Source organism: Aptenodytes patagonicus, chromosome 6 (genome assembly GCF_965638725.1).
Source record: "Aptenodytes patagonicus chromosome 6, bAptPat1.pri.cur, whole genome shotgun sequence".
Classification (NCBI taxonomy): Eukaryota; Metazoa; Chordata; class Aves; order Sphenisciformes; family Spheniscidae; genus Aptenodytes; species Aptenodytes patagonicus.
Genome location: NC_134954.1, coordinates 52,922,216 through 53,054,891, shown reverse-complemented (window position 1 = coordinate 53,054,891; position 132,676 = coordinate 52,922,216). Strand labels below are relative to the sequence as shown.

At 40.2% G+C, this 132,676-nt stretch overlaps 2 protein-coding genes across 4 annotated transcripts; one reads left to right on the top strand and one right to left on the bottom strand.

Moving 5' to 3' along the window:
• The first annotated feature begins 16,095 nt into the window (after positions 1 to 16,095).
• GORASP2 (golgi reassembly stacking protein 2) lies at positions 16,096 to 36,822 on the top strand. The gene is made up of 10 exons (XM_076342632.1): positions 16,096 to 16,230; positions 24,612 to 24,692; positions 25,460 to 25,663; positions 26,080 to 26,166; positions 26,642 to 26,772; positions 27,379 to 27,511; positions 27,638 to 27,761; positions 28,127 to 28,213; positions 30,315 to 30,410; positions 35,766 to 36,822. The coding sequence occupies exons 1-10, from the start codon at positions 16,168 to 16,170 to the stop codon at positions 36,083 to 36,085; spliced, it is 1,326 nt and encodes a 441-aa protein (XP_076198747.1). The 5' UTR covers positions 16,096 to 16,167; the 3' UTR covers positions 36,086 to 36,822.
• A 20,198-nt stretch (positions 36,823 to 57,020) lies between these two features.
• On the bottom strand, positions 57,021 to 127,010 carry TLK1 (tousled like kinase 1). 3 transcript variants are annotated; one of them, XM_076342621.1, is made up of 21 exons: positions 126,933 to 127,010; positions 101,195 to 101,313; positions 97,291 to 97,362; positions 91,543 to 91,618; positions 88,915 to 88,961; positions 88,458 to 88,544; positions 87,265 to 87,354; positions 86,315 to 86,407; positions 84,978 to 85,088; positions 83,073 to 83,209; positions 81,642 to 81,830; positions 74,299 to 74,365; positions 70,592 to 70,689; positions 67,630 to 67,711; positions 67,252 to 67,343; positions 67,076 to 67,165; positions 66,160 to 66,329; positions 64,833 to 64,968; positions 62,173 to 62,284; positions 61,779 to 61,886; positions 57,021 to 58,776 (listed from the first exon to the last, which is right to left on the bottom strand). In XM_076342621.1, exons 2-21 carry the CDS (start codon positions 101,306 to 101,308, stop codon positions 58,600 to 58,602), a joined length of 2,148 nt encoding a protein of 715 aa, XP_076198736.1. In that variant the 5' UTR covers positions 101,309 to 101,313; positions 126,933 to 127,010; the 3' UTR covers positions 57,021 to 58,599. The 3 variants fall into 3 exon arrangements, with proteins under 3 accessions (XP_076198736.1, XP_076198735.1, XP_076198738.1); XM_076342620.1 differs by lacking the exon at positions 126,933 to 127,010 and adding an exon at positions 126,200 to 126,453; XM_076342623.1 differs by lacking the exon at positions 126,933 to 127,010 and adding an exon at positions 111,653 to 111,671.
• Between the last annotated feature and the right edge of the window lie 5,666 nt (positions 127,011 to 132,676).

Below are 132,676 nucleotides of genomic sequence, written 5' to 3'. Positions count from 1 at the left end.
GTCCTCAGTGTGAGGTTTATGTAGTGAACTACTAATTAATCTGTCTGCCTACCTAGATAATTTTTAAATGAGCATAATTCGTATACAAGCGTACATCTCTAGGCTTGCAACAACAAATTATTCTTCACTTACAGGACATCCACAAAATTTTAGAAGTAAATAATGCTTTGTATATCCATCTTCCCAGCACTACATATTGCTCATCCTTCCAACGAATGGATCAACAGATACTTTCAAATACGTGGGTGCAAAAGAAAGTGAGTGTACAAGGAAAGCTTCTCTGCTAGGCTACCAAACCAGTCTTTTACACCTATCTTTGAATGGAAGAGTAGGTTGGGAGGTTCTCCTAACACAAGAAAACAAAACTAATTCAGACACACTGACTTTGGTGGGGTTCTCGGGTACAAATGAAAGGGGGGAGAGAGATAAAATGATTGGTGGTGGTACACCAAAGAAAAATCACACAGGGCCAATTTCAAAATAGTAAAATTGCCCAGCAGGCAAAAAGCAAATATACAACACACTTCAGGCTGAATAATTTACAAAGTGGTAAAACATCAGAAGAAGCCAAGAAATAATTTGATAACAGAATCAACAGTAAGTAAGTGACACTCATTGCATATAGTTTAAAATAGGTAACAGGTTACAGTACGTTGTTCTGTAGGAATACATTTGACATTGAAATGTATGTGAATATCTACCTGTCCCTAACTGCTTATTTATATAATTTTAAATGCACAGGATTTTTCTAGCAGTAATATATTTTCATTACATCCATAGGCATTAGAAGCACTTTTACCAGCTACATCACTCAGCAAAGGGTGCAAAGAGGAATTGTGTAGAGAGATAAAGCTTTCTTCTGCCCACTTTGTTTACTTATGTTTAGCTATCTTAAATCAGGTTAAATTTCTAATAGTGTGGATGTCTATCAAATTATGTGTTGGTTTCCTAGGCTAAATAATGCAAGTTTCATTACTAAAATAATTTGAAATAGCAAAGGGCAAAGCAAAACAGTGGAAAATATACTGTACAGAAAACTGTTGCAATGACTTGTAGAAGCAAGTAAAGTGAGCTAACAGATTATTCTATCTCTACTTGCTTTGAGTCTGATGTGCTCTCTGAAATGCAGTTTCAACAATCTGGGCAGCTGTTCAGCAGTTACAACAAGGAATACCAAGGATTTAGAAAAATGGAGGCCCGTTTCCCTATTACACTATAAAATCAGGCTTTTATGCCTAGTTGTGAATGGGAGATGAGATCTGGTAGGTTCTTGTCCATGAAACTCACACTTTTGCTTTTTTTTTTTTTTTAAATAAATCAATTACTGTTTGAAAAGCTCTTATATAGCAAGTTATGCAGAATCTTCTCATGGACAACTGTGTGTATATACATATGTGCCTCTGCATCAGACCCAATATCTTGATCAGTTATTCTATAAGAAGCAAAGAAAACAATATGAAATAATAGGTCTAAACCATATACATATGAAAATATATAAAATGTTAGAAAGATTTTAGCTGTGATTTGGTTTTGCTTTCTTTTGTTATACACTATACACTACAAATAACTTTTAAACTACCTTATAAATTGAAGATCTTTATCATGTAATTCATAGTTACCCATGCTCTATAAGCCACATTGTAATTGTAGCTAGTATTATGAGTCTGTATTATTTGTAGGTCTCTGGACTCAGTAACGTTTTAGAAGATACAGCTGTTGAATTGCTTTTAGCTGGTTCAGTAATGGTTGCAATTGTTTTGCAGTTGACTGTAATTCCTGGGATTTAGTGGGATTGTTATTTAAAAAACAACAACAACAACACAGAAAACCATCAACAAATTAATTACATTCCTAATTTATGCAGTTAGGTTGTAATCTGTTGATAGCTCTCTAAGATTAAGACCTAACAGCATAAATAAGGAGGTAGTTTAGAACCTAACATAAAAAAACCCCCAACAAAATAGTGACTTCACCCTGGTGTAATTCTATTGAATTTTAGTGAAATTACACAAAGGAAAATTAGGGCCAAACTTAATGGACTAGAAGCAGGTGTACTGCTCTGGTTCTACAAGGAATGTGGCTACAGTAGAAGAAATAGACTGATTTGGGGGAGATTGAGGCCAGGGTGACCACAGCAGATGCTCTGCATCCCTTCTGTCAGCCTGCACCTGGGATTCCAGCTACAACTTTAGGTTCATATTTCATGGCTGAACATCCAACAACTTTAACCTGCCAAACTTTGCTGCTGTGGTACAGCTGCAGGTAACGGTGTAAGAATGGTGGGCACTGTTCTTCTTCTGTGAATGAACTGGTTATCTTGTCCTAAGCCCCCTACTCAAACAGGGCCACCCAGAGCAGGTTGCCCAGGACCAAGTCCAAATTGCTTTTGAGTATCTCCAAGGATGAAGAATGAGAATGAACCTGATCTCTGATGTCTCCTATTTTCCTTTTGTATGTGATAGAGAAGTCTTAGCACATATCTGGAAGTGGGAGTAGATTATTCCGCTTGGGGTTGGGAGGGACACCTGGTTAGTAAAGTCTTAAATAGAAATCTACAAAAAAACCAAAACAACAACAACAAAAAAACCCAAACAAGCAAGCAGAGACACAGTAGAAAGGAAGGAGCCAAAATGAAATATTTCCATCCCCTTACCAGACATCAGAAGAGTCAAATTTCAAGATTTAGATCTATTAATGATTTATATTTATTTGGCCTGAACAAATATAACATTAAACATGCTGGAAATATCTCACAGGTGACAAAGAATTATATTATGTATTTACAAGGGAGAACTAAAACTATTCCCTGCAATCATCTTACTATCTTTGATGAGTGTTAACCATTAGAAAACTCATATTGAGTCGGGGGTTCCCCTAAGAACAGAGGAAATATTAAACAGGTAGGGTGATGGGGTCCTCTGTGGCTGATGTGCTTGGACTACTTCATGAACGACTGCTCTTGATTAAGGCAGTCTTTTAAAACTGTGTTGCTGTTTTTAAAGTTGTTGGGTTTTGATTTGTTTCAACAGCTTTGCTAACACTTTGCACTAAACACTTTGCAAATGATAACTTTTTAAGGCAAGTAGAAACTAACGTGTATTTTTTTGAACTGAGTGGGATTTTCTAAACTGTTACCCATATTACAGTAATTATTTTAAAGGCTCTCTGATATCACTATTTCTCATTATGATAGAGTTAGGTCAATGAGTTGTGTACATAAAAAAAAAAGTTGAAATAACTGTAACAAATCAGAACCACTTTTCCAAGATGTCTGTGTAACTTTGCATTCTGGCTGCATTTTGCATTGATCAGATTTTGAAATTGCTGCTTTCCAGTTCTCATTTTCCCAGCTAAGTGTCTGCATGAGGGACATTTTAAAGCCTGAGCAAAAGGGAGTAGTCAGTTTTATCAGGGAGGGTGCAAGGAGGAAAAACAAGATAAAACTGAAATGAGCTAGAAAACCCTCACAAATCTTACATTGTATATTTTAACAGACAAAATTTGTTATACAAAATGGAGATTTGTAATGGAAAGTGTCCCACTGCCTTTAATATTTTAATATGAAAAAATACAACTCTAAAGTTTGTGTACAGCCCCCAGTCAGTACATTTTGTGTTTCCTGCTGGGCTTTCAGTTGTCATTGAAGAGAAGCAGTTGTTGGAGAGAAGGCAATTGGAAGGCCAGGGGAGGAAAACTGTGCACACAGGTGTCTGGGTGAAGACAGAGCTCACATCGAGACCTGGATCTGAGAATTGCTCCCAGGTAGGCCCATGGCTGTGAGCCTGTGCCTCCTTCAGCTCCTGCTGGGTCTGGGCCTTAGCCTGCAGTTTCTGACTCTTGCAGCACTCTTTGTTCCTTTTCTAAGCAGTTCTGTGGCTTCTATCGAAACCACTGGGTAAACTGCCTTTCCCCTGCTCATTTCCTGGCCGCAGCAATTTCCTCTGTGCTTCTGTTTTTTAGACTCTTTGTGGTGATCGCTTTTTTTCCCCTTCATGCTGGTTTAAGTAGGAAAAATACCAAATGATCATCTGTCTTCAGTTTTCTTCAGCCATTTAACTCTTTCTATCCTTGATGTTGCTTTGCCGCATCTTTCTTAGCAGTTTCTCAGCCCAGATCCCTGTTCTAGCAGTGCCTGGGCTTAGGACAACATCCAAGTTTGTGATGGGATTTAAAAGCCACGTGGAATATCCTGTAGTTCGCTGGGTCTGAGGCCATACCAAGGCAAGACACTCAAAGAAACACACTTGGTAGGTGATGTCTGTCTTCCTGAAAACAGATAAAACATCTTCTAGAAACATCTTTGAAAGTCTGAATGAATGCTTTTGTTCATCAGTTCTCTCTAACACGTGGTAAAATACTTCCTACTAAAAGTAGGAAGGAAGAATCATAGAATCATAGAATCATTGAGGTTGGAAAAGACCTCTAAGATCATCAAGTCCAACCGTCAACCCAACACCACCATGCCCACTAAACCACGTCCCTAAGCGTCTCATCTACTCGTCTTTTAAATACGTCCAGGGATGGGGACTCAACCACTTCCCTGGGCAGCCTGTTCCAATGTTTAACCACTCTTTCAGTAAAGAAATTTTTCCTCATGTCCAATCTAAACCTCCCCTGGTGCAACTTGAGGCCATTTCCTCTCGTCCTATCGCTTGTTACTTGGGAGAAGAGACTGACACCCACCTCGCTACAACCTCCTTTCAGGTAGTTGTAGAGAGCGATGAGGTCTCCCCTCAGCCTCCTTTTCTCCAGGCTAAACAGCCCCAGTTCCCTCAGCCACTCCTCATAAGACTTGTTCTCCAGACCCCTCACCAGCCTCGTTGCCCTTCTCTGGACACGCTCCAGCACCTCGACGTCCTTCTTGTAGTGAGGGGCCCAAAACTGAACACAGCGTTCGAGGTGCGGCCTCACCAGGGCCGAGTACAGGGGCACGATCACTTCCCTGCTCCTGCTGGCCACACTATTTCTGATACAGGCCAGGATGCCATTGGCCTTCTTGGCCGCCTGGGCACACTGCCGGCTCACGTTCAGCCGGCTGTCAACCAGCACCCCCAGGTCCTTTTCTGCTGGGCAGCTTTCCAGCCACTCTTCCCCAAGCCTGTAGCGCTGCATGGGGTTGTTGTGGCCGAAGTGCAGGACCCGGCACTTGGCCTTGTTGAATCTCACACAGTTGGCCTCGGCCCATCGATCCAGCCTGTCCAGGTCCCTCTGCAGAGCCTTCCTACCCTCGAGCAGATCAACACTCCTGCCCAACTTGGTGTCGTCTGCAAACTTACTGAGGGTGCACTCGATCCCCTCATCCAGATCATTGATAAAGATATTAAACAGAACTGGCCCCAAAACTGAGCCCTGGGGAACACCGCTCGTGACCGGCCGCCAACTGGATTTGACTCCATTCACCACAACTCTCTGGGCCCGGCTGTCCAGCCAGTTTTTGACCCAGCGCAGAGTACACCTGTCTAAGCTGTGAGCCGCCAGCTTCTCTAGGAGAATGCTGTGGGAGACGGTGTCAAAGGCCTTACTGAAGTCCAGGTAGACCACATCCACAGCCTTTCCCTCATCCACTAGGCGGGTCACCTGGTCACAGAAGGAGATCAGGTTGGTCAAGCAGGACCTGCCTCTCATGAACCCGTGCTGGCTGGGCCTGATCCCCTGGTTGTCCCGCTCATGCCTTGTGAGCGCCCTCAAGATGAACCGCTCCATAATCTTTCCCGGCACCGAGGTCAGGCTGACAGGCCTGTAGTTCCCTGGATCCTCCTTCCAGCTCTTCTTGTAGATGGGCGTCACATTGGCAAGCCTCCAGTCGTCCAGGACCTCCCCCGTTAACCAGGACTGCTGATAAATGATGGAGGGTGGCTTGGCAATGGTTAAGATGGTTAAGATTCAAGAATAACACCACACTTTTCACAGTGTGTTATAACTTAAAAGCTAGTCCCTGCATTCAAAAAGATACTCTGATCCTTGTGGGACCCAAGCCCATCAGCTCTAATGGTGATCTGCCCAGAAAAGCAAGAGGACAGCCAGTGACAGCAAGAATAAAGGAGCAGCTCCAGAAACTGGCTGGGTCTTTCCAGCTGGTACATTACACTAAATCACCAATTCTGTTGATTGCATTGACACCAGCAAATCTCATCTCAAGATAAATAAAACATATTCCATTACATCGCAGTGGGACCCAGCTGGGCTCACCAGCTCCGACCTCCCAAACTTTGTGCTTGCTGAGAAAAGCATTCAAGCAGGTGGCATTAGTGAGGACCATTGAATCATTCTTGTCAGCAGCACGGAAAAGCATTATTGTTCTGTGTCATTTGGCTTTCAGTGCAGCGATTTCAGATGACAAACTGCTCATTTGATTCTTAAGCTCAACACATGGGTGACATCCTCTGCTGCTGCCTTCGGGACACTGCAGAAAGTAGAGAGAGCTCCATCTGCCTGCAGTGAAATGGAAAACCACATGAAATAAATGCCTATCCAGGGACGGTGCATCTTGTCATGAGCTATAGTTCAATTCAGTTTAACGTATCTAGGTAGCTATGGAAGTAACTTCTGACACGTTTTCTCTTTCTAAAACTCATTGGTTTTGCTAATTCACTCAGGAAGTCCTGTAGCACTTCCTCTTTGGAAATGGTGCCAAGGGCACTCAGCCAGCAAAGGAAGGATTAACCTCAACTCCAGCCTCTAGCTGCTCTCATTAGCACATGTGAGAGGACAGAAAGTCAAATTTTTGAGGAGAAAGGTAGGGTGTGCATTGGGATGGCACTGCTTTATGGCTAGGCTCATAGGATCTGATTATATCCCAAGCTTTCTTTCTCTTCTTAATCAATTTTGTTTGTTCCCTCCAGTGACAACGCATTAAGAGAACGGTCCTCTGGCTTTAACAAACTCTACCTACAGCATAATGCTGTCAAGTGGCATTCTTACTAGGATTTTAAGGTGGTTATTTGATTGCCAGAAGAGAGGATTGCCACTCCCAGGGCATATATTACCTTATGTTACCAGTTTGTTTGATTGCATTCAAACTTCCAAATCTAATCTCAAAATAAATGAAGTATGTTCACAAGGTCCCAGCAGAGGTATCCTGCTGTCTCAGTGATGTGATAAATAACAGCAAAACCCTAGATCCTACTTTTGCTCAAAAAATATATTTCCTTGTTGTGGAAGATAAAAGAATCTTTCTGCTTGAAGCTTGAAGGAAAAGAAGTTATCAGCTACTGGGGCAGAAGAAAATAAATCACAAAAGACTTCTCAGGGAAAGAAAAGATAAAGGAGAAGGAGTTGAGTGCTGGGGATTTTTTCTGAAGGGGGGATTAAAAACAGTTGTGGAAGCTTTCATAGAACACGTCAGGGATGAAAACAACTCAAAATATAACAAAGACTAAAAAGATCCTTTCCTGAGGCTAAAGCAGATTGTTTTCTGTGAGCTAGCAATGTATTGTTTCAAGCGTGGCTGGGAAGAGGCTAATGGTGTTTAGTTTGTAGCTGTCCAGAAGATGGAGGAATGTGCCCTTCTGTGACTAATGAATGCACGTAGGAGAGCTATCAGAGAGCTGGAGCTCCATGAGCGGGGAAGAGGAGTATTGTGAACAACATGTGTAGCCTATGGGGTCAGATCATCCCTGTGTCAGAGTCTGAGTGCAGTATTTGTCCTGTTTATCTCAAATTTCCAATGATAACAGTTGTTTTATTCCTTCTTTCTGTAAAGAGGGACCTTCTAGGACCTTTGTATTTCTTCTTTTTTCACCTGTTCACCTGTCACAGGCAAGACAAAGTGGTGGCAGCCCAGTAATAGCACATCTGTAGCATACGACAGCGCTTATAGACTGGCCAGTTTCAGAAGGTCTCTGTTCTGTATTTAGGGAAACAGAAGAAAATGTCAGGGTTTCTGGTAGAGGCAACACTCTGGTATTTGTGCCTTGGTACCTACGCAGTTCCTGGTTTTTTATGGCTTTTAGAACTGCTCCTGTACTCTGACAGCCAAATCTATGAAGGCCAAATTTATAAAATGAAATATTGGGGATGAAACCATCACAGGGATTTCTTTTATCCCTGATACTTAAGAATTATATTTGACATTTCTGCCTGGTCAAGTCTGTCAAGCCAAGTGCAATTTCTTTTTCTAATGTCCAGCGTGTTTGCAATAACTCTGTAAGGCCTATAGAAAAGGTCTGGACTTTCTGCCAAGAAAGGCCATATTTTCAGTCTTTGTGGCAGGTACAATAAATGGAGCACTATTCAGGATGAGACACTAAAGGATTTAATATATGATCCATTTTTAAATACAGGTCTTTTTAGCATAAGCCTTTCTCCAGTATTGCTTTCTTCCAGGAGAGTCTTCATCAACAGCTGTTCTAAACATCCCTCAGCAGATCCTGGCAGTTTGATAATACAGTCAAGGTGTACATTTGCTTTTCTGTCTTACTGCTGTTTTATCTGAAAGCATAAAATCTGAGTTGGGAAACCCAGAAGTAGGCTTTTTTTGTTTGTTTGTTTATGCATACCGCTGTCTGTCATTTATGTTTCAGTCTGAACTCTAGATAAAGGGCTCTAGAAAAATTCTAGGTAAAGCAAAGTGTAGCTGACTTCTTAATTTAAGAAATAAGACTTTAAAGCCCTTTATAGAACTATAGCTGAAATAGTACTTATCACTGCACAAAGTAGTGAACACCCAAGACACATTGCAGAAGGGATTCTGTGAGCAAAAGCATTTCTCGTTTGATTTATTATGTTTAAGAAAACAGGATTTAACATGTCCTTGGTAAATAAAAAGGTTTGCAGCATCAAATCCTTGACTATCACCCAAGTCTCTTACTGTAAGCAATTTCTAGAACTCCAGATTTTAAGCTAACCACTTGGGTCAAAAATGACTGACAATGCATGTAAGTATCATGTAATGAAGTGGTTGGAAATTACTTAATTTATCCTCCATTATGAACCCGTCTTCTGCAGCATCCCTAGCTACAGTACTCCCAAAGCCAGCTGCTATCTGAATAGTAGCAGGCCTATTAAGCCTCTTAAATACTTGCATTCTAATTCCTAAATTGGGTGGCCAGAACTTTAGTCTGTGCAATTGCTTCTATAATTAAGATTCTATCAGTGTTTCTATTATGAACCCTGTTTTCGACCCAATATCATTTAAAGAGGCTTCTTTTCTTTTTTAACAGTGAAGCAAACCTATTGTCTATGATTTCATGTACATTGTGTTATTTCCTAGTTAATAATCAAGCAAATCTTTGAAACATTCTGGTATCTTCCATTAACTCTGTGCCCTCTCTTAACCACTCACCAATGCATCTTTTATTGTGAATATGTGTATTTAAAGTTATTCTCCTCTATTATGCCTGCTCTTAGTCATACACTCTGTAAAAATGCTTAACACTATCCTTTAGGCCAGAAATCAGGGTCTGATGGCTATGCGAAACGGGACAACAAGCCAGAATAAGGACTGCAAGTTTAGAGTAATAACTTCTGGAGGCAGAGGAGTGAGGACATTTATTTCCCCAAGCCCATTCCAGTATTCAGGCACACATTTTCAAAGCTTTGTAGGAGCAGAAGATGTCTATTTTGGAGTTTCATCTATAGTCTTACAGTCTCAGGTGAAACCACTGTGGCCACAGCAAGCAAGTAAAGATTGTATAAGAAGCCATTCTGTCAGAAACCTACGACTATAATACCTTTAATTGTCAAACCTGTGCCCCTTACATATTTGTGTGAAAACTACTTACCAGTGTGTGACTCAAACATAACTACTGGGTCTTCAGCAGCTTTGGGAAGACAGGCAGAGTTAACCCGTATTACAGCCAAAAGTCAATCACTTCTAAGAGTCAAAGTAATGAAAGCTTTAGTTAATTTCCTGTGTTCTATTAATAGCACCTCCACAAATTAGTTTTGCTGAGTTTCTGGCATCTGAAATAAAAGCCCTGATTCTGGTCTCAACTCACTTGGGGAAGAGGGCTGTAGATTGCCTTCACAATCCCTCTCCCTCTGATCTGTTGATGGCATCTGCAGTCCTCGGTGCAAATTACAGCAGCCAGAGGAACTGTTCCTGATAATTACCAGAGCATGACAACACTGACTACATCTCTAATACGTGCCCACGCTAGGAGCTCTGGGCGAAAAGCAGAGAGGAATTCTGCCAGCTATCTGCCACCCGAGCATTCCCCTTCCAGAGGTGCAGTGTGCTAGGTCTGATCCTGCTGACTTTGTGGCCCTTCCCTCCCACTGACATAAGGAAGCTGCTGCATGTCGCAATATTATTGTTAGAGTTTTCAGTTGAAGGTTTATTAGCTCCAGCTCTTTCTCTGCTCGATGTAAGTCACTCCTAATTCTCTCACAGAAACTGCTTCTCCTTCCTTGTGCCTTAGTGTCAATCAGCAATAATGCAATGAAAACTGATGGATTTTTATAGTGGTAAAAAACATCAAGCGGTCAAGACTAGGCTTTCTGAGTTTGGAGTGGTCTTTTTGTGCCTTGCAGAGCACAAGGGGAGAACCAGCCCTGCAGCATTCTCACTGGGAAGACTATGCCTGAGCTCAACCTGCCCAGCAAGTGCCTTCCTCCCTTGCACTTCATTCCATTTTCAGCTGCATAGCAACTAATGACCATAAAAACAGCTTTACAGAAGCCCCACATTACTCCTGTATTTAATTAACTTTTAGAGCACCAGACCATAGTATTTAATCACAGCCTGCCTAGTTCCAGGGGGTTATTTGGTCTGAGGCTCGCTAATGCTTGGCTTCCATTCAAAGTGCTTCACTGTTAACTTCTCTTTACATTTCAGACATGGTCTGGTCTTTTCACAGCTGTTCCCAGCAGCAGGTCAAGAACAGGTTCAGCCTCACACCTCTCGCGTTTGCACACGTGCTGACCATCACTACCTTACTTTTTTTAATTAGATAACCTCAATTCCAAAACACCTACTGCTCCTAAACTGAGACACTGGGGAGTGTACATGAGTGCTCCTGCAGCCTAATGGATGGGTGTAAGGCTTCTATGTATCAGCAGGCTTTTACAGGCATTTGTGCAAGCTAGAGCTACTTTTTTTGTAGAGCTGAAGGATCTGTGCTTTATGCCTTCTACTAATGTGAAGTTCTAAGTATTGAGGGTGCACAGCCAGCTGGATGCCTTCCAAGTAGCCGTAGTTTGTTCCCTGTATGCTTGCAAAGGAGATAAAATCTTTTCGAGCACCGCTAACAGATGAGTTGTTCTCAGACATACATCAGACTCTTTATGGCTCCTTCCAACCCCAGTCCCGCTCTGCTGAGACCAGACTCAACAAGGAGATATTCTGACCTGCAATTCCTCATCTTGGGCAATACATTAAGAGCAGGAATGAATGAGGTCATACATTGATCAAGGGATAAAAAATGTTATGACCAAGAGCTGTCTTATGACCCATCCTCTTCTCAGTCACTGGACACTGCTGCTCTCTTTCTGCCTAAAACTATCTCCTTCTAGTGTTTGCTTACTGAGACAATCCCTTTTATTACTTTATCCACTGGAGATGCAGGCCTTCCCATAACTCTGGCAGTATTCACTTAATTTAATTTTAAAAGCACCCATTAATTAAAATTATTCTATTTACTGATTCTTAATAATGCCTCAAAAGCTTTTGTTCTGGTGTATTTGTCTATGTTTGAGCTTAAGGCCATTTCTCCAATAAATCATCATTTTCTGCCTGTCTTAACCTCTAAATGATTTGGGTCAAACAGGCTGGTTTGTACACTGTATTTCAGCAGCTCCCTTCCTGCTACACATGCTTGCGTTTCTCTGTCCATCTTACAGAATGGATTTAAGGAGGATACATAAGGAGGATAATACAGAATAATACAGAAGGATTTAAAGAGGGAAAAAAAAAAAAAAGCTGCTTTTCTTCAGCCACCGCATATCCTGCTCTGCGGAGGGATGCCGGCCCCTGCTGAAAGCGTTTGCAACACGTTCTCTGCAAAGGGCAGCGTGGCTGTTCCATCTATTGCAACCTGGATTTTAGCCAAGAGCTGTAGCTGACAGTTTCAAGAAGGCCACTTCCCCATCCATCTTACTCAGACAATTGTATGCAGCCTCCAAACTAATAATTCATCATTTGCACGTGTGCCTTCTACTTCATTATTTTATTAACATACTAGAAGGGCCCTGATTTATTTATTAAATTCATTATTATTCTTATCAAATGATGACATGTTGTTATCCAGGAAGATGCACTTGCTATCTCACGACTAATTATGCCAATTAAGTTTTCATGATTCTACCACAAAGCACAACTCATTAACTTTAATTACTTTTGAAATGCAGCTGCTGAGATACACACAGAAAGGAACAGGTAGGTTATATCTGTTAGTTAATTTCTGCAAATGGAGTTTGTTGTCATTAGGTCTTAAGTGATACTTTCAGGCAATTTTGTTCCCTATTTCCCAGGTAAGTTTTGCGTCTTTTTCACCTAAGAGGGTTCTAAATGTTTCTTTTTGTTTACAGACTAGCCTTTTGCCATAGAACATTGGACCAAATTCAAAGATATTACTTCAGGTAAGTCTGGTGGTTTAGTTCAGCCCTTAATGGGAATCGATGGACATCTGCAGAGAACATCTTTCTTCACTGAGGTGGAACCAGCCAGGAGTGATGGCATTTTGATGGAAAGCTGAGATGCTGTGGTAAGGCAAAAGTTCTTAAGACAAAGCATTTCAGGTCTTTCAGCAATGCGTGTAGTTTATGTCTCCAGAGGGGGGCCAGGTTCATATTTCTCTGAAGGGGTTGACTTGAATGATTAAGAACAACAAAATATGGCTGCCCATTTCTGGGTTCACCACATGCAGGCATGAAACTTTTACAGATCTCCTGAGGAAGAGGGAAATAGAATTTCTTTGGTTCTGTGAGAATAAGACAAACTGACTACTGTTGCAACGGTACTGACTGGCTCTCAGAATGTGTAATGTCTGAGCAGACTCATGGAGTTGCAAAGTCTCTGTCACCTTGTTTCCCCACTAGTACCTTTAGGAAACATGAAGAATATTCCTGCTTTGACAATGTTTTACTCTTGCAACCGCAGTCAGAATAGATATAATTTGTATTCCCTTTCACAAACAGCTGGATGCAATAGCTGCTGCAAATTGCCAGGGTGCTTCTACCTCCTCCTCAGCCCCTCGCGTACCTCTCAGTGGTCGCAGGAGCAGAATTCAGCCACGGAAGTGTTGCTGCCAGTGACACGGGCTTTCTTCACCTTCTACTTTGTACGTGGTGGTTTTGGCTTTACCACTTACTGGGAACTGGATAGTTAGAAGTTAGGCTAATAAAATCAGCACTAAGCAATTTGGCCAATCCCAGCTTTGAGGCTGTTTACACGTTCAGAGGCCAGATGGAAGCGTGTGAAAGACTAGTATTCACATCAGGGATTTTCAAGCACATATTCATCAAAATGGTAACTTTCCAATGGCAAAACACTGTTACTCTTTTTGGTTCTGGTGTTGGTGGACAGAAGTATCGAGTTTGGGATAACAGTCACCTTTTTATTTTCACAAAGAAATCAAAGTTCAGATATTTTCTTTATGCTCTTCAATGACATGGGAGAGGGCCTCTAAGAGGTATTTTACAGTGTGTTTCACTGTGATGTTACTCATGTTATAGTAACTTCTGCTGAGAGGTAACTTTTTAAGGATGAGGTATGCAACACGCTGAAGTGAGGATTTAGTGTCTTCAATGAAGCACGTGAACAATTATTACATCTGACCCAACATAAACTCTGAGTAGGAAATGCCTGCCATTAATGAAATGTTTATCAGCTCCAGAACCACTCACCTCTTCATAATCTCTCGGGAAATGGAATTGTCACTGAAATTTACTGTGTGGTCTAAAAATGCTCTGGAATTTATGGGGCTTTGGCTGGGGAGAGAAGCAACCTATTGCAGTGTTGCTTGTATTGTTGGGTTTTTTTCTTAACACAGCAATAGTAATTCAAGGGTCTTTCAGTCCAAAGGCAAGGCAATGAAGCTGAATATACCCTAGAGAAGCCTTCACCAAATGAAGGTTTTCACCCACAGATTTATTTCCAACAAAGGAGGGGCCGGCATCACAGAGCCAGTCAGCCAGGAGGACAACATCTGGCTAGCATCTGCCTCATGGCCACAGAAAACCTACAACCAATCCACAGAATCGACAGTGCCTACCTAACAGCATAAGGAGAGGTGTCATACAGGAGCTACTCTCCCAGAAGAGAGCAAAAGAATGACTGTGGGTGGTAGTGTGCCACCAGCTATGGATCCTTTAGGAAGCTTTGGATAAAGGGTGGTGAACCACAGCTGCTGTCCCTGGATCATGCTGTGTTATACTGCTGTCTATCATGAACCTCTAATAGCAAGAAAGAAATGAATATGGCTGGGACTTTCCTCCCAAATCTAAACGGCATGTGCATGGAAGCGTAAGATTTGCTTAAGCTGGTATAGTTTTTAACCTTGTTTGTGTGACTTTTACTTTATCAGCTCACTGTAACAAATTTTTCATAGTGTATTAAAGGCACAGACATTCTTGTAAGATATAGTTTATTTATGTGTTATTCACTTTGCCTTCTTACTTTGTATTGCTGCCTCTGGGTGTCCTAGGGTTGATTTCTTTGTGTAATGATGAGGAGAGACACTGTGCAGGGATGTAAGCGTGCCTGAACTGGTGTGCAGACACAATCCAGAACTGGCCATGCCTGACAAGAGTGCCTGGAGAAACACTGGCTGTCTGCTCTGGTGGAAACACCTGGGCACAGCGAGGCAGCCAAGGATGGGAAGGGGGTCGGTCATCTCTGGAGGCAGCACTGAGGTAAATCCCAAGCACAGGGCAGAGCGGCTTTTAACACTAACCAATAAAACACTATGATAATACAGAGGGAAGTTGAGTCCAAAAGAAGTGAGGTATGGGTTTCTGATCATGCTAATCTGAATTTCCTCTGTGCTCAACTGAGGATCTTTAGGACTGTGTTCCGGTTCACTAACAAATGCTGTTTCTGCATTACTGAAAATGACCAGTGACGGCAGCACTCCTTAAAGAGGTCACCTCTCCCTGGAGATCTGTAATACCAGAACCAGGAGGCACCGGTTTGCGTGGGCAGGCTGTGCAAAAGCTTCATCCGGGGCCTTCTGTGCACAAGGGACACTCAGAGAGGAAGAGATTGGCTAAACCTTAGATTCACAAGACTCCCTGAAAAACCACCCTCCACCTCCTCCAGCTACACTGTGGCATCAAGTTGGCTCAGGGCCGGGTTTTCATGCCGGATACGTGGTACATCTCACCTGCTGGCGGCTCTCCCCGCACAAAGAAGCCGGAGAGCAGGTCTCTGTCAGCTGCGTGTCATGACGCACCGTGCATCTGTGATGAGAATCTAACCCGTTGTCTCGTTAACGTCTGCGAGGGGATGCATGCCGTGGAACAGGTTAACTCAACATGCCGCTCTCGGGCAGCGTTTCTCACCCAAGCTGTTCTGTACCAATGCGTGAATCCTTTCACTTCGGCTCCAGCTCCCAGGCGGTTTCACGCGCGCCCGGCAATCCCGATGCTTCTGTCTCACTTTGAAGCACCCGATCGGCTCCGTCCCAGGGACGAGAACAACGTTCAGAGCTCGCTGGTGTTTCAGTTTTACCTCGAACTCCAGAGAGCTGCAGGATGAGAGAAGCCAGCAGAAGGCGCGACCCGCCCCAGCTCGCCCTCTTTATGTCCTGTGCGCCCATTTACCGGACCTTATTAATATAGTTATACTAATATGCATTAATTAATTAATTATTCCTATCTGGCGCCGCCGCCGTTTCCCGGGCGGGCAGAGACGCGCCCCCGCCCCGCGCCTGGCAGCGCCGCCCTCGGCCGCCGGGGGGCGCCGCCGCGCCAGAGACGAGCGGCAGGGACGTGGTCCACCGCGGCCACCGTACGGCCTCCGCCCCCTCGGGAGCTGGGCAGGCGAGGCCTGTCCCAGGGCGGCCGCCGTACGGTCCTCCGCCCCTCCCGGCGGCGGGGCTGCCCGGCAGGGGGCGCTGCGGCGGGAGCCGGCGGCCGCGGCGCGGCCTCCCGGCATGCCCCGCGCGCGGCCTTCGCCCGCCCCTCCCGAGCCGGGCGGGAGGGGGCGGGGAGCGAGCGAGTGCCACGTCCCTGCTGCGTGGGGCTTTGTGCGGGGAACAGCGCCGCCGCCGCCGCCCGCCCCCAGCCATGGGCGCCTCGCAGAGCGTCGAGATCCCCGGCGGGGGCACCGAGGGCTACCACGTCCTGCGGGTAAGGGCGGCGGGGAGGCGGGCGCGCCGTTAGGGTGGCCGTGAGGCCGGCGGCGGCCCTCGGGCCCGGCGGCCTCTCCCTCCGCGGGTCTGCGCTCGGGCGGGCCGAGGGTGTCCCCGGGCCGGGCGGCCCCGCCGCGCTCCCCGCTCGGCGAGGAGGCGCTCGGGCGGCGGCGGCGGCCGGGACTCCCGGCGCCCGTGGCCGGGCCTCCGCCGCGGCTCGTGGCAGCGGTGAAATCCGCGGCGGGGTCCGCGCTGCCGGCTCCCTTTCCCGGAGGAGCGGGGAGGCGAGCCGCCCCGCCGCTCTCCGCGCGAGGCTCTCCGGGCGCCCCGCCAGAAGGGCTCGGCTCCGCGCTGCCGCTGCCCGCGGCCTGCGCCCTGTCCCGGCCCGCGGCGGCAGCTCGGACGCGCTCCGAGCCGCCTCTCCCCGGCTGGAGGGATCTGGGTGGCCCGGACTGTGCCGTCAGGTCGCGCCGTCTGCGCTTCAGCTTGTCAGCGGGCCGAGAGGGACGGTGGGTGGGAGGTGATGCTGCTTTTTGGGCACCCTTCGAGGACAAAGGCTGTTTCTCCTCTAGAAAACGCTGTTAGCGCACTAGCTTGCACACGTTCAAACTGAAGTTTAAGAGCTGCAACCCTTTAGGTGCCTGGCTTGGGTAACGCGTCGGGCTTTATCTTGATCACTGTATCGTGATCTGAGCTGTAGCTGCTTCACCCCTCGACAGTAGTTCCAGAGGTGTTAGATCAAGGTATTTAAATGACAGGCATCACACCTGCCAGAACTGCTCTCCGGCATTCATAGTGACGGCAGTGTTGCTATTTTTCATAGTTACAGAGTTTTTGTTCACACTGCGGCCACAAAATTTTGGTTTTGTGTGCAACAAAATATTTCGGTAGGCTGCGTTAAAGGTCTTGTGCGCAGCTTTTTGGAAGTCCGTCCTTCAGCATGTTTCACGTTCAATGAGCAGAATGGTGCCTGGGTTGTGTCCTTGAATCTGATGCATTGGGCAATACAGTAGCTTTGCCAGGGTTACTAGTAGCCTTGCCCACACCATAGCGCTTTTGCCACTGTAGCTAGAGCGTGAGTACCTTTACTGTAGGCGCCGTGCTGTGCTAGTTTTTTGTTGGCATTGGACCTTCTTAGATCAGCTTTCTATCTAGAGCTAGCCCCACATTTTAGACGCGTGAAAAGAGCACAAGACCTCGACTCACGTGAATTAGTACTTCCTTACTTGGTCTAGCTTGCTAGCAGTGAGCTACAACTATATGTAGAATACCATGGTGAAAAAAGAACAGAGATGATCTTTCAAGTGTTAAAAAATGCTGCATAATGCTTTTGAGAAGCGAAATATTGACGTTCTAATCAAATCCAAACATTAATCTGTTAAAATTTACATATAGGCTAAAGCCATAGTGGTCTTTTTCTTCCTTTTAATGTTACTAATATGACAACCCATTTTGTCTTTTCCCCCACAAAAACCACTTTTGTAGTTTGGTAAAAGTGGCAGACTTCTTTTTAGCATACTATAGCTTAAATATCATGTGCTTTTTACTTTTGAGGGTTGTAAAATCAGTAAGTACTCTGCAGTTAGAATATCAGTTATGTTAGATTCGTCAGTTCATGTTTGATTAAAGCGTGTTAGGAAATTGAGATGCATCTCTTTTATGAAGTATAATCTGCTTGTTTTTTCTTGTAATCTTACTTGAATCTGGCACCTTTTGTTTTCATTTAGGCACCTTTTGGTTGTAATGTTTTTGCTATGACTTGAAATGGCAGTGTTTGATTGCCAGTCTTTGTAAATGTAATTGGTAGGTGCACATTAAAGAAGTTGGTTTCTGAGAGGACAGCCGTATTTACATTAAATGCAGGAAAGGACCTGCCTGTTGTCTTAAACAGGCTGATGTCTCTATTTTTGCACTGCCTTATCTTCTTGCTGATATCTTCAGATGCCACAACAATGAGCAATTTTTTTTTTTCTTCCTGTGGACAGGCATCTTAAACTGCATCATGATCCCGGTCTACCAGGAATTCAGCCAGTGCTTATATGTAGTTGGGAGTGTAGATTCAGAGTAGAGAAAAATTCTGAAGTTTCACAGTTACAATTTGGAATGTTTATATTGAAATGCATGTGGCATACCAGTGACTAGAATTTTCCTCTACCGTTTTTCCAAGTTTAACAAACTTACTACAGAATACCAACTGGAAAATTAAAGACAGATGTGTTCAGCTCACACTGTTAGAGGAGCTCTGCTCAAATGCTCTGTCTGCATGGACTGACCTTTGGTAGAACCTGGGGTCAAACAATGCTGCTGTTTTCTTCTAATTTATTCTCAAGTAGACTTTCTTTCCGAGCTCAGTATTTTAATCAGATAAATGAGAAAGGTAAAAGGAAAATGGCAGTAGTCTTTCAGTGTTACAGATCTAATTCCGATAAAGTCAGATTTCTTTGATAATGCCAAACTTCTGTAAATAGTATATAGTGGTCATTTTTAAGATTTCACTAGTTGTTGGAAAACTAGAGAAATGTCAGAAAATCTTTTCAATTATTGGAAGAATTTGTTTGGGTAGGGCAGATAAATGAAAAAAACATGTTAAAAGGCCATGAAACAAATGAGTTAATGTTGTTCGGAATGACCGCAGGAGCCAAGTACAAGTTGCCGGAGGGATGAGCAAACTGAGACTGTTTCTTACAGTGAGACTTTTAGACTGTACACGCTGCCTCCCTACAAAACTGGTAGCAAGTCTCTTGTTCTGCTCGCTTGAAACAGGAGCAGAAATGTATACAGCAAGTGAACAATACCATCATTAATTTCTGATGTAATTTTTGCAGATTACTTAAATCTTTTTGGCTGCTCCTGCTAATATTCAGTGCAATATCGCTTTCATTGTGAGCTTTATTATCAGTACATTTGTAACAGGAAATAGGAACACTCCAGGACTGAAGCGCTGTCGAAGGAAAGCTGTTTCATCACATGCATACTTGACAGGAAAAGTTGCTGTAGGTTGCACTGTTGGGGTTTCTAGACATTGAAATGTAGCCTTTTTTTTTTTTTTAAGAGGGAGGGAAAGTTACAAACTGTTTTGTTGCCCTAGTCTCTTCATAGGTAGACCTAATAATCAGTCATTTGTTTGAAACAATTCTTTGGAATACCTTTTTTTTTATCATATGTGCTTTTGCTGTTAGGCTTCCATTTACTGATCCATGTAATGTGCTCATAAATCTTTCTTTCAACTAGTACCTTCCAGGCTGGTAGCGTGCAATGCTATTTACCTCTAGGAATTTTCTCCGTTGTTTGTTTTTCTCCTCCATAAGTTTACTTTAAGATAAGTTATGTGGCTGATTAGAGCAACTGTCTGACTCTATGTATTGCTCAGTGTGCATTTGTTTCTGCTCTTCAAAACAGAATGAAGGAAAATTTTGAATGACTTTCTTGTTCAGCAACGTGAAACTGCTACAGTTTGCCCAGGCTGTTGTAATGACTTGACAATTTCTTCAGCTAATAGATGATGTAAGAATTTTTATTGGTGAGAGATTTGTATGCTACTGTGTTATGTGCTGTTCTCCCTAAAAGATATTGAACAGCAGTGCCCAAACTTTAGGTTCTAACTTTTACTTGAGTGCTTTGGTTTGTTGTAGAGGGATACAAATGTGTTGCCATAAAGAGATGACTTTTTTTTTTAAGGGAGGCTCACATTTTAAAAGCTTAAGTTAAATTCTCTGTGCTAAAATAAAATTTGATGCTATGGGGAATCCCTTTTCTTACAAAAAGCTTATAAAGCTTTTTCTCTTGAAAACTGGGTGTTTCATAAGGAAATTCAATACAGGTATATGTGTAATGTGTTAAAATAGCTGACAGAAATAAAATAGATTGTCAGACCTAACAGGAATTGCTTATACACGATACGTAATGAAATTTTATTACCAATTACAGAGTGGGTGGAAGAACTAAAAAAAAAAACTTCTTTCAGCATTTTGTTGGTAATAAAGTAAATACTAGAAAGCATTTCTTATGTGGGGGGGGGAAAAGCTTCAGAGCTTCTGCTCCTTGACACTGGTGTATTTAGTGCTTGAAGCTAAGCGTCTGAAAGTTTAAGTGGACACTAGTATAAATTATCTGACTTTCAAAAGTGGTGAGAGCCTTCATCTGCCTCTGAAAATGAGGGTTTCCATGCCTGATTCCGTTTACTGTAGCACTGCTCGCTCCGGGCTTAAATTTGTTAACACTATGTTGCTGAGCAGCTTTATTATAATGTGTAATATACAATATATACTGTATAGGTGTAGAGTGATAGTGTTGAGAAAGGTGTTCAGCAAAGAGAAACTTTATGTGTTTACCAAAAAAAGAAGTCTTTTTAGTAATGCAGATTAAAATTAGTGTCTTGACCTTGAAACCTTTTCCCTGTTTAATTCTTAACGGTGAATTAAAAGTGAAATAATTAGTGTGTAATCTATGTGCTCAGCAGCCCTGCTGCCTGAGTGCTGTCATCTCTGTGAGAAGCTGAAGTCCTGCAGGATTGTACGAAGCTGAAAGAGGCATACAGCCCTTTTCTGCCTTCTGACATTCGGCATTCTTGATAAAGGTTTTCTTTGCTTGCTCTTAAAAAGCTCCGGTGGTGGCAGTTCCACAGCTTTTCCAGGTAGTCTGTGCCACTGTTTTTCTCTACTGTTAGAAAGTCATGGCATTTACCCACAGGTGGCTGTAACTTATATGTCTGAAATAACAGCTGGCTTTGAGAAAATTAGGCTTCCCAAGCTGCCATGGATGGTATCTTGCCTGCAGTGGCGTCTGTTGTAAATGGCATTACTTGATTATTTCTCAGTCCTTATTTGATTACAAAGGCAAGTTAATGAATACCTACTTGGGGCGTACAGCAAAGCTGCACAAAGCCAGATTGCTCAGGAGGCCTAGAGTTTATGTATGTATACGTGGAATCTTTATTTCCATCGTTAATAAGAAGGTTTTTGTGCCCTTGTGTTTTCCGAAGGTCCCTTTGTTGCTGTAGTTCCTGGAAGAGAACCATGGCCACAGAGCTTTGAGCAGAGAGCTGTGTTGTGCATTTGGCACTGTGTGATGGTGATGAACTGTGCAGGTAGCCGGCTGAAAATAAGGTGGTGTGACATAAAAACTGTATGGGATCAGTGTGATTGTTGTGCAGGGCTGAGTATGTCGCTTCTTTAAGGAGGAGACTTTTGATGTGGAATGAACTCGGAACTTCTGTGTTGCATTTCTGGGACTGCCAGGCATAAAAATGCTTTTCTGTCAGTGACATTGGGCCCAAACAAGCTAGGGAAGTAGGAAACTTTTTGTGACTGAACCTGTGTGTGGCAGCATGAGGAAATGTGATGACAGAAGGGATGCAGCTACATGCTTCTGAGGTGCGTGTATGATTGATGCAACTGTAAGAGCTTGATTTCTTTTAGATACAGCTTCCTGGTAGTTTTTACATGCTCACTTAAAAACAAACCGTGCAGAGATGTTCAGGATTGTGATGGATTTGTGGGAAGGTGTTCAACATCTGAAGATACTTTCTGCAAACTAATCGTTCGGAACTTGGAAACTCTCGCAGTCCTTTCATCAGTTTGGGGCAGGCTATAAATAATTTACTTAGCATACCAAATCTATACCTCCCAGGTGTCAGTGAGCTTGACATTGATGGATGCTGAACATATGCAATTCTCATTTATTGTAGGTACTCCTCATTTTAAAAGATTACCTTATTGCATACTGGTCACTGTTGGTTCACAGTGTTCGGGATGTAATTATCGGAGGTCGTGGGGGAGGTATATTGTGTCAGGGTGTAGGGGTTTTAGTGTTTGGTTTTTTTAAGAAGTTCATTTGGAAATGGAGGAAAATCTCTGAATGATGAGTGGACCATGTCAGGACTGCTTTTGCAGCTGTCCTACTGGCTGAATGAAGTCTGGCTTTTCATAATTTCAAGGCCATGACATATATCCAGTCCTAACAATCTGATGTGTTATCTGAATAAATGTATCGGTTTGCTGGATTTGCTGATGTCTAATGATGAAGTTTAGAAAGACATGTTCTGTCTTTAAAATTCTTGTTTTCCCAATAACTTCTGAAACCATCTGCTGATTTCATTTTGGTATAAAGCCTTTATGTCAGGCTCATTAAAAACACAAAATGTAAGTTCTTATACATCACATGCAATAGGTGGTGGAATGAGAGAGAGAGGCTATTAAAGTATTGTCACATCACCTCCCTAAACTGAGGGAAGAGCGACAAACAGCACAAGCTCATTCTACATTCGCTACTAGAAAAACCACATCAGAGGAGAGGATGTTTTGAATGACTTAATTACAAGAGAAACTTCGAGCCTGAGAATGCAATTATGGAGCACGTCCATAGGAAATCAGAGTTCTTTAATTCTGCTTTCATAAAACTGTTCGTTTAACCTTTCTTTGGCAGGAAGGCCTTGAGTACCCAACTTATGAAGTAAATGCTTTCTACATTTGAGAAGAATAATTCATATAGTGTATTTTAGCCTCTCTGTGGCTTTTCTCTTAAGCTAAAATTTCTGTTTGTGGAGGCTGTTCTGAGGTAGCTCTATATTACTGAAAGTTTTAATACCTAAAGTTAAAAATGAGCTCTAGGGATGGTCCACTAATGTCAAAGCAACATCCACAATGTGCCTGTGAGTTTCTATTCAGCTAGTGTCAGAGGGTCTGCTACATGGAGCTTAGCTTGTACTTTTACCCTATTACCTGGTGCACAGCTTGCTATCTGATCTCTAGTTATTCTGGGTGAGAGGCATCTTGAACCAACAGATTGAGTAAGTAACACAGAGGCAGTAGGTTGGATCTAGTTAGCAGGACTGCAAGTTACTTTGGTGATTGAGAGCTGTGGTTCCATACAGTTAATACTTGGCACCCAGGGAGAATATCTGTACCCCCAGTTGTAGGAAATTATTTCCAAGGAGCATGCAGGCATCTTGAAGAGACAATTCTGTAGACACACTCCCAAGTTCTAGTTAGAAATGATAAATGTGGGGTTTGGGGTTGTTATTGCTGCCTCAGTGATTTTTATTACTTTGGGATAATGTTGGTTTCATACTTTTTTGCTGCTTTACAAATCTTGGACAGCAATCAGTGTGTGTGATGTGACTCTGGAACTACTGATTCCAGATTATTTTTTTCTTTAATGAATGTTTAGATTATATGACACTAATGTTCTAAGCTTCTGGCATCTGTTACAGAAAGCTACCCACAAGTAACCTGATTTTTTTCCCAAGCTCTGATTTTGTGAATACGTTGGGCAGAGATAAATAGACTCTAAGAGGACAGTTTTAGTAGTAATCAAGCTTCCCCCCCCCCCCCCCCCCCCCAGTATTAGAATATTTTGTTCTAGATGAGTCATATTAAGAAAACTCAATCCCTGCAGAATCAGACCGGTATTGAAGAAACTAGCAGATTTGTACCAGTTCTGTCAGATGGAATAACACATAATATAAGAAACCACACTGTAAAGGGTAATGCCTTTTAGATCTTTTTGGAAGATGAATGTAGTGCATAAAAGAAAAAGCCAGTGGGTAAAATGAATCAGCTTACAAATAAAGATATTCTTTGCTACAAAGGCTGTAGGAAAAATCTGATAGCCATATTGGAGTTACTTTTGTCTGTCAGCAATGCATGTAATAGTGAAAAAACAACACTGGCAAAATGTCTCTCAGTTACTCCATTTGGAATTCGAAGCATACTTTAAGCTTCTGGGAGCAATGTGTATCCAATACTTAGGCCTTGTCCTAGTGGAGTGGTTGAATTATTTGAGCTGCCATGGCTGCAAAATTGCACGTGTCCCTTTTCTTGCAGCTTGTTGGTATGTTAATGAATCACTGGTTGTACAGATGCCCTCTATGTCTCAAGAATGTAAACAGGTGATGTTTAATCATGAGGTAACAACCTGTGCTTACACAGATGTGACTCTCCTTTTCCTCTAGTAAGTGTAAGATAAAAAGCAAGGTCCAACGTTGGTACTTCTGTGGAAGGAAACTGCTTTTTAACCAACTTTTTCAGAATTCATTAAGCTTGTCCTTTGACCATAATCTCCTTTTTTGAAATAAATATCTACAGTTTATCTGCTGCAGCTGTTATGCAGTGCTTGTCCCAGGGAGTGGCTACTGTTATGTCATTCCTCAATAATTTATAAATTACTGATTCTTTTTAAATGTTTCTCTCTCTCCTTTTTTTTTTCTTTTTTTTGGGGGGCGGGATTTTTTGGTCCAAAAGATTATGTTTGAACATTTGAAAATCATACATACCAACATCAGTAGCTTCTAGAACTACAGTTTGCACAAGCACAAATATAATTCTAATCTATGAATCATCATTGGTACACTTTTGCTAAATTCTTGTTTAACTTTGTTAGGTACAAGAAAACTCACCGGGGCATAGAGCTGGATTGGAGCCATTTTTTGATTTTATCGTGTCCATTAACGGTTCAAGACTGGTAAGTGTGTTGCTATTTTATAACTCTGAATATAAACAATGTGTTGAGAATCTTATTTTTATAGGTAAACCAATGCATTTGTTTTATTTAAATGTATATAAAGTATTTCTCCTTAGTTTAAAATGAGAAGGCCAAACTGCATCAGAAATTAGTTTCCTTCACGCTGTAGTTATAATTCTGCATCCTTATTCTGGAGAATAAGGATGCAGACAGACAGACATGCTCTCTGCAGACATCTGTGCCAGCGGAAGATAGTACTACGTACTGATCCACCGCTAGCTGCTTGTGTTAGTGCCCCATAATTCTGTCTGTAAAACTGCTTGTGTGAGAACTTGCAAACTCATTCAGACAAAACAGGTTGATTGAAAGAGCTGTTGTCAAAGCTGTTAGCTGGGCAGGAATCATGGGAGAAAGTTTTCAAGCAGAGCTGTCGTGAGATGACAAACCATCATAGCAGTGGAAAAGAACAGCTGGGGGTAAGCTCTTCCACCAGTACGGCTGGATTCAAGAAAGCCTCCGAAAAGCTGCAAGGCGCATTGTGCTTTCATGTTTGGAAAGCATGACCTGTTACTGTGAAATCCCAGGTTTTCGCCAGAGTTGTATTCTAGAATTGTGAAGGGGCTGGAAACTTGTTATAAAATAGCTGTAGATACGTATTCTGATAATGCACAGTGTTTATAGGACCTTTGAAATACAAAAGTGGTGCTATAGAACTGGATGCTTGCTGCGTTAAACACTAAACCAAGCTCTTGTTTGCATATTCGCAGAATAAAGACAATGACACTCTCAAGGACCTGTTGAAAGCAAATGTTGAAAAACCTGTAAAAATGTTAGTATACAGTAGCAAAACACTGGAACTGAGAGAAACGTCAGTGACCCCCAGCAACATGTGGGGTGGACAGGGCCTGCTGGGCGTGAGCATTCGTTTCTGCAGCTTTGATGGGGCCAATGAAAATGTATGGCATGTTTTGGTACGTATGGACTTCCAAGTATTTTTTTTACTGTTGCTTACTGTTAAACTTTTTATCTTTTTACTGAAAAGTAACTTGCCAGGGGGTACACAAGCCATGATATCAAATTGGTCTGTTTTCTCTTCATTGATATTGGGTTTGGAAAGACTTTTGAACTAGAATGTACGTGTGTGAGTTTATTATCAAATCTTGTATTTAAAATCAGTGGTATTGTACAATACTCAAAGCTCCTTGCAATGGTATCAGAAGAGACTGTCATCTAGCCACTGTTTCACTAGTTCAGTGACTGTTCTACTAATTGTGTTGAAAACTTGACCAGTTTGTCTGACTCAAAACTTGGGTGAAGTGCACATCTAACTGTTCTGCTACACCCTGACAGTTATGTAGTGTTTTGTAACTTTCTATCTTAAAACTAGGAAGTAGAACCAAATTCTCCTGCTGCATTAGCTGGACTTAGACCTCATAGTGACTATATCATTGGAGCAGATACCGTCATGAATGAGGTAAGTATATAAAAAATAAGATTTTTATTTTTTTTTTAGCTAAAAAAAAGTTGTACCAGGGCAGTTTGAAACATCCCCAGTTCTGTCTCTGTTCAGTGCTAATGGAAGTAAGTTAATGCGAAGAGGAAGGAGCTCTGGCATGGTGCCTCTTCTTTGTGCTTAAATGCAGTTCTGGAAATAAAAACTGCTCTTAAATATCTTCATGAAGTCATACAGAAACTTTTTTGTACTCTAATATTAGTATTTCAAATAGCAGATTTGAAGTCTGGGTTGTGCCACATGTCTTCTGAGTTGCACTAGCAAAGCACATTTTAAAGTTGGCCTTGTGATAAAACAGCAGCACTGCAACAACTGCAACATGTAGCAGTTACCAGGTTCTGTTACAGAAAGTTAGGACTAGGAAGATGATCATTCTAATGTCAGACGATAATATAAGGACAAGAAAGCCCTTATATTGATTTTTATCCTCTTGCAGTCTGAAGATCTCTTTTCCCTTATTGAAACACATGAAGCGAAGCCATTAAAACTTTATGTGTACAACACAGACACAGATAATTGTCGGGAAGTGGTGATTACTCCAAATTCTGCCTGGGGTGGAGAAGGCAGGTAAGGAGACAATATGTTACAGGGGGACAGGATGACTTTCTTACAGCACTAGCCTAAAAGCTGCTTGCTTAAGTTTTCTACAAAGACAGGAAAAGTGGTGTTACATCCAAGGCATTTCTGCTATAATAAATTATATATTTACTTGGAATTCAGATGTAGTTACTAATGGGGGGGTGTGTATTTACACAGTAAATTAGCTGGTGCAAAAATGCACAAAGTGCAACAGTTGGTTTCTGCATTAGGCTTCAAATAGTCATTAGGCTGTAGTATATTCTTAAAGTATTGCGCAGTAGCCAGAACAGAGGACTGCAAATAACTGTGAGTTGAATTCCAACCTATATACCTGATATAGCTGCTTGGTTTAAATAACAATGAAATTTATTTTGTGCTAAATGTTTATTGCTAAAAGCTACAGAATTTGCTTTCAGTTGTCTTGTATTGATTATTTCTCCATAGAAAATGAGGCAACATTTTGGGGGGAGGGGAAAGTTGTACAGAACCTATCTTGAAACTTGTTGGCGTCTTGAGTCATTCATGTGTTGCTTGCTCTGGAGTCTGTAGTTGTAAAGTCACTTCACTGACTTTTAAGTGTTCATATTTTAAAAGCCTAGGATGTGGCATTGGTTATGGATATTTGCATAGGATACCTACACGCCCATTTGAAGAGGGAAAGAAAATTTCTCTCCCAGGACAGTTGCCTAGCGCATCTCTCAGTCCCCTCAAAGATGGCTTCACAGAGGTAAGTTGTAGTCACTTTTTTGGCTTGGTAAAAATGGATTATGATGTTACATTGCTTTTCTGCTTCTATTAGTTCGTGTGGAAACAAACCCTAATGATGTAACTTTCTTTTTTTCCTTTCAATAAGGTTCAGCTGTCATCAGTTAATCCCTCAGCCACGTTACCCCCTGGGTCAGCAGGCCTTGAACAGAGTCTTTCAGGACTTTCTATTAGTTCACCCTCAACTACTGTCAGTAACGTTCTCAGTACAGGTTAGTATGGAAGTAACTGACTTCTGAAACACATGGGTTTTCTGACTTTCTTGCATTCACAGATATTTCTGTCAATTTAATAGAAGGCAGAAGAGAGAATAAAATTTTCTCTTCCCCAAACTTTTCTCAACAACAAAAGCTAGAGTACTGTAATTGTGCTCTACTGGCTCACAAAATAATTGCAAGCAACTTCTGTCAGAAATACGATGCGTGTTATTTAGAATACTATCTTTCTTCATCAACATTTTATGGTTAAGGCAAATAGTAATTCTCCTGTAAGCAATTATTTATTTGTACTCCTTGAGGAAGGGAACTGAAGTGTTGTATGCTTAAAATTAATGTTGTTTTCCTGTATACTCCACCAGGTATTCCAACAGTTCCATTATTACCACCACAAGTCAGTCAGTCCCTTACCTCTGTGCCACCAGTTAACCCAGCAACTACATTACCAGGTGAGTAGGTAAAATTTCTTAAAACATTTCTGAAACAAAAATCTTAAGGGAGCAAGGGAAGAGAGCTGTCTTTTCCACTGCTTTTTGGGGGGCAGGAGGGTATAACTTCATACAACTTACACATTTCATGGTAAAGATCTCTATACAACCTCTGCAATGTTAAGAATTTTTTTTTTTTAAGAGTATGTGCACAGCCTGTCTGTAACACAGAGGACTCAGTTGGCAACAAAGTTTACAATCATTTACCTTTTAGGGCCCCCTGCACAACAGATGCAGCATTAAGAATTTCTCAGGAAGGTATTAGGTTTGCTATTTGCAGCATTTCTTGAGTTGATATGTTGTTACTTTCCATAGCTCATAAATTGTATGTTGCAAAATACTTTTGCAAATAGCTTCAGAGTTTCCAGTTTGTCCTTTGCACTCAGACATTATGGCAAAAGAAAGATCTGAGAAGGCACATCTTGCCTATTTTTCCATGCTTTACACCCATAAAACCTCCATTTTAGGAAACTGCATTTTAATACTCAGCTTGATCATTCTTCCTAGTATAAATAGAGGGCTAATAATATAGAACTGTATGTTGCAGTTACTGTTTCTGAATTATTTAGTAATTTAAACTGGTATAACAAAAGTAAGAGTCTGTCTACAAAGTGGTGTGCATTATTTCCTGATAACAATGAACATTTCAAGCACTAGTATTCCAGAATTATTCACAGTGGGTAAGATGAGGATTGTATAGGATTTTGCCGTGTAATTGGTGCAGTGGTACAGGACTCAATCGTGCATTCCAAAACACTGTGAAGGAGTTGTATTTTGTTTTGTATGCTATGAGACAAGTAGATAAAGATGTGTCCAGAAGCTTTAAGTAATGCTTGAAGGTATGCTGTCTAACATAGAAAAAATGTGTAGTAGAGCTAAGTGCATGCAAACAAGGGCAGAGAACTTTAATCTTGTACTGCTTAGAGAAAATAACAAACTACTAAGAAGTTCAGCTTCTGTTAATGTCCTCTTCTTCCCCAGCCCCCCCTATCCACGCCTTCCCCAAAATCTGGAAATACGAATTATCCTTTCACCTTGTTCTCTGAATAGTATAATTGCTTTTTTTGAAAGCTATTGGAATATTTCTTGCAATTTGCATGGCCATACTAGTGAAATTGTAAGTATTAAATATACAGGAGGTTTAAAACTTGAGTGAATTTGTTTGAAGTTCAGCTTTTTTCAGATTTTAAAAAGAAGTTCAAACCAAAGTTGCTTGTAGCTGAGCTGAAAGCTCTTTGAGTCAGATTATGTCAGCCTTTGTGGCTAATGAATTCACAGGTAGGTAAAGATGACTGGTTTTTCATCAAAATCTGTGTACAGTGGCCTTGCTTTAAGACTTTTCTCCTCTCCATCTTATTACTGTAGTATCAACAGTGTATTTCAGAATTAGCCTTTTCTGAGCTAAACACAAAGTAGGAATAGAGCCCTTGTCCCAGAAATGCAGCCCTTCTAAAACGGGGAATTCAGGAGCGGAAAGATGTTCCATAGCAAACACAATGGTGGAAGGGTCTGTGTTATGTTCATCGTATGTTTCTCTTCTATTTTCAGTCCTTCCTGACTTGGAAAGTTACTTTGTCTTGCCTTTTCTATGCATTTTTGTGTTTAACTCTAGTTATGAACTAAGTGGAAAAGAGTAATAATAAAGTAATCAATATTAGAGATCAGAAATACTATGTATTTCATCCTATTATTATCTTCTGCCATTCAAATTAGGAATGGAGGGCTTCTGGTACAGTGCTGTGGTGAAATAACTACCTTTGTTAAAAGCTGAACTTGGAATGCAAACCTACTAATTCCTTGAAATAAGATTCTGCTTTCCTCAGAAAAATCTGAAAGGTTGGGATTATGTATTTGCTAGCCCAGACTTCCTGCAATAGGTATCTGTTTTCACTGTGCAGCTTAAAAGCTGAAACTCAGGTGAATTTGCATTCTTATATGTAAAAATGATAATCAAGATGTAAAGCAATATAAAATAACTTTAAATGATCAATATGATCTCAGAAACAGTTAGAAAAAAAACAATTTTAAGTTTTCAGCTATAACTTTTCCACTCTTCTCTTAGGTCTGATGCCATTACCAGCAGGGCTTCCCAACCTGACTGATCTGTCCAAACTTAATTTACCTGCACCACACATCGTTCCAGAAATCATACAGCCTGGTATGTGCTTCTGCAAACTGAAACACTGTAATAGCGCGTCTCTCCTTGATGATCCTTGGCACTCATTTAGAGCCATCTGGCAGAGTCCTGAAGAGGATAAAAAAGTTTGCCTGAGATGGGAGTTGACAGTAGTGCCCAGCTTAGGTAGACAAGGAATATGTCTTTAGATAAACTAATTCTAAACCTGTGTCTGTATTTAGTTGTTTCATCTTGTATTACCTGATGTATGATTGCAAAAGAGATTGTGCCAAGAATGAAAGTATATAGTTTTATGGGTAGAAGAAAATATGAGGTGTTTCCTTGTATGCTAGATGAGGAGATCGAAGCACCCTGATTGAATGCCAGAAGTATGAACTAATACTAGATTTATGGTTTTGAATAAAACAAAACTGCTGAAGGTGCACATGGAGCAAGCAAAAAGAAATTGGAAGCTTACACGGAATAAGGTTCTAGTTAACTTCTTGTTTCTGGCAGTTTCAGTGAAAGCCAGAAAAATCTAATCGTCAGTATTAATGCATTAAATACCTAGTCATAGAATCATAGAATAGTTTGGGTTGGAAGGGACCTCTAAAGGTCATCTAGTCCAACCCCCCTGCCGTGGGCAGGGACATCTTCAACTAGATCAGGTTGCTCAGAGCCCTGTCCAACCTGACCTTGAATGTTTCCAGAGATGGGGCATCCACCACCCCTCTGGGCAACCTGTGCCAGCGTTTCACCACCCTCAGTGTAAAAAATTTCTTCCTTATATCTAGTCTGAATCTACCCTCTTTTAGTTTAAAACCATTACTCCTTGTCCTATTGCAACAGACCCTGCTAAAAAGTTTGTCCCCATCTTTCTTATAAGCCCCCTTTAAGTATTGAAAGGCTGCAGTAAGGTCTCCCCGAAGACTTCTCCTCTCCAGGCTGAACAACCTCAACTCTCTCAGCCTTTCTTCATAGGAGAGGTGTTCCACCCCCTGATCATTTTCGTGGCCCTCCTGGACCCGCTCCAACAGGTCCATGTCTTTCTTATGCTGAGGGCTCCAGAGCTGGACGCAGTACTCCAGGTGGGGTCTCACCAGAGCAGAGTAGAGGGGCAGAATCACCTCCCTCGACCTGCTGGCCACGCTTCTTTTGATGCAGCCTAGGATTCGATTGGCCTTCTGGGCTGCGAGTGCATGTTGCTGGCTCATGTCCAGCTTTTCATCCACCAGTACCCCCAAGTCCTTCTCAGCAGGGCTGCTCTCAATCCCTTCATCCCCCAGCCTGTATTGATACCGGGGTTTGCCCTGACCCAGGTGCAGGACCCTGCACTTGGCCTTGTTGAATCTCATGAGGTTCATACGGGCCCACTTCTCGAGCTTGTCCAGGTCCCTCTGGATGGCATCCTGTCCCTCTGGCATGTCGACCGCACCACTCAGTTTGGTGTCATCTGCAAACTTGCTGAGGGTGCACTCGATCCCACTGTCTATGTCATTGATGAAGACATTAAACAGTACCGGTCCCAATACGGACCCCTGTGGGATGCCACTCGTCACCAATCTCCATCTGGACATTGAGCCGTTGACCGCTACCCTCTGGATGCGACCATCTAACCAATTCCTTACCCACTGGACAGGCCACCCATCAAATCCATACCTCTCCAGTTTAGAGAGAAGGATGTTGTGGGGGACTGTGTCAAAGGCCTTACAGAGGTCCAGACAGACGGCATCTGTAGCCCTTCCCGTGTGCGCTCATGTGGTCACTCCATCATAGAAGGCCACTATGTTGGTCAGGCAGGACTTGCCCTTGGTGAAGCCATGCTGGCTGTCTCGAATGACTTCCCTGTCCTCCATGTGTCTTAGCATAGCTTCCAGGAGGATCTCTCCCATGATCTTCCCAGGCACAGACATGAGACTGACTGGCCTGTAGCTCCCTGGGTCTTCCTTTTTTCCCTTTTTAAAAATGGGGGTTATGTTTCCCCTGTTCCAGTCAGTGGGAACTTCACCTGACTGCCACGACTTCTCAAATACGATGGATAGTGGTTTAGCAACTTCATCTGCCAGTTCCCTTAGGACCCGTGGATGGATCTCATCAGGTCCCATGGCCTTGTGCACCTTCAGGTTCCTTAGATGGTCTCGCAGCTGATCTTCTCCTACAGTGGGTGGCTCTTCATTCTCCCAGTCCCCAGCTTTGCCTTCTGCAGCTTGGGCGGTGTGGCTCGAGCACTTGCTGGTGAAGACTGAGGCAAAAAGGTCATTGAGTACCTCTGCCTTCTCCATATCCCGGGTAGCCAGGTCTCCCGTTTTGTTCCGGAGAGGGCCCACATTTTTCCTAGTCTTCCTTTTATCCCCAGCTTACCTATAGAAGCTTTTCTTGTTGCCCTTGCTCTCCCTGGCCAGATTTAATTCTATCAGGGCTTTAGCTTTCCTAACCTGATCCCTGGCTGCTCGGACAATCTCTCTGTATTCCTCCCAGGCTACCTGTCCTTGCTGCCACCCTCTGTAGGCTTCCTTTTTGTGTTTGAGTTTGTCCAGGAGCTCCTTGTTCCCCCATGCAGGCCTCCTGGTGTTTTTGCCTGACCTCCTCTTTGTTAGGATGCATCGCTCCTGAGCTTGGAGGAGGTGATCCTTGAATATTACCCAGCTTTCTTGGGGCCCTCTTCCCTCCAGGTCTTTATCCCATGGTACTCTGCCAAGCAGATCCCTGAAGAGGCCAAAGCCTGCTCTCCTGAAGTCCAGGGTGTAGTGAGCTTGCTGTGCGCCCTCCTCAGTGCCCTAAGGATCTTGAACTCCACCATTTCGTGGTCGCTGCAGCCAAGGCTGCCCTTGAGCTTCACGTTCCCCACCAGCGCCTCCTTGTTGGTGAGAACAAGGTCCAGCATACCACCTCTCCTCGTTGGCTCCTCTATGACTTGGAGAAGGAAGTTATCATTGACGCATTCCAGGAACCTCCCGGATTGCTTATGCCCTGCTGTGTTGTCCCTCCAACAGATGTTGGGGTGGCTGAAGTCCCCATGATGACCAGGGCTTGTGAATGTGAGGCTGCTCCTATCTGTCTATAGAGGGCCTCATCCGTTCGGTCTTCCTGGCCAGGTGGCCTGTAGCAGACCCCCACCATAATGTCACCTGTCCCTGCCTTCCTTTTAATTCTGACCCATAACCTCTTGGTTGGCTCCTTATCCATCCCCAGGCAGAGCTCCATGCACTCCAGCTGGTCACTGACATAGAGGGCGACACCCCCCCTCGTCTCCCCTGCCTGTCCTTCCTAAAGAGCCTGTATCCCTCCATCCCAACACTCCAGTCATAGGAGCCATCCCACCACGTCTCCGTGATGCCAATAAGGTCATAGCCCTGCAGGCATGCACACGTCTCTAACTCCTCTTGTTTATTCCCCATGCTACGTGCGTTTGCATAGAGGCATTTAAGTTGCGCCCCCGATGAAGCTGTCTTACTGGCTGGAGTTCCTTTGTGCTGCTCTTCAGGTGCTTTCCTGCTGACCTGTGTTCCTTCTCCAAGCTCTGGGCATCTATTGCTGGCGCTGGCATCAAACTGGTAGGAGTGGGATGGATTGAGGTTCCCCTCCCCTGGCATCTCTAGTTTAAAGCCCTCTTCACCAGCTTGGCTAGCCTATGACTGAAGATGCTCTTCCCCTTCTCTGACAGATGGACCCCGTCAGCCCCCAGCAGACCAGGTTTCTCAAAGCGAGTCCTGTGGTCCAAGGAGCCGAACCCCTGGCTGTGGCACCAGTCCCATAACCATTTGTTGACTCGCCAGATTCGACTGGCCCTTTCAAACCCCTTCCTTTTGACCAGGAGGATTGATGAAAAAAATACCTGCGCTCCAGAGTCCCTTACTGCCACTCCCAGGGCTCTGTAATCCTTCTTGATAGTCCTCAGACAGTTCCTGGCTGCGTCACTGGGGCCCATGTGAAAGAGCAGCAGTGGATAACAGTGGACTGTACGAGGCTTGGTAGTCTCTTGGTGACATTCCTGATACGAGCCCCTCGTAAGCAGCACACCTCTCTAGAGAGTGCGTCCGGTCAGCAAAGGGGTGCCTCTGTACCTCTCAGAAGAGAGTCGCCTACTACTGTCACCCATCGCCTTTTCTTAGTTGCGCTGGTTGTTATAGGGGGGGCAGATCCGGCTGTGTTACTCAGCTCCAGCGCTTCTCCTGGTGTGACAGGACTTTCCTCTTCAGTCTGCAGAGCGGTGAAGCGGTTCTGCAGGGGTACCTCAGGCTTCGGGGGAAGTCTCTTCCTCCTGCTGGTCCTTGCCTTTGCAACCGTCCATTCTTCTGTGTTATTGGCCCCCCCTCCCTTCTGTGTGTGCCGGTGGGGGAGTTTTTGGCTGTGGGTCCACTGCAGACTCTGCTTGGAACCAGCTATCTAGCTCCTTCTCTGCCTCCCTGATGTTACGCAGCCTTCTCACCGCCTCCTGCAGTTCAGCCACCTGCTGCCGGAGGTCCTCCACCCGTGCACACCTTTTGCAGGCAGGTCTGCTGCCTGTCCCTGCCCCAGGAGAGAGTTCTAGGCACTTCCTGCAGCCTGAGGTCTGCACTGCAGCCTCTCCCTTCAGCAGCTCCATCTGGGTGGAGGCATCGGCCACTACTGGGGGTAGATGGTGCAGACCCCCCAGCTGGAGCCACGGCCTTTGCTCTCAGGCGAGTGCCCACCATTCTGCCTTGAGGGACAGGTTGGCAAAGGTCAAGGCACCCATCCCATGGTCACAGAATGGTGCCCAGTTGCTGTGTTATGCGTACTCCACGTCCCCCACTCGGCCCATGGAATGCCCCTCCTTTGAAGAGGTGCCCTCCCTCGCGACCTGCCACGCAAACTGATGCACCATGCCCTAGCTGATGTGCCACGCCCTGTTTGCAGTGGGGGTGGCTGCCATTACTCATGGCCCCACCCACACCTTGTCAGCCACCCTAGTGAGAGCTGCTGGCTCCCCTGGGGTTTCCCGGCTCAGGAAACCCCCCTGTACACTGTGATCTGCCGCTCTGCTGTGGGACATGCCTGCACCAGAGCTGATTGCCTCTGCGAGTGACGGTTGGTGGCAGTTACGCCGCTTTTAAATTTGCTGCTGTTACTCTTGGCCCCGGCCACACCTCATCAGCCACCCTCGTGAGAGTCCTCTGGGGAGGTAGAAGCAAACTTGAGCTTATGCTGATTCTTTAATTCTGAAATCTGAAAAGTATTGGGCTTGAAACTAGCCTGCTGAGTCAGTGCTGCGCATATATCATGCTCACACTAAGTTCAAAAAGCTTCCTCCTTTCCAAGAGTAAATAGGAGATTAGAGAAGGTAAAAATTTTAAGCAAACAGAGTCTCTCCAGATCTGTCTGTGGTATGCAGCTGCTCACTGCCTTTTTTTTTCTTCTTTTTTTATTTCTCCATAGGTTTGCCATCCCTTCCCTCCTTGCCACCTCTGAATCTAATGGGAATAACGCCTCTATCAATGCCACCCAAATGTGTTCCTCTGCTTCCTTTGGTCACAGAGGCATCTACAGTGCCTACAGATTTGCTTCCCTCCATTACTCAAGCCGGAAGCTTTGCCGTCGACCCTGGCACTGCTGTAAATGTAGAACAGACCTCTACGCTCACCTTAGATAGCGCTACCCCAACTTCTAAGGCAACTATTGTTGACAGATCAAGTGAATCCTCTACAGTTAATGAGAAAACATCTGGAGTCACAGATACGCAAGCTTCTGAATCGTAACTCCAGATCACTCTGTTGGATTGGCTTGGTATTTATTTAGCCATGGGATACATATTTGAAGAGCAAGCTGTCATTAATTTCATACTAGTTTGTACTTAATCTTTAGGAGTCCTGTAAATAATATGGAGGTATAATAAAAATAAAAGGGGGTTTATAAAGTGTGTGTGTGGTGGGAGGGGAGAAAGAGTACTTGTATGTAACCAAAAAAATAAGTCAAGGTGGTAAATAGAATTCCACTGCCAAACTTGGAGGTATATGTTTTTAATATAGGCTTGACAGCCTTAGCCTGCTAGGCCTGTCCTTGCTTATAATTAGCAATTTTTGCTTCTGATAGAAATGAAGCGGTTCTTGCGTGTGACATTTACATACCATAGTTCTTGTTCTTTGCAAGTGTCTTGTTACTACAGTGGGGATAAGAATGTTTAGTCTGAGTTGTAAATTTTAACACTGCAAAACTTCCACCTAAAGATATTTCTATTAAAGTTGCTGAGTGACCTGTTAAGTGACACCTCGTTATTCAGCTTGTACACAAATCTTTATTTTTAAGCTCTTGAGAGATGCCCAAGCCATGTTTTGTGACTGCTGCTGCTGCATTGTTTTATACGCCCACTGTAAAATGGCATTTGGAAGGGAATACAGGAAATGTTAAATGTAGCACACAATTTGGCACTTCATGACTACTGTAAGACAAATTAATGGATTAAGCATACATACAGCAATAAATTCCTGGAATTTTATCCTTTGTGTGACAAAATAGCACATTTATTTGTTTAATGCTTAAATTCTCATTTAACTGCTTTTAGCTCAGCTCTCTCTAGCACAGATCCATGAAAGGGCTCCCCTCCAGAGAAATGGATCCAAGAGGGAATGCCAGAGTTCTTAATGGCAGGCAGGATCAGCGCTAGCGGTTAGATCCGCTGCAGCAATGAGTCATGAAATCTGCCTGCATATGATTCATACTTGGCTTTTTGAATTGATGTTCAGGATGAAAATTGTGGATTAACTGTAGATTGTACACTTGTATAAACTGGTGTGTGCACTGTACTCCAGGTGATAGCCTTCGCTCCTGGTATCAGGTACAGTTGATGTGGAAAACTTCTGTACTACTCCAGTCCTTCTATACTACTGGGATTTCATTTATACGTGTTTGCTACAAGCATATGCAAACACTAGCCATATCATGAGCAGGCTGGAGCTAAAGTCTGTCTCAACAGCTACATAATCCCTTTTGGCAATATAGTGTGCCTGATCACTGTTTGGAATAGTAGTTGCATCTAGCTGCTGATCATAAGGTTTCCACTTGAACTAATTCGTTGAGACACTATCTAATACCTGTTGTCCTGTCTCATCTTTATCACTTAAGTATTTGTCTTTCCTCTGCCCCACTGCTGCACATTTCCTCATCACCTGTTGTGTCAAAAGCCTGTGTCAAAGACAGATCCCAAATACTTTTTTTTTCCACACTGTGAGCGGTTTCTTTTCTCAGCTGCTTGGAGTGTGAAATCCCTCTGCCTTGTTAAGTAGGGGCCTCACTGTTTCTCAGAATGCATTTTTGCTTTACCTTTGTAAATCCAGTGTCACATACCTCAGAATTAAACCTTGGCATGAGAAGAAGGATTGTTCCCTCTTTTCTTTGCTGCGTACAGAGAAAGTCTGAGAGTATTGAGCTTCATAAAGCCCCACAGGTCTAACAGTCTTTCCCGTAACTTCCTTACGCGCTTCCATAGCTAAAGTCCTCCTCATTATTATTTTTCTTGTCTATCCCAAGAACAGTAGAAAACAGAAGTTTTGTCACATACCAAATTTAGAGCAATTGGTGATAGTAATCAAATGCCTTGAACTAGAATCCTTGGGTAGTTTTGGTTTTTGTTCTTATAGTATGGCACAGTGTCCTTTGGAGTAACATCTGAAGTTAGCTGGTGTGTTTCTATGCTTTCCAACAGCAAGCAGCAAATTTTTGTAGGTGTTGTGCAGTTGTCTCTAGTAGCAGACAAAATAAGATGCTTAGTCTGAAGTCGTGCGCTTCTGTTAGCTATTTTAAGGTCCCTTGTTGCCAACTTTATAGATCCAGCCTTTTGATAGGTATGAGAGCAGTGGAAGTAAGGCAGTGTTTAAGCGTAACCATCAACAATTCTTCTAAGACAACGTGACTTCAAATTTGGAGATGATTCAGTGGTGCAGATTTTAAGCTGTAATCTCCCAGCTAAAAAGTCATAAACATTGAGAAGTCAAAAACTTACTCCTTGAAATAGAAGCAAGGACCTTGAAGTCATACTATTGCAGTCTGTCCCTGTTTTTTAATTCCCTCAACTAGATTTAATGAAATCGTACCTTAATCACTTCTGGCAAGGGACTTATTTTTCCCCAAAAAAGAGAGTAAAGAGGGATAAGGACTTAAGATACACCAAGGACTGACAGCCAATGTAACCTTGTTTCCATGAGTTCGTGTATTCAGCTGTTAATGAACAGTTAAGAATAGGCATATTAGCTTTATTTAAAACATTGACACATGGAGTTCTTTAACAAGTACTGACAGCAGACAAGAAGACAGAAGTACCATGAACATCCCCCAGCCTTGCATATAATTAAGAATGATTAATATGTCTGTGACATACTGTAAGATGAATAAGGTATTTTCCTGCTCCACCGAAGGCTGCTCTGGGGGTAGTGGTGTTCAGTGGTATGTATGTTTGTTGTGAGCGCAGGGCCGTCTCTACAGCTCTGCTCGAGAAACCGTGGGCACACGCTGAAGAGGTGCATTTTGCAGCTTGAGACTCTGTTGCTGCTCCAGGAAACAGCTGCTCAGGCTGCAAGGTCAAGGCAGGAGTGTGGACAAAGCGATGATGGTGAACGTTTCATAACTTCGGTGGGGTCATATAGTGGGCTGTTTCTCAGCCCCTGACAGCCATCTTTTAAATCAATCCTGTCCAACATTAAACCTCCCTGTCTCAGTTGGAGCACCATTTGTTCCCGGGAAATAGCTGTGCAGGGCCACGAGATGGCGTGCAATAGTTTCTTTTTGCTGAATTTACAGGATTAGGCTCAGCAATGAGCGTGGCTTGTTGGTTCCCGCCCCCCCCCCAGCAGCAACTGTAGTCAAATGGATGCCAGCTGGGTGCTGAATGATAGTACTTTAAGGAATCGCAGATAACTGTAAAACCAACTGATTTGAAAGGCAGAAATGGGCTGTGCTTAAGCTATTTCTAAATTCCAGAATTTTGCTGGCAGTTTGCTGACTTAAGCCAAGATAACTACCGGGCAGGGTGAAAGTTTGTTTTGAAGAAAGCAGATCCTTACAGGCAGGGACTCGTTTGAGATACCGTAATGCTGAAGGAGAGGCCTGGGTAGTATTTCCAACCTCTCAGTGATTAAGTGCTGATTATGGAATTAAGTTGAAGCAGGCAGGATAAGGATCAGTGATGTTTGATCGTGGCGCCCTGTCTTCCTCAATTATACACAGGCTTTGTCTGTACTAGTCAAATAAATGTGTTCACACTCACTCCCGACCACGGAGGCCCCACTGGCACCAAGTTCAGATTCTTTGGTTCATCACTTGGACTTAGACACCTAGAATCTGTCTCATTTTAGATTTGAGTCCTGTAATGGTAGGCAAGAATCAGACTGCAAAAGTGTTTCTTCCTTTGTAAGTGTTTGTAGTTCATAATTAACTCATGCTTTGTAGTCCTGCTCTGTACATTCTTCATAGTAGTGCCAATGGCTTCATACGTATTTGTGCAGCCCAGCACAGTGTCTTGCACTGTGCCGTGCCTTCTAATAGTAACTTTAGCTCAGAAAGCATAAAAACTTCAAACTTGCCTGTAACATCTGTGGTAGAAACTTTTTTTTTTGCTGTGGTATAATGGGGAGCCAACACCTACCATAGCACAGTTTTAAAGTGACATACTTAAGGTTCGAGAACCAATCTCAAAAAACCAAAACTAAACAACCCACTGCCCCAATCAAACAGAAAACTTCATTTAGCTTAGGTGAATCTCCAACCGTTCTGCCCCTGCAGCCCTGGCGAAAGAGTTAAAGCATAGTAATCTGCCATTTTACAGAATATCTAAGAGCTTTGCAGATGGTGGCTAGAGAGGTAGTAAGCTGAGCAAGGAACAAATACATCCATTTCCAGAAGCCTCAATTCATGTTTATCCTTAGGCCTTGTGAATACATTATGTTGCCAGGGTGCAGCTAGCAAATCAGAATTTCACTTGCGTGGATGACTGGTGTTTCGTAGGAACAGCCTTTGCACATTATTTCAGTTGCGAGTTAGTAGCAAAGTGCTAGTTTTGTGCTATGACATACTTGTCATGCAAAATTGTATCAAGACTTAGAGTTCAAAGGCCACAGACCTGGCATGTGGAAACCCGCTCTGGCTGAGAAGGGTTAGGTGGGGTGCACGGTTTTGTTACCTTACGCACAGCGGGAAAGTGCAGTCCCGTCTCTGTGCATCGGCCACACACCTGCCTCTCCACTGCCCTTCCTTGCATCTGGAAAGACAGAATTTTGCCCTAAGAGGAGACTGCAAACACTATTACTTCACACTGACAAGCTGACTACGGCCCTCAAATAATCATGTTCTGAGTCTTGGAACTTTTATCCTATGGGATCAAAAGGTATGTTTCATCCTTAGTTGTGCAATGTAGTATTTATACTTTCTCTGAACAGTTTCCTGTGTTAGGTTTACAGTTAATCTGTCTTAAGAGCTGCATTCCAGCATTGCTCAGCTCACCCACAAGAGAGAGCTTCAGAGACCGCAGAGGTCAGGCTCACCTTGGGCAATCCATGGCAACAGTGAAAGCCACTTCTGCCAACAAAACCCATTTTAATAACAGTCCTCTTGTCTGAGAGCTGTTTACTCCGCCAGCAAGTGGTTGCATATTCACGTACTTTGTTCATGGCCCTTGCAGCTTGGGTGAGCTATGAAACCCCAACAGAAGCTAAAAAAAGGAAACGTGAGTGATGAACTCAAGCCGCAAAGCCTATAGTCGACATAGGTCTGCATTGCTTTTGCTAATATTATAATCTTTCACTGCAGGATTTTCTTACATAACTAGCAAGCCTATGAGCTTCACGTTTGACAAGGGGTGCTGGATGTAATGGGGGTCACTGAGGGTCGACTTGTCTGGACCTTCTGATGTGCAGAAAGGACATTATAGCACTGCCCGGATCCTGCTCCCTGAAGACATCTCTTCCCAGCCCTAACAATTTATTAGCCAACATCCTCTGCTGGCAGCTTTCATGAACAAACGGCTCATTTCAGTGTTCTTGCTCCTAAATGAACAATAGTCACAAATAACAAATCTTCAGCCAACACCACTACATTCTCACCTGGTATAAGAGAAATAGCTTCCAGTTCTTTGTACTGGGGGGGAGGGAGAGAGAGAGAGAGAGAGAGCACGCGCAAGCGGGAGCGTATACAGAGAGTTCAGTAGCTAAGACTTAGCAGTGACCATCTTGCTACCATTTTGCCCTTATCGTTCAAGCTGATCTCCCCTGAAATTCTCTTTTTTGAGTCTTCAAAATAGTCTTCTTTAAAAACAAACTGAAGATTTCAAATCTCTCATCCTGGCGTTTCTAAGTACCCATTGTATGGGCTTGGCGCTGTGCACATACCATGTGCTTGGATCGGCACATACCATCAGGCAGTGCTTAAACAATTTAAAGAAAGAATCTGGGAACTGAAGCTAGCTCAGAGAAATAGTGCAACTTCTTTAAGAAACATTAGAACTTGGAAATAAAAGTTGAAATTTTATAAACAGCAGCTCAGTATGAACAGTTACTAGGCATCAGTCAAGTTTTATCAACTATGACACTAAAAGCTAGAACTGTAAGAAAAGATATGAGAAGCTATTTCACAACACTGTTTATGCCCTCAGGTTAGTTTGTGTTCACATGAAACAGGGACCAGAACAAGTGTGGTCCCAGGCAGTGACGCTACTTTACTAAGGCTCAGAAGTCTGACAATAGGAGATGGTTTTGTACATATAAACAGTACTTGGGTAAAATCCTTTTAGAGAGCAACTGCAACTGCTAAGAAAATAGAAACCAACTGGAAGTCTGTGTATTGCCAAATAACATGCTGGGCACTGGAAATGGCTGAATTTGTAAAACAATTACCTTTTGTTTCAAGGTTACATTTTTATTTGAAACAGATTTCTTACCCATCTTACCAGTAACACCTATTCAGAGAGAAAACAACAAAAACGCAAAAAAACACACTTGCTCTCTGGGCACTAACTGTTTAATAATGAAAAGGAACTGGCTGTTCCTAACCCTCCTCTTGACCATTTTCATTCCTAACTACCAAAAAAGTAACAAAAATAACGTTCTTCTGGATTGCACTGTGCTTCTGAATATTTTTAGCCTAAAAGTACACATCATAAAGGAGTAGGAAGACTTTGAGGAATTTGCAGTGAAATATTGAGAACTTCGAGGAACTGAACCAAATATTTTTCAAATGCTCCTTGGAAACTGCCATACATCACTCATACAGAGGTATGCTCATGTATCCTTACCTGGCAGATTCACATTGCTGGAGTTCAGCATAAGCGTAGTCTGCTCCAGAGTCTCTCACCAACTTGCAGAAGTACTTGCTTCAGCCTTGACTCCTGTCCTTGCAATGCCTGTCAGCGTACAAAATTCTGCCTCCGACAACGTGACATCATCTCTCCGTAAGTACATTACTAGCCCCTTCTCTAAAGGACTTGCTACCTTGGTGGCTGCCGCCATATCCCGCGCTACAGAGGTAATCTTGTAGGATAAGGCCTGAAGGCATCTCAGGTTCTTGTCCATGATATCATCTTCCTCCCTTTTTTCTCTCTCCACCTTACTCCCCATGTCATTTCTAGATGGGGCCTTGTAATATCATTCAGAAAGGCTAGAAAGGGCTGCTAACAACACAGGGAGATTTCCTGTGGTGCATAGGAAGAGAGATGCTGAAAGAGAGCTGTTAAAGGACAGAAGCCAGGTGGCTTTCTCCTTACTAATCACTGCATTTGGTACTCTGCTTGGCTACTCCAGAGCAGAGGGCTCCTACTGTCACCTCTTGCCTAGGACTCCTCATTTGCCATCCTCCTGTGGGGAGTGCCCATGCTTTTTGAACTACTTCTTCTTGGACCTTCCAAGAAAGGAGTGGGAGTGACACCCACATCCACTGCCCGGTGTGCTCTGCACACCCTGGTCACCCCCCCTTCAGCTGCAGCCTGTGCTCCACCTCAGAGCTCTGCGGCTTCGGTGGACGATGCAGGCTGGCCTGAGGGAGGATCACGAGTCAGCCGGTGGGAGAGTATGCCCACAGACATTGCCCTACACCTGACACCCAAGACACCACATCCCATCACTGGGAAGGCACAGCAGCAGTAGAGGCAGGTTAGCAAGAAGCAGCTCACTCGCACTCACACCTTTTGCCTTCTGGAGGACAGGCACCGCGCTCTCTTGAGGGAGAACTCTTCAAAAGGATTAAGAGTAATAGAAAGCTGTTATTATTGCGCACGGGGCTGAACTTGAACAACCTCTACAACTGATTGTGATGCTGAGAACAACTCATGAGCACAGTGCAGTTTCAAGTGCAAGGTCTTTGCTCCTAGCCCCGTGTGCCGTGCAAGGGGGATATTGGCATTTAAACAGCAGGTGCACTTCACTAGAGGAGGCTGTTTGATGAGTCCTGTACATATCTCCTTATAAACACCAGAAATGTGCTTTCTGGAAGAAAAACAGTATTTAAATTGATTAGGCAAATAATAAATAATGCCCTCAGCCTCCCATCTGCAGCAGTCTCCGAGTGCTGGGCATATGGTGCCTTTCCAGACCACATGGCAGCCAATGAGGCAGAGCTGGTGATTATTATTTCACCCACCTTTGGCAGGAAATAAAACATCTGTTTAATCCTGACAGTGGGACTCCCCAGCAGTTAAGCTAAGATGGTTAAAAAGGAATATAATTGAAAATTATGTTTAAGGCAGCAGAAGGCAGTGATAGACTTTTCAAATTTGATAAGACTTCAGTCACTGATACTTTGAGAGCTGTAGGATTTTTCATGGCCATAGCCAGTCAGGACCTCTGTTTTACAGCTCAGTCAGAGAGAAATCTTGCTTTTGAAAAAGGGTATCCTTTCAGCTGGGCTCAAGGGACAAGTGGTTGTGGCTCTGGACTTCGCATAAGTGGAACATCTGTACTTGCTGCTGCTCTCACTTCTTCTGGTTACCAATGGTATTTCTCATTGCTGTTCAACCACAAGGCAGTGTAAAGTGCTTGAACACTTGGACTGTTAATGTGAAAAAGGAGCATGAGCAGACATGCCATTCTGTGAAATATATAAGCAGATGAAGGTATTTTTGGGGATGTGGAACAACTTCTAAAATTATCTGTTTCCCTGGAAAGTTAAAACCAGTATTATTGACTATGAATGAGCAGCCAGTGGGCTGACCGAATAGCTCAGCTAGGCAGTGATGAAGGGGAAGGACAGCTGCAAGTCTCACCTCCTAGAACAGCACAGAGCCCTAAGTGGTCAAAAGAAGCAGCCTCAAAAAGAGGGAGGCATATTTACTGCGGGTGATATAGTCAGAGTGTTTCCGTGAAACTGAGCAAAGGGACCTTTAGACCAAATGCTTGTAATAATTCCTATGTCTCAGATTAATCTGCATAACAGTCTTAGCAGGGAAGTGTTCAAATCCCCTTCCAGAAAAGGACAAAACAAAGTCTTGGTTCAGCAGCCCAAAGAATAAGCCTGTGCTGAATTACTGGAGAAAGATGAAAAACATTTGCTATTTTGTGGGATTCATTTCACTCTACCCTCTTCGTATCCAGCAGAGCCTCCTCACAGACACTGTAGTGCTCCTCTTTGAACTGGTTTGGCTCAGTGGGTGGATGGGCATTTAGTTAACAGTGGTCACTTTGGAGGGAGGGGCGTTTGGAGAATCTTTATTCTACAGGCAGTCACTGAGAACAGATTCCAGCTGACTGCAAACACTCCCACTAGGATGTGAAACACAGCAAAGTCTTAAGTGAATGATGCTTCTGACCACCCTTGTCAGCCAGTAAGCACAAGCACCCTGGCATGCATGGCAGCACTGAAATGTACAGTCATAGTCATTGTTGTGCCACCTCTTCGGAAACAGCTGATTTTGCTGCAGTTTGCGGCAACAGATGTGGTCTAAACCCTCCAAAAATTTGTATCCGTTTGAGGCAGTAGTACATAATAAAAAGGAGCCTGAGTCCAACGAAAGACACAACTGAAGAGCAAAATGGGACTTTGGTAAACTCGTCTTTGCCTATTGCACCCACTTCGCTTCTGGCTTTGACTAGGTAAAAAAAAAAGTCCAGCCCCTGCTGCTGCAGGTGGCTGTTGTCCTTTGCTCAGCAATAAAATCAGCTATTGGAGCAGAGTTGTAACAGAGGCTGCTGCTCTGGTTATGGGCTTAGATCTACTAAGGCTGGGCAAGAGCTTTACCATCTTCCACCCTGACCTGCTGCAGTATGCCCACCACAAAATGTCACCAAGAGTTCCTGTGCAAGCTTCACATTCCTGGATGAGTTGGAGCATATTTTGAGAAGGAATTCAAACTTCAGTTGATAGTGGTGGATTATATACCTACAACTATTAAAACTCTTACCATGTTTTGTTTCCCTCACTGGAAGTAAGAGGCGAGCTTTTCTTCCCCATTATGGTCTTTGTAATACTGTGTGACATGGCATTTTTTTTCAAGGGTACATTGCAAAAAGAGTGCCTTGCTTGACTGTTGGCTACACATTTGCAGGTGTCTTTGCTGTCAGTTATTGATGCTATCAAGAAAGCTGCATCCCTTAAAAGGCTTCCAGCTGAATTTAAGCTCCAGGCTAGATACTTTCTCTCTGCAGGGTAACTTTTACCATCAAATCTCACTGGAACAAGAAGGCTTTAAAACTAGGAAAAAATGAATGAGGAAATCAGTGATACCAATTATACGCCAAATGAAGATAAGTCCCTCTGTCTCATTAGCACTGTTTAATTATGCTTGGATTTAAATTCTAAATATAGTTCATAAGAATTCACAAGGGCAACTGTTTGCTTCCACTATTGTAATCCTCTCCATACCTAATACTTCTCTCTCCTATAAGATCAACAGTTTTAAGGACCTGTCTGCTTGAGTCATAAATAAAGAAGATGCTGACACTTCACCCCTTAGAAGTGAAAGACATTGGTTAAGCAATGGCTTATGTTTGATATTTGCATTGCTGTGAGAGTCCAGAGGTCTCAGCTGACTTCTCAGCTTCCTGTGCTGGGTCTGTGTAAACACATGGAGAGAGTCCCCGCTACAGGGTCCCATTCTCTTAACGAGGCAGAGGCAGTATATTTTCAATATGCATGTGTGTGTGTATTAATGTATGTATGTGTCTGTCTGTCTGTCTATCTATCCATCTCTGTCTGTCTATCTCTTTAAATGCAAAACATCAAAGTTTGCAGGAATTTGAGTCTTACCTCCCCAGTGTTGGTCAAGCACTTGACCCGATCCATCCGTCTTTGGGATTAACTTTAACCTCTTTACCAGTTTATCACTGCAAACCTGGTAACAAATATTGTTTCTGAATTGTTTCTGACTACTTGACTCAGTCCAGTTACTAGTAGATTCCAGCAGGATTCTAGAAAGCCCCCCCTAAATCTAGGTCTTCTACCAAGGGGTTCAGCTGAGAAAGAGAAGAGACCCACTCCCTCACTCCCAGGAGAAAATGCCCCCAGAGCCAGTTCTCTGCTCACCAAGAGGAAGCCTGTTCTTAGACCATGTACAATGTAGCTGTCTAAAACATCAGTGAGGGAATCTCTCCAGTTTGAGAAACGTGGGGTTTAAACAAGCATTTCTGCACCAGCCAATGCTAAAAAGAGGGAATGGGCAGTTCAGTGGGGAGGAGAGAAGCTAACACCCTTTTTCCCTTCCAAGCCTGGTTAGAAATTCACAGTGTTAAGAAGCCCCATCTAAGAAGACAAAGATTTCCAAAACATCATCAGCATTTCTGAAAGCACAGTGAGTGCAAACATGCTTCCTAGCATGGCACCAGTCTTTGCTAATCCTTTATCAGTGGTTTTGTTTGACTCACAAATACTATTAATTAATCTAACCACATATGAAGACTATTGATTGAGTGAGAATTTTACTGCCCTCAAAACTAGAAGTTTATTGCACTTATGAAAACATTTTACATTTGCATCCTGTATTAGTATGTATCTGCCAAGAACAGATGTAATTGCTTAGTCACAGTGCACAAAGGCATCTGATGCTCAGTGTAGGCTCAGCTTTGGGTGTCCAAAGTGAACATAGATGCAGTATTAGATATGAGCTTCAGATGCTTGAATTCATGCAGGACCTACAGGAATAATCACTTTCGTGCCCATGGGATATGGGATAATTAGAACACCAGGTTCTTCCTACATTAGTTTAGTCAAGGAATGCTTAAAAAAGATGGTGGGGTTTTGTAACTCCTACTCTCTAGAGATAATTATGCAAAAATGGCGCTGAGTGCTTAAATGCTGATAGCACCCAGATCACTGTGGTGGCTGCTGTGACCGTTGTTGTATTTTGGAAATTTTGGTTCTTCGTAATCCCTCAGCAGACAGCACAGACCAGCATGGGCTGTGTGCTAGGTCTCTCTCATATGCTAAAAAAAACATTGGCTTGGTCCAGTATTTGTGTGATGGCACAAAAGAAACACTAAACCAACCAGCTACCTGAGGGCCCCGCGGGAAGTGGTGTTGACTCGCAGGGGGATGTTTCCAACATCTCCTACTGGTGGCTTTGCCTGCTGCTGCAGAACATCTCTGCTGTTTGCTGTCTGTCAGGTGAGAGAGAATCTCTCCTTACCCCCTTGTCCTCCTCTTAACACAACTGATTTTGGTCAGTGAATGAAGCTAGTATGCCACCCGCAAGGGTAGGATTAATAGCTGTCGTGTGGAGGAATGCTCTTTGTTCCAAGCCCTGGCTGAAAAGTTTCCTCCCTGTCAAACCGAGCAGAGCCCCACAGACAACAGTGAAAGCAGACTCTAATCTCTGGCAGTTTAGAGGGGGTGTAATGCAAACATGAAAGAACATAACTGCTGGATACAACTCGTTGCTTTAATGAGAACATGCCCTTGGGGTTTATGACAAACAAATTCCAGTTGCTTTATTGCATTGTGTCTGAATTTCCCCCTGTTGTTTCAGCTGGATACAGCACACTGTTGGATCATGCCTGGAGAAGGAAGTTATTTGTGCAACTGTGGAGGAACGGAGAAAATCTCTGGCAAGATGTCCACACAATGAAAAGTTGAGAATACTGGTAGGGTAGCCAGCCGATTGCCCCCATTAAGAGAGGTGGTCCTCCTGAGGGAAAGCCAGTGCGCCAAAGCCTGGCTGTGAGGGTAAGCCTGCCTCTGGGGAAGCCCCTCTTCTTCCAGGGGCTCTAGAGGGAGCACAGCCAGGCAGCGGGGCAGCCTGAGCTGAAAGTGAAGCCCTGTCCTGCACCAAGTTAAGATGCTGACATTTCCAGAAGTGTTTACAGATCCTTTTCCCAAACACTACAACTCAATACTGCTGTGAACTCCAAACAGAAGTCAAACTTCACTCCGAAAGCTTTGATTCATATTTCAAGATTCTTGCTCCAAGTCAGATGGACTGTATAAACTGGTAAGTTTTCCTCCAACCTTTGTTACAAGCTATTCTTCCCTGCTTTACATAAGCTATAAGAGAAACACTTTTCTCTTAGTATTTGTTGAATCGGTAGCTAGCACAGCTGAACGCTAGCAAATACTGATACCCTATGCCAATTTCTAGGAAAATTAGTGTCATTAGTATTTAAATCCTCTGCCTGCAGGAGACAGAGAAGCTCTGGTCCAATATTCCAGAGGGATGAGCAGTCCTGACTGCTCAGTCACAGCATCCGCTGCTCTGATATTACCACGCCCAAGCTCTGTGTCACGCCACTGTGAGGTGCAGACAGGTGAAGTAGATGTTTAGCAGCCTGAATACAGCACCTTGCTTTGCCATCTAGTGGGCGCTGGGAAACCGTGTGCTTCCTTCTCCCCTGGGCTGCTGGCAAGTATGTCTAATGCAGATCTCCAGTGGCAAGATGAATTTTGATGTACCTCCCTGACTTTGGGTCAAGGCCGGTTTATGAGCAGCAAAGTGCTGCTTATAAAGTTGTGATGGTTCAGGCACCAGTACTTTTCCCCTTGTGCCCTGGGCTTGCTTTTTGTATATCTGAATATGAAACACAATGTAAAACTTTGCCACTAGCTATTAGAGCAATTCACCTTATATCCACCCAGTGCATAGTGGCTGAGTCTGAAAGTGTTCTGGACATACAGCAAGTTATCCAAGTGGGCACAGCTGAAGTGTCATTTCAGTCACACCATCCGTCTGGAGCCTTGCCTGGCTGACTCCTGCTTGCTTTTCCCCAATTTCAAATAGGAATGGCTCATATTGGCTTTTCTCCATGATCTCTGTGCCCCATCTGTGTTGCTCCTTAGCACAAAACTAGCAAAATCCTTTGCAAACTAAGTAATCGTTTGCAAAACCCAAAAGGAGAAAAACATGACCTGACTCACTGAATAAAAAAAAAGAGGCCTTCACATTGCTGCCTGATGTCAACAGAGCACATCAAAGCATGCCCCAAAATAGAAAAAGCTATCTTAATGTAATTCAGCTGAATTCCTCTCAGTTGTCTCTGAGATAAGGAAAAAACCCCCAATCTTGACAGTTTTCACCATTAGGACCATGTTTTGTTTAACGTGCTACCTATATATTAAGGTTTTCATTTTACCAATATATTAAGGTATTAATATAAGTGGAAAAGGATGAGGTTTATTAAAAACACAGGAATTCTGACAGATGATAAAGGATGAGAGAGGAGTAATTCTTCTATTTTATCTGTATGGGTTTTGTTAATTGGGTGATAGGACAATAACCTTTATGATATGCTAATTTGTTAGATTGGAATGTGTTTGGGCTCAGTAATAAAACTGTCCTGACATCTGACAGCTCTAAGAAGACAATTTATGAGTTCAGGCTCAGCATCTGATACATCCTTATGTAACCCTACAAGCAACATGAGGATTTCATGGTATCATATAGATGTAAGTGAATTGACGTTTAACCAATGGAATAAGATGCTCCAAATTCACTATGGGCAAGTGCTCATGTGTAGTTTGCCAACTAATATGTTACTTACCTGGCTTTGCAATAGAAGGGCATGCAGGGAAGGTATTCCAGTGCTCGAATCGGTGATGAGAGCTCTGCCAGCTGCCACTGAGCCACAGCTGCAAGCTTGAAAAGAACCATTTGTGCACTAGTTAGGGTGATTATTTTTGTCGTGAAGAAAGTTTTCCATTATGCAAATGTACAAAGCTGCGCAATAACTCTTCATGTGGCTGTTTAGAGGGACAAACCTGGGAGAAGGAAGGAAGCTGCACCTTCTTGCTAAGTCAGCTCCATGTATGTGACCATTTGGCAGGTCCCGTTCCTCTGTCATGCTAAGCTCAAGGGCAGATGAGATAGAAATCTGGGAGCACGGGGGAACAGGTTTTACTTCTTTGAATCCTTTAAGTCCTTGCTCGTCCCATTGTTTTAGTGGAAACTGCTGTTCTACCAATGAAGGCAAGCGCAGATCTACCGGATCTGCTCACGCATGCACAAAGCAGCACAGTTCTCGGTGGTCTGTCCTGCAAAGCTCTCACCAATGCTAATGGAAAGTCAGTTCCCTTTTCCAGCTCTCCTTCCAGGCCTGCTAAAGTCATGAGCATGTCCCAACAGGTTAAGACACAAGAAACCATCTCTTCTGTCTTTGTCTTGCATTCACACCATTGAGAACTCTTTTCTGGAAGCATTATTGGGATATGAACAGGAAAGTGCTCATGCTGCAAAATACATCCCTGTGTATTCAAATAGTATTCCTCAAGGCCCTGCACACATCACCCCTCTATTACACTGATTCTTACAGGAACCTTTGCTATCCATCCAATTGCGAACCATTGCACGTTTCAGGAATGCGTCCTCCATACATCGTGGAATATGGCTGCACAGTGACATACTGGAGCACTCCAGGACACAGCACCAGCCCAGCTGTTTTAGAAGTTGCAAGGCCGATGGCTGAGGGCTGGAAAAGGCACTCGGATCTGCTGATATGTCTGAGACATTACAAAAGCTGGGGTATGATGGACCCCATGCTGTCCCTTACTTGAGTCCAAATTAGGGGCCGTGGGTCTAAATGTAGCACAGTTGTCAACTGTTAAAAATTAGATACTTGCTTTTCCTCCCCCAGGAGGAATGCACAGCTCTGAGGAAGGGAAGAGGGCATAAGGCTGGTTATCAGTATCACACATAACAGCACAGCTGGGCAGGGAAGGAAAGCCACGAGAAGGGTATAGACACTACTTCAACATAGTCTCCATAACTTGACCCTCTGCTGCCATGGTTACACATCTGTGCAGTAGCAGAGGACACGAGACTGCAACATTACAGCTTCCTTTGAACTAAAGACTTCCAACACGTTCATAATATCACTGGACAGTGAAGGCTGATATGGTTCTGGAAGGCTGGGGAAAGGCTGCAGTGCATGGAAAAAGAAGAAAGATGTCCTGGTCTTCACTTGTATTAAAAAAAAAAAAAAAATCACTCTAACTACTGTGTGATAAAGCAACTGAGATTTTGGAATATGGACCTGAAGAAAAGCTGCAGATGTGTTTGCTCTGCTTCTGCTTCACTGCCTACCTCCCAGCCCTGAGCACCACTTCCCTGCATGCTGACACGTGCATAGAAGCCAGTGCCACTGCCTCAGCACCGCTGAGCAAGTGGAGATATACGCACTGTCACCCCAAAGCCACCACCACCTTTCAGCTGCCTAGCGCGTCCCTTCATGACACCCAGCTGCACACCAGCTTTGTATTGCTTGCTGAAGCACTGGATGGCTGGAAGTCAGCTTGCACCATCTGCTAATCATCGTGCTGTACCTGCAGGGAGGAAAGCCAAAGCATGGCTTTGGACATCTGGAGCATGGTGAGAGGACTGGGGGTACGGGGGGGGAAAAACTGTAACAATGCGCAGAAATTACCAGAGAATGTCAAAGGACTATGCCGTCTGAAAGCACTTCAGATGAAGGAACAGAAGACCTTCTCATATGAGGAGAAAACCCCATATGAACTGTCTTCTACAACAAACTTTTCTCAAGTTTCTGTTTTTCATGTCCTGACTTTATTTTTTTTTTTTATCCACAAACTTAATTGCGTATTTAAGCATCACAGGGTGTCCTTCTCTACAAGCCCCAGTTCCAGGTATTCCATTGCAGTGAAAGGTGTGCAGACAATATATAAATTTAGGTTAAAAGGCATTTGGGCAATAGGAGACACATATTGCCAGATCCTACCTAGGAGAACTACAATCTGAAATATCATCTTTGCATCTATTATATACAAGCCATGAACTTGTAGATGTGTGTGGCACTTTTATCCTTTCAGCTAGAATCATCAAAAAACCCCAAAACGAACTATGCTTGTACATACAGCCGATGTATTTAACATAATATACTGCCTTTCATAAAGCCACATACAATTGATTTTTTTAAACTACAATAGTTCTCTATTAGTGAACAATATTTAGAAGAAGCTGGTTTGAAAGTGCATGAAGACTCCTTTCCTTCTGTCCTGAACTATAAATATTTCAGAATTTCAACATCAAAAGTAAACTAGGATATTGATTCAGCAAGGTACTGACAGGCACTGCTAAACACTGAAGCACTGGATCATGCTTATGCCTCTTTGAGCTATAGGCACTCCCAGACCTTGCTGAATTCGATGACTCTGCTAAGGACCGTCCTTCCAGTTTCGGTGAAGGGAGCAATTACACAACCCCCATGTGCATCAATACTAAAAAATAACAGGAAGCCACAACCCCAGGCCACCTGCAAAACTGATTCAAACCCTGTGTATGCGTAAACAGGTTTCCCAAGAGTAACAGCAAACACGAGGGTGACGTCCAGGGACTGCTTATGTTTTTAACACTGAAAGCACAACTGCCCGAACAGAAACAGTACCAGGCTCGGGACTCAGGGCTGAGGCCATGGCATTCTCTTCCTGGGAAACACTTGTTTCACTGGGCTGCAGAGTTGTGCTCTGCTAAATACGACAGCATAGCTTCCACACAAGAGCAAGAAAACACCTTACTTTGCTAGCTGACCTGCCGGTAGCACATCCTCTGAGGATATAGCAAATGTGGTTTTGATCTCCATCGCTTTTTAAGCAGAAAGTCCCTGTGTGTGTTTTAATGATGCACAGAAGATACCCACAGATTTGCACAAGGGGATTCTGAAATTCAAACATCATGTAATTTCTTAATGATACCTGATTAGCTCTAGAGACACTAGACACAAAATGACATTTCTAGGGAAAGTATTTTCCCTTGATTTATGCACAGAATTTTACTGGCTTGGGAAACATAGCACAATGAAAAGATTGCAAGGTGACTGAATTACTTAGAGCAAAATAGAAAAAAATAACTTCTTCAACAGCAAGAGTTTCCCTAACATTCTGGTATATCTGAAATAAGTAGTGCAAGAACCTCACTTGTTCAGAGGATAATCTTAACTCCAAAGGATACTCAAGAAGCATGCATGAAGTACAAAATGAAATACATGGAAGCTGCACAGAAAGCAAGGCTCAAGTACTACACATGGCAGGGAAGTGTTCTTCATGCCATAGTGCATAGGACTGGAAATTATTATAGACTTAATAAGCAGCAAGAAAGACAGGATGCTAGGAAAAACTGGAGTAAATTGCTTGGATAAGTAATGCAGCCTCCACTGATGGGCATCTTTAAGAATAAGGTGGACAAATTTGTTAGGATATAAGTAAACTTGAGCCAAACTTGGGTACTGGAAGAGACTAGAGAGTTTTTCAGGGATTCTTGCCTAGTAAGCATTGAGGACCAAGTAAAACCTGTTTTGTTTGTGGAAAGGGCACCTGGAAACACATTGGCCTCAGGTGGCAGGTATGTAACGCCAGGCCCCCAGGTTGGTGACTCAGGGGGAGCTCTGTTTATCTTATTAGACTCCTTTAATCAATCTGTGGTCAGAGAGACATGAAATTGCTGGATTATTCATTATCTCTCTGAAAACATTTGCAGTCTTACCTTTCCTACAAACACAACACAGTCCTCAACTCTACAATCCATGGCTGCCTGGAGCTGGGTATGTTCCAGGCCTCAGGAGAAGTATTTACACCCCGAAGCCCACAGCAGGATCACGCTGGGACTGTCGAAATGACAGTGCCCTGGCCCCGGTGATGTGGCAGCAGACAGACACGGCAGGCTGGTGGGCACACAGTGTGAGACCACGATGGTGAAACACTGTCAGTCCATGCTGCCAGGCACCCCTCACCTGTGAAACCAGGGTCCTCCCTCTGACAGCAGTTGATACATAGAAAAATATTTTTAAAAAATACAACAGCAGTTGTGAGACTGAAGTGTTTTAGACACCAAAATTGGGAGACTCTCTTACCACTCTGCCTCCAAATTTTGAGGCCGTCCCTGCCCCGACACCCTGCCCAGGCCCCCCACTGGGCTAGGCTTCCCAGTCCCCCTTCCCAATGCAATCTCCCATTTCTGGAGAAGACCACCAAGTCCCGAGGGTTCTTTGAAGAGAAATAAATGTCCTAGAGATACCTCTCACCCTTCCTGGCGACCTCTTCCCCCCAGCAGTGTCCCTCACTGTTCCAGCCCTCTGTAGAAAACATGGCGGTGGGTGAGGAGGGGGTGGCTGCCACCACCTGCCCAGCCAGGGCCCCTCAGCTGCTGCAGCTCCTCTGTGCCATGACAGGAGCAGCTTCAGGCCCAGCAGAGCTGAAATCTGGAGCAAGACTGGAGCAGCAGTGCTGTTGGGGACCTGCACCCACTCCCCAAACTGGATGTGCTGTGTCCTGCCTGGTCGGGAGATCTGTGGGATGGGGAAGACAGGCCTGGCCAGGCTGGTGGCCCTGCCTCAGACCTGTGGTTTTCTCATTTCCGGGAAGACGTCAAAGCTGGAGCAGGAGCACCCGGGGTGCTTCAAAACCCAGGGCATGTTTTCCTTTCCAGGGCTTGCTTATTTTAGTACATGTCTTCGCCAGTCACCTGCTTAGGCCATCATCGGCAGTCCCCGGCTCCCGCCCGGTGTCCCAGCAGCGCAGAGCACCCCTCGGCAGTGGCTCGGCACCTCGTGCACCCGTGACTCGCATACCGAGAGGGCTCACAGCTTTGTGGGCTTTTGAAAGCCTCTCTAATTATGCAGCGGTTTGTTCATAGCCATAGTGTGTGTGGTCAATAGCACTTGGGCAGCCAGCCAGCAATGCGATGCCCTTCCAGTCTTCTTGCGAGTGTTAAAAGCACTTTTTAGAAAATTAAAATATTAACTAGCTTCCATGAAAACGGTATCTATCAACTAGCGTAGACCAAGTTAAGGGTGAATAATGTTCTACACTGAAATCTGAACAACTTCAGTGCAAACATAAATAAAATACAATAGTGCCAAATCATGGTTGTTTTCCAGAAACAAGCCAACCATTGTTAACTCTGGCTGCAATGACCTGTAGCACTACAATCATAGTTAAAAGTGCAGAACTTTGCTTACAGTCACCTCTGTTTCAACATAGGGTTGGGTTTTTTTTATTATACAGCAATGTAGTATTTTAGCATCTTCCAGTAAATGCAAAAATTTTAAAGTATTTATGAATTTAAATTAAAGGAAGGCTTTTGTTTCCAAGGTTCATTAAAAACTGCCTGATGAAGTTTAACTTCATTCCTTTTGCCTACCAGCTGCTAAATCAGAAGAGAGCTTAGGAAATCTAGTGATGGATGACATGTGATGAAATTAGTAAAATATGTATGAAATATAGACTGAACAACTGATGCATGAATTACCTAGGAGTGGATCAGCATTCCTCCACGAGCAGCAGTAATTTGGGCTTCTAGACTCAGCCTCAAGGGTACTCCTATCCCAAGCACATATTGCTGAATACCAGGCACTAAACACACTAACTCAGACGTCTTCTCATGACCACAGAATGACTCCACGTGGGGATACAAAACTTTTAACAGTACTGTAAGACACAAACACAACTGTGTGTATTGAAGGTAAAAACCTCACAACTTTGATTCAAAAGATGAGATGGTTTTCTTTCATGTATTTCTACATGAAACTTTGTTTAAAGTAAGTGTTTAGGTTTCAGAAATGTGTATTTGTAAAGCTGGAGTAAGTGCCATGTATTCAGCCACAACAGCCTATTCCCAGATGCTAACAACAGGAAAAACACGTCTGTACATAATTAGTGCAATGCATAAACCCCCTTATTTTTAGGTAGCTGTAAAATTTCCAGTTACTTAAGTAGTTCTCTAATATATTGCCAAACTTCCCTTTACTAGGGGTAACCATAATACATTCCAAATAAATAAAAATACAGTTAACACAATCCTGTATCTTTTCCTTAGGCAAAACATTCTTCGATTTAACTTCTGATATTGACACATGCAGAATAAGAAGGAATGAAATCTAATGGAAGCCTACAGCTATGGCACATTCTCCTTGAACCCTGCACTCGGTCTCGCACTGTAGAGGGTGAAAAGGATGCAGTCCGAGTACTCTGGTGTAATATAAGGCAGAAAGAGCCACTATTTGAGTCTAATTTTATTCCATGGTTAAAGAATTATAGAAGGACCCGTTGAAATACTTAAAGTTATTTCTGTGAGGTCTATTCAGTGAAATGATGTTTTGGTTACTTCGTTAAGACAGATGTTTTAAGTTTCATGGAATCCTCCCCTTTCACCTCCAATGTTACTTAATTATTCTATTACTGGCCTTTTGTTTGTAATCATGGAGAGTTTGCTTTAAATAGCTAAGTGTAGCTCAGTGATACAGTTAGCTGATTTGTCCTTCGTGGAAATGCAAAAAACACACAATGAAAACCTTGAAATTTCAACTGTCATTGTTTATTACTGGTTTGGCTACATTCTCTACAATTTCAGCAGCATCTTAAAGAGACAGTTAATGTTTCTTTATATACAATGAAAACAAAATGGCTTGCAACATCAGAAACAAGAGCAACAGTTTAACTGTACAATACTAAATGAAAACCTGTGGTAATACAGCCTCCTTTTTCTGCAACATGGACAAAATTACATATAGGTACTCAGCATCAAGAATGGGATAGTAAAAAGAATAGTGAACGGGAGAGAGATACACTGTTCTGAAAAATAAGTTTCTACCATACAAGGCAGTTAGAAAATGTTTCACATTTTAAAATATCTGTACAAGCCACAAGAAACATTTCCTTGTTGATAGGAACTTCCAGAAATAGAGAATAACCATGAGCAACTTCTACATCTAGTATCAATGCGCTCTGCAGGTTGAGAACGCAATAAACTGACTTAAAGAACTGTACTGTATATTGCCAACACAGATCTGTTTTACATGCCTTGATTGTTAATGAATTACTTACTCTTAATCTCTCTATAACGTACAGTTGACTTGCACCGTAAGGAGGTCATTTGATTCTTTCGCAAAAGTAAAAGCAACGTCATTTAGCAGCAATTAAAAGCGCCTTGAGGGAGACTTAAAAATAATACAATATCCAATTAGAAAAAGCCATACTTTAAACATTTGTACAGGAATAAGTTGCTGAAATTTAACTGAAAATGTGACATCTGTACAACAATTTACAATAGAGCTAGAAGGGAATTTATCATTATTCCTGCATAGAACATTATACATTACCTGTTTGCATTTGGTTTCATACTGTTGCTTGCTTTTATCAGAAGCCTGGAAAGTTTCACAAGTTTCAATACCACAGCAAGTATAGTATTTTTAGAAAATTGAGCAGATTTCAAAATTAGCAATCTATTTGAGAAATAAGTACCAGGAATTCCATATCACCCTTCCAATCTAAATTCAGTGAAACACCACCACATTTTTAGAGGTACAAGCCTGAGTTGCCAAATAAAATACTACAATTTTATCTGAGGAATCTGATACAGAACATATCTTTGACATCTCACACTCCTTCCTTTGGTTTCAAAAGATCAGTGTCTTGGAAAGATGGCAGTTTATTTAGTTTATAACCAGGCACGGAATTTTTCCTGTGTTTTCAAATTTGCTCACTACCCTTTTTTATTTAAATAATGAAGAACTACCCTTCATGTTAGAACTTTCCAGTATCAACCAAATGTACTTTAAGTATTAAAAAGATTATTTACAATGTTCCCCAGAAAAAACTAAAAACCTTTTCTTCAGTCTTAAACACAATATACCTGTTAGTGTGCAACAGGCAGTGTCGTCCTTCAACGTTTAAAGGTATTTCTCAGAAGGGTACATTTATTCACAGTCCATGATCCATTCCAATCATACAAATGACACTATGTAGGAGGACTTCAGTCTGAAAACACAGTTATCAAACTTGTCCTGTGAAAAAACACTCAAATGCTTTCAAGCTCAAGTCTGCATCTGGAAACTACACAAAGGTATCATGCCATTCCTCAGTTGGAGAAATTTCAGTACGAAATAATGCTTGAAGTAGGTGGTGTAGGGGATGCTGCCAGCCCAGTCATATGCAAGTTTCCTGAAGAATTTGATCTCCTCATATGAGGGAGAAGATAAGGATCATTAGCCAGCTGGTGGACATCAAATCTATCTTCTTTTCGGTATGCTAAACAGCGTCTGATAAAGGCCTAGGAAAAGAAATGTAAAAAGTTACAATACCATTCCAAATAATTACGTCTGCTTACAAGCAAATATGCATGTCCTCCTGGATAAACTAGTTTCTAAACAAACTCTTGTTCTTATGTAATTAATTTCAAATGACAGTGTCACATTTTACTACTGAGTCCAATGAAAAAATGTAACATCACATCGGGAAAAAAAACCCCACAGCAAATAAATTGGCTTCAAATAATCACACTTCAAATATGTATTTCCATGTTTAGGAGCTATATTTACAAGTAAAACAGCATCTCACACAATTAGAATTCTGCATCTGTTATCCCTGAACAGCTTCGTAAAGACCAGTAGCAAATGTCAGAGGATTGAAAGGGTAGAAAGGAGCTCCACAGAGCCTCTAAAACCATTCAGCTGTGCGGTAGATGGAAGATGCAGCGACAGAATTTCAACGCTTTAGCTGACCTTTGTAAGCAGGCATTAGCACATGTGCCATGACGGAATAGAGCAAAAAAGTGAAATTTGACAATGGTGGTTGCCATGTTCAATAGGCATTAAATAACTAATAGACTATTTAAGAAACAACTACCTAGTTGGAACTCCTTTCCCAGAAAAAACTCAATCCCATCCACTTAAAAATATCTAATCAATTGAAAAATTCTGTAGCTAGCTTCAGGACTGTTCTTGAGACACTATGTTATCCTATGTTTAGCTCCATACGATGTATGCCAATCATTTTGTGCTGAAAGTTTCTGTCAAGTCTTATGTCTAGCATACACAGAACATTTGGTCTCCTGAGAGCTTGGGCTTCAACATTTAATGACAAAAAATCCTTATTATTGCTACAGAACTGATTAGCACATCATTACTTAATTTAGAACTTAATTTAAAAGAATTACATCTCTTTTCTTTGATAGATCTGTTCAGCTGTTTGTTCTTTGCTCCAATTAAAAACTGGAGATTAAAGGAAAAAAATCTGTGATACAAGTTCCAAAGAATCCTGCTAGAATTTACTTCTATAATTTACATATCCAGCATGAACAAGGTACAAAATAAAAATCATGCACATCTGTTAATATATATCCACATGTTCTCGGACATTATGGATTTTAATCAAATTCTTCATAATAAATCCTTCGTAACAAATGAATTGTTAAGAGTTGTTTGCAAGATCCTCAGAGTAACAGTTTGTGTCTAAAATGTTTGTAAAATACTTCATGCTTCTGTGGCACTGCAGACACATTACTGTGATGCAAAGGAGAACATTGCACAATACAGGAAAAAGTGAGGAGGATCAAAGGATAGTCACAGTCTGAAAACTAACAATGTCATTTCAGGTTCCATACTTATTTCATCTCCATGTTTTCCAAATCAGAATTTCAGTTTACAAGCTGTTCTTTTCCAACTGCCATGCCTATAAATCTGAAAGACAATTTGGATTCTACACAGTCATCATAAATGGCCTGAATTTACAAGTTAGTCAGAAATGTTTTTACAGCATTTCCACTGGAGAATAATTTCTCCCTCTCTCTTACAGCTATCGTGACAATGTTAGTAAGAGTGGAGAACACTGAAAGTTTATTTTAGTCTTTCAAACAAACAGAACATGGAATACACAGAGAATGTAAAGTAAGTTGCCAATTCTCCATGCTGAACTGTCTACTCTTTCCTGACATCCTCTATATAAAAACTACTAATGACCAAGAAACGCAAAATTAGAAGACAGGGATATAAACTGTTAACATGTAATGTTATCAGTTATATGATGCGTATTTGTCAGCTGCATTCAAGAGACACAATTCTTCCAAATGCGCATGAAAAAACAAAAACACCAAACAAAAAACTCAACCAAACAAAAAACCCAGGACAAACTACAATTCTTCAACCGAATTTTCATAACCTTAACTGCAACTCGCTCACTAACACTTCTTTTAGAAAATATAACCAACAGAAATATACCACAAATTGTAACAGCAGGTGTATGTACCCAAAAGACTTATTTTCTTGGGAAGTTACAGCCTCTAGAAATAGGTTTCTTTTCCTTTTAATCTTTAGAAGCTAAATCTTAACATTCCTAAATTTTTTGCAGCTTGTGTCCCAAATCCAAGTATGTTTAATTAGTTGCTGAAACTTGCATAGGCATTCTACTATCTTGGCATTTTTTTCAATGAGCACATCTCTACTGCATCTGGCCATGAATATATCTTTCAAAAATTGGGACAGTTTACAAACAAGTAACACATACATAATGTTTTCTTCCACATTCACAGAATTGGATTTGTGTTATGGATGCTCACAGCAGCAATCATTTGGGAAACCACCTTAAACTGTTTCTGAATAGCTAGTCTGCGGAGATGAGTTTGATACTACAGATGTTTCAAAATAAGATTTTTAAATACAGGAAACATTGCCATCCACACCTTTGTGGCAGATCAACTGTTTTGGCAGTCTTATTTCCTGAATCAGCATCAACGTATCTTAGAGATTCTTAACCTTGAGAATTTATGTTTCTAAACTCAGCTTTGAGTTAATACACACATACTATGACCTTTCAAGGGGAAGAGTGTTAGCAGGCATATCTTCCAGGTATTTGGTAGTCAAATAGTTCTTCAAGCCAATAAGGCTGCAGAGAATAACATTCATTATTTTCAGAAAGAGCTTGTTACTGTTAGCAGGAGTATTTCACAAGAACATCTAGTGAGACAGCCCGAGTGACACAGATAAGGTCCTCTGGGAAGAAGCAAAGCAGACAATTTTTGAGGCGGCCTACTTTAAGAACGCTTGCAAATTTCTGGAATATATATATATATATAGTCTCGCTTTGAAGTACATGATTTTTGAGAAGCCCCAGAGTAAGTTTCTTTAAATAAAAACATCAAAATACTAGTTCTCCATTATGTTTTCCTACATGTTTAGTTACTACGTCCCACAGCATTCTTAACTTAACAGAATTTTACAGCGGAATCCTTTATGATGAATGTTTTAACTGTTACTCAGAGATCATATGAAAAGTTACCTTGGCTTCATTGCTTACAACAGGTTTGACAGGGAACTGAACTTCTGTGGCTTTTAATATTGTATTTTCTTGTAAGATATCTTGCTGTGATTGATTGTGGCCAAATGGCTGAAAAATAAGCACACGATTTTCTTCATGAGAGTTATCCAACTACTCTGATTTCGTAAATATTTATGCTATAGTAAGTTGTTGCAGTGTTAATACAAACTGCCAACCATTCATTTGGTAAATAAAAGTTTCAGTCAAGATTTTCTACATTTCTTGCAGTATCAATGCACACCACCAAAAAGTAACACAAGTAATTTTCCACGTAGATTCACGTCTTTATGATTATAATTCACAGTCTACGCATTTACACTAAAACTCTAAGATTTTCAAACAACATTTTCCTTACCTTTCTACCATAAAGGCATTGGAAAAAGATTACTCCAACTGACCATACGTCAACCTTATTAGAAATCTTTGGTGGCTCTTTGCCAACTACAAAACACTCTGGAGGCAAGTACCTGGAAAACAAAACATGCATCTCAGTGTCTGCAAGTAGATGTATGGCATCACTAGAACTTGGTTAAATATCAAATTATACAAATGCTTCATGTACACATCTCCGATCTTTTGACAACTGTACAGTTGCCTTACGATCCACATTCCAACACCTTGCACACCCATCAAAACTGACATTACAGTTTTTTGTATAGTCAGTCAAATAGAAGTTCTATTTCATACAAGCACAAATACTAACATTCCTTACCCAAACCACTAATTATCACTTTTTTTTTTAATTGGGATCCTAAGTTAAATATGAACCTTCTCTATCTATCAGAGCAAGAAAAGATGAAAGCCATATAGGGCATTTTACAGCAAGGCCTGGTTAGGAATCAAAGATAATGTAGATATGGCTTAAAGACCCTTTACCTAAGTTTTCAGTAAGAATTATGACATTAACCTGAGGAGTATATGGTAGACAAAGGTGACTGCTATTTCCATTCCTGTAATCTGCAGGAAGCCATACTTAAAGACCTGAAAGTCAAGGAAGTTCCTGTGCCATTCCTGAATTACAAAAGAACTGGTGAAATGGAACCTCCTTTAAAAAACCAACAAAACCTCCCAAACATATCAATATGGGGTCAGTTAAGTATCATTAACTGTAGTATCTAAAATTGAAAAAGGCATAAAAACTATTAGAGCAACCACAGACCAGACATTCTTTCATCAACAGCATGTAAGGCTTTAAAAGAAAATTTGAAGAAGTATTTGTGGAAATGGAAATAAGGAGAAAAATGAGATAAGAATGCAACACAAATATGAATTTCATACAGTATCACAAAATCTCTTCTGGAATATTCGTGTACAATTCTGATTACAACAATCAAGAAAAATGAACTTGAAGTGATGCAAGTGCAAAGAAAGGTACTAAAATGATCTGAAGAATCAAGAGCCTACAATTCAGGGAAAAAAAAATTGAAGGCTATAAAACCACCAAGGAGCAAGTACTAGGAAGGGAAACAACCTACTTCAGGGAGGACAGTGTTGGCACAGGAACAAACAAGTATAAACTGGCCACAAATAAACACAGTCTGTAAATTAGAAGATTAGGTTTCTAATGATCAGAGAACTGAGGTTACGGAACACCCTTCAAATCAGATTACTGGGGACAAAACACTAACTGAATTTAATACAAACGTCTGTAAGTTTACAAAAGAGATTATCTGACCTAACTGCCTGGAAAGGCAGGTAACCGGACCCAGTGACTGAGGAAATCCCTTCCAGACCTACGCTGCTGACAGTTTGTGCAATCTGCTCTAAACAGACTCATCCTCCACCTCAAACTCACACAAGATATTTCCCTCCTTAATGAAGATTTTGGGCTCAGAGAAAGTGTGAATTAGAAATGCAGAGATTCATCATGAACCCATAATGGTCACAGACCTTTTTTGGTTTCTCAGTTTACAGCACCACTAGTGCCTGTGGCATTTTAGATGAAGTCCAAAGGCCAAAATTTTTGACATACATTCCTACAATAAAATATTTAAATTGGTGTTTAAATAGGTAAAGCATTAAAGAGAGTAGCAAAAGCCTAACACTTGTAAAATACTTCAACTTGAATAATCATCTTTTCACAGCATGTGTGCATTGGCATTTGTGGAAAAGTATGCGTGTTTTCTTTTCTAAAAAATCTGAAGGAAAAGGCAAAAACTTTATTATGTGCAACTTCCAAATATGGGAAAAATTGCAGAGCAAATGGAAATGACACTGGCTTCTTTGTTTAGAGTTAGGTTTCAGCTCCTGACTCTGATCTTGCTACAGGCAAAATGAGGAGAGAGAGAGCAAATGAATTCACAAGTAATAACCTGGCCAATATAGGCTTTCTATTCCACCCACTCTGACACAGCTACCGTGCACCCAGGCTCAAAGAGCTACTGTGCCATGAAGAAGCTGCATCTTTAGAGAGCAAATTCTAGAAACAGCTTTTCTGTAAGCAATGAAATGCTTATTGTCATTCCTGGTCTGCAGGCAGCTCTAAAACTTCAGGTTTTTGGACAAGCATGCAAGTGCACACAGAAAACAAATCACAGCTACTGAGCTGTCATTAACCTTTAGGATGGAAGAATAAATACTCTTTTGTCCTAAGGACACTACCTGCTGGTAATCCCTGCTCTAAGATTTCCAAGGACTAAGCACCCACACTTAATCATCATAGCTTTGTCAAACGTCTTCAACCACCTGCAGCCAAAGATTAAACACTTGCTTCTTCAGGGAAACCACGTTTCTAAATCATAGTGATCATCTCCACATTTTTTTTTATATATATATATATATATATATATAAAAATATAAATAAACAACACACACTCACACTCTCTTACCTTACTTGTTATGTTACCATTCTAACATTTGGGAATACCAACATTCACAGTACTGCACAAAAATCTTTGTCATCCATGTTAATATTTTTAATCCTAGCCCTCTGTCCAAATTGGCTTTATAAGAGAGCATTTATGAAATCTGAACGATGACCCAGAGTCTAAACAGCAAAATCAAACCAGGCATTACCAGTAAGTTCCTGCTCCCTGTGAAGTTAAATCCATTCCATCCACACCGTAGCTATCATCATCCATTATTTTGGATAGGCCAAAATCAGTAATTTTTATTTCTCCACATGCTGTTCCATCTACAAGAAGGATATTACCTATCCAGGAACAAAAAAAAAAAAAAAAAAAAAAAAAAAATTACCTCAAAAAAGCTAACAGAATGCTTCATTTTCATTTTCAAAACCAGGTTTAATTTTCAGGAACATCTAACTTTATGAGGGGTGACAACTTTACATCATCTTTATATCCTCAAGTCTTGACTATGAGTAACTTGACTATGACACACTTCAGTGCAGTCTCAGGAACTCTCTAGGTTATCATCATCACCTGAATTGGCTCCCTCAGCTGGGAGCTGGCTGGACAGTGAGAAAACACCAAAACATAGCAATATACCAGTTACAATGACGTTTCATAGTTTCCTGCCCAGAACAAATCCTACACTACAGGTTTCAGGACTTGCATATGTCACAAAATTGTGCCAAGAAATTGCTGCAATACTACGCATCTTACTCCGTGTGTTAAAGTTGTACAATAATTTCTTGATATAAAAGTTATTTGATGAAGTTCCTCTGAGAACAAAAACCAATGAGACTAAGAATACATTCTGTACAACTCCATAATACGAGAGAAATCTATATGAACAATTTATTACACAGCAGCAAGCAAACAGGCTGGCACTAAGAGTTACATTACAAACCCCAGGCTTCGAAGTGTAGCAGATTAAAGTACATGAAGAATACAAGCATCATTCATGCAAGGTGGTAAAACAAAGGCCATGGAATCAAGACAGAATACATAATTTATGACAATGCTTATTATTCATTGTAAAGAGAACTCCTGTAAAGTCCTGTTTTGAAGTGCTTATGCTGCAATGCTGAAAGTGATTGATTACCTATTTCAATCTTTTACAGGCTAAGAAATATATACGGGAAAAATTATTTACACATCAGCGTTCCACAATGATCAGACAGGATTGAGCCAACTAACGATCTTACCTGTTTATATTGCTAAATACCAATGTATGTATCTATGTGCTATATGATTTTTTTCTACAAATTCAAATCAAAATAATACAAAGTAGAAAAGTTATGACAAACATTTTTCCAAAGAAAAGACAGATGATTTTGGCAATAAAACTAGAAAGAAAAGTACACACTTTTTTCAGTTGTTTACAATAAGCCTGACATACAGAAGATAATTTTGGTATTTTCAGGCATGAATTACAAACAAAATAAAGGATAAAAAAACCCCAACCCATGACATTTTCAATCGTAACATTCCTCATTTACCTGGTTTAAGATCATAGTGTATAATAGGGGGCTTGATCTCATTGAGATACCGTAGTGCATTTACTATTTGCATTACAATGGACCTAGCTTCCTTCTCTGACATCAATTTATGTTGCTTGAGATAGAAATCCAAGTCATTGCCTTCACAGTATTCTAACACCGTGCAAAACCTAGGGTAGAATTCAGAGAGACAAAATTAAATAACGTATCAAACTGCACAATCAGAAATGGAGATATAACAACCTAGTTTGATACTGGCAAGTTTAAGAATGGCTGCCTAAATATTAAACTATATGAATGAAATTTTTAATAGAACATGTGGCATAGCTATTAGCTTATGAAAACTGACATCAATCAGAACACTCATATTCACCAAAAGAGAAAATGCATCCATATTGACGAGAGGTTAAGTTAAAAAAACCCCTTATTTATGTAGGCACGTTTCTCAATAGAAAAATATATTCACTATCCCTTAAGATGTGGCACAATTTCATACAAAGAGGTGCAGCCCAGTGACCATGGGCTACACTTTGGCTAATAACGCTCCTGATGTCATTTAGTCTTGGAAACTTGTCTAAGCTACAGTAGCCTTTCGGAGCTGCCCCGCAGCAGCCCTTGCTCTGCCCAAAAACATTACAGCACTGCATGTCCCTTCCACCCTCAGGACATCCTGTTAGGGCTTGCTAGGCAGCTGTTGCAAAACAATGTTTTCATCACTTTATAGAAGGCCTGCAATATTTAGCTGAGACAAAATTCTGCAATTAGTGTGGATTTTTTTTTTTTAAAGTCCCCTTAAGGAAACCCTTAAAGCAAGAACATATTATTTTTGTTCAAATACTCTTCATTTCTGTTTATCTAATATACAGCACTAAAATCCTTTCCAAGTTCTAGAAAACGTATCATTTTATGTACTTACGTATCTGTATCCAGGGAGAAGTAGTCATATAGTTTAACTATCCGGGGGTGATCCAGTTCTTTGTGTATTCTATACTCTCTGCAGGCATGTCTAAAAGAAGATGGATACATTAACCTTCTACAATCAATAAAATGCTATTCAATTTAACATATGAAGCGTAAGTCATTAATATTTACTTGTGGTAGTTTTCTTTCTTTTCATCCCTCCAGCTTTTGTTAAGCTGGTGAATCTTCACAGCAGCATATCTTTGTTCATAAAGATCAAAAGCCTAAAAAAGAAACCCACAAATATGGGAAAGTTATAACCAAAGATGATAAAAATAACACCCAATAAAGAGAGGAAAAAAATTGGCATGTAATTCACAAGTCTATTGACAAGTCTACTGTAATGCTACGTCCCTGCACAGGTTAACCGAAGTTTGCTCAACCAGTGTTTAAAGAGTATGCCACATCACAATCCTTCTGCGTATTTAGATCCCCTCCCTCCCACTGAAAACTAAATGTACAAATGTACATGGCTCAAACATTAGATTTAGCAGATCCAACACACTCTACCTTGTATACTTCACTGAAGCCACCTCGGCCAAGTAAATGGAGTAACAAATACCGTTCATTCAACGTGGGGTGATCTTTAAATCTCGAAAGAAAAAAAAAATCATTTAATTCTATCTAAGGTATACAAATAGAGTCTAAAATGTAAACCTTTTAGTATTACTTCTCAAATGGAGCTTTCTTTTTACTAGCAATATATAATATGCTGAACAATATTACACCATGTGTAACCTTATGGCACAACTATACAACATGGCCAATTTCAGTACCTTTTGACTACTTAGCGTACAAATGCTATCACAATACCATCGTCAAACCAGTCAATTCTGGCAAACTTTTTGTTATTTTTCTCTGTTTTTGTGAGGATAAGAAAAGCATCCTTAAATTTAAATATGTGATATAAGGGCTCTCTCTTTGTTGTGTCAAATTTTAGAGAAGTCTCAAACTTCAGCTTTCTGGAACAGACGAGGAGGATATTCTTCTAATTTCACATGAAACACGACCACACCTGTTGTACATACCTGCCTCTTTTTAATAAAATGGATTTTATATAACACTAAGAAGTTAACAAATAACAAACAGCAATATGGGGAAAATACACCAAAGGACTGAGTATCTGCTCATACTCTAATCAAAAGCAAGAAGAAAACACTCCTTCCAAACACAAAATGATGCTGCAGGACAGAGAAAAGGACCATACTCTCTCCTGAAATGTGTAGAAGACAAAATACATCATTCCATCTAACCAGGGGGAAGGGAGGTGAATACTCATCATACTTCTAGTGCAATGATGAGACAACTATACTCATGAATCTAGCGCCAGCTGCCGATTATACTCCATAGAGAACTTTAAGGAAGGGTTTAGGGCTAGTCTGCCAATAGGTCATCCCATCCTTTCATGTTCTCTACAGTTTTGGAGGTATGGCCATAGATAGTCAAGTATTTGAGGGAAGATGCATGTTCTGGCTTACTGTGCCCCTTTTAAACATAAAACTTTCCTTTTCCTCACTATGAAAATACTTATTTCAATACTAAAGACATTTTAAAAAAAATCATAAGCAGTAAGTAATGCACTCAGTGTAGAAGAAATAACAAATTTAGAGGTAGCATCATTAGGCGATTGATGTCACGTGACCAGTAGCCCAATTCTTTAAAACCACACTCAACAAATTTACATTCATATTTTCTTGGTCTTTCTATTACATGTATGCCTCTAGTAGGGCCAATTTTGTGAACCTTACCACCTTCCCTCTCCACTGCTGCTTTTGCTACTCTGTGTGGCTCCCCGTGGCTCAGAACCTGCACCTTGCAGGTAGCCCCAGCATCATCTGGTCTAAACCCAGACCTAACCTGCACTCTCAACTTGTTCTGTTATCCCGGTGCAGTTGTAAAGAACACATGCAGACATACAAGTTTACCCATCTCTAAACTGGGCAATATTTCCTACTCTTCATTGTCAAGGCTGGAACCCCGAACAGGTGAGTTTGCTGCCTACTTTATATTTGGGACGCTTGGGGAGAACATACATGGGTAGAGGGATGAGGAGAGGAACGTTGCTAGAACAAGAAAGAGGGCTCAGCTTTGCACCACAGCTGGAAGCTGAAAACCCAACAGGATTTGAGTCAGGACCCAACAGCTGCTTCGCTTCAGAACCCTCTCCCTTATCAAATGGCCAAGTTGCCAAGACATGTCAGGAAAGACAGCAGGGGCTATAGACCTAAACTACTTCTCCATTGCTTCTGTCTTCTATATTACAGGTGTAAGCTGCAGCTTGGCCGCTTGGTAAACACTCAAGTCTAAACTCCCACAAAACCATGAACACACAGTTTAAAGCTTTTCGTTCTGTACTATAAAACATGTCAACATTGACTGCAGAAAGTGAGCAGTGAAGCTGCAGTATGCTACTTGTCCGTGTCCTGTAACTCTGTTTTCAACTGGGACTGTAATTTGGACATTCTTTGTCCCACATATGCAATATTTACACAGTCAAAGCCTGTCATTTTTCTGTGGCATTTATTCCTTCTTGTTGAAGGATCCCTTTTCTTTTTAAAAAAACCCAACTCTTCTAATGCAAAGACTGAAGATTAAAAAAGGTTATCATTTAACCTGCAAAGAACTGCTTGTTTATTTGTTGTAGGACATTTATTTTTAAAAGAAAATATTCTGCCATCGAATTATAAGCATCAACACCCATTATTTTTCAAATCCAAAACCCAGCACCAATTTACCTATCAATTAGCACTATAGCCACACAGTAACAAAAATTTTCTGTCTTCCTGCAGGGTAGTCAGGGATAGGCAGAACCAGTTCCTTTCAAGCAACGGTGCCAGCTTAAAGTGCTGGTGAAACTGTAGTGTTAGTGTTTGTATTCGCCATCATGGAAAACAGACTGATTTTTTTAGTTATGTAATTATTACTTTCAAATCTACATAGTAATAGCTAATATTAAATAACAACTTAACATTATGATATATTGCCATGCAAGCTGAATTACAGAGTAACGTTTAACATAACACAAAAGACTTTGCATTTGTCTTTTTCCTACTAGATACCTGTACCTAGTAGGAATGAAATTACAGTGCAGTAAAACCAAAACTAATTTTAACTGCATCACAAAATATCTGCTGTTGCATCAAACCTCTCTGCCATTTTCTTGCATTGTCAGCTAAGTGAATTGCATTAGGATCCCTTACAAGGATTTTTTTTTAGTCTAGCAAGTTTTAGCTCTCCTGCACGATAAGCTCTGTATATATGTTATTTCTTGCATATTCAATAAAACCATTAATAAGTTTACAAAATTCTATTTTTTTTTAAAAGTTTAAACAAGTTGGCGTTTAAAATATATACATAAACAAAGAGGACCAAAGAAAAATTTACGAACGAGCCTCTCCTCTGTTGGTAAAATGTGATTTTAGAGCATTATTTTTAAAATAAACATGCAAAATTAAGACAGTAAGTTTCTTACTGTGAATTATCTTCATTATTTATTCTTTTCAGTTCTCTTATGTGAAGATTCCTAACTCTTTCCAAACGTTCAAGTTCTGCTTGTATTTCAGCTTCCTCCTGCAAATGAAAAGAATGAAATATAAAAGCTCATTTACTCCCTGTTTGAAAAGAATATTTTTACCCCTGCATCAATACTAGTGGTGATGGAGGAACATTACATTACAAAACCCTGCTGAACTAGAAGAAAGCACTGCTTTTCTCTTAAAGCCAGAAAAATTCAGAAAGATAAGGCAAAAGCCTGTTTCAAGGAACCTTTCTGTCCATGAACCCACAGGTAATGGGATGTTCACAGTTTTGTTCTGCACTGTAGGGATGCTGTTTGAAATGAGAGGCAGCTGGGTTTTGTACCTCAGCCAAGGAGAGAAATTATCTGGGAATGGTAACTTCTGAAATTGATGTACAAATAAGAAAAAAAACTGAGATACGTGCAGTTACACATTTTGTACAAACGGACAAATTAAGAAAAGACGTTTAAAATATTTTGAGGCTGAAGTGCAAATCAAAAAAAGAATAAGTCATTACAGCAGAAACGTTCTTAAGGTGTTGATACAAGACACCAAAACCAAGCTAATTTAAAAAGATTTTTCCATTTGTATCTTATTTAAGTTACAAATGCAGAATGTGTATTGCCTAAGATTTTGAGTGCAATTTCAAGAGAAGCATGTCAGGTATGAGCACATTCCCTAACTAATTTCAGCACTTAAGATTATCTCATCTTTATGCTACATATTAGAGAACACTGAAATAGTTGTTTATTCAGATTCTCTAAAAAAGTAAAGAATTCATGATGCCTAATTTATGGAAACCTATGTATCTATACTCGAAGTGAAAAACGTATACTCATTGAAAGACACTGTAGAAAGTGTTATATCAAGTTCAGAGTTAGTACCTCTAGAACTTGAAAGTTTGAATAAAGGGGAGACAAAATTAGTCCATACCAGAAAGCTCATAATTATGGCATTATTCTAGCTGAAAAGGAAAAGAAGGCCTGGCATCTGATACGTATTTTTTTAGTAGCAGCGCCCCACATCATCTCTTGTTATTTTGGCACAGCCTCTTGTACAGCCACATGGTGAACCAAACTGGAAAACTAATCAATCTTTTCTTAAAAAAAAAAAAAAAAAAAAGGCCTCACAAAAAGATACATATTTTGTTTTTGAAAGAAGCTAGATCAGTTCTCCAATCCAATTTATACTGTGACTGCACAACCTGGTGGTGCTGGTAAAAGCAACAGGGCAACAAGTCACGGCACAAGGGGACGGAGACAGAAGTCAGCAGAGGGGAGAGAAAATGCTGTAAAGTTGGTATTTCCAAACATTGTATATCATAAAACCACATCCTGAAACAACAACTGTATTTATATAATCTAAAACACACATTAAATGACCACTTTTCCAACGAGTTGAGGAGTCCGGACCAGATGATTTCAGTGGATATCCTGAATCCCTCCCCATAAGTGAATGAAAAAACCTCTCATCCCAAAACAAGACACTACATGAACCCCCATTCAGAAAACGAAAATCAAATTCCTAATAATTTAAAAGCTGGACTGCTAGCAGATCTGGGTGGACCATTTGTTTTTCCTAACATATAATGTCAAGGGTTTGGTTTTTCTTCCCGTTTATATAATGTTAAACTACTTTTTTTTTATATTTCGATTCCTTGCAGTTCTCTGTTAAATACCCTGAAATGATATGCAGTTCCTCATAACCCAGTAGTCCTTTATAAAGAATTCTAGCCCTTCTCCCCCCGCAAAAGGCCACACACTTATACACACGCAATTGTCTATGTTCTTCCCAAAGGCTGACAAAAAAAATCCATCAGTTATGCCTCTTTTGGGCTTTTTTGTTCATATATTATGCAATTCAGTGGTTCTCAAAATGTGGTTCATAGGCCAATGTTAGTCCAAAGAGAACTGGCTGGTTGCATTGTTTCCAGCTGTTATTTAGGACACTCAGGCTGTGAATACCTTTAAGCAAGAATGAACCAGCTTAGCTGCCTCAGGTCACTGCTATATAAAAGGAAGTGAGAAAACAAGAGCCTCTCTCCAGGACCAAAGCTGCTAGCTGGAAAAGAATTTCCTAGGGAGCAGAAGGAAAAGAAAACTGGTGGTGGCAGCATGTACAGGGCACCAAAAATAAGAGCACCAGGAAAGCATCTGGAGAGTGAAAAGGAAGAGGAGCAGACAGCAAAACAGCATATGCAGAAGAAAAGAAGAAAAAAATGTAACCAGCAAAGAAGCATTAGGGAAGAAACATAGCCACATAAAAAGAAGAGAACAAAATTGTTTTTCTTAGTTAACGACAAAATCTGTATCACACGTAAGAATTAAAATGCGAGTATGTGTTTTTATTATTATTTTCAGATAAATTCAAACATGATTTGCTAAGAAATAACATTTGTTTCCCCTCTGGCATTTAGTCAGGGAAGTTCCTTCTTATACAGAGTACCCCAGCATTGATGCTCAAGGTGAAAACAAAATTTGGGTATTAAACAACTTTGTAACAGCTTCCTTCATATGTCACTTGAAATTTCCATTAGACTTCAAAAAAGTTAAAGCATGGAGAAAAAACAACAAAATTTCATGTGAAACTGGTGCTATTTCTAAAGCATTAACAACGAAGAACTATGCGGGCAGTTACTTCACTAGTGCCAACAAGTTTATATGCAGATTCCCTATCACAGATTCAAGTACTTTCTTGTCATAGTCTTTAAAAACAGCATCAGTGTTCTCAAGGGGCCCAGTTCAGTTTATTATAGTAGGATTTATAACAGGTGACTTGTACATTTGAAGAGAACGGACTCTTGCAACATTTCAAGGGGAAAAACACTATGACCCGTTTTGACTGAACATCTCAAGAACTACGGCTCAGCAGATAAAGGTACTTTCCTTTCACACTTGTTGAGATATTTCTGCCTGCTTCAACCATCATTCCCTTTCACAGGTTATTCCTCAAAAGCTTTGCTTGAGTAAACAATAGTTTGTTAATATCATAATTATCTCATTACACAAATTTATTAGAAAGGTGGGCTTCAAGAAAAAAGTACTGCTGTTTTTTTCAAAAGTCAAAAACTGGAGTAAAATATCTGACTGCAAAAATAATTTAAGATACAGAAAAAAGATTTTCCATAAAAGTAGGAAAATTATATTCTCTCTTGTGATAGGTAGTATGCTAACTGATAACAACTGAAGTGGATACTGCAGATCATCAAAACACGATATTCATTCAGCAATGCAATGCTTTGTAAATTGGACCTTTTTAAAGGTCAAAAACTAATGTAAAAAGCCCATATATCAAACTTGGCTGACTCTACTTCCTCAGCTCTGAAACAAGAGCAGTATTGGTGGCATCATCACTGTTACAAGGATTCAAGGAATCAGTACAGTGTTACACTGGATGGACTCACTACTACTCCCCTGTACTCCCAGTGTTTATGGTAAGTTGAAAAAAAAAAAAACCAACCCAAACAAAAAAACCAAAAAAAACCCAACCCCAAACCAAACCAGGAAAGCCACTATTAGGCATAAAATTGTACAGCACTTAGTATTATGTTTTCTAATCAGACAGCTCTCAACAAGCCCTCTCCTTATTTTGATAGTACTAGTTTTTATGGGTTTGGGCATGGTAAAAAAAATAATCTTAGAGTAACAGACCACATACATACCTTTTTGAGATGTCCTAATCGAAGCTTGAAAATTTCTTCCTGTTCATGATACTCTGCTAGAGTCAAACTGAAAAAAAAACCCAAAACAAACATGTAATTATAACTTTGATATGATGGTAAACAAAACAATAGCATTCTTACTTAAACACTACAGTAAATACAGTATCTTATGTTAATTATTTACTACCACAATACTAGGACTACATTTTTGAACCATCTGAACATCTTGGTTTAATTTCAGGGACAAAACATACTTACAGAATGCCTCTGTGTCTGGTATTCTGGAATATTAACAGTCTCTCCCACTGGACCATTTCTGTTCTCTCAGATAGCCTGTTAGATTATCTGGGTGCATCCTGAATCATATAACCACCCCAGTATTTTAGCTGATGCTACGCCACTGCTTGGTTCTCAACTCGTAACACTTAATGAACCAAAGGATGGAGATCCAGAAACCAACTAGACAAGACTGATAACACTGGATTTTTGAGCTATGATTTAAAGAACATAGTGCAAAACCATATATTCCAAGTTCATTAACCCTACATTTTGCATGAGACCACAAATTCAGTTTTGAATTGGCATGTGACTCTTTTGCTTGTTCTCTTTTCATCTTCCTTTGAGAAAAGATTCCTGGCTACAATTAATTCAGTGGTCCCTCACTGTCGGTAGACTTGCTAGTACGCAAAGCCAGTTATCATCCAGAGGATCTAGACTGTTCATATGGATTAGTAACTAAGAAACCCACAAGCTGACTGCATGCAGTATCCATCTAACAAATGAACAAAAAAGACACAGAAGACAAACCATCGAAGAAAAGAAACCAAAGAGACTTCAGGTTCCAGAGAAGACACCATATGCATATGATGAAGGGGAACAGGGGATAGGGAAGGAGAAAGAGAGTCTTGAAAGGATTCACACAAATCCCTACAAACAAATTAAAGTTACACATTTTATTGTTTTGCCTAGATCTACTATTTCTTGCATGATGCAAAGCTAAAACTTTGCATAATACTAATAGCATAATACGTTTTCACAAAGCCCATATTTTAGCGGGTTCAATTATCAACTGTCCTGGGAAGATAAGTTACACAAAGTGTTTAGAAGGCTATACATGCTGTTCATATTGCAAGTCTAAGGAACTAGAGTGTTTTGAGAATCACCAGTAGTTTTCCCCAGAGGTGAGGGACACCAATTCAGATTTCTCTTACAGCAAATGCCAACTTTGATAAAATTTGCAGAAATCTAACAAACTGTAAATTTCTTCCTCCCTTTTAAATTTGGATGAAGTTTGCCATAGATTTCAGAATTCTAAACCCTGTATTTACTGGGTCTCAAAAGTTGTTCGTAAAGGAGTGCATCTTTTCAGGATAAAACCTGGTGGTTCTGAAGCTTTCATAGAGCCCTTTCCTATTCCTGATTTCATAAATACTGAACTTCACTGCCCTTTTTCTGACTTGGCCAGGGCAGAAGATTGACTTGACCAGATATTCTCCATGAATATTAGTGAAATTGCTGGATTCTTTTTTGACCAGCATCTAAATTTCCAAGAACCTGGAAACAGCTTCACAAGGATCTAGTTATTTCATCAACCTTCTGGTCTACAATGTACAGAAAACACTCAGATCAGGTGACAAAAGCACCCATGACCATGTCCTGTCAGAATTTGAGAAGGAAGCAATCCTTTCTTTTAAGAAGCATCACACAAAATTACCCTGCATCTTTTTTTCCCTACTGGAATGAAAAACAGCCTTGTATTCCAGTCAACAGACATCCCCAACGCTCTGAAGGCAATAGAGTGTGGAAATTTGCCTCTCCAAGAAAGGCAAAAGATCCCTCAGTACCAGATTTTGGGACCGAACGCTTATATTCTTTTCCTGGCAGAATCTCCTCTGGGTTTAGACAATTTATGCTACATCTTAAAAGAAGAGGCATTAAAGCAAATGTCAAATGGGGTGTCTGAATAGCTAGGAAAGCTGGCAATGCATTCTCTGTACAGTCCAAACAACAGCAAGAAACCTAAGAAAACAATGCTCCAATTCCTGCTCTAATGCATCTGCTAGACCAATCAAAGAGAGCATCAAGGCCACGCTAGACAACTCACAGCAGCATCCCTGACATTTTTTCAATACTTCTACTCAAACAGCAAACTACTTTAACATGGCTTAAGTTCTCAATTAAAAAAGGCAAAGGATCAATGCCAATGTGCACAAGGTTGAATATTATTCTTTCCAGATTCTTGTCTGCAGTATGAATTACAGGTTTGTGCATTTCCAGAAACGCAGATAGCAAAGTTTGTCTTTCGCAGAAAGAAGAGTATTTAGGTGGCTTAGCAAAGCTGAACCACAAGTAAAACACACTGGAAATACGAAGTTTGTAACATGACCTTCCAGAATTTTCACTGAACACTGAGAGCCCTAAAACCATAGATCCCCTGAAAAACTAACATAATATAGGAAATCTGGTTCTTTTTATAAAACCTCAGCTATCTACACAGAGTTATGACAAAGTGCCTAGACAGCTCTAGCAAGTATTCCTTCCAAAAAGTTCTTAAATAGCCCTCTTGAGCACAGAGCACAAGTTAGAGGTCATATTGAAAACATTAAGATTCAAAGTCACTCTTTCCGTATTTCCATGCTATATCCCAATAAATGACTGTTTTCCATTTTTCTATTTCCTTACAAATCTAACTCTATTAGAGGCACAGCATGATTCACAGCAATTTGAAACTGTCATTACTGACCACCACATTTTGGAGGAAGGCATGTAAAACGCTGAACTGTACACAGACATAGTCACTTTGGATTTTGTTCATTTACTTATGAAAAACAAAACTTTATTCCCTCATATTCAGAAACATTTACTTTTTCTTTTTAGAAGTAGGAGTTTATTACTTTTTATCTATAAATATACTGTACTTTATATTCATATTAAAATAGCACACAACAAATAGCAGTAAAACAATGACAGTGTGCATGCTGTCTGTTTTCTGGCTATAGGCCACCACCCTGCTGCACAGGCTGAAAACATCCAGCCTAGAGACCGCTTCCCATCAGCCCTTTGCTTCCCACCTGCATCCACCCGTCCACTGCCTTTTGCAGGGCAGCAGCACGCTGGAGGCACCCTCTGAAAACAGAGGTCACCTACGAGACACCATCATTTCCCACAGAAGGGGTTGCTCCTCCATCACCTGAGACACACAGGTCTCACCAGACGTGGAGGAAAAAAGGTTGAGGAGCACAGGGGAGGGACGTCGGCCAAAAACAGGCTGCTGCCATCCACTAAATGAACTTCAGTTGGATAGTCAGGCTTGAGGCTAATCTGAGGAGCGTTGGGGAAGAAGGGCAGCTGGGAGTAGGCTGCATGAATTAATCTGATCCTGACCGTGACCTTTTCCGCTCAAAATTACTGTGCAATAAATGCTGTATATTAACTGTCTACAGCCAAATGAACTACCATACACATGCAATGAATTCCTGAAATTCCCAGAAAAGCACTGGACATATTCTGTGCACGTAGTGTAATTTTCCTGTGGCATGTAGGGCCACAGTGTGCCACCTTTACTTGTCGCTGGAAGTGGACAGCTTACCTGGCCTGAAAGGCTTTATTATCACCAATTTAAACATTTTTTTAAATTAACAAAAATAGGCCTTCCAGTCATTTAACAATGTCTTCATAGCCAAATTTCAAAGGCTTTGACCCAGTATGCATGGGTAGACATAACCAATCTTCTTTGCACTTCTTCCTCACAAGTTCAGACAAAACCACCTTCTATGATCAAAACACTCTTACCAGTGGGTACAGACAAGACAAAAAAACAAAATGGCCATGTGCTCCTTGGTTGTCATGACGATCAAGCCTGGCATATTTACAACCGTCTCTCCTCCCACCTTTTCCCAGTTGAAAAATCATCCTGCATACACAGGCACAGCAGAACGCGGCCATGCCCCCAAAGAGCCATACAACACATCCAATACAAGCTTTTGGCTACAATTTCTGAGGCGCTCCTTTTTTGGTCCGACCTTATTCTCACTCTAGTTCCTCGAATTTCTACAAGGACAGGCAGACGCTGACCAAGTCAAAGCCTTCCATGAGGTCTTTTCGCCCATTGTTTCCATGTTTGCCTTAGAAAGAGACTGCCTCAGGAAAGGAGCTGTCTTTACTTGTCCTGTAAAGCCCAGACACATTGTTGGCACTTCAGCCTGAAAAAGTTTCTGAAAATATTTTTATTTGTTCCATACAGAACAGAATGCTCCCTGTAAATGATGCATTTGTTCAGCTACAGTAAGAAACTCTGCCAGCTCCCTCTGCTCTCCTATTCCAAATTGCATGCAGGGACACGGATGCATGCAGACTCTCATGGAGGAACTGGGAAGCAGAGGAAGAGGTGACTGGGAAGTGAATACAACTGACACAGCTGAAGCTGCACAGGAAGGACTACACCACCTAAACTAAATAAAACATTACTCCTAGAAATAATTGTCCAGTGAAATAAAAGCTGCTTCCAAGACGTCGGGACTAGCATTATAATCTCTCAAGTCTCCAAAGAATTTGGAACGGAGTTTTTGAACAGATTTTTCCAGGGGTAAGAAGGCAACCTCTACTTCAAATAAATGTTTTTTCTTTAAATAAATTTCTATTTATTCTTTTCACGTAAGACTAATAAAATTACTTTGCTCAGTAGAAAAGAGATCTCTCAAAATTGAAACTATTTTTTAGTTTTGGTTTGGGCCACAAAAAGGGAAAGAATGATGGAAAATGAGGACACTGTTTAGACTCATCTCTTGCATGTTATTTAAACACCAAACCCACCATTCGCTCACAGGACACTGGCAGATGGCCACTTTTATACTAATAACTTCAGTGCAAAAATTTTGCTTTTAAATTCATATCAGAGACCATAGTTTATTCAGCTAAACTAAAACAATGCCCTTATTAAGAATGCCTCAGGTGCCTTCAATCAGTTTCAAAACAGTTAACAACTGTTTTCAGAAAGGGCTTCATTAATACTGCCTCTTACAAAGCTATAGATCATTTTGTCTTGTCAGTACCTGCAGCTGGAGACATTTTCTAAAGCAAACAGAGTGGTAGAGACACTTGTTGCTAACAACTGCTAGCAAGTTGTTTGTTTGTTTAAAAAAAGATCTGCCTAATCACTTGCATATATGTTGTACTGATTTACTACTAGTTTAGTTCATTAATCTCAAGCAGCTCTTCATTTCCCCATGCCTCACATAAACAGAGCCTCTTCCGTTTGGCTATACTAATTAAGATCATTACTTTCGAAGTAACACAGGAACAGTGATAAGCACAATGTAATAGGAGGGAATCGCATACAGCAGATGACAAATTTACTCTAAAATGGAAGTGCACAATTAATAATTGTTTTACCAAGATACACAAAACATATTTAATTCTGTACTGAGAAGCAGAGAGGAGTCAACACATAATACTGCTATACAAAATTATAATGAATCCTAAATACAAATATTAAAAACTCTTTCAAGTAAAGGCCTAAGAGCATGATGCAGCTTAATGATTCTGTGATCTCAAGACATATTACAGACCTTCTCAAAGGTCTGAAACAAAATTTATAAGCTTATCATACAGGCAAGCAATCTCCTATCTAGATTATATAATGATCAAATTAGTATACTTAAAGGCAAAACAGTTTTGATTCAATAACAGCTTACATTTATGCTAACATTAGATACAAAAGGGCAATTCTGATTGTTCTCTTGGCAATTCCGTAACCAGCAAGCATTTTCATGTGCCATTCAACATGTAACTGGTTAAGCCAAATGAAATGAAAATTTGAAAAGTTTTTAGTCATTTGGAAATTATTTAAAACTGCATAAAACCAGAAAATATTCAGAAGTCTATTATCAGGAATTCATCTTGTCCTGCTTAATAATTAGAACATGCCTTCTGTATTTTTTCCCAAATGTATATTTTGTCACCTCCTAAAGCAGCAATAAGATTATGGAAATTTAACATGAATGAAGCCATGGCCAAAAGCTGGCAAATCAAAAGTTCTGTCATTTTTTCAGGTCTTTTTCATTACTTAAATGTTACTTTTAATAACAAGAGGTATTACATTCAAACAAAAAGGTATTTTTAACATGACGGTGATCTTTACCGTACTATTCAGAAGTATTAATTATGTTCTAAGAAGAAGAAATGTAGGCACTAAGTATTACTGAAGAATCAATTTGAACGATGACTCTTCAGCTCTCTACCAAAATAAGCGAGTAACACTAATCAAGATTTGCTTACATCGCCAGCCTTACTACTGTATTTTCATGATATTTTTGTCACAGCCAAACAATGTCACAATGTGAACTTCAAAAACGATGCATTATGCAAAACATATGCAGCTGTCTTTAAACTGATGGTCCAAACATATGTATTTTGCAGATCTAACCAGAGTAATTTATTTACCCCCCACCCCCAGATGTATAAATTACTACCCCCACAAGTGAGAGGTGACAGGTGACCATGTTCGACACATGTAGCCTACTTCTGCAAAGTAACACAGATTAATTCGTTAGTCTTTCTAACCCTAGTTATTCATTTTTTATTTAAGCTGACTAGGAACAGATACACTATCAGCTGCAGCCTCTTAGCATCAAGGGCAATAACTAGTATCTCCAAGCAGCAACTTCTTAAAATGCCCGAATTAAATGTCAAGAACACATCTGCCTGTGCCTTGAATTACATTTCTGTCTGCAGGAAAAAATGTCACTTGAAAAATGGAGAATTCTTTGATAGTTCTCAATTTTTATATTTAAATGACAAAAAATTTCAACATTGTCAATATGTGAAATGGGTTCAGTAACTTCTGACAGTTGCTCTCAGGATCTAGCATTCAGAAGGGGGAAGAAAAAAAAAATCTTTTCCATTTGTTTTTAGACACGTTTTCAAATACTAAAGGCTGAAAAAAGCTTTTCTTGTCAGCTAAAGACTGTTATATGAAAAAAGAAATAAACTCTAACTAAAGGAGAGGCTTCTAAACCAATGTGGATCAAGAAAAGTTCAATAGGTATCAGTGACATTACAAGAGTAGGAAACCAGAATAAGGACTCCTCTAGATCAGGAAAACAGAAGGAACATTGCATAAACACAAAATGGGCCTTTCTCTGGTGACTTTACCAAAAATAAATTGGGCAATTGTACGACATCTTCATAGGCAGTGGTGCAAATTTCCCTAACATCAGCAAGTCCTCAGTGAGAATATAGCTGCTGAATATACTGAGTGTCTTTTTATGCTGTTATTTGAATAGAACTCACACAGACAATATCTGAGAATTTATGTAAAAGACTGATTGAAATGTTAAACTTACAGCTGTGGTAAATTGGGTCTAACAAAGGGATCGTTTTCTGCCCCATTCACAGCTTTATTTTTCCTCTGCTTGGGTTCAGAATTGGCAGATGGTGCCTGAGAATTATTTGTAGTTGGAGGCTTTCGCTTGGCCAGGAGCTTTCTTTGCCTTTCAATGTCTTCCCTTTGTTGATTCACCCATTCTTGCTGCCTGTAAACCCCAAAAAAAGCTTTATTAAAGTTTCATCATTTTGCATTTTTTAAAGAACTATCTTTTTAACTGATAAAGCATTAAGAAATTTTTAGAAAACTTACTGTACATGTGAAAATGTTTCCTAGGAAAAAGAACACCAATGTTCTTCATGAGGTGGAAAAAATTTGCTAAAGTTTTGGCACAATTTACTATTGAAATACACGGTGGGTTTTTTTTTTGTTTTGGGGTTGTTTTGTTTTTGAAAGTGTTAAATTTTTTTTCTTTTTCTAGTGCAGAAATACTGTGTATCTGAGCTGGTGGATGCCTTATTTTATACCATCAAAAGAAATGTAACAGAGTCAATAGAGAGTACTTGATTTTTATAGGCCAAATACTGAATTTGATCTGACCATTCCCAAGTAAATCATCAGTTTGGTTGTATGGCAAACAATTACAGTTTTTATGCAAAACACATATACAGATTTTTTTTAAGACTGTCTTAAAAAAAACCAATGCCCCAGGCAATCACTTAATGCTAAGACTACATATTGCCCTTCAAAAACTAAAATCTTGGTGAATTACTTTTATCTCTCGCTCTCTCCCCAAAGACTGAATCAGACTCGTTACCAAAGAACACCTTTTGAGGCATTGCATAATTATTTTACCACCATCTCTGATGGTCTCCCCTAAGCCCTTTTCCTTGGCCCCATCTCTGCTGAAATATCTGTTACAGCAGCTCTTTTTCAGGTGGCTGCTTTCCCCCATCCACTTGCACTAGACCCTACCTGAGGCTGCCAGATTTGTCACTCCTTCATGGCACTGAGGAGCTGGATGCCTGAAAAAGCTGCTACAGCGACGGATGTGCAGGCAGCACCTATGTGACCAATGAGAAGTTCACAGACCTCATCTGCCCCAATGATCACCAGTGATACATCGTTAGGTGCTTGAAAAATCACTTATTTAGTTTTATAGTTCTTTCTACCAGCTGACCTGAATAATTATGTGCTGCTCATTTAGTACATTCATGCTTTTCTAAGGATAGTTAAAAACAAGTGAAACCAAACTGTCTTTCAAAGACACCCAGCCTTAGTATTCTCTCAGTTGATCAAGGGAGTTCGGTACTGTATTCTCAGTCTTCAAAAGGCAAAGCAAAATACAACGTATGAAAAGCTGCTCCAATCCTAGAACCTTAGTAATAAAAAAATCCACTAGAGGGAACTAACAATTAGTGAGAATTTTAAGAACATAACGTTGACTAACTTCACAAGATTTTGAAATGCAAAGCCATCTGTCCACTGTTCAGTAAACGAAGCACCATGACGAACTGTTGTAAAATGCCCCAGGCGTAATCTGTCTTGCATGCTCTTCTCTCTGCTTGCCAGCTTTTCCTGTGTGCTCTAAGAAAACAAAAAAAAAATTCATATTTAGTAATAAAGTGTTCAAAAAGTCAGTAAAACACTCAGGTTTTTTTCCTCCAACAACTTTCTAAGGGAGGGATAAAAGGAGAGTAGATGAAAGTATCTTTTATTACTTTACTCCATTTATTCTAATTTCTGCAGAACTCAAACATCTGCAGTTGTCAGAATTGGTAGTAATGACAATTTGTGCACAAAAAAAATTGAGTTTGACTCCGTTTTCCCATAAAGTTCGCTGTTCTTCATAATTAACACAACATTTTATTTATAGATACAGCAAAACTTATAGAGTATCAGCATCATACAGGCATATAACTAAGATTATGTCTGTACATGTCTATTTTACTAAATGAGCCTGCTTAGATAACAGAAAGAGTGCACCTACTATACTTTCGCCTGGAAACTCCCTTGACAAAGCATCTGTATTACTACTTGTACCAAACTGACTGAGCTCAGGAATCTCTATGTGGGAGTGCACTGCAGGTAGACTTAACTGCAATCAGATATTCACGTGCAGTAATAGAAGCAGATGCCCTTCTCGGAACCAGTCACTACTACCACAAGCATCCTTGGGATGTGATAAGTGACTGAGTCTGCCTAGTCTGCTTCAGCACAAGAAGAGCGAGCACTGTGAACATCACTGATGGACAGAAACTTCCTTAATTGTTACAAATGCTTGCTTCTTAAGAAATGCCTATGGCCCAAAATCACACCCCCCCCCCCAAAAAAAAGTGAGAAGTTGACAGAATTAAGGATCTTTGTGCAAACAGACTTCTAGGCTGCAGAGGAGGCCTACATGGCCTTTCACAAAAAATGGCCTATGTGATATTCTCAGTCTGAAGGTGCCCACCTAGCATCATGCTGAACAGATCTGATGCATCTTTTCCCTCCATTCCCCTCATGCTGGAACTTAAAAAGGACTGCAATAATTTATTTATGGCATGCTAGCAAGGAAACTCTCTCTAATCCTATAATGGATCAGTTTGTGCCCTTGTATCTGACAGCAGCATCTAGCAGCTAGTGTTAGGGAACAGACTTGGCTGTTTACCTTAAACTTTTTTGTATCCTAGTCTGTAATAAGCTGATTTTCTATTCACTTTTTGTTAGGTTGGGTTTTTTGTTTTTTTTTTTTAATAACGAAGGCTATTTTAAAGAAGAGGGAGAGAAACAAGGTATCCTTGTCTTTTAAGAAATTGCTGCTAGTTTAAATATAATTGGCATTAAATTTGAAATAAATATTTCTTTCATAGTAGTATGAAGGTAAATGGTCACCTTCATTTCCTTGTTTCCATTAATTCTGAGCTAACATAGCATTTTCTCATTTTAGATCAAAAATTTTCTCAGCCACTTAAGTGTCTCACAAAGAGATTTTATCCATCTCCTCTCCACAACAGATTATGTTCAGAAATTTTTTTCATCCACTGTAATCTTATTTTTAAAGTTTGTCCAGAAAATTGGCCACATCCTAAATTCTTATCTTTTACGCTTTGCTATATCTGAATGACTCATTATGTGAAACTCCCCTTTAAATTAAAAAAGGCACATCTTCCACGACCTGAAAAGGCTCAACATTTTATTTTGCCTATTCAGGCTTATAAAAACATTTACTGCCAGATAGAGACCATGCATACGAAGTTTCAGTCTCAGAAACTAATGTGAAAAAGTTAAAGTGAAAATGAAGGAATCATAATGGAGTTCTACAGCACCCTCACAGTTATTATCACAAACATTTTAAAAGCAGTAAACTTACCTTTTCAATTAGAAGCTTCTTGCTCATTGAAATACATTTGTTTAATCTTTCTTTATATTTTTCAAGTAGCTTTTGTTGTTCATCTATTTGTCTTCTAAGATCACAGTTAGCCTAACAAATAAATACAAAATATTAAAAGATAAATTGAAACACTATTTTAATTAGCTGTCACAGAAAATAAAGGTATCTACCTTCACATGACTAAAGTAAGGAACATGCATAAACATATATATGTAGGCAAAAATCTCGTTTCACAAATCTATCCCAATCTGTAGAAGGATGTCTTGCTTCCTTTTTTATTTCCTTTACACTGAGCTGCATTCCATATCACAGAGCATTCAGCATATAAAAGCATTGTACCGATCACTTTTCCAGTCCTCCAGTGTTAAACTGAAAGTTTAATTTTAGCTCTGGATCCTTTATATCCGATTGCTGAAGTCATGTGAAATCCTAACGCTTTTAATTTAAAAGGAAACAAAAAATTCACAATGATAAAAGTTTCAATTATCTGGGCAGAAAGTTTAACAAGTTCCCTATGTTCCAATTATATTTAACTTATTACCTTTAACAAAATAATATTGCTGTGGGTTTTTTTAAAACAAAATGATTTAAAAAAAAAGGTTACTTTTGTCTATCTCATACTGTTGAACATGTGCTAAAGCAGTCTACATGTACAATTTTATAATATATGATCGCATGGGTTAATATGTGCTTGTCCACATATAAACACTAGACAGACAACTTGTGAATACATTTTTTTTTGTTTCATACCACCTCTCCAACACTTCTTTCAAGAGCACAAGCACTAAGATTTTTTTTTCTGAAAACAGGTCTTAGAGCATAGTATAGCATAGGTTTCTTATTAAAAGTAGTTATTTAATGCCCGTAATAATTTCTGTCACAATCACCTCCATTTTGAAATTGCCAACAGTTGTCCCACTGGTAACTGCTATTCACAATTAGAACAAGAAAACACTTGTTACATGAAATTATATCATGAACTATAATAAGGAATAATAATAATAATAATAGTAAGGAATTAATCAACTGCCTGCAAAACAGCATCAGCTTTCTTTGTAAAGTCTATAAACACATTTAATCGTTAACAAGTCATAGCAGAGAAACAGAAAAAAAAACCCTTATGCATTTCATTTAATAGACTTCTTGGATTTTCAGAAAAAAAATTTACAACCGTTAATAACTAGTTTCACCTGTTAATTTAGGTAACGCCAGGGTAATTTTTAAAAACAAGGATTATTCAAACATTTAAAATATTTGCCTCAAATTCACTGCCTGTTGTTCTGAATAAATATCTTTACCCCATGTCTAACACTTACCCTGAGTAAGTCATCTATACGACCTTCTTTCTTTTCCAAGTCTTGATTTTTATTACTTTCTAGTGCAGCTAATTTCAGCATTGTGAGATCAGTCTAAAAAGAACATTTTGAAATATTTATCCTTTCCTTTAACAATTACAGCATTATTTTTCTCATGTTTGTTACATAGAGAAATAAACTACTTTAAAACATTCAACAAGACCAGCGCATCTTATTTTCATGTGTTTTGAAAGTGACATGGAAGGTTCTTATTCAAAACTGCTTTCCCTCTTCATGAGGATGACTGTGAACAGTTGGGACAAACCACTAACAGCGTTAAAAGATTTCATCATTAATTGAAAAGTTATTGTTCACAAAAAAGCATATAAAACAGGGCAAGAATGTAAATGTCAGCTAATTACTTTAAATTCTCTGTATTTGGTCAACAGGCGAAGTAGCCTTGTTCTGACTAACTTGTGAAAGATAGAACAGATCACGTCAGAAATGGCAGAGAGGATAAAACAGTTGCTTTCGACTTTTAAAAGTCATGACAGAACTATATCTTGATCATTTTGATTACCATCTGATTTTTCTTCTTCAATGTCATATTTTAAATGCAATATGACAACAGCAGCTGTCACTTCAAATACTGCCTGAAAGAGCAGCCTCTACTTCTAAGATCAAACAACACCTAAAATCTTGAGCAAAAGCCTACCAATGACATGGTCATCTAACTACTCATGAACTGCAACGTTGGAAGCAGAGCAAGTGCAGAACACAAAACTAATCGGAGAGATTTAAATTATGAGCTGCTGAACTCAAAAGAAAAATGCTTTGGTGGACTGTAGAAAGTAAAGCTTTTGAAAGACTTTAAGAGTTTAGAAGAAGTTGAAAGACAAAGAAATAAACATATCTAACAGTTTTTCCTACAGTCTGAAATGATACAGGATAGCTCTACTCAAAATAGTTACCTGAGTAATTTTAAAAGATAACTGCTTTGGTTGCGTGATAGGGTGGTCCCCGAAAGCTAATGAAGTAGGAGAAGGACTATTCTGTCGAACCTGGAATGCATGAAAACAAAGGATTCTAGATACAACTGTAATATTCAATTATGAACACAGCCTTTTTTACAACTCTTGGCAGAAAATCATATAGAGAAATAAGGTATCTTTATTACAGAAGATACTACTTGGAGCACTGCATTGAGAGCTATCGCTATGCTGTTATATATCACTTGCAGTGTAGAAAGGATGCAATATATTCTCTGAGAAAACAAAGATTGTCACTTTTGGGAAACAGACTGAAAGATTTAAGACAATACAAGACTGACATAAGATGATGTCAGTCTTACACAGACTTATTTTTCTGATTCTAAGCTTTCACAACTCAAAAATACAGTAATGTGAGTTATTTTTGGAGCGGTTATTTCCCATGGGAGAACCAGAAAGGGGAAGCTAGTGCAGATCAGAACACAAATCCCATTACTGAAACTTCCCAAAACCCACTAGTTTGTGTGAATGAGACCGTTTTCAAGCCAAATTCCACAATCTGTATTACACTCCATACTGTTAGCAAGAATAAGAGGATGCCTGAAGTTCAAAGTACGTGGCATAAAAGCTGTCTACCAGCAGAGAAAACAAATCCTTTCTGTAACTGGCAGAATCCGTTTGTCCATTTAGAATCACATGTGGGTATGCTTAACACTGAAATTGTGCATGTGAGGAGGAAAAAAATTAATTAGCATGACCAATGAAGAGAATTTTAAAAGGATACAGGCAAATTAGGTGTCATTTATTTAAAAACTTATGACTTATCATAAACTGAGCTTTTAATGCCCTGAGTTAGGGGTTCAGTTTCCTCATAAGTAACAAAAATCCTCCCCTTTTTTGTGTGAGGCTTGTGAATAGATGTCAGTATTTATTCAACGTTTTACATAATTACTTTGTAATTAAAAATTGTTTTAGAAAGTCCCAGCGTTAACAGAAAATTTTAGTTTTAATACTTAACTTGATCCCTTTTTTTTTTTTTTTCCCTGTTGAAAGAATGAATTCCTTCCCAGGATTCCCTCCTTTGAAAACTCTTCCCTTGAATATAGATTCTTTTCAATTATGCTACTTTTAGACTATGAAAGTATCTCCAGCAGATACGAAGTTCACAAACTTACAGAAGAAGGAGCGGAATGTGAATTCTGAGGAGATCGGATTGCAGGAGGTACGCCTCGCACTGGACTAGAGCCGTTTCCACCTTGGTACTGTGGAGAAGATATGGCCCTCCAATTAGTCAATCATCTTATCAAAATACATTATACATCCACTGAATGATACAGCTCATCTGTACACAGAATTTGTAAATTAGATTCTATGACTTGTATTAGTGTAGCCTTTGGCCATTTAAAGAAAAGCGTGAAAGAAAATCGTTTTTGTATTTTAGCTCAGGCTGCACCAAGAGGCCACTGCATCTCTGCTTCAAGGTTTAATACTCATAAAATTACATAAAGAAAAAAAAAAAAGTATCCTCTCAAGAGGCCTGTCCATTACAAACAAAAATTTTCTAACAATCAAAAAAAGCTAAAAGTATATTTTAAAACTAAAGTAAATTTTACAAACACACAAAAACCTTACCTCAAAATAGTCACTAATCTTGTGACCACGTCCCCCAATATTCTTTCCTGAAACAAATACATTAATACATTAGAATTGATTAAATAAATTACTTATAGATGTGTCTTACATTTTTACCTATACAGTAATTATAGCAAAATCTTACCACTTGTTAATTGGTTTTCTTTGATGTGCTAATATGTGATCTCCCTATGTAGACAATTAAGGGATTGGCCACAACAGAGAGATTTGCATATTCCATTCATTGAGAAATCAGAAATTAAGTTACACTTCAATTCATAAACCAGCTTAGTGCAGACTTAGCAGCAAGCCTAGACCTCTTCTAGATAACAGGAAACTCATCTCTCATCCTACAGATCAAACCTTTAGTGCTAAGTCCCTCCCCTTTTCAAGCACTATCTCAAAGTTCACCCGCTTCAAAAATATCAAATTAACCAAGTCTTATTAACGTTATATGCTCCAGGTGAGTTATTGTGCCCAAACGTTCAGCCCAAGGACTTCCTTAAGTGCCAATAACAGTGTGGGCATGGAGGACGACAAGTATTTCCATTCCTCCCAACCCGATTATGAATCAGCTAACTCACAGGGTTAACTAGGGAGATAAATAGAGCAGAACAAGAGAGTAGAATTTCTTTTATCTTAATCAGTATTGAGACTTCAGGAGCACCAATGTGAATTAATCTTTCTTCAATGTGAGAACCTGACCCATATGTGGCATTCCAGAGACCGCACCAATGCCCTACCCCACCTTTCTTCTATTTGGCCCTAAGATGACTAGTAAATCCTAAGACTGTATTTGTCTCTTGTACAGGTCAGACTACCCTGTTAGGAGACATCTGGAAAATGGACCATTGTTCAAAGCTTTTTTCTTTATAGAAAGAAATTTTTGCAATAGATTAGGAGATCATTACCCAAAGGTCCAAAAATGTAATTTTGGACTTTTTAGCAAAGATTTTCAAGCTTTTCTATTGCTTCAGCCCTGAAGAATTCTTTCTAGTCCAATATGCCTCTGTACTGACACTGCTGCATACCTTTGTGTCACTAGGAAATACCATGAAGAAACAGAAACATTTGGCAGCCCTTTTTGTGTCAAGACTTTCAACAGAAATATTTAGATAAAATAATTCAAAGACCTAGAATAGCACACAGCTAACTCCTCCAGTAGTTACCCAGTTAGCGTACGTATCATTGCTACTGCCCTCTAGCCAGTTCTTTACCTACCCTGTAATTCGCTAGTGATTTCTGTCTTCATGCTTAATTCTCATATATCACTTTATCAAATTAAAATTTGCTTTCATCCAGATAAATGAGATGGACTGCATTCCTTTTCGGTATAGAAAAAACTATTCTATGTCATGTTACAGAACTCTGCACTGAAGAAATACATCAAATTATTTTGGCACGGCCAATTATGAATAGATTTGCACTGATTTTATCCCACTTTCCAATTACGTCCATGTTCTAAACAATACTTTTCTTCAACATTTATGGATTATTTTGCATATTACGAAGTCAAAATCCTAGGTATGCAATATACAAGACATGGATCTCTTGTTCCTTTTTTCAATAAAACAGCAGTATTTGCTGTGCTTCAACGGTACTGTTCCACTCCAACATGCTGCAGTTTCCTAGGCCAGTTCCTTGAGAATAGTGCAGTGCAGACTATTCCGTTTCACTGCTGCTGACAGTAAAATAGTAATTATGAGACATTATAATCACGTTGTCTATGCCAAAAAGTTCCTAAAATTTCTATCATCTCTAATTTCAACTCTTACAGGTAGCAGGAAGGATAGGCTACTAGAACAATGGAAATAGGAAATTTCATTCAAATTCTTCGAACAAAGCAGGTCTCTATGAAGCAACACTTACAAAGAAATTAATTTTAGTCGAACTACGTAATTCTTCTACTAATAGCATGTTGCACCATGAAGACTTCCAGATATGGAGCCCATTGATACGTATCTGAAGTGATGTTTCCTAGCTCAGTTAGAAACCAAAAAAAGCTAATACAGATGTTACCAAACTATTTCCTCTCCCCTTTTCATGAATTTTTGTCTCGAGGTTAAATTTCCACCGTTCCTCCCCCAAAAGTCACATTAAAGAGAGGAACAACAAAAACTATGCTTTGTAAATATTAAATTGGAAATTGGTCTCATCCCGATTTCCCCATCCCTCTAGACAACTACACTGTACAATAATCCATAGAAAAGGAAGAATAAAATTCAATTTTTAAATATACCTGAAAAACAAGCAATCAGATATTATAATCTGTAATCCCTTTCCCCCCTTACCTACTGAAAAGAAATACAAACCAGAAAGGTATTTTAGATGAGAAGAGCTACTACAATTCTTAACAAGTACACAGAGTTATATCATAGCTGCAAATTACACATGCAGCAGCACACAATTCTTATGGGCAATTACCAGCCCAGTTCAGGTTTTACTTGCCCGTCCCTTCCAGTGACAAATGGAGGGAGGGGGGATATGCAATTTATCATCCAAACCCCAACACCTGTTTTACACAAGCAAAAATACAGAATTTTTAAGGCTAACAGTCAAAACTTTGTGCATTATAATTTCATTAAATATATGCAATAACTATCTAATTCATTTACATCTTAAGTTTACCTTGGCTGCTTTCACTCTGAGTGTCCGCTTTTCTTTTTCTTCCTCTGGAAGGTTCTGACTGTTTCTTCTCTGGAGTCTACAAACAACAAAGAGACCACAATCCAACAGCAGCTCTATTTATTTATATTATTGCTATATTGTTGTGAAATAAATTTAAATCTCATTCATAAAACATGATTTCACAATTCAGCAGGGATGTAATTTCAGATCTTAGTTAAAGTAGATAATATGATCCTTGGTCAATCAGATAAATACAAGCTAGAAAAGATATTTAAGAAAGTGAGAAATAATTCTTAAATAATTTCCCAAAAGGCAATTCTACATATTCACTGTTAAGCAATTATACCTTTTCATCCATTCTGGGGTTTATGAACACCCAATTTGGTTTCACTTATGGCTACATTTTACCAAGATCTTCAGATGATAGTTGTGGGTGTTTTAAAGCTTAATACTTAGTGAAATAAGCTGATTCTTGATTGTGTTTTCTACACATTGCCACAGTATAAATACAAAGTTCTAGTGCTTGAAAAGGAAGCCAATAATGTTACTCATTTTTGAAAGTGCAGAAGTCATCTCCAAACTAATACAAACTGTAGGTTTCTAAGTCTGCTTAGAATTTTATAAAGGAGCAATTGTTCAAAATTTATCCACTTGGAAAGTGTCATTGTCCCCTCCCCATCATATTTGTATTTCAAGAAAGTCAAAGAAAAACATCAGTACAGATTTGTTTAAAAATTTATTCCAGAAATATTATATATAGTTTCCTAGAAACTACAATCAGCATGTACAACTCAGATAACAAAAAGGGCTGTGATCAGAAGCATCTCTAAGTTATATTTGCTCTCCCTTGATCTGAGGATTCAAACCAGTTAGTCTCCCCAGTGTAAGTTAAATTCTACAAGCTGCTTTAGTTCAAGGAGAAGATACTGCAGCTGTGTGTGTATTCAGCCTCCAAGCAGCTTCATACCAGTAACTGGAGAAAGCACAGAAGCCTTACATGAACTCTGTTCTACAATCAAGAAATCAATGGTCCCTAATATCTCAGACTAAATTTGAGATCAGTGATAAGATGCTTCATTTTTTTATTATACCATCATTTTATCATTTCACTGTATTTGTCACTTTGTGCTCAAAGCATTCTTTCTCAATACAGCAAATGATACCAAAATTCAAATTTCAACCCATCACTAAAAGCATTTCAAGTATGTTTCAGTTCCAAAACCTTGACATGGATATCCTCAAATATAAATCTACTAAAAATATCCTAAAATATTTATTCTGGCAAAGAACCACTTTAAGTTACCTGTGCTCCGTAGAAAATTATCAGTCTATAAAAGGTCAGGACAAGAAAGGTCTTCCTTATCTATACCATATATTTTTTAGAAGTTTTAGCTCTGTGGATAGTTTCATAAACACACCTTTGGAGGTTTTACAATTGTAACTCTTGTATTATCAGGCTACAAATGAAGTTCAAATTACACGCATTTTATTTTAAATAAACTGTTCCAACCAAAATCTGCATCTTTTACAGTGCTATTGTACATTAGCAAACTGTACAACACAGACTCCTGGAAATGAAGTTATCTTAAGACTATATTATTCTAAAAGCAGAAAGCATAGCTTAGAAATATTACTTTAATAATTTGCAATTACTGCCAGGTAAATAGGTAACATCAAGCTATCTTTCCACAAAACCAAAATGAAACTATTTAACCAAGCATTTTCATGTTACTCTTATTTTCCAGCTTTCAATTTTGCAGTTATCATTCTAATGTAGCCAGTTTTACCTACTGTATCAAGCAAAAAAAGTTATTTAAAAGCTCATGACTAAACATTTAAGATTTCCCCCATCAAAATTAGTTTCCAACTGCAGTGACTGGTCTTGTATTTAAAAACCAGACATATAAAGGGGTTTATAGTTTTAAAACTGAAACTCAAATAATTCATAAATGTCTATTTCCTTAAGCTCTTCTGATTTCTTTCAGCGTTTAATTTAACCTTCCAAACAAAAAAGTATTAGCACACTAATGAGGTTATTAATGAGGTTACCCAACAAGGTCATGTTCACCTTTTCTAAGTACAATATTCACATGGCAATGTACTGCGTACATCAATCACTAGAAAATGTTCTCCAAAATCCTTTCTAATGAATGGAACCATACGAATTACAAGAAACTGAAGACTAATGGGGCTGAGGAGTATCCCCCTGATAAACGAAGATTGAAGCTACTTTCAGTCACTTCAGAAGGATTTATATACAGGCAAGATTTAGATTAAAATCCCACTATTTCATAAGCAAGACAAAATAGTTTTGCAGTTATCTGCAAAATTAATCAAAGTTAGATTGCAAAGTTATGTTAAAGTTACCCACAGTTTGGCGTATTAGCAGACCCTCCTACATTATGGTCTTGATCCTAGTTTATCCCTTAATTTTAATGTGTTTCCCCTGAGTCTTCTCTTCACACTTGTAGTTTTAAATCTTGGCTTTTCACATCCTCTTTTATAAAATAAACATTTCTAAGTACCAATTCTCAACTAGTTAATCTCCTTTAAAAAAAAATACTCGGGTAAGTATTTTTATATATTTTATATATAGTTAAATATTTTCTACCATTATTGTAGAACTGGTAACAGTATAACTCAGGAAGTTATTTTTGTAGAGGAAAAAAAATTAAAATAATGTGGGGGGGGGAATCAAAGTTTTTATTTTGTTGTCTCTCAACACTTAAATCTCAATTATGCTTAATAGTTATGATTTTTTAGTTGTTAATATTCTTCATATGCATAATGAATGAGTTGATAGTTTTCCACAATTATTTTCTTCTAAATCCTACCCTCCCCTCAAAGCTTTACAACTACAGCAAACAAATACAGTAGTGATGTTTCCCTCTGCAACACATTATAAATTCCAATTGGATCAAACCTTTAGTTACTTCTGAAATTACATTTATAATGAGGGTTCTGTATTGTTGGGAACCGCAGCAACTGAACAGCTACAAGCAAGCAGAGCAAAACATTTAAATAACTAATCAAGCTGGACAAATCAAGCCACAGACAAAGCTGTCCTCCTTTGAATAATTCATTATCTACAGAGAATAGAAAATACTAGCTATAAATAAAGGAATGTATTTGTAACCAAAACAAGGAGGAGTAATCTACTTTAATGAGGAATGGTGGGGAAGGCCAAAATACTGGAAGACTACCAGAAGCACTTGTTCACAACCTGAGGTAGCCAATTTAGGATTTATCTTAACTACAAGTAGCTAATACACACTCAAATTAAGACCTATGTACCACAGCAACAAAGCTTTTAATGAAATAAAAATAATGTATACATTTAAAAAAGAACTGGAATACAGGTCTGGATATTAAGATCAAATATCCAGCTAAACTTTATCGCTCACAATGCTGAACTGAATCCAGAATAAAGCCCGGTTTCAAGTTATTTTGCAAGATCAAAGTTCACCTCTGTAAAGTATCTCTATTAAAACTATTATTCAGATAAGTTGCCCCTCTTCATACATCCATCAGACAGAAAAAAATCCTACAGTTCTAATAGTTGTATTTTCTGCAATCCCGTGTGCAAAAGTAAAAAGGGAAAAATTCACACCAGAAAAACAAATGGGGGGTGGGGTGGGAAGCCTGCCTTGTTTTGAAAACTAAGTGTGGAAGACTTTCTGTTTTTTAATGTGCTGCTTAGTGATGAAAGCACAGAATGATGACATGAATGTACCATTACAATTTGATCAGAAACTGACATTCTTGCTAGAAATTAATTTTGATGATTCTGAGATTTGCATTTCTACTTTTTTTCCCTCCTAAAATCTATTGTAATACAACAGTTCTCTCTCAACATCAAATGATGGCACTGCTTCCCATACGAGTAAGTCTTTGTATTTCTACACTACCATCCACAAGAGGAACTCCCTATTATTATGAAACCTTCATTGTCACACCATTAAAAAAAAAAAAACAAAAACAAAACCACCACAAAAAATCCCACAACCTGTTTGCAATATTAAGAGCTAAAGTGTAATTTTTATAGGATTACAGCATATAAGTAACCAGATGTTATTTTTAGAACAAAATGCTAAAAACTTATTAACATATTTGGTATTACTGACAACTTCTGAAAATGGGTCAAGAAATCATATTTCATTATTCAATGTCATTAAGACCCATCTTTCAGAAAACACAGAAGAAACCTGGAGCACTGCGTACTGGAGCACTGGAGATCTGTGCAGGGACTTTTTAGGAGAAAAAAAAAAAATCTACCTCTATTTTAGAATCCAAGTTTTAGAGGTTTTTTTTTTAAATAATTATCCCTACTCAGAAGCATGGCTTGAGGTTAAAACACTATGCAGAGACTGAAGATATGGGTTGAACTTTCAAACTTACATGCCTTGGAAAACTTTGCCTCCATATCTCATTTATCCAACTGCAAAATAACATTTTTCTACACCAAAAAGTTATTACACGTATAGTTAGTGTTCTGAGATCACTCGACTACTCACAGACACATTTTTCTGTCAAGGAATTGCAATAATGCATCGTAACCTTCAGGCTACTACAGCACATTTCCATTCCCACGCCTACATCAGAACTGCATCACTGCAACACAGCCCAAAGCATTTCTAGGAAAAGCCATGAAGAAAACCAACAGGCAGACAGACTCTCCTGGTTAAGAAAATAGTCTATATACAATTAAAAGGAAAATCCAGCTGGGAAAGGCAAGGGAAAAAAAAACATAGCAGCCTTTTTCAAAGAGGAAAACATGAAACCACACATACAGAACATTTATTTATAAGGTATTGGTCTTGGGAACCAACTAAATTCACTTGCTGGTCAGCCCAGTATAAAAGCAAACATCAGACAGTCTCTCATAAGTGACTGAGTGGATGAACAATTAGGCCCCTAAATAAAGCTTTAACATGTGAAAATAACGTCGAAAGCACATTCCAAACAACTCTCCCTCCGGCATGACACATACTCAAACACAGGTCTAGCCTGGGCTAGATATACACTCTTGCTTACAATGGGTATAATCTTATCAATGCAATCTGTGATGTACACAGGCAAAACTGTCGGAGGGACTCACCAACCCCAAAATAGGCAAATTGTAAGAGCTGCATTAGTGTAACTATCTCAATGCTCGTCACTAATAGGAAAATCTTCTACTCCAGGGAAGTCTACACTCCGCACATTAAAACCTAGTAAGAGTACGAATCCTTTTTTGGATTATGAAGTGGTACTAGGTAAGGAAGTACACAGTGACAACTGCAGCTTTTACAAATGCAGATGATAGCTACTGTCTGACCTTGGAGTAAATCCGTATTTTTAAAGAAAACATAGCAAACTAGTTTCTAAAGTATTTTCAGAGATGCAGCCAAAGACTAGTCAAAGTTTATCTGTGCTGATGAAAACCTTACTACTTATTAAACAAAACAGAGCAAACTGTTTAAGCATTTTCAGCTCCAAAAGCTGTATAGATCCTCACAGCATGACTACATAGATAACGCAGAAGCAGCTAGTTTCATGACCAAAAATCCAAAGAAACTTTTATGAAGTCATGTCTCCTCCTCCTTTACTGTATCTTTTAGTAATGCATGCTTTTTCCTATCTAGCTATGTATTTTGCATTTTACTTTAAAAGCTTCTATATAAAATAAGGCATCAAAGTGGAATATAAAATTATGATTTGTTAGCATTAAAATTTTGAGGCAGTAATTAATCCGTCCCGTATACTTACCTCTGATTCTTTATCACTTAAAGATCCCAAGCTTCCGAAACTGTGATTTGAACTTTCGTTATTTGTTGAGGCCTACCAAGACAAACAAAATACTCAATACTACAGATTTATAAAACAGCTAATCCACTACTATCACTCACAGTTATAACAAGTAGCAGTAATAAAATTTCATGCTTGCAAGGAAAAATTGATTAACTATAGAGCACTTGTGACTTGCAACAGGGATAAGAAGTTTGACAGGTGGGTATTTTGACAGGGCACAGTAAATTCTGTATTTCAATTGCTTTTAAGCCAAGTAAAACCCTAGAACAGTCAAAAACGTTTCAGTCTAATTTGGGAATAGCAAAACATCCAATGAAAAACCCTACCAAATGATTCCACAGAACGGGCTTAAAAAGCCAATATTGCTGAAAGTGCTGGAGACTACTAAAAATTTTCATTTTTCAAAGAAAAAGAGGGTTTAATTTTCTCCAAGACAGATACTAGGCTATTGCAAAGATTTTTTTTTAATCCATTCAATGACAGAAAATTACAAACTATTGACAATATTATTCTACATTCTTAAAACAAACCATTTCCCCCAAAGTAACAAATTAGACTAGTGAGGAAAAAAAAAAAACCAAAACCCACAACTGTGAAATAGTCTCAAGTTACAAAATTCATTTAGAAATTTTCTAAGGCTGATTTATTCAGACATCTTTTGAATACAGAATGGCAATGAGGACATTTTATTGAAAGAGTCTGTTTCACATTCACATAACAAAAAATGCCAACATCAGCTGAGCTTCTTTTCATTAGAAGAAAAAAAAAAAAATCTTATACCGCTGGATTATTCTCTTCCATAAAGGAAGGCAGAAGAAATACTTTGAAGTGAAACAACAACTAGTTCCAAGGCAAACACTCAGCTTGCTTCAAAGCATTAAATTCCAGCACTGCATCAGTTTGCAGGACAATACTGATCTGTGACATCTTCTGAATAACTATATCATCTCTGAATTAAAATTTCTGGAGAAATGTTAAATAAATCCACAGAATTTCCATGTGTGTTCCCCCCCCGGGCAGTCTCCAGTTTAGACATGCCTATATGTAGGTTCTTCCTTGCAATCTCTCAGTATCTGGTCATCGGAGTCAGCTAAGACAATAATCTCAGTAAACCATATTCATATTTCCACCCTTGCTTACTGAAAAATCTTGAAGATGATGGGGTTTTTTTTCCAACAATTCCAAAACTCTTCAGCAAAACAGTAGATAAGGGTAGGCTTTCAAAATAGTAGTCCCAATAAATAACAGTCCATCTCAATCTAATTACTAGAAGAATAATGACCTAGAATGTTTCCAAAAATAACCAATAAGTGCAGCTGCAACCTCCGTATTGTCTTGCTAGGTTAGAAAAATGAGAATTTGGTACGTGTGGATTTGGGTATGTATGCGAAGAGGAAGTTTTCCCTTTTTTGCCTTCAAAGTGAAAGCAGACCAATGGATATTATATTTATATATCACATTTTCCCAGTTACCTCTGCAGATCAGATCGAAAAGGTTTAACCAGTTTTATTAATAAAAAATCAGATAAGACTCTCTCAACATCCCCCACCAAGACTAAAGACTATAGTAAAAAAAAAAAAAAAAAAAAAGTAAGTATATTCCAAACATAGCCCAGATCAGCTACTACACTTCATGTTATCTGCTTGGATACACTGAATGGACAGAAATAAAATAAATACAAACAAAACTGATATAATTGCCATTTTACTGATGGTGGGATAAATCCCAGGACTAGATATTGATATTCCCCTCTACCTCCCTGCCTCCCAAAACCAAACAAAAAGTAAGTAGGAAAAAGATGATATATTGCACTGCATACTGAAGATAATTTGTGGAATATTTCTGGGCAAAGGTTAAGAAGAACAGTGTCTTAGGTGAGGATCTGCATCAATCAGAAGACAGTGGTAGTAGTATCTTCTGCAAACAATTATCAAAGCATTTGGTAGTATTAAAAAAAGACCACCAAAAACCAACTTTATCCAGCTATCCATTTGGAAACCAACTGGATGAGATACAATTATCTGTTCAAACAGATCTTGGAATGTGTCAGGGACAAGAAATTTATGTTTTACATGGTAGAGTGAAAAAGGAAATTAGCTGGTTTAAATTTCTTTTTTTTTTTCTGGCTAATTTGAATGAACAAACTGAGAACCTGAAAGTGGAATGTAATTTGGGCAAAAGTTAAATCAGCTGAACAACAGACAACAAAAAAAGACTTGAACAGATTTACGGAAATGGCAAGCAGCAACTCACAGGAAATCAAAGTTTAAAGAAAAGGAACCCCAATAAACTTGATAATTACTTTTAAAGAAAGTGTATTACACACACAGCAGTAGACAGATGCTGAGGAGGAAAGACTGGCAATAAGGCAGGGGACCAACACAGCTGTATCAAAAACTAATAGAAGGGTTTATAAACACACTAAAAGTTAAATTAAGTTAAAAGAAGGTACAGATCTAGTCATGAAAAAGGACAAACAGTCATTTGAATTATGAGCAATTACCCAAGCAATTATGAGCTAATAAATTAGGGGAGTAAGTAGTACTAGAGAACCCAAGGAAGAAAGAAACAAAGATAGGCCAGAATTACTGGGTTTGTCTCTATGTAATTTTAATCATAAGCAGCTATACATTTTTGCAGTCATAATTAGAAGGCAATTAAATAAAAAGAGAAAACAACAGTGCATCAACCACACTGTATCAATCCAACCTGATTCCTTCCCCTGACCATTTAACTCACTTCTTGGTTAAGATGGTAGTAACAGAAGTGATGTGTCACCTTTTTTACAGCTTTGTGACAGTTTCCTTCATGTCACTCTCAAAAACAAATTAAGAAGACATGATGCAAGAACTATAGTTTGTTAATAGTCATCAATACATCACACATCTCCAGAAATCTCATCAACATCCGCTACCGGGTAGTATTTTGTTCTGTAATCTAGAGTAGTAATTAAAATGTGGAAGTGAAAAATACTAACCAAGTTTGTGTAAAATACTTAAAATATGAGGGCACTGCAAACACTTTGGAAACAGAATTCAAAAAGTACTCTGGTTAGTGCCTAAAAAATTAGTATTATATCTTTTTAACATCAGTGTATTAAGTATTACGCTTGGTGAAGAACATTGAAATGCACAAATACAAAATGGAGTATCTCTGGCTAAGCAATAATATTGCAGAAATCAGTCTTGGAAGTTGAAGCTAGTAACTTGAACAGAATTTGTAATAAAGGCAAATTTATTTTGCAGATGTATCAACTGAAGGGTAATATATGACATATGGAAGGTGATTAAGCCCTGCTATTCAACGTTCATAAGGTTTTTCCTCACGTGTTGCATCCTGGCTTAGATACTAACAGACAGTCTGCAGAAAATCTACAATGAAAGTAGGTAAAATTGATATAAATGTCTGGAAAAGTTGAAAGAACTTGGCTTTGTTAATCTTGATATATTAGTCTTCAAACAAGTTTAATCTTAAAAACAAAGCTCACACCAGACTTGCTGTGTCTATTTCAAGCCGAACTGTAAGTAGCTGGCCATCTGCAGAAGGGACAACTCCACTTACACACTGGGAAAAACTTCCATCTCTGATCACATGTGCACTAGAGCAAACCCACAAAAGAGCCTGTATAAGCTGATTCTTTGGTGTTTTCAAGAACAATTCAATGTCCATATGTCATAGATAGGTTCAGGATAAACAATCCTGTCTCAAAGCAAAATAACAGACTAACAAGGATTTTCCCGAGAGCCTCTTCCAACCCAGTACTTTTGCAAGTAAATCACATGGGCAATATACAAGTGAGACAGTGTACAATAAATTAGTATTTCAAAGATGGTAGATCTGTATGACTGCTCTTAGAACTTACTTTAGCTCCAACACTGCAACTTCCAGTACTCCCAGTGCTGCCACTTACTACTCCTGTAAATCTTGCCTCTAACAATTCTTGTCTTCTTGGGTCCAGGCTATGAAGCTCATCCATTGCTCCTGAAAAAGATAAATAAATTCATTATGTTCCCTAATATTTGCAGTGGAATATTTTACAAACAAGCCAAACATACCACTGGCCTATGCAAAGAAAGGATTTATACCCTCAATTTGACAATGATTCACCGTTACCTAATAACGAATGCACTCAGTGAATTCCAGAAATTTTGGGGAAAGTTCTGTGTATCAGAACAGCCTTGTCAATTTTGGTGAAAACTAGAACCTGTTAGAGGCGTGTAAGAGACATGGAGTCTGCAGCGTGCTATACGCCAACCAGGCAATTATTTATAGATTAAAAACTAGCTGACAGGAGCGAAATACTTTCCAGCATAAAACTTCCCAGTTCTGCAATGCCCTTGTTTTCCATATTATTTAAATTGTTTAGGCTATCAAAGTATCAATGTCCAAGACAAACAAGTAGGAATCATAGGAAAAAAAGGAAAATCAGAAGGTAGATCATAGTCCCCAACACGTGCAAGGGAATGCAGGGTTATATGGAGGTTCAAAGGGCAGAGAAGCAAGGAGCAGGATCAGCAATACGAAAGGAGACAAGAGTAACAGAGACCCTTGCACAGGTGGTGCCTCCGACAGAGTCCTGCTAAACGGAGTAAAGCAGTGCTGCTGGCATCGGCGGGGAAGTAAGGTGGAAGGAAATGGAGGAACAAAAGGAGTTACTGATGATCTCAGCCTACATGAGTAGGCTGCAACATGATGTGCAGCTTTCTAATTTGTATTTAAATCACTTACGGCTGTTTAATGAGTCTGAAAGATGATCTAGACAAATAGTCTTCCGTATTTACACAAACTGCTTTCTTTGGTTTTATCTTTTCAACTACTTGAACGTTCAGTTTATCTTCAATTGGAAACATTTCAGTTACTTTATTTTAAATAAGATATTTAATGCAAAAGTCTTCATGCTCTATTTTAGTAGCATATCCCTCAAGTACCATATAAAGTGATATAGCCTCATTTTTTTCAACTAAGACACAACTTCTCAAGTTTGTGCTTTTCAGTCCCACAGGACAACACAGCAGTTCAGAAAGGACTGCAAGTAATAACTGTGTATTCAAATGGTACTATGAAAAAAAGCTTTTGGAATTCCCTTTTCATGAAAACTACAGTTTGCAAAGTTTAAGTGCTCCTATTAACTTCTACCCATCAGCTAAGCATCCTGACAATCAAGGCATCAGCATAGCTTTCCTCACCTAAGACACGAAACACTTTCTTACATGACTCTTGGGTATCTCACAAACATTTAACATTCAGGAACTACACAGAACTTTCTGTACCGCACATTTTGGCCACTCCTGGCCATGCAGCTAACCCTCCTGGTAAGGAAAGCACTGGCTCTGCTATCTGACTAATTCAAGTTGCCCTTGTTCCTGCAGGAAGGCAGATGGTGGCGAGTGTGGTGTCGGTGCTCCTTTACCACAGAGCCCAGTACCCAGACCTCCTCTGATGGAAGAAAACCATACCAAGAGGAAAAAAGGTCGGGAAGGAGATATTCGTGAAATGTGTTGTTGGCAGAGCCTTCTTTTGAAAAATCAAACCGCAAGCGGCAGGTTGAAGATACCACATTTTGTTTCTGGAGGTGGGGGAGTTTACCCAAACGCAGCCACATACGGAGCTGGAGGTCTCTTCTCCAGCAATGCAGGGGGATTACCCAGTTTGAAACTGCAGCTGGCTTATTATCAGCAGTTGTAATGCTGCTTCTGAACTTGCCTAGTAAAAACTCCTCCAATTTCTATATATTTTAGATTGTAAGCTCTCTGGGGTAAAGACTGTTTTACTACGTGTATGCACAGTGCAGAACAATCAGGAATCCTCTTTAAAAACTCTTGCTTCTTAAAACGTGCTTGTGTACTACTTCCAAGAATTTAAAAAACAAATTGTACACTTCTCATACGCACAAAATATATTTCTTACATTTACACATTGTGCAATAAGGCTTTTTTTTTTTTTAAAAAAGCAGATGCGCACAGCATACCTTTCCTAGTATATATGTAATCTATACCTTAATGGGAAAGTATTGCTCTGAAAGAGCATAAGAAACTAATCACACCGGATTTGTCAGGTGACTTTAAATGATTATTGTTTTGCTTCATAACAGTAAAAGTGTTTAAGTGTATGCCACTCTGAAATAGCCAATTTTAGTTTACCAAAGTAACCTATTTAATGAAGCAGGACTAGCAATATTTTGAGTTACTAGCCTACTTGATAGTCACTGCCCACAAAAGTTCAGAGCTTACTTAAAATTACTGACATAATTCTAGCAATTACAAACCATGCATATATTACAGAAACAGATACTACCATATCCTATATTATTTTATGAAATATGGGAAAGCAATAATCACTGTGGATAGCTAAGGCTCATTCGAAGTGCTGCAGAGTAAAATTGCTACTGCAGGTCTCATGTACTGTATCTAGATACTAATGCACTAAATAGATCAGCACCCCTGGATTACCTTACAAGTCAGAATGGCAACTGAGCAGGTAGAGGGGTAGTCCACAGCACAGATGAAATACAATCCTCCTTTTTTTTTTTTCTGCTCAGATTTTAAAGCCTACACACACTAATGAATGCACTGTATTCTCTTCGTTATTTCTGCTGGAGTGGTTTTTTGTTGTTGTGTTTGGGGTTTTTGTTTTGGTTTGGTTTTTGTTATTATTGTTAAATATCCAGAACCAAAAAGCAACACACAATTAACATGTACACTCCACCATCCTTGTGATCTGAAGGACAAGACAGAAAGGCTGGATTCAAATCTTCTTTCAACACAGAGCAAATCCTAGGAAGATCTATTAAACTGTCTTCCTCATTCATGCTGTAATTTAAAATACACCATTCACTCCCAGACACACAGCTGTTTTTTCGAGAACACGCAGTTCTGTACAATCCTTCAGTTCTCAGCACAAGTTACCTACTTTTAAAGGTACCGTAAGCTTTAAGGCACTTAAAAAAAGTGCCTTAAAAGGGACAAAAAAAATAATTTTTTTAAACACCAGACTTTATAAATTCTCCTGCTCACCTAACACCTTGCTGCCCACAAGATTGACATAACTTACAGTTTTGAAAATATACCCAGACTTCTTACTTGAACTAACTTCATTCCTACCCCTGAGAGCCAACTCACTAACTTGAAGGACATGCAATCATGTTACACAAGTACTTACAGCATAGTTACAACGATGCTAAATGAAAGACTGACATTGCTACCACCCACTGCCATTCAAACTCCTACTACCTTCCAAAGAGAACACCTGGAAGATTACCCAAAACTCACAGAAGAGCCCCAAAAAACTACTTTTCTTTATGTCTTGTAACCGCTACAGATTTTTGAATGCTTCTCCTAGTAATTTTTTTAAAAAGTTACCAACACTACCTAGCTGTTGTATTTTTTGGAAGTCATGGTATCTTCCATATTAATTTATCTTTCAGAACCATATACAGCCTCTCCTCTAAAAACTAATATAAAATATACAGATTTCTTGTCCTGAAAAGGACACTTTTTGCAAGAATTCTTTTGAAAAGAACTCCAAACTCCTCTGAGAATTTGTTAAGCAATGGGTTACGTCAAAAGTCAAAGTTATAAATTCAGAGAAGCAATTTTTCATGGCATTTGGTATAATCAATTATACCATATTCTGCCTTAGCAAAACAGAGATGTAAGGAATCAGGATTCTCCACGGTAGTTTGAATTTTTCAGAACTGCTGACCAGAAAATAATAAAGTCCAACTACACCTGTACCCCAAGGCCCCACACCTCCAAATATACAAATGCTTGCAAAAGATCCAGTTATTTAACCGAATTTGCTCATACCTCAGTAAAATTGACATTTTAGGAGAAAAGGTTTAGCAGACAGTTGCAACTGCAAGTCTTCACCTCCTAAAACTGGATCCTTTGAGATACACACGTACTACAATCTCTATCTCAAACACTGCTAGACTACAGAGCAGCACTGCAGTCCCAAACACAAAGGCTTGACAGATCAGACATGTTTTTCTTTTCCTCTAAATATGGAATCAAGCTCCAAGACTCAATCTTTATCTTCGACTCTCTTATTACCCTGAATGGACTCTTGTTATCTGGCAATCAATTACAGCTTCGAGATGAAGAAAGATCAACAGCTTCACACATTGTCAGCTTTCTACAATGAAGATAAAGTTCATTATGCAGAAGCCAGATTCTTCTTAGAACCACCCTCCAGATTAGATTGAGGCCCCCTTCTCCTGAATTCAAGGCCAGCACAAACCACCTTTCACTTAAGTGAAAGGCATACTGGTTTAGTCTGGTTTCTTTAACAGACTTATACGCGTATAGCTTTTAATGCCAAAGCAAAATACTTCAACACAGAGACCTATCTATTGAAGAGAAGACGACAGTTCAACAATAGCCCAAATGTAAATCGAATTTCCTAATGTGCTCCTAGTAGGCACTCAAATTTTATGGTAACACACATGCTACGAGAATCATGTCCAACATTTTTCGGAATACTTCACATTAACATTGATAATATTACCACCACATAGTCTTTTCACTGACAGCATCCTTTATATCAGTAAAGCTAACTAATATCACTAAAAGGGTGAGGGGTGGGAAAAGAAAGGGGGGGGGGGGGGAAGGTACACATTTCAAATGGTAAGAAAAGCAGCTTGGAAAGCAGGCCCCCCCCCCCTTTTTTTTTTAATCAAAATTCCTGTAAAGGTATCAAACAATCTTTGAAGTTATGAACACCAGACTTTAAGCATGCTAACCATTCCAAGTATAGAACCCACTGTTTAACAGCATTGCAATGCAATCCCTAAAGTCTTTAATTAGCTGTTTATTTCAATTTGGAACATCCTAAATATGCATTTATCCCATTATGTTGATGCTCTAATAATTTAACTTCTTAACAACTGAGTATGACAGCTCTTGTCATTCTAGAATACACGTGTACCAGCAGATAAAAGGAAAGCTTTAAAATATCAAATGCAAAACAGACTACAGAAAATCAGTAAAAATACAGTTTTTTAAATCCTTAAGCAGTCTCCTAAAGAAAACAAAAAGCTCATACAACTACTTTCTTCTTTCACCAACATGAAGATAGATCTTGACTCTGCATCCATGTATATTTCCTTTTAAGTGAGCTACTACTCTCTTGTCTCATTTGGAAAATAAATAACCAAACAACAAAACCAAACCAACCAAACCAACCAAACCATGCACTCAACTTCATTCTTCTCTCTTACCTTTCTTAAACTCTGGACTTTCCTTATTGCAGAACCAACCAGAAAGGACTTTTTCATTCACCAGGAAAATAAGGTAAAGAAGCTAATACTTCTGCCTCCAAGAAAACAAACTACTTGGTAGCAAACTGTTTTGTGGTTAGGTAAACACTAGCAAGTTATTGTCATGTTGATCAAGGTCTCTTCCTATTAACAGTAAAACTTTCTATTTATTACAGGTTATACCTCATACATGCTTCAGCACCTTATAAAGCCAATGGGGGATAAAGCAATCCAGAACAAGCTGTCAGTGAAGGAACACACAGAGCTCTAAAATACAAGTCTAATCAAGTGAAAAAGCAAGGCAAACCAAAATACAGTAAGACATGAAACTGTACGGAGTGAATGCAAATTTCTTGATTTTTAAATTGCAAAAAATGACACCTGTTCCATTTAAAATAGAACATTTGGGCTGTGAGATTAAGAAATGAATCAAAAAAACCCACAAAGTTGACCTCTGTTGCTAAACCATGTCTTGAATAGCCTTTCTTCCAAAGCATGTTTTGGGGAATCACAGAAAACAGAATTGGAAACAGCCTTGAAAACTACTATGTGCTAAGAAAACAAGTTGAGATGCTAGTATGATGGCATAAAGCCAAGCAGCAGTAATTTGAGAAGAATTCAATTCTAAGATAACGGCAAAAACACAGCCTGCCCTTAGCAGAAGGCTTTGAAGCGCATCACATTCCAACGTGAATCACAATCCTGAGGCCACAGTCATTCAGCACTGTGGCCTCAGAAGTCAAGAAGGTCCCACTCAACCTAAATCAGCAGTCAGTAGGGCAGACAGCAAGATACAATCTCTGAGATTTAAAATAAATAAACAAAATCCCGGAACTATATTTACCTCCTAACAATAGCTACATAACCAAAACCTACAGGACACCATTTACCAAGACCCCAGGGTTCCAGCTCTTCCAAAATACTTAACAGAGTAACAACATACATATTACCTACGACAAAATTTAACCTGAAAATTTAGAAATGCTTTCTTTAGAAATTTCTTTAGAAATGGCTTTCCAATCAAGAGGACTAACTTCTTTTACAGAGGACTATATAGCTACTATAACCTTCAAACAACAGATGACATGAAAAAGTACAGGGTACTACATTAGAGTTTAAAACCTTCTCTGTAGCTGAAGTCAAACAGCAGTAGATGCAATAGAAAAGGGAAAAATACATCCTGGTGTTCAAGTGAAACTAGCTGTTTGAAAAGATCTTAAGTGATAAGAAATTCCTTATGAGAGAGACACATATCTAACCCCAAGGTCAGGAAAGAACAGAATCCATGTAATTAATCAAGAGTCTTTTTAAATGCACAGTGAAAATGCAGTATTTCTCAGTCCCTGGGCCAGTAACACTGAAGCACACAACACAGAAAAAGAAGTAGAAAAACAGTATTTCTCACTAAAGTTATCTTCCCTATTTATGCACTGCTGTCTGCTAACAAACACACCCCTTATCACTGCCAAGGTGCCTAGGTGAACTTAAAATGCTTTTCTTAATAATCTAAAGCGAACTTTTATTCCACAAACTGATCCTTTTAAAATGAGAAAGACTGTGTCCAAAAGGATGGGCAAAGGGATGCAGGCAAGTGAAAGGTGACTACTGCTTATGGGAGGCTGGGGGGTGAGAGAAAGGTGGGAAAAAGCTAGACAATTAGCAGGCAGACAGATCAGGCTTTAGTCTACTCAAAACCTGTTGGAGGGAAGTAATGTAACTGGCAAATTTTGGCCTAAAAAAGCACAACTACGGTAAATTTAACAAATTGTAAGAAAAAAAATCTTCCCTATAAACATCAGAAGACAGCAGTTTTTGACAAATATGATTTAAAAATCCACTTCCAAAGTACTTTTATAAAATTTGTGTCTGCTGATTACAGTTGTACGATTGCTGGATGCAAACTTATTAAAATACAAAGTAGAGAAAATATGGTTTTTCTGATCGGGAGGAAAAAAAACCCAAACACAACAACTTCTGGCTGATTTCCCATGAACTAAGAGCTGATGAGGAAGAGCATTTTGGTTAGGTTGTTGGGTTACCTGGACTCTACTGTTCAACATTAATTGTTCTGGTGCTGAAAAAACAGGAAAATATTCCCTTTGTCCCTCCCCTCCACAAGACGCAGCCTACTTCTTTTTGGAAGTCTTTTTCGAAGGTTTTTTCAAATGACCATAGCTCACTTTTTTTAAATGCTATTTGAAGGTTGTTTATTTCACTTTTCCCAACAGTTCAACAGTCCAGAAATTTGATCTAAAACAAAGAAAACTTTGGCTGCTGCATAGATACGTAGTTTTCTGCAAATCATTCTACAACAGAAATAAATTCTTTAATGTTAAAAAAAAATTAATGTTCTTTAGACTTCACCTCTATGCTGCCAGTTTTTGGATTTCAATTGTCTGGCTAACAACCTCGAAAGGAAAAGTGAATTACAGAGAAATATGTTCCTGAGGGAACCTCTGCTAACACCTTGAAGAAAGACTTATGAATAAACCACCTGGGCCAACTCCAGATCAGCTAGGAGACACTTGTGTGTAACAATTTAAGAATGTTTAATTCTCTCCGCCTTTCAGCTAGGCACCCTATTCTAAGGATCCCTTGGCCATTATGTGTCTCATCAGATGGCTGTAGGCAGCAGAGGCAGAGATAAATTTACAAGTTGCTTACCAGTGCCTTTATCTGGCCACAAACCAACAATATATACTCATGTGTGGGGGTATATGCCACAAGGATGGGAACTCGGAATGGCTCATTCAGAGCTCAGGGAGTGATTCATACAACAGAGAGAACAATAGCTCCCCAAGGGTCTATTCTATTGTAATTGGGGCTGAACCAGGCACGCAACTATGTCCAAGGCAAGCCAGTGATGCCTCCTTTCTGACGAGTCCCTCTACCAATTCTACCCCTTGGAAGTACAACTGAATTGCCTGAAAGCCACACATGGCTCAAGAGTGATGCACTGGCCTCCTGAAGCAACCAACAGCTCTTATTTCTGACTGACAGCATTTTCCGAAGATATTGCATAAAAGTAATTGCACTGTCCTTCAACGTCACAGACAACAAACCTATTGCATAGATGTAAGCACAACCTGTTTGAGGTGCAGCACAGTACCTATGAAAGATAAGCACTAACGTAGGCAATAGAAAGACTTGAAAAGAAAGAAGAAACCCAACCGATTGAGCATCTTCAAAAATTACATCCCAAACCTGCAAAGTGATAATATTCATGTCTATGGCAGCTTTCAAGACTGAAGTCTGTCTAACAATTAATGGTGCTGATGGGTCTGAAAGCTACCGAAGCTTTTTTGCAATATTCACTGAAACAATGTGTTTCATTCCATGGCATGCTGTGTCTCATTCCAATCCTGTTCATTATTCAGAAAACAAGAGTCAACATTTAGTTTTATTTGGCATGTGAATACTTGCCAAAAGGTATTGGGGTTTTAGCCAGACTTTTCTTTATGATAGCTTCTCCTGAAGGAATTCTTCACAAACCAGATTTTTCCCATCTTGCCCCAGAAATTACTATGCCATTATTTTTGCAGTTTTTTTTCCCATATTAATGATAGGAGTTGGCAAGTACAGAATAATTAATAAAGAGAAGACAAGATACAGCATAGAACATTCAACACTGCATCTACCTATCCATTTCCCAAACTTCTAATATAACTCCACGTGCACCACGTACAGGAAGCGTTAGCATAGCAAATACTGCTATGAGCAACAGAACCACGACAAGGTCCTTCCCGAGTCTGTTGAATAATGTTTAATGCGATGAATGAAGGGAAAAAGGACAGCTGAAAGAACATACATTATATTACTAGTATCTTGAAAGCTTTTTATCTTGGAATTGCCACCCCTCACCAGCAGTAAGGAGGCTACATTTTGAAGATTGGTATCACTGTATTTTGTCCTCTGCTCCTGCACACCTTAACTAGACAAAAACTGAATTCAACAGATCAGTTCATGGGCATAGTAACAGAAACACCTGCTGTGCCCAAACAGCAGAACAGTCCACCTAGAGGAAGAACTGCCCACATGCAAAATACCTCTCCATGTCCAGTAATCCCTTCTAGGCTCTTAAAAACAATATTGAGTTAGGTAAGATCTGAGTGTACTTCCTACATCGAAATCCCAAACTGCAAGATCTTTCCCCATCATGAGAGCCCTCCTATATCAATCAAACAGAAAAGCCACTACAAAAAATACTCCACAGAAAAGTAGCATCAGCGAATAATATCCCTTCTGGAAATGTCCTACTTAAAAAGACCTATTCTGAACTCGTACAACTAAGAGCTTAAATAATAAAATATTTGCCAAAACCAGATTTCCTGAGTTGTTGGCTACAATACCACATGCAGAACGAGCCTGACAAAGAAGTCAACACTCTGAACATATACAAACTAGATGGGTGATATCCTGAATATGTTCGTTACCAGGAATGGTTTCCATTCCTTTGAAACTTGTCGCTATGTAATCCCAAGTGTCATATTTTCCTGCTTTTTTAAAAATCTGGATTATTCACTTGCAATTGTACTCTAGATTATTCTGAACTGCCAAGAGCGATCAAAGAGCAGGTTCTGATTTGGCAGAAGGATTTTGGTGGCTTTTCAACACCATCAACTCCTACCATTTAACAGCCAACTGGCAGAGCCAGAGTGTTTCAAAGAAACAAGTAGGTTTGTTAACATAGTCTTCACTGACCATTTTGCACTCTTCACAGCTAAAGACAGTGATACCCGAGAGCAGGTTTATTGACTAGTTGACTCTCACTGTCTAAAGTACTGCTCTAAGCATTTAGTCCATTTAGAACAAATGTACAGATACTGAAAAACAAATGCAACTTCAATAAAACTCTTTTTTAATGACAGCATCTGATTTGAACATCTGCTACAGTGACGGAATAATCAGAGATACAAAGCACTCATTTAAAGTGCTTTTAATAAAGTTTTGTTCAAGACAACTGTCAGTTTTGGCAGCAACTGGGTAGCCAACTAATACATCCTCCTGATGTTTCCTGTCATCTCTGACCCCTATAGTCTGTGCCTGCATAAATGTGATACTAACCTCTCTGAAGTCTCCTGTAAAGCTTTAAACAATCACATCTAGGTTCCATGCAGCTTGCTCCTGGAAAGGGAAGATTCATTACATAGCTGTAAGGTCAAAAGCAGTAACTTTTCTTTCTTCAGAGTTAAGAACAACATACTGGTTAAGGAAAAACTACACTAAATGCATTGTTTTATGTTTGTATTCTACCAAGTTAGAAGAAAGATTAGAAGAAAATATGATGGCACCTCTTTGGGTTGCTTTAGTCTACTGGAGATCCTTGGTCAATCAAAAGTAAAAAAGTCCTTGTTAGTGTCCCATAGGGCAGTATCAGTGTTGCTGTATTACACTGTACTGCTACTATGATCGATAAACAAATATACAATACACAGACAAGTTTATGCCTACAATCCCCCTATAAGGTAAGACAAGCCTATTTATATTTTACAGAAAGCACCTAACATCTTGGCCAAAGTTACACGACACATCTGTGGCAGGAACACTAAAAAAATGTCTTCCTAGGTATCAAACATCTGCCTTGAACACAACATTATGTCAAGAGAGATAAAAACTCATACAGCCTGGGCCGCACACATGCAGGTAACGTGCTGCCTGCCTATCTCTACCAGCTCCCTTTTCATCTCTATGTAGAGGAATCTGCAGCAATTACTGTTGCTTCCAGACAGCTCTGTAAAAGGTATCCAAACAGAGAGAAGCAGAATTTGCCCATTTCAGCTTCATTTGCTGCAAAACCAGACGCTCCCTGTCCCCTTGGGGAAGAGGCAATGAGAAGCACACTGCAAGTTCATGGGTCGCTTGTTGGCGATGCAGACTAACAGGTCACAAGATAACACCAGTTTTGTGATACTCTCAAAAAGTGTATCGCACTGAACAAAAGCTCACTACTTTCCATCCCTCTATTTCTATGCTGAAAAGGACTAAAAGCCTGGAGCAGTCCTGAAGAAGGAACATCTATCTACCTAGAGAAATGCCAGAAAGTACAGCAAATTTCATTTGCTGCGTTCAGTTATAAGGAAACAAACCGGGAGCTCTAAACTCTCAAGTTCACGAAATGGCTGTTCTGCAAGAATTTAAAATGGCACAGGCTTTTTGCACGTATCAAAAATAAACACTAGTTTCTGCTATCTAAGGAAGGAGTGAAAAGGAAGTTAAAAGCAGAGGTCACCTACCGAGCAGGAAGAGAGCGAGAAATGCCCCTTCCCACAGGGTTTTTGGTTCTCACCCTCACTCCTCAGAAAAAGTAAACCATGAAGGAACAAATATAAATTGTGCACCTTTTCCCCAAATAAATTTGGCTGGTAGTTACCTATAGGGTAGAAAGGCAGTCCAAAACCCCCCAACAATTTCACAGAATAAATTTAGAGTTATAATACCAGTCATTTGGTATTTGAAAGCTGTATTTGTGTCAATAGGGGTGTGTTTCAGTTGTTAATTCCCTGAACTTCCTAATCTCCTTACTTCTGTAGGTCCTACTGCCATTTCTGCCCTCATGAACTTCAAAATCTCCCCAGCGCAGACAGCCCACTGACCCTCAAGGCCAAGGCAAGTGCTCTGCTCCCTGGAGCACACAGGACATAAACTGCCAATCACAGTACATAACTCTTAACCTGTATTGTTCTCGCCATTACATAGTGAGGAACATGCTACAAGTAAGAAATTAAACAGAAAATCCTAAGTCTTTCCAAATATATTAATCTATTTCACTCATGACATTGTGATCAACTAGAACTTCAACATCCACATACTTATATAAGAGGCCACAGTTTAACGTCAAACACGCAAAAAAGCTTATTACACCTCTAAGATTAAACTGGGACAGTAAATTCACCTCTAACTGTAACCACAAGACTCACGAACTATTTTGGCTTTTGAACTACACCATTTTAAGAAAAAAAGGTATTAACCTCAAATAACACTGTCAATTTCCTCCTTTCAAAACACCTGTATGGAGCACACAGCATAGAAAACACTAAAACTTGGAGAAAAAAAAATTATATTAAGAGATTTAGACTGCAGAATCACAAGCTTCGTGAGAAACCACCACACCACCAGGCAGCTCATGCAACAGGGACCCTGCCCCCCGTGCTGAGTAGGGCAGCGCTACCTGCGAGATGGCTCACTATTTTTCTCTTGTAGGCACCCGGTCTAGAGGCTAGGTGGTGCTCAAAGAATCAGGCAACTAGATACTGTTCCTTAGGTTTCTGTGGTTTTTGGTTTTGTTTTGTTTTTTTTTTTTAAATTTACAACTCAACCAGCAGCCTCTAAACTGGCAAGACAATCCAAGCTTCGCTGAATAGGGAAAGAAACTCATTTCCTCAAAGTCCCTTGTAGGGAGGAGCCTCTCAGAATACAGGTCTAAATAGATAAATTACACACACACAAAGCTGACATGTTGACGACTACACCTACATTTTCCTAGGACCTTGCAGCATTGCTCCCATTCCACAGATAGAGAAAAAAATGAGACTTGTATGAAATCACATGTGGATCAGTGAAAAATCAAGGTCAAGGCTCAGGGGAAAAATATTTTAAACTTTGTACTCATCCTTCTTACAGCCCAGCTACAAAGCCTGATGATACCAACAGCATACATTAAATTCAGTTGCAACTTTGTGTACTGAACATTTTTAAAAATTCAGCACCCACCCAGTTCACAGACAAAGAAACATCCTATGTAATCATCTGTCAAAAATTCGGTTTCAGTGTTGCTCAGCATTATCATTAAAGAAATCTGCATTACAGCCGTTTCTCCTATCCAGCACTCATCGCCTAATTTTAAACCAGCTTTCTTTTCTGCTATACTATCACTTTCATTCAAGTTTTAGAAGAAAGAAAGAGTGGATTCTCATTCCTTTCAACACAGTCCCTTCCTGAGAACTGCCCATCTTGCATGCTGAGTGAAGAACAGACTTCATGGAACAAAGTCTGTGATCACATGAATAAAATTTCGTAACACAAATGCAGTTAAAGCCCTGAAGGCAACCAGAAATTAGGAAAAGGCAGAGTTGTAAGTCTTTGATATTGCAAATCGAAAAAAAAAAAAAAAATATTTTCAGGTATATATTCAAAACATATTTCAAGACACCAGTAAAAATACTTATGTGCAATTAACATCATCCACCATGTAGAAGCACCTGAACACTCAGCTGCATAGTACTTGTGGCCCTACAAAACTAACCACATTTCTTCTTAAAGGATAAGGACGCTACACTGGCTTCTGTGGACCAGTGCGGCCATAATTTAAGCCAAAACAAGTGTAATCCAAGTTCTCTTCCCCAACTGACAGGAGATAAAGCAGGACTTCTCCTTAAAATAGCTCACACCAGAGGCAGGGGAGGACCATGAAATTCCTTGGATGGCTGAAGTGGGCTTCCCGGACGCTACTTCCTACAGCCAATTGACAGAACAGCCAGTGCTACTGAAAGGTAGCATCACACCTTACCAATGGTTGACAAATGGGGATGCATTTCACCTGGCGTACATTTAACATGACTGCTTCCACGCTCCTGATTTTGGGGGTAACTAAACGCTGAGCTAACCACACGGGAGATGTTTTTAAAATGGAATAAATCTATCAATAAATCTATGATGGACTTCGAGAGGATCCAGAACCGAGCCAGGCTTACCTCCATCAGTTAGAAAAGGCAGACAGTCCAAATGAGACCGCTGCCTGTACGGTCAGACAAGGCTAAAGTCTTTATTTACCAAATGAGAGAACTCGTACAAAAATGTCTTGTTTGGCCAGAAATAAACTCTTCCGCTCGGTATCTTTGGATCATTCATACAACAAACCCAACAGATTCAATTCAGTGGACGTAACAAAAAGCAACTGTAATGACCTGTCTTGACTTAAACCTAAAAAACATGAGGAATTTCCATTATTAAAGACTGAAAAAATACTAACAAAATCTGTTCTTTCCCAAAAATCCCTCATTTGGACCTTTATCCATAACAATCTTAAAACTGGATTTCACCTTTTCTCAACTGGTAACTGGTGGTCAAGCAGAATTTTGACACCCAAAATTCCTCTCCTTTCTAGACACAGGCACCTGCGACTGTGAACCCTTAACTGCACGAAGCACTCACCATTGCTGCCGGCTCTACAGCGGGAGAGCTCCCACGCGGCGACGTGCCACGGGACACAAGAGGAGAGACTCCCGGCTACATCCTTGCAAAACCATGTCACCGAGTGCACCTCCAGCTGAGCATGGGCAGTTGACACTTGAACATCTGGAAGGTTCCTGCTTGTACTGCATCAACCAGCTCCCTTTATCAAAGACTACCCTCCCTCCAGCAAAATCAACAGCATGCACAAATGAAAGCTGAGCAGGGGGACCACGATTTGAGGAGGAAAATGACAGTTTAGAGAAGCACAGGGGAAGCAGAAGAGCAGGACGAGACTGGAGATCACCCTTGTGGCCCAGCACTGGTCAGGAAGGGAAACGGGCAGTGAGAAGAGGCAGGCCGAGGGACCTGGTCTAGGAGAGAGCACACACCCCACCTGCAGAGCCATAGGGATGGTGGTGCACCGCCAAATTCTGCAGCTTCTGACAGTCACTGATACTGCTGCCTCATCACCCGCTTCCCTTAGAAAGATGGCATTTCAAAGCCTTAAGAACAACAAAAAAAGTAAAAATAGCAGGTTCTCTCTCTCGCTCTCTTTTTTTTGTATGAACAAACTTGAAGAAAAAGAGAGATTTAAGGAAAACAGCAGGAAGGTGGTGTCAGACGATGGCAGATACTGGTGCCTGTTGTTTGCACTTCTCTAATAGAGAAAAACAAGTGAAAGGCTCAGAGAGAACAGCACGTTGCGATTTAGCCAGGAGAACAAATCAGGTCAACTTTCAATCACACGACACCGGGGGGGGGGAGTGGAATGGATCACTATTAAGGTCATTTACTGGAAATTATTTTGTTGTCATAGTTTCAATATTTCATTGCCAAATTAGATATATGTTGCAAGTATAACAAATAGGGAGAAAAATACAAGAAATATAATATTAATATATAATCTAAGACACAATCAGACTCTGCTTTTTTGTGAACTCTGCATGTTTCTATTTTTCTGTTTAAAAGCAAACAGCAATATAAAAAGCTAAAACTCAAGATATGGCAAAACTAGCACGATTAATCCAGCAGCCAAAACTTTTTATCATCTGCAATACTCATCAGCAAGTTTAACAAAATCACATATTTGAAAAAATGAAACAAGTTTTTAAGAAGTATGTAATAAGAGACAACAGGAATTTAGAACATTTTTACTAAAAAGCAGCTGAAGTTTTTGTGCAAGCTTAGCTTGTTTATGAGACTGCTATGGGGGATGGGGGGGTCCTAACAACATTAGTATTCCTAATGACTAGACAGACAGCTCATCAAGACTTCACACACGCATTTTGTGTATATATAAAAGTATGTACATGCACGATATATAAAATTGCCTCTTCCTTAATACTAACCACTTGGATGTTCTGGACGTGACAGCATGTATCAAGCAAGGGACTGAAAAAAAAACTATGGATGCAGAATACAAAATACCACCTAACAAGGAAGCAAAGACCATGATATTTGTCTTTCATAGTTTGAATACTGGTGTTACCCGTCTTAGGCATAATTAGTATCACAATCATTTAATAATACAATTTAATTAGAAAGAGGTAATATGCAATCTGGTTATATAAGTAGAGGTAAATTAAATAGGCAATGAACTTCACAAAAAGCAATCACATACTGAGGCAGTAACATGCACAGCAAAAAGTGCTTTTTGTATCTCATTTAAAAATTCTAAATCTGCATCTTCAGGAATTACTTCTATTTGTATCCTATACTAACTTTAAAATATGAAAATCTCACTCCTCATAATGGCCCTTCATGATACTAAATACAAAGGTACTAGAACAAGAACTACTCCACTTTATTCTAAGTTAAAGCTTGTAGAAAACTTGCAAGATAGCCTTTTACCATAGTTCAGTACTGGTTTTTTAACTACTGAAACTAAAATGCAACACTAATTATCAAAAAGTTTCTAAAACATGTATCAAAGACACAGCAACCACTCCTGAACAACAGCCAGCTCAAGGAATAACTGACTTGCAAAAGAAACAAAAAATGAACAAAAAACCTAGTGACTAATACCGATAAACCTACTCTTAATAATCTATAATCACCACTACCACAACTAGAACAAAAAAAATTACTTTATGAAGACAATCACACCACCTGGACCACCACCACTCTTCTCACCTGGCTGGTGAAGGGAACACTCCGGGAGGAAAAGAGCTGTGAAAAGGAAGCAGGACACTTTTCCTGGATATACCTTAGCAGTAACAAAGGACTTTTACTTTGAAAAGTTCAAAAACTTCTGATACACCTTTTAATACAACTTTTAACAGAACTGTTAAAACAGATCATTACCCATAAAGACTAAAAGAATTTGCCAATAAACTAAGACCTCCAGCATAATACCTGCAAATTTTTTTCCAACATAAACTAACTTAATAGTTGTAAAAGATAAAAAAACAAAGCTATTTCAAAGTTAGTCCATTTTTCACCATACAAACGTATTTATTAAGAGAACTGGTTTCATTACAATCTTGTATGTACAAATACAGTTGGTCTTTACAATGATATCACTTAGAAAAATATAAAGCATGCTGTAAGTCACCAGTGTCAACAAAAAAAATTTGTCCTGTGTAAACAAATAAACATATTTCAAATTATAATTCTGTATATATTAATTTACAAATACATGTTTCCACTGATGTTAAAGAGAATATTATTAATAATGTGTGGATCGTGTTTTCAATTGCTTTATAATGAAAATATCAACTTGTTAAAGGACACTATTTCTCTCATCACTTTTACTAGGAATAAGCTAAGAAACAGCAAAGACCGCAGGCCCCCTGGGGACCAAAATAGCTAGAAGGAGGGTATTAGGGCACAAAAAAAACCCCCAAGCATTGGCTGAAGTACAGCTGCAAAATTTAGGACAAAACTGTGGAACCTATGAGAACACGGCATTAACTAGAAAAAACAATACTTAACAAATACAGCTATGCAGTGTGCAGGCCTGATTAGCCTAAGCCACAGGAGTGAAAGAAAGAAGTATTAGAAATCCTACATGTAGCATCATCTGAGTTTGCCTCCATAGAATCAAGAGGTCCAAGAGTTCAGTGGTGGAGAAGAGAAATGGGAAACACCTCTGCTGTTAAAGCTGCATGATCCCAAGGGCATCAGAGACCCACCAAGTGAAGACCAGGATCTAAATTATATTCTTTCAGACTTACAGGATTTATGAAAAGCAACTTAAATATTTATTTGTGTATTTAACATTACTTTCCAATTTGTTGTCCTTATGCATATAGTTCAGAGGCTCTGTTACTTATAAAAAAAAAAATTTGCAATCCACCAGAAGCTACAGCTGCAGGACACAGTGCTTGAAGCATCTATATGCTTTGAGCTCAAGGTACAGTCATAAAATTAAACATCTAAAAGGTTGGGTTTATGTGACATCATACAATGGATTTTTCTATAAGCATCAAGATTTCCTGTTATTCCTCAAAAAAGGTATTTTTCTTCATTTTCTCTTATAGGTATAGCTGTATTAGAAGTCCAAAGACAGCAAATCCAGTACTTGCCAATTTCTAAGTAATTATGGTGGGGCTTCATTTACTGTAGAAGGCATTCCGGAGTTTCTCCACCACCCTCATCTCTTAAAATCTGAAGTGCAGAGTGCTTTGTTCTTAAGGACGTTATAAAAAAAGTACCGTGGCCTTTAAGTTTCCACCCACTTAAAACTGTGCAGATATGATGAGGCAAGATACATCACTTAATGCTCCTGCTGCCACTCTCAACAAGCGGAGGCAGTCCCAGGGAATCCAGACCTTCTCCGTGACGTTCAGTTTCACGTAAAAGCTCTAGTAAATTAAGTTTCCCATTCCAAAGCAACCAGATTCCAGTCACAGTTGTGTAATCATGCAACAACCCCTAGCTTTCCCTCTAAATCCTTGGAGGACACTTGTCGGCCTCAGAGCCTCTCCAGCTAAAGCTAAAAAGGCCTTTTGAGCACAGGGTGGATTATTTTTATTCTTTGCCTATTTTAAAAATATGCTCCAGCATTAAACGTTTAAGCTAAACTTGGAGCAATAAGAACCTATGGTGAGGTTTAAAGTTTACGATCTCTTAAACTCATACAAGGGAAAAATACATTCAAACGATACAAACTTTAATGTTCTGCTGGCAGCCAAACCATCACATCGCTGGAAGCTGCCGTTGAGCTGCCCGAATCAGAGCTCTGAAGCACTCGACCAGCTTGCGCCAGCAACCACTTCTGCCATTTTCGTTTGTTCAACCACTTCAACAGTTGGTTCACTCCGAACTGCTAAAGGGCAACTGACAACTCGGAAAGCAAGAAAGCCTGGCTTTCTTTTCCAAATGATGAACAAGAAGGAACAGTGACTGGATTTGATCTATGAACTCCGAACCTCACAAGGCGCGGTGACCGGAAATAACTGACTCATTCCACAAACTACAGACAATTCTACTTAATCTGGTTTAAATGCAAAACACATTTTGATATATTTGTTTCTTCTTATGTATCTAGCACAATTAGGATTCATTTTGTTTAGCTAATAAAGTTAGCTAAAAGCTGTCTAAAGCATGGGGAATTATGTTTCTTAAACATTAAGAATCTAAGCTGTATAACTACTTAAATAAATGCATATAGATGTGTACCCTCCTGCCTAGCAAGAGGCATGATCAAATTAGACCAATTAGAATCAACTTTTCTTAAGGAAAAATAATTAAGCACAAATGCAAAATAAAATTAAAAACAATTATTTAATCAGGATTTCCTGCTTGCTGATTTAAGTCATGATTAAAATTAGTAACATAATCACTCTGATTTCAGTCAATCCCTCCAGCACGGACCCAACCCTGAAGGCTCACACAGCCCCAGCCTTCCCCCGTCAATCTTCAGCATGTCCAGCCTCACTTAAGCCCTTCTGCTCCCCTCTTCTGGGACTAAGTTTGACTGAGGTCAATTAAAGCTTACAAGCATTCATGTTCCCGCCACCTACCGCATCCTCCCCAGGTAAAGGCTGGTTGCCAGGATTTTTCTGCTGGCATATCCCGGCACTCTGCTCAGAACGAAAGAAAGGAGTATGACCTCCAGAGAGAAGGTGCCTGGAAAGGAAGCAGACCCTTAGTTTCTATCCCAAACAGAGCATCTCAATAAGGATGGAGTCAAGATGAAGGGAAATGTAGGATCCAAAATAACCTTCTGATGCTCACTAACCCTTCTCCACTGCTACCGAACTCGGTCTTTAAGTACTGAACATAAAGTGCAGTACTCATCCCTTGTTATCTTCAGCAACCATTAGAAGTTTTCCACTTGCAAGCCCACCTGAGAAACTGGGTTATATTATGGTGGCCAGCTTCTGTTTAACCGCTCTCCAGCAATCACAACTGGAGCACCAGCATTCTCAACAGAAACCCTGACCACTCTTCTTCCTCTACCTACCTTCACCTCCACTCAGAGCAATTTGGCAAACCAAATTTCCCTTTTCCTCTTTTACAGCTGAAACACACCAAGCCAAACAGAAAGAAGTTCATAAAGTTCGTAAGGACAAAGCTTTTCTTTCCCCCCCTTGTGTGCTTTTATGTTTTAGGGGAGCTACAGTTCAGGAAATACACTACTGCATAAACACAATTTACTAACTTCAACATTTTCTTGTGTAAAAAAAACTCAGCATGGGGGCAAGAAATTTAGTACGGGAGTAATCTGAATCGGGAGCAAGTACTACTTCAAAACACAACCTTATATCAAGAACACAGAAAGCATAAATGGTTAATTTAAGCTTGTCATATTTCCATTATCTCCCTTCTTCAGGTAGCAAAATTCTACAGACCTAACTTTGACCGTGATGCACATATATACAGTAGCCTTTCCCAGGAGTCCCAACAGTATTTTGCAATCATTTAGGATTACCAGGCTCTAAGAAAATCCAAAGAAATGTCAAGACTAATTGCAGACCAGTGTTATTACTAATAAGCAAGTTTACTTCAGCTTGCTGAAGAAAAAAATTTAATTGCTGAAAGAAAAAGCAAACAAGAAAAAAAAACGTATAGGGAAAAAAAGAATGAGAGAAATAACAAGCTTTTTATTTGAATGGAGATAATAATAAATAAATACAGCCTGTCCTTAAAGATATTGACTCTCTCTCCATTTAAAATTGAATAGGTTAATGGGAAATTCCATTCTAGGCAACAAAACAATCACCCAAGTACTAATTTGCTCTCTTCTCTGCAGCACTTGCCTTTTAGAAAACCAGATTCAAACAAGGGCCCACATTAAAAAAAAAAGGTCATCTTTTCCCATTTCTCATTTGGGCACGCCATAAAATCTCGTAAGAATTTGGCATAAGCATCAGCTCACTATGAGAAACACACCTGCAACAAAACCAGCAATAATATCACAAGCTAGAATCTATGCATGTCAGTGGAACAACATAAACTCTTACACAACACCTGCTCATGCTACAGCCAGCCTAAATAATCTTTTATGATTGCTGTGCCCATCCTAAGTAAAAATATACCATCATCTTTAAATGCAAAGTGTTCCCATTCTTCCCTGCTCCCACATAAACCAGCCAAATCCATAAAATTCTCAATCTACAGCTGAATGATAAAAATCAACAAACTTACTGAGAACTTACTGGTTAAACAAGTATAGCGGCTGAGTTTTTACACTACAAGCAAAAAACAGAGAAAAACAACCCTGGAAGCTTTAATAAGATCAGGTAGCTTTCATGTTCATAGACTAATACATTGTATGTAGCATATGTGACACAACCTGGCATCTAGGAACATTTTCTAGACTGGAAACTTAAGGAAGAAATAAACTGTACCTTTATGCTCAGATGAACAACTACCACCACATTTTAGGTAACAATAAATACAAATAATATACATTTATCAAATTACAAAAAAGTCACCAACAAAATTCGCTACACCTACATCAGTTCTCAAAGAGTGTCAAATACATGTCATGAGTTTGTCTACCATTTTGTCATCATACATTAATTTGGGCTCAAATTTGACAACTGAAATCCACATTCCTGTCGTGGTAATTCAAAGCTGTATTTGGCATTCTGTTTTGCTTTTAGTAAAGTGTTCAAAGCCAACAGCACACACAAAAAATAACTTGCAAAGCATCATGCTTGACTACCAGACACCGTGGCACGGCCCCCAATCTCAAGAGAAGCCATTCCAAGACACTCATATGTATCTCCCAAAACCTCTTCCGTCTCTCTGCCTCGCCAGCAATGGCCTGAACATCCCCCATTTACAAAACAGCACTTTCCAGCTATGCACTTTGGTCTTTGTACACGCATAAATCAGTCAAAAGTCAAGAAACTTCAAACATGAAGTTGTGTGATTGCAATTATGTGAGCTGTGGCACAAGATTTAGACACATGTTCACATACTGTACGTAACATAATACTGCGTAACAGTCCTCCCAAATTCCTGACAGCATCTACTGCAGGGCTCTTGAATAAATGACCATATATCCCACACATAAGTTACTGGCATATAAAACAACTGACAGAACTACAGACATGTACAAGCTATACTGAAATGCAAACAAGAGACAGTTCTGGTACAACAAAAGTGTACAGATGCAATTGTATTCAAGTCCACTGCAGTCCTTTCATTTTAAAACCTTACAACATAAATTCAAATCTATACAGCTAAGCCATGACGCCCCTGTAACTCAAGATATAGAAGATAACATCCAATGAAAAATGTTGCTGCGATGTTATAGTGCCTTTCAAAGAAGATTAGTTATTTTCTTTAATTTCACCTGTATTTCCCAAGTAGTCCCTTTTTGATACTGACAAGACATTGCATTTTTTTTTAAAAAGTAACTTTGTGCGATAGTTATATATGCCAGAGCTTTTCTTTTTGCTTTCTCCATATTAGAGCTTCAGAGAATATGTTTGGGACTTCCTAAATCAGGGTGCTGGGGGTTTCTGTTCTTAATAAATCAGAACCTTTAAGAGCCCATATGAGAGATGTGGGCTCATGCCAGACTTCCACAGTAAATCACAGGTAAGGTCAGATAAACCACAGCACACGTGGTGCACTCAATGAAGGTCTGCGCTTCCGAAGGCAACATGGACATAACTGTCACAGAAGCCAACCAAAGGGATTTGAATCCACAAACAAGAAGGCCAGGCCGGGCCACAAACTCAGCCCAAGTGCCAAATGCACTGTATCTGGAAATATTACCCACTCAAAACCAGCACAGGCGTTAGCAGCGATGCAGCTCTGATCCAGTATGGGCCAGCAGCCTCGTGCACTGCTCCAAAGCTCATAACCTCTGTTAACATCGCAAGGTATCACAAGTTCAGAATCGATGAGAACACAAACTCCTATAAATACACTGCATTGCAAATATTGCACGCTTATTAGTTTGATTCGAGATCATTCACATATATAAGCCAATGTCTGTGAACATACTGACATGTTTATATTTCAGGGCCTATGGCTTTCAGGCGAGATACTTCATTGTAAAATGCACATACATAAAGTAAGGTGTGCTGGTAACATCCCATGAGCATGAACACAAAATAACAACCCAGGCATGGCTGGCAGCTTATGCCAGTTTTCAAACAGAACTACCTAGTGAAGACCCACAATTATCGCGACCCAGGAACATGGTGCTAATACAGTACATTATAGTACCAAGCAAACACCAGGGTTTTGATTACTCTGTAACCCCTGAATCTGTATTAGAGGATGTAAATTACAGTACCCAGAAAAATCCAACAGTATGAGTTGTAAGAAAGAAAAAAGTAAAAAGCATCATCATCACATTAAAAATTAATTTCACAAAAATGTTTTTCCTTATCTAAATAGAGGTACTCAAGGAACACCATTTTTCTTTAAAATAAATAGATATATAAGTTGTGCTGCAATAATCTGTTTCAGGCTTGTATGCCGGGTATCTGAAATACATCCAAAAATACCTCACGTATACACTCTACGTGAATATTATATGCACGCATATTCATAACAAGTGTTGCAACACTGAAGAAACCCACGCTCGATAAAACTTAAACTACATATTTGGACGGTGGTTGTTGTTTTTCTAAGAGCTTCAGTTTCCCAGAGAAGACGAGCACAAAATGCCTGCCACTTTACTCAGCATCTTTAACATATACCATAATTCCTTTCCAGGTATTTTCTAGAGCATTTCATGTCAAGCTACCTGCAGGAGCGTGTGCAAAAGTAACAGAGAGTGATACAAGTCTGACAACTACTGGCGTGGAAAATGGAGAAACACGGACTGCGTTATACATTTTCAGGATGTCGAATCCTTGTTACCAAGTCCTCACATCGCTTATCAACCAAAAAAAAAAAAAAAAAAAAAAAGAGGCAAGCAAGCAGCTACAGGAAGACCTGAAAAACAAAGACTACCCATTTTCACTATTATGACTATTTTAAGTTAGCAAGTTTCCTGCTTGGGCAATGACGTTTTGCAGACGCTACAAGAAACGCTACACGGTATTCATTAAACTGGGGCAAATCAAGTAAAATTATACAACTGCTCGGTATGCAAGTATCCCTGTATAAAAGTTCTCCTCCGCCACTAACCAGCGTTCAGCAAGTAGTTATTTTAGCTAAAAGCACCGAGCGATTCACTAGCTGTATAACTGCTACATCTTGTGGCAATACATTTCAACGCAAGGAGGAAAACCAGACAATACCCGAAAGGGAATAGCGAAGGGACTTGTTTGCTCATAACCTTCATACAGATATTCCCTGCAAACACCCACAACACCCTGCTGTCGCTGTCGGTGTAACACAAGAGGGGAGGAGCAGGGGAGGGAGGAGAAAAATATTATCATCTAAGGCGTGATGGAGGACAGGAGAAAGTTGCAGTCATTCCGTGGTGGCCGTAAAGCGCCCTGTCACTTCTGGCCGTAAAACCGGCCGCCCCCGAGGGCGCCTTCCCCACGGGGACGAACCCTCCGCCGTCGGCCCCTCTCTCCTCCCCACCTCCATGATGCCAAAGTGCCCGACTCCCTCCATCCAGCAACAACGGCCGCATCCTCCGGCGCAGCACTTTTACTTTGCCGCTGGCGGAGGGGAACCGATTTCGGGGAGGACGCGGCGAGCGGCCGCCCGAGGAGAGCCGCCGCGGGAGGAGACGCGAGCGGCGGCGGGCGGGCGGACGGCCCGGGAGCGGAGGGAGCGCGGCCGATCCCCCTCCGCGGCCCGGCGGCAGGGGGGAACAACGAGGCGCCGCCACGGTGACGAGCGGCGGCGGGAGGCGCGGGCGGGGGCGGCGGACCCCGCTCGCCCAGCGCCCGAGGCTCCCCTCGCCGCCACCGGGCCCAGCGCTGACCGCGCACCGCCGCCGCCGGGGGCACCAGCCTCTCCCGCCGCCGCTCCCCGCCAGCCCGGGACCGGCCTCCGGCGGCGGCTGCCGGGCCCCTCCCCGAGGGCCGGGCCCCCCGCGCAGCCCCGCGGCGCGCTGGTTACCTTCCTTGGGCGGCTTGCCGGGCGGCGCGCCGTGGAGCTGGGAGGCCGCCGCCGCCGCCGCGGAGCAGCCCTGCAGGCTCGGTGGGGACGTGGAGAGCCGGGACCAAGATGGCGGCCCCTCCAAACTTCCACTGCTACTTTGGACACTCATCAAGCTACTTTCCTGGAGCCCGGCAGCCGCCGGGGGCGGCGGGGGAGGCGGCGCGGCGGGGGGACACCCAGCGCCGCGCTCATGGCCGGGGGGCCGGCCCGACACCGGCGCGGGGAGGCCGCCGGCGGGGAGCGGGCTCCGGAGGCAGGCGGGGCGCGGGAGAGACGGGGCGCGGGGCCAGCGCAACCTGCCCGCACCTCTGCACTGCGTCGCCGCGGCCGCCGCCGCCGAGCAGCCGCCTGTGTCTGAGGCTAACCTTCCCCGCCGCCGCCGCTGCCGCCGGGGAGGGGAGGGGAGGGCGCAGGCGGGGAGGGGTCATGCGCAAACACGATCGCGAGCCGAGCGAGCGCCGCGCTCCGCCGGCGCCCAGTGGAGCCCGGCCGTGCTGTAGCCACCCAGGGGCGGCGGGCGGGGAGCGGCGCCCCCCGCGCACGCACCTGCCCCGCGGCCCCGCCGCGGCGCGGCCTGAGCACGCCGCCCGGCCTCTACCCTGCGCCGGCCCGCAGCCGCCCGCCGGCTGACCCCGCTCCTCACGCACGCCCGTCCCGCGTCGGGGACCTCCCTCTCCGCCACAGCGCGCACCTTCCGCGCCGCGGGCAGCGCTCCGGAGGTGGCTCCCCCGAGGCCGCGGCGCTTCTCTCCGTCCAGCTCTCCTGGGCGGCCCGGTCCGCCCGCGCCGGAGCCCCTGTGCCTTCCCCCGCGCCCCGCCACCATGGCCATGGTGGCGGGGCGCGGGGGAAGGCGCGGCGGCGGGGGCGGGAGCGGAGCCCGTACGCGCCGGGGCCGCGCCACCCGGCACCACCCCGGCGTGGGACCGCGCGGGGCGAGCCCAGCCCGCTGCTGCGGTAAGTACGGGCAGTAACTGCGGGGCTGAACGGGGTACTTCCCAGCACGGTCTAGGTGAGCGTTGTTTTTGCAGCTTTTCCTCCGGGGGCTGACAGGGGTCTGCCGCATTTCAAGTGTTTTTCTTTTCCCGAACAGGACGGTGTGGCCGTAGGGCCTCGGGGGGACCCGAGAGAAGCTGTTGTCCTGAGGGAGAAGGTGTTGCTCGCCAGCCGTAACCTGCCTCGCTGCAAAGCAGCAGCTCCCACCAGATGAGCTGAAACTCGGGCAGGAGCCGTGTGCCAGGCCCCACCATCTCAGCCCAACAGGCTGAGGCCCCCAGCTGGGCACCAGCCCTGACCTGTGCATCTTTCAAAACGTACCTCTCCGCCTTGAGTTAGACTAAAGTGCACACATAGCAGAATTTAAACCCAATTTTCAGTTTTTCCTTCCTTAAAACTAACATAGTCTTGACTGAGAATGTGAGATATGTGGCAAAGTCAGTTCTGGAACAAAGCCTTTTAATTTATGAGTGCAACTTAGGTATGACAATGACTTTGATCACTTAAAAAAAAATCGTGGTTCGCAGATATATTGCATTCTGCGTATATAAAGAAGTCTGTTCATCAGCCAGGCATGGCGCTCATTTTGTGGTTGCTGCGTGGAGACATCCTGGCCCATCTACTAACATACTTTCCCCTCTATTTGAGAATGGCAGGAACAGATTACTAATGTTGGGTTGCAGATCTGTGCACAACACAGATATTACCAATTCTGTCTCTTCCTTTTAAAGTGACATCTGTCAAATTATCTAAGATTTTCACCTCCCACTAGTATACAGCATAGCTGCAAGTTTCTTAGCAATTCGATATTAACTTGAAGTAAAAATGAGTATGTTTACTTGCTAAATAAGTCTGTTCCAGGACATATATTTAGTAACAGCTATACATTTTTTTGGCAGAGAGAAGTGATCTGATACTTCAACCAAGACTTGTTTTTAAGGACTTGATCCTAGAGAAGACTTCTCAGGCTTTACCTAAGCAAATTACACCAGGAAATTGCTAGTACTTAGGCATGAAATAAAACAGCGCTAGTTCACTCTGACTGCAATATTAATATTTAGCAGCTGGCATAGAAACTTCTTGCAAGGTTAAAAACAAAACATACTCATAATCCCAGAATCCATACGATAAGCCTAAGTGAACGTGCACCTCATTTCCTGATGAGTATATCCTGCTGCAGCATGCTGCTTTTAAAATCTGCCAAGTAAGAAGCACTAAGTTAAAGAAATTCAGTCTCTTTGTTTATACTCATTTGCATCCACTTAATACAAACCCCTGCTACCCTTTCAAAAACATACACAAACAAACATTCTTTCTGCCACTTTTGCTTAGAAACTGTTGCCTACAAGTCATTCCACTGATACGGTTGGGACTCCTTGTTTAAATAAAGCATCAGTCGCTTTGACTAAGGGAACAGGATATGAAGAGGAAGATCCCATTCATTACTACTTCTAACAGATGTGCAGTTTAAATATTATAAAAACACTGCAAGGTCTTTTAAACTGTCATGAATTAACACTATAAAAAATAACCAGATCTTTGCAGTATCTCCTCATATGTTAGAAGGCACCTCACTGAGGGACCAGGAGTGAGTGGGCACGTACTGCAGGGCTCCCCACCAGAGCACTCATTAAACACAGCACCCGCTGCTTGGCAGAAATGGGTACCTGCTGCAAAATACAGGCTGGAGTCTACTTCTCGTAATACAGCAGAGCTGTATCTCTTATTTTTGTGAGCTGTTGATGTAGACTGAAAGCAGAGTGTGAATTGTATAGATCATCTCCAGATGAGACAACCTATATAACTTTAAAAATACATGGAGCTAGTATATTGCCCCTCCGTAGTTCATAGAAAACCTACTTTCTTAATGTGTTAGAGCTGACACTGATTTTAAGGTATCCCTTTATTTGTAAAGCCATGTTGCTTCAGTGTTACCAGTTTAATAGTATCACGGCAGGAGAGAAGAACATCTTCATTAATACCTTTTAGAAATTTCCAATCATATTCTAAAAGACTTCCCGTATTACATAGCATCATAAATGTACATAATGCTTTTCCTTGAATGCCCTGTCTTCATTTTGCAGTAAAACTTTATGGCCCAGTGGCCAGATGGATAACCTCTCTCTCACAGTGGTGAGCAGTCAGCTCTGTGTCACCCACCCAAAATGTTAAAAACTAAATCCAACTCCAATAGTACTGAATAAGTATTACTCATTCTTTTTTAAAAAATATAATAAATACTAGATCTTTTTCTTTGGTTCTAGTTTTCAGGAGCAGAATAGTCTGCTATCAAGGTTCCCTGTGTAAACACTGCATTATCATCAACATCAGACATAACGTGAGGTAGTGGATATGGGGAAATCCCCTTTCAGTGGGATTGCACTGGATAATAATAAAGAAGGTGCGACATACCTAGCTACAAGGGAAAGCTTGACTCCAGGTGAAGCCCAAGAAAGCTCATTTAGTTTTGCTAACTGCTAAGGAAGAGGACCTCAAAATTCAGATCAGAATGGAGAGGAGTGAAATGCCTATGTGCTATTTTTCTCATGAGAATGTGTCAAATGGAAGTTAGCAAGGTTTATCACAGTAGTAACATTCGAATCAAGGACACTTGAAGAACAGAAAAGCATCATGAAATTTCATTATTCCAAAGATAAATAAGCAAGCAGCAAAAATCCTGAAAAACATTAAAACCATGAGAGCTTTCAACTTTGCCACTGGAATTATTTGTGCAAGAAACTTTTATCACAGTAAGTTCACAGTCTACCCCTAAATCTTTAGAAAAGTAAGAGAAGTTAACTGGCAGATAGCGAAGGAAAGGGCTTAAAGAAAAGAATTGATGGGCTGCATAGTGAAAATAAGGAAGATGACAGCAGGAGCGAATTTCTGGAGACATCTGCATTGCATCTATAAAGGTAACTGTGCACTCCGTCAAATGTCAATTTCAAAACTTTTACATACATCCTTTACAGAACAAAAAGGCATCATTTCAAACACTGGTAAAATCCAGAGTTTATCCCAGATGTTCCTGAGGAAGAATATGCTATGATTGTGGGACCAATTACAGAGAGATTATAGTTTCTTCCCTATTCTGAGACCTTCACCTTCACTGCTCACAGGCACCAAATACATTTTGGTGTCCTCATGAAAAATATGTACTCTATTAACATTAAATAATACATGTTCTTAATAACTGGCTATGTCTTATCTCTCTTCTTCCCACCAAAATCAATTTGATATTCGCTGGCTTAGGTTTCATGCAAGCAGCACATACTGCAATACCTGGGAGTAGTGACTGATCAGGTCAGGTAACCGATTATATGAATAACGTATGTTTACATATAGGTTCTACATAAAACCATTTTTTAATTATGTCAATAATTACAAGGAAGGCCTCAAATTCCCGGGACAATCGGAAGAAGTAGAGGTAGAAGAGGAACTTGATTTATTAGGCTTGTACTTCTAGGAATGAAAGTCAAGAGTTTCCAGAATTATGATAAATGACAACATTCCTGGAAAAGTATTAAACTATATGCTTCCAAACTTAAATCAGTCTCTATCAGCTAGAGATCAGGAAAATGTCAGGAATCGGAGATCATTAGTGTCTTTACTTTGGATGCTTTTGGCATCTATTCCTTCACCTGCTTCTTTTGATTAAGAGTTCTAAAATATGCCCAACAAGGTTATTACATCTCTTCTTTTTACCTTTTCATATATTTAATCAGAAATATTTAATATGTAGCCTTCTTCCATCTTCTTGGACTTGGAGCAAGTTACCTGCTTCGACAGACAGTAGAGCAACCCAGCCTTGTTTCTATTCTTTTCTCAAACAAGCAATTCTCTTCTGTAAGCAATATTCAAGTCCTTTGATTTAGCCCATCAATTATTTGCAATGCCAGTGAAACTGAGGTTTTGTTTGTTAAGAAGGCTTCAAATTCTTTGTTAGTTCTTTGTCATCCTGGCACTTTGGATAATAGACCTGTAGCGGAATTTTCTTAAAGCATAAGCTATTACAGCATGCCACACTGTATATTTGCCAGTGTATTTGCCAATATATATGAATTTTATACATAGATATATGTATACACACATGTACACATGCACTTACCTACTCCATATATAGAAGGACATACACACACCCTATAACTATGCCAACACCAGCAGCCCATCTGATTTAACTATCATAGTAGGAAAATATTCTTGTAACTAAATAGATGTACTGGTACAGCAGCTTGAGTAGAAAATACCTAAATCATTTCATCATCAAAATGATGTATTTATGACATTTTCAGGTTAGATGGAATGTAGTATGCTGGGAAAACATAACTTGGGAGAAGAAAATACTGGTTTCTGTCTTGGTGAATGCTGGAAGTTTGTAGCTCAAGCACTCTGTCCTTCCTGCTCTTGATGCAGCTGAGCACATGTATGGACCCACCCTGTACCAGACCACTGTGCTCCTGGGCAGTCTGGGCTGGAATGACGACTAGAATCTTCCAGTCTGTGTCCTGTAGCTCAGAAGATTCAAAATGCAGTTTTGGCACGAGTACAAGGTAAAATGCCAAGCGACTGTGACAGCAAGTGCATTGCTGTGATAGAACACCATCTCAGCTTGTAACAGCTTCTGCACCCGATTCTCACATAGCATTTCTATTTATGAGCAAACAGGAATGTTGCAATTGTACTAACATTAATTTTCAAGTTTAGTTAAAGTTTTCTAAGACTGATTTAGAGCAATAATATTTTTATAGGAAAAAAGTTATTTAGATCTTGATGAAATCAATTTTGAGGCTCACTGAATTAGAGCTGTCTCCCTAAGCCATATACTGCACTACATGCTTTATAATTTTTTTAATACAGCACTTGCTAGCAACTCTGAGTTGCAAGGTAACAAAAACATACATAAATAATATACTAGCAAAAATACCTTCCCTAAATATACCAGCATATCAAGATGTAGAGAAGAAAAAATGAAAAAGGTATCACATTAAGCCTACATTCAAGAAATAGACACAAACACCATGTAAGCACAGATCTATTTTTATCATCCATGTAATTGTCATAAACTGCATTTATCATACATACCTTTGATAATCATCACCATCAGTCAGATCCAGTGATCCACCTCTGCTATGATTATTTGTACTTCAGATCTCTAAGAAGCCTGCAAACAGCTTCCTTCAAATCAAACACAAAAATTTTCAACGGTGGGGTTTTTTACCATAGAAATGTTCCTCTCGACTCCAGTCTCCCTGCTCTAGCTATTACGATTACTAGCTACATTCCAGTCAGAATCAAGGACAGTTTTACAATCCCTTCTTGTGTATGTCATTTTGATAAAAAATCATTTGGTTTTAAATGTTCCCTGGTGAAGAACTGAAAAACCCCATCCTGATGGATGCTACATTCACTTTCTTTTTCCCCACCTGCCTGTTTTCATTTTAT

Bases quoted from the DNA above. Each gene is read 5' to 3' on its own strand.
- GORASP2 (XM_076342632.1), top strand. From the start codon at position 16,168: ATGGGCGCCTCGCAGAGCGTCGAGATCCCCGGCGGGGGCACCGAGGGC. The intron at 24,693-25,459 runs GTAAGTGTGTTG...GCATATTCGCAG, and splicing joins CCATTAACGGTTCAAGACTG to AATAAAGACAATGACACTCT. The intron at 28,214-30,314 runs GTGAGTAGGTAA...CTCTTCTCTTAG, and splicing joins CCCAGCAACTACATTACCAG to GTCTGATGCCATTACCAGCA.
- TLK1 (XM_076342620.1), bottom strand. From the start codon at position 126,350: ATGAGTGTCCAAAGTAGCAGTGGAAGTTTGGAGGGGCCGCCATCTTGG. The intron at 88,962-91,542 runs GTAAACTTAAGA...TATTTGTTTCAG, and splicing joins TCAGAGTGAAAGCAGCCAAG to GAAAGAATATTGGGGGACGT. The intron at 85,089-86,314 runs GTAAGTGTTAGA...TTTATTTGTTAG, and splicing joins GTATAGATGACTTACTCAGG to GCTAACTGTGATCTTAGAAG.